This window comes from Primulina tabacum, chromosome 12 (genome assembly GCF_025594145.1).
Source record: "Primulina tabacum isolate GXHZ01 chromosome 12, ASM2559414v2, whole genome shotgun sequence".
In the NCBI taxonomy this organism is placed as follows: Eukaryota; Viridiplantae; Streptophyta; class Magnoliopsida; order Lamiales; family Gesneriaceae; genus Primulina; species Primulina tabacum.
In genome coordinates, this window is record NC_134561.1 from 37,238,137 (window position 1) to 37,378,824 (window position 140,688).

Consider the following 140,688-nt stretch of genomic DNA (forward strand, 5'->3'; position numbering starts at 1 on the left):
TTTTATTTCATTTTTTTAAAAAAATGTGCAATTTCCAATCTATGTTCTTTGTTTTTTTTTTTTCTCAAATCTATCATTTTGTATCGTCGAAATTAGATCTTTGTCGAATATCTTACAATTTTTGAGTATTTTATTTTTTCTAGTTTACAATGTCGATATGACGTATATGTAAACGTCAAATTGATGTTAGATCAACGTCACGTTATAGTTACATCTACGTCACACTAAAAAAACAAAAATAGCATACTATTTCTATATTTTTATAAGTACATGTTTTTAATGGATATCATATATGATATACTTTCATATATAAAAATTATAGGAAATTGGAAATTAATTGATTTTCATATCATTTGATGGGAGAATATGTCGTTTTATATATATATATATATATATATATATATATATATACACACACACACACACATATATATATAAATTGATTTTCATATGAAATTCTAAATAATTTCGATTTTTAAAGGCCCCATTGGATTTGATTTTTCCTAATTGGATTTATATCGTTTCATAATATAAATCTACGATTATCTTTAAACCAGTTCAACCTGAAACGCTAACTCAATGTCGAATTTAATATATAGAAATTTATAATGTGTGTGCAATTTAATATAAAATATATTATTTTACCTATAATAAATCTTAATGAAAATTATAATTGATTTTTCAATCAAATTTTATATTAATCATCAACTACCTTTTATTTAATATTTTTATGGGTATTAAAATATTTTTTTAGTATGAATAAAATCTATAATTTGACCCAACCTTAAATTTTAGGTGGCATTGAAGTAATTTTCACTCTTATGTTAATTTTTTTTAAATAAAATAAAATTAATTTGTGACAATGAATGGTCATATCTAATTAGACGCATTGGGATACCCAATTTTACTTTGTTTTTCCATTGAATGATTCCAAAGAGAGAATGGATTTCCTGTGTTAACTTTTTTCCACTTGTGAATTTGGTTGGTTCAAAAGAAGTCTTCTATGGATTAATGGTATTCCTTGACTACCAAAAAATAAAATAAATAAAACGTGGGTTTTATTTTTTAAAAAAATCATAAAAAGTATGATGTAACTATATTTATCTAAACATGAAACATAAGAAGGTGGCGGGATTCAATTTTGATGGCCATCGAGGATTCATTAATTGGACTTTAGAGAATTATAACTTTTTTGAAAGATTGTTGTTGTACAATGGAACACGCTAGATGATAGAACGTTTGCTGCTTGATATAATCAATTGTGGGACAAATATTGAGTTACAATAGCTCGTTCTTGAAATGTTCATAAATGAACCCTTCATCGATACGTGATATTGAGTTCGGTTCAAAACCGAACGGAAGAAAATCAAAATAATCCTTAAAAAATTTTATTAAACACTATGAAAAATATTTAAAAGATGTGCAAGTTGGAATAATAAAAATGGTTTTATTAAAGTATTTTATCAAACATTTTGTATGCAATATTTTGGTTTTTGAAACAACACAAAAATGTTTCAACATTGCACCTAAAACTAGTAGCAATAGTAAATAAATATGCACGAATTTGTTTATGGATGTTCGGATATTAACAATTCATACGACACTCTTGTTTCTACTTAGGAAAGATTCGCCAAAATATTTTGATTTATACAACCCCTTGTACAAATTCCTTTCAACTTAAGACATATACGTTGCCTAATTAAACTCCGAGTACACTCTATTGTAGGTCACAACCTCACAAACCGCATTATATTTAACATCTTTTATACCAAGAATACAAATATAATCTCTCACGTATTTGTGTAAAGATTATCACTCAAATATTTATTGAAACTCAACTCTCATATATGTGTGAGTGATTGTGTGTGTGAGGATTTAATCCAATACAGTGTATGCTTCTCAATGTACCCACACATAGGGAAAAGCTCTCACTAAGCTAATTTATATATATATATATATATATATATATATATATATATATATATAATTTTTCTTTATTGGGGTTGCACTCATTCTAACTTGTTTTCTTCACATAGGATGCCCTTGATTCTAATCTTCATCGAAAGCTTATTGTTTGATCTTCAAATTTTTGTATTTATTACCTACAAAAATTATTTAGACATTAGATACAAGAATATGATCGTTTGGAAATATTCTATATTGTTTTTGACATTGAAACAGTCATATTTGAATTGCTTCCCACTTTTTTAATATTGGTTGGCGGGTGGACTTCCGGATTTTAAGCGGATGGAGTTTGGTCCTGGGCGGGTGAAGTTTGAGCGGCTGGAGATTTAATGTCATGATATTGTCCATTTTGGGAATTTATTTTTGGATGTTACCCAAAAGATTTCATACCAATAAATATATTATTTCATCTTTTAACTCATAATCTTCCTCGTGTATTTCTAATATGATACTTTGGTTGAATTTCCAACAATTATCCCCTCAAACAAACGAGCGCCATTGTTCTCATGGTTTGGGTATTCCTTCAAGTCAACCCATTAGTCCATAATCTCCAATTAGAGGGTCATACATTCCAATCGATGTCACTTCTATTCATTGTATTGGGACGGCACGTTTTATGTTAAATACTTGGAGCACCAACTGGCTCGATCTCATCACGAATTTATTGAGAGCCGTCACATTCTTCGTTCAAGTATATGAGGATTCAGGAGAATTGAACTTCTGATAATTGGTCAAACGCTCATATATTTCACCAACTCAAACATCTTTGTACACCTTTTAATGGTATTTTTGCTTCCAAATTTTGTGTACAAGAAGTTAAACATCGTTCAATAACGAACGTGTAGGATGTCATGGTACTATATTATGTATATATTGGAGTACTATAATTGTTTTTATTAAATAAATTATCGGCATGTGACGTTTGTTTTGTTATACGAATTATTAAAAAAATTATAATTGTAACATTACATTTAATTATAGCTTTGTCAAAACTGCAAAGTGGTAAAAAAAAATCAAGTTATTAAATGGACATTGAATTTTTCCTCCAAATCATTCATTTTGGAGGGCCCCCACGCAAAAAATCAACAACGAGGCAGTTAAATCCTTAATTACGATGAATTTATGTTACATGTGAAAATAACTAGAGTATGTCTTTTGTGAGACGATCTTATTAATCTTTATCTGTGAAATGAGTCAATCCTACCGATATTCACTATAAAAAGATATACTCTTAGCATAAAAAATAATATTTTTTCATAGATGACCCACATAAGATATCTGTCTTACAAAATATGATTCGTAAGACTGTCTCATACAAATTTTTGTCAAATAATATTTATGATAGACCGCACAAAGTAAAATAAAAATATTTATTACAAACATTTATAATTTTTACTAATTTGAAATCTAACATCATATCACGAATCTTTGTCTGTAAAACGGATCAAACTTACCGATAATCACAATAAAAAATAATACTCTTAGAATAAAAAATAATATTTTTTCATAGATGACCTAAATAAGAGATCTGTCTCACAAAATATGACTCATAAAACCATATCATACAAATTTTTGTCAAATAATATTTATGATAGACCGCCCAAGTACAATAAAAATATTTATTACAAACATTTATAATTTTTCCTAATTTGAAATCTAACATCACTTAATAATGAATATATATGTCAGATGAATATTTACCTGTCTGGTATATCCACAATGGTCGATTCATTAAGAGGATTGTCCATTGGGAAAGTGACATAAAAATTTACTATTTTTAAATAATTCAAATACTCATTCTGTTTTATATTTATTTGCCTTTGCAAGTATATTAAAAAATTATTGAAAAAATAAGTTTTACGAAGAAAATTCTCATTTAACAATTATTTAATGAGTTATATAAAAATTTATTAGAAATAGCTAATTTATTTAATGGACAATTTTAGATTGGTAAAATAATAATAAATATACTAAATCCAGATACTCAGACTATATGTTTGGGAAAAAAATAGTATTAAAATAAAAATTATTTATAAAATTTGATTTTTTAAATCAATTAAAAACAATAATTTATTTACCATGACAATTTTAGATTTTTTTTATTTTTAAAAATAAGGTTTTGATTTGATGGGGCTTTATTATTATATTTTAAAAAAAAAAACTGAAGAGAATTAAATAGTGTTATTTTTAGACAAATTTCGAATTGTAATTTTCCAAATGGAATAATAAAAGTTGTCGAGCATTCACCCCACATGCTCTGTGGAGAGTTGTCAATGTCACATTTAATAATTTCCCCTTTTCATTTTATGTGCGTAGGAAAATAAGAAATTAAACTGAAAAACCAAGTTTTTATTACAAAAAAAAAAAGATTACGTGAGGTCGTAATTTTTACATCTGAAATATGTCAACTCTACCAATATTCACAATAAAAAATAATATTCTTAGCATAAAAAGTAATATTTTTTTATGGATGACTCAAATAAAATACTCATCTCATAAAATACAACTCATGAGATCGTCTCACACAAATTTTTGCATAGTATTTTACATGAAAATTTACATTTTGCTAATCACTTCACAATTATTTTTATATTCGACACGAAACATAGAACCATTTAAATATAGGTTTTAATACATTTATCAATATTTAGTATATATGCACAACCATTAATCTATTTCATAAAACGTATTTATTTCATGTGAGTACACTTATTATATTATATGTTTTGGTATGTGGTCTCACAGTTTTAATATATATCACAAAATGTTTCTATGTGTTCATTTAAATGATTAGCATCTTTCATGTGGTTTGAGGATGTGAGATTTCACGTAAGGACTTTCACCCCTTTTCGAGACTCGGTGTCTTTGCTTAGGTTTGTCTTGTCATCCCAAACTTACGTGGAATCGCTCTGATACCAAATGTAACGGTTTAATCTACTTGTAATATTGTCTGTTTTGGTCAGTAGCCTCACGGCTTTAAAACTAGTTGCAAAGGGTTTCTACACGTCTATTTAAATGTTTATCATCTCTCCCGTGGATTGACGATGTGAGATTTCGCCTAAAAGCCTTCACACAACCATATTCACCTTCATGCCTACCAATGAAGTGTGACTCATCTATTGAATGTGATTGAACATATCTAAATTATACATCTAATATATGAGAATCACCTCATTATAGACACGATGGGTGGAAAACATAACAAAACTATATAATTTTAGTAATTCATATATATATATATATATTTTAGTAATTCACTTTAAAACAAATAACTTCAGTGATTTTCTTCTCAGAAACTGAATTATTTTGTTTTTGTTGTGCTTAATGTAATGCATTTACAATTTCGAATTGACGTGATAAGCATCCAATATTCCTGAAATTTTACCATTATTGTTGACTGTTCGCATAATGTATTAATGCATTCATTAAGACTTTATAACAATATTTACTAGAATTGATGATCATTATAATCCGTATAAAAAGTGAAATTTAAAATGATTATTGACCATTTGAAAGTTTATAATTGTAATAATAAATTTATGTACTATAAAAAAATAAGGCAAAAACTTGTATGAGACGATCTCACGTGTCGTATTTTGTGAGACATGTCTCATATTTGAGTCATACATGAAAAATTATTACTTTTTATGCTAAGAGTATTGCTTTTTATTGTGAATATCGGTAAGGTTGACCCGTCTCACTGATAAATATTCGTGAGACCGTCTCACAAGAGACCTACTCAAAAAATAATAATCATAATCTGAATAAAAAGTGAAATTATTTGTCACCAAATCCTACTGTTTGGTTCCCTGAGCTATAATGATAAATCTATCAACTTAACTGCGTGTTATTATTTTTTAATGGTATTTCAAGGATCAAGTTTTAAATTCATTTATAATTTAATAAAAATTATAAAATATATAATATGGATCATATCAGCACAGTCAAAGAAATAAAAAATTTATTATAGAACACTATAAATCTTAAAAATAACAAATATTTTCTATTTTAATAATTATACTTGAATAATTATAAAATTTAGTATGATAAAATTTTTAAATTTCTCAATTTAATATATTCTCTTTATATAAGACAAAAAAAAATGTACGTGATGATTTTATATAAAAATATTTTGGCCATATAATATTTCTAATGGCGTATCTATTATTTTAAAATGAAAATGTTAAATGTCTTACATTGACTGGATTAAGTTATTGAGAATTTTTTTTTTTTTATATAATTTTTAGGGTTAAGTTATGTCAAATACTAAATGTTATGTGCAATAATTGTCTTTGCTGGATTGAGCAATCGAAACATAATGTTTCTTCTATTGTACAATTTAAAATTTATTTGAGTTGCACTATCATCACTAGTTTCAACTTTCAGTATAATAGAAAACACTTGATTCTATAATTGGTATCAAAGTCAATGTGATAAGTTCGATTCTCATTGATTACAAAAAGTACAATTATTTGAAGAGAGATTGTTGGGTACAATAATTTCATCTGCTTGGTAGAACCATTGGTGCTTGTGTTGCTGTAACTTTAAAGATTGAGTTGCACTACAATCACAAGCTATAACTTTTGGTAAAACGACAAATACACAGTTCTATAATTGGTATGAGAGTCAAGGTCACAAATTCGATTATCATTGATTGCAATAAGTGCGATTATTAGGAGGGAGATTGTTAGGTGCGATAATTGTCGGTAGAACAATCGAAATGTGATGCTTGTGAAGTTGTACAATTTTAAAGATTTGAGTTGGACAATTACTACCAGTTATAGCTTGTGGTAAGCGGCAAACGCTTGGTTCTATAATTAGTATCACATTCAAGGTCACAAGTTCGATTCACATTGATTATAAGAAGTGCAATTATACGAAGAGACATTGTTGACTGCAATAATTGTCCCCTGATGAATAGAACAATTGGAACGTGGTACTCATGTTGCTGTACAATTTAAAATATTCGAGTTATATCATTACTTCCAATCATAGCTTGTGGTAAAACGACAAACAATTGATCTTACACTAAATTTTAACAAAAATAGACTACATAAGATTATTGTTGGTAATTAACATGCAACACCAGTATTTTTAACTATATAATTATCTGAAAATCACGTATCGATCGTTCTACCAACACAGATACTAACAGAATAATTGTTGCAACCAACATAAAATAATAATATGGATTAAAAAGTGAGCATTATTTATTTGTCCCTTTTCACACCAAATCCTACTATTTGATTTCCTAAACAATGAGAAATCAATGAAATTTTTAACTGCAAGATATTATTGCTGAATATACTGGTACTTCGAGATTTTTTATTTTTAGATTTTGATGGAGGATAATGAGTCTTCAATGACTAAAATTAAAATTTATGTATAATTTAATGATGAATTTTAAATATCGTATAAAGCTAATTTATATACACATTTAATCGATTACAAGCTAAATATAATCTCTCATCACACATTCACACCTTTAACTATTATATGTGAAGGTAGGTCTTTTGTGAGACGGTCTCACGAATCTTTAACTGTGAGATGAGTCAATTCCACCGATATTCACAATAAAAATTAATACTCTTAGCATAAAAAATAATATTTTTTCATAGATGATCCAAATAAGATATATGTCTCACAAAATACGACATGTGAGACCGTCCCACGTAATTTTTTGTCATTATGTGATGTTTCAAGAAAATATTCTTAAAAATTAACTCATGGATTTTCCAAAGGTAAAAATTTGTGTGAGACAGTCTCAAGGGTCGTATTTTGTGAGACATATATTTTATTTTCATCAATGAAAAATATTACTTTTTATTGTGAATATCGGTAAAGTTGATTCATCTCACAAATAAAAATTCATGAGACCGTCTAACAAAAGATATGCTCTTTTCCAAAAAGTTGATATCATGTTTGCATAATAACATAATTTTTAGGGAAAATATCAAATTTAGTCATTTGATGTGATGTCATGTTTTACTTTTTTGTCATCTAATTTATCAAATCTATGTTTTTTAGACTTATTTTTTCGTAATGTTGACATGGTATCAGACAATTCATCAATTTTTGATGTCATGTCAAAAAATTTTGATGTCACATCAACGATTCGATGAAATAAGACTAAAAACTAGCAAAAAGTAAAGTTACAGGACTAAAACACAAATTTAATAAATTAGATAACCAATAAACAAGGGTTTTCAAGTTAATTTTGAGAATAAAATATAGAAATAAAAGTAGATGATTATATTTATAATCATCAAAAAATCAAATTTGAGATCTGATTTCAGTTTGGAAATTTAATTATGATAATAAAAAAATAAAAAAATTTATTTAATTTTTCCAAAAATAGAATTTTCTGGAAAAAAAAAAGGATGACGCGAATTTTCTCGTAAGTAATTCACTGCACGTGCCACGCTTACTATAACACAAGCCACGTCACTCCATGATGACGCTCTCTGTTCACTGCCTCTCTTTGTATATATCTATCTCTATAATAATCACACTTCTGTTTGAAGAACACACAATTCAAGGTGTCTCCGTGTGTTTCTTCTTCTTCTTTTTCACTTAATTTCTCTAATTCTCAAATTCATTTCTTCAACCGAGATTAAGCCAATGGGAGAGGTCTAATTTTCTTTCCTTTTATTTTTTTTCTTCTGATTATTATGTTTTTATTTTACGTAATTCCTGGTTTTTTTGTTTTTGTTTTTGTTTTTTGCAGGAAGAGGCAAAGAAGCAGCAGGAAGCTGCCAAGAAAGTGGAGGAGAAGAAAGAAGAATCCCCTAAAACTGAGAAACCAGCTGCTGACGAAAAGAAAGAGGATAAGAAACCCGAAGGGCCTAAGGTGGCGGAGAAGGCGCCGCCTCCGCCGCAGGAGATTGTGTTGAAGGTGTACATGCATTGTGAGGGATGTGCTAGGAAAGTCCACCGGTGTCTCAAAGGGTTTGACGGTAATAAAACCAGATCGGAGTCTTCTTTTCTGGGATTTTTGTCTTTATGTCATTAAATCATTTCTTATGAATTTTACAGTGATACCCATTTCTTGATTTGTGATTTTAGCTTCACTGTTTCTTTTTTTTTTTTCCTGAATTTTTGTTGGGTTTTCTCAGGTGTGGAGGAGGTGTTAACTGACTGCAGGAGCAGCAAAGTAATCGTGAAAGGTGAGAAAGCAGATCCATTGAAGGTTTTGGAGAGGGTTCAGAAGAAGAGCCATAGCCCTGTGGAGCTTATTTCTCCAATCCCAAAGCCTGAAGAAGCCAAGAAACCAGAAGAAAAAGAGGTGGTCAAAGTTGAAGAGAAAAAAGCGGAGGTTCGTTATTTATTTTTCGATTTTCAAGAAAATTATCACATTTAATACTTTTTTTAAAAATATAATTTGTGTTTCTTCTTGGTACAGCTGCCTGTGATTACAGTGGTGCTGGGAGTTTACATGCATTGCGAAGCTTGTGCTCAAGAAATCAGAAAGCGGATTCAGAAAATGGAAGGTATGACTTTTTTTGCCACCCTTTGCCTCTCTGTTTGCAAAGATGAGATTGTTTTTCTCTTTGTTCATTCTCTAGATTTAGAATATATTTACATGTGATTCCTTATTCTTAAATCGTGGGAATCTGCATATTCTTTATGTTTGTTTGAATCCATTCAAACTGAGGTCAATCTAGACCTTCTTTATTGACTATTGATTCCCATTTAATTCATTATATATTATACATGTGTATATATATATCACTCGGAATCTGGGCTTTACGTACAGGTGTATGTGTAATGTAACTTGGTAACTTAGTATTATTTAATCTCTTGGAATAAAAAAATATATATATCAGTGAATTGAGTTGAATTGCTTCTTGATTTATAGGAGTTGAGAGTGTAGAACCAGACCTCAAGGGATCACAAGTAGTCGTAAAAGGCGTGTTTGAACCCGAAAAGCTCCCCGAATACGTCCGCAAACGGACCGGAAAACGCGCCGTGATCATCAAAACCGAGCCGGAGAAGAAGGAAGAGGAGAAAAAAGAAGGGAAAGAGGAGAAGAAAACAGGGGAAGGAGAGAAGAAGGAAGCCAAGAAAACCGAAGAACCCGCCAAAGAAAAGATCCCCGCCGCCGCCGCCGCCGCCGCCGGAGTCGTGGAACCAATGGTGCCGGCTCCGGTGGTTCTTGTATCGGAGGCTGATGAGTCCAAGCTTGAGATGAGGAGGAATGAATTCTACAACTATCAGTACGCGCAGAATTACCAGGTTTACCCTCAGATGCCTGTTTTCGAAATGCAAGCATATCCGCCGCAGATGTTCAGCGATGAGAATCCGAATGCATGCCGTGTGATGTAAATATGGGGGAGGGCGAGGGGTAGAATGGGGAATCCAGTGGTCACATGATGGAGGAAATGGTCCATTGGCCCAACGTGACTGGTCTGGTGTCTTTGTTTCTGCTCTTCATGTGGCCCTGTCTCGGGCATGAATCTATGGCCGGAGAGTTTTGAGATCATTTTGTACTTTTTTTTTTTTTTGTTTTGTTATAAATTGTAATATATTTGTATTAATAATATGGTATAATATTTTAATATTTTTTTTGAAGAAATAATATTTTAATTTTTGATGTAAAAATTTGTTTGAGATGATGTTTTACAAAAGAGCACTCCTCCTCCTTGTGTTGATTCTTACCCCGATTTCCTTACCCGAGTCCCAAAATGATAGGACGATAAGACAACTTGATCGCTTCCCAGGTATCTTCAATCATATATTATACCTGGGCTAATGATAATAATTGCAAATAATTGACCTAGGTCGAGCTAGTGGGGTTGTAATATGAAAAAGGATCAAGTCGGGTAGTATATGGGTGTGCTTTTTCGACGATGGTATCTTTCGAGTGGTGTTGGTAGCCAGAATCTGGTCATATATTCAAATCGATTTTGATCCTGCTAATGTGGTTAGATCTGGTCTATCGATGCTAGCCAATTGGTTCACCGTCTATATGCTAACATCAAACTAGTCGATCTTGTCGCATACGGATAGATTTGGTTATCTGAAATATATATAAAAAGTAACATAGAATTGTATTAAATATTTGAATTATAAAGTAAATTATATATATATATATATATATGGTAAGATAATATAGTGTTTATTATATATTATATTTAAATATTTATTAGAAGAGTAGAAACATTTTAAAAAGTAAATTATATGATTAGTTTATGTTAAAATTTATAAAAATTACAACTTGAAATGTAAGATTTTCAGTTTGACTGTCACATCGAATTTGGTTGGAGTCCTATTTTAACTGTCAAAGTGAATAATAATTATTTCTTAAATAAATCTAACTAAGGACCATGTTATTTTCATTCATTTGTTTGAAGTTTGATATAAATTATGATAAAATTATAGACTCATCCATTCATCATGTTTATAATTAATATTACTGAGATAGATCGGTAATGTTCATATTTACAATATTAAGTAATATATTTTACATAAAAAAATTAATAATTTTTCATGGATGTCCGAAATTGGATATTCGTCTCGCAAAAATTTATTCGTGTGACTGTCTTATAAAAGCTTTTGTGTATAGTTATTATGCTATTGTAGACTCAATGATTTTGAACTTTTATATATGAATATATATATTCTTTTAAAATATGCTCAAGATATACTTATTATTTTGCTATCAACATGTATTCTTCAAATAAAAAAGAAACAAATGAGCTTTTTCAAGAAAATCGAATAAAATGGATGACCCTCTATATCGAAAAATTCCAAATATATCAACCCTTCGCAGTCTAAACATTTTAAACAACATGATTGATTATATTTAAACTTTTCCAGTATCATTATAATCGTTTTCTCGAGTAAAACGAATTCGAGCCTCGATATGTTTTTCTTTACGTCGATACCAAGGGTATTCTTGGAATTTGAATTTTCGAAATTTTTACTACATTTATAAACTTTAAAAAATTTTAATCGAAGACTGTATATAACAGAATATCTTTCATGGAAAGTGACAAATTGGCCACTTGTTTTTGACTTGATGAGAATGTGATTTGTTTTGTAAAGTAAACCAATCATTTAAAATTAGTGAATGCTTCACAGGATTTCACAAATGGATTTGGACCACAGTTTCTGTCAGCTTGGCTGTAATGTTTTTTCGTCCGCAAAATCTCGAATATTTTGTGTAGTTTGGACTTTGGACCTCTCTCTATTATTTCATAGCTTTTGGTGCACAACGTAATTACACATTTAATGGAATATTAAATAAAAACAATATTGTCATCCCATTTTCATTTTATTTTGTGCAAAGAGTATGTCTATTGTCAGACGATCTCACGAATCTTTATATGTGAGACGGGTCAACCCTACCGATATTCACAATAAAAAGTAATAATTTTTCATGTATGACCTAAATAAAAGATATGTCTCACAAAATACGATCTGTGAGACCATCTGATCACACAATTTTTTGTTTTGTGTAAAAACATAGTTTCATATTTTTTGATTGAAAAACAATATTTTTGGTCATGTATATCTATCTCCCGACAATTTTGGTCATCTATGTTATTAAATTTCAGTATCAGTCTATTATTCTTTTTTTTTTTTCAGATTAGTCAGTCCTTCATCAGACGTGGAGCTAGCGTGGTGGCAACATGATTTTGAAATATGTTGTGTTAATTCAACGCTCTCGATGAAAATATATTAAAATTATAATTGTAAAGAGTTAAATATATAAGATAAAAATGCAATAACGTTTTTTGTTGAAGTTTACTTTTGTTTTTGTTTTTAACTTGTCACTTTTCTGGAAAATATTGTAAGATTATATCATATATTGTAATATTATGGTGATATGATCATTTAATAAAAATTCAAAATTATATATATATAAAATATATAATGTATATATAATATAAGTAGCAAAAAAAAAATATTCTCCTTGATAATTATTTAAAAATAGATTTTTATATATTTGATGTTTGTAATTTTATTCATAAAATTTTATTATATATTATATTATTATTTAAATAAAAAAGAATTATATAAAGTTGATAAAAAAATAATACATTAATATTAACTGTTTACGGGGTAATTATGTCGAACATATATCAAAAGAGACCAAATTTTATCGAAAACCTCTCTTAAAATACCGAGAAAATTACAATTTCAGTCTTATATTTATTTTTGCGATTTGATCTTTTATATTTTCTAATTTTATTTTTAGTCCAATTTTTGATTTTTAATTATATATATGCGCGCGCGCTAGTAACTGATATGTTTGCACGAGATGTTCGGATTTATATTCTAATATCAATATAAAATATATATTTTTTATTAAATATTATTAAATTTGATCAATTTTATTTTTAAATTTATTTTATTATTTCTTCTTTGAGTAAGTCTCTTGTGAAACGGTCTCACGAATCTTTATCTGTGAGATGAGTCAATACCGATATTCATAATAAAAAGTAATACTCTTAGCATAAAAAGTAATATTTTTTCATGTATGACTCAAATAAGAAATATGTCTTACAAAATATGACCCATGAGACTGTCTCACACAAGTTTTTGCCTTCTTCTTTCATTGAAATTGCAAATTAATCTATATATATATAAAAACAGAGTTTTTGCTAAAAATAGTAATTTCCGCCAAAATGTCATTTCTAAAAAAGGAAAGATATATCATGAATATTGAATTATATGTACTACAATAAATGATAAATTCAATTATTGTTTGTATTGATTATATCAATTCATTTAGTTCAAATTTGAATTTAATTTATTTTTATATTAATTCAAATATAATTTATGTATTATAGGTTTTTTATTCAAATTTAAACTAAACTCTATTGAAAACATAAACTATATAAAATTTTTTGCATTGATTATATCAATCAATTTAATTTGTGATATGATTTGTGTTACTATGTTATATTTAATTTTTATTCAAACTGTATAAATAAATTTTAAATATAAATGATTGCAATGTTCACCATCACTCATATATATATATATAAAAGCAGAGTTTTTGCAAAAATAGTAATTTCTCAGCAAAATGTCATTTATAAAAAAAAGAAAGATATATCATGAATATTGACATATGTGTACGGCAATAAATGATCACTTCAATTATTGTTTGAATTGATTATATCAATTCATTTAATTCAATTTTGAATTTGATTAATTTTTATATTAATTCAAATGTAATTTATGTATTATATATTTTTAATTTTTTTTACTCAAATAGAAACTAAATTCTATTGAAAACGTAAACTATTTTAAATTTTTGCATTGATTATATAGATCAATTTAATTTAAAATTGTATAAATAAATTTAAAATACACATGATTGCAATGTTCAGTATCACTCATGAGGTAAATCATTCAAAAATATATTTTGCTATTTTAAGTAATTTTAGTGCCAAATTACTTACTAAAAAAGAAATATATTATTTAATTAGTTTATTTAATTATTTTAAAAATAAAATTGATTGGATGTTAAAAGTTATCACTACAATAAGGTTTTTCAATTAACATTAAATTATCATTTTATAATCGTAATATTTTTTATCCCAAACGCATATTATTTCGGAATTATCTTAGTTTGAAAGAATTAATGCATTGTAGTTTTATTTCAAAACCATATATATATTGTATATCTTGAATTTTTTTCTTAAAAATTTAAATAAAAGAGCACAAGAAAATTAAAAAAGATAGATTCAAAATAGTTTCAAATATAATGGACATTAAATTACTCTCAATAAACATGTATATTACCATAAATAATCAGAAATGTTTGACACCCAATGCATGAAATTCGAGATTTTCATAATTTGAAAGAGTTAATATATGCTATATTCTGTCAAAAGAATCCAATATATAATTTTTGTCCCTTGGGATGTTTTATTTGAATTTGACATTGTTTTGGAATACACATAGTAAATGTTAATAAAATAAATTTTCTGATTTATAAATAATTTATTTATGATCACATGTTTCATTTTTCTTTCGAAATAATAGGCTATTGTGTATATTATGAAGAGATTTTGTAGATAAAATCACAGAAACAATTATTATTATCATTCAAATGTGTCAAATACGTGTCATGTCACAAAATTGTTCGTAAATGTGGATTTAGATGAAATTACTGAATTTTTAAAAAAAAATATTTCTCATTAATTTTATTTAATGTGATATAAAAATATTTTTTATCATATGTTAAAAAATAATAATACATAGCTTCTCGAAAATTAAAGAATTAAACATGTCTTAAGGTTCGTGGTTGACATCAATACACAAAACACGATAAGCATCATGTCATTGCCTTAGGGTAACACAATCTAAAATTTTGATATATGATAGTGATTATTAGCCAAAAAAATTAATCGACATGCGTTAAATTTAAGAAAGTTTTTTAAAATTAGCGAAAAAATAGTTTTTATTTTTATTTTTTATAATTATATTATTTTTATCAATTTAAATATCTATCCATTTTTCACTAATTTTTAATAATATCATCTCGCATTTCGCACGGGTTAAATACTAGTATAGTAAAAAACAAAGACTTAAATAGATTAATCCAAATTGTTGAAGAGATTGAGTCGAAGAAACTTGGTAAGACATCACCACCGATGCCTCCAATCTATACGTGTCATGTATACTCCATGCACTGCTGCCACCGATACTCCCTCCATGCATCGATCTCTATATAATATTAGCAAATATAATATGCACAAAAACGTCATAAAATCGATCAAATTCTGCAAGATTTTGCTCTCGATCAAGCCCAGCTACGATGGAATTAGTTCACATGTTTCTTGATTTGGTAGCTCCCCCTTTCACCTTCTTCTCCCTCATGTTTTTCTTGCCACCTTTCCAGATTTTCAAGTTCTTCCTCTCCGTTTTGGGCACCCTTTTCAGCGAAGATGTCGCCGAGAAAGTCGTCGTCATCACCGGCGCCTCCTCCGGCATTGGCGAAGTAAGTTTCAAATATAAATATGATTATTAAACAAGAAAATTATAATTTTTGGTTCTGTATGTTTGTTTGTTTTTTACAATTTTGGATTATATTTCAGTCTTTATTCTGTACCTTTCAATTTATATCAGCATAAAGTTGCAAAATACAAAAAAATAAAAATAAAAAAATACAATTTTCCCATTTAAATTTCATTGCATGCATAATAATCGGGTGATTAATTAATTAATTGTACATATTTTGAGTGTGAAAAAAAAAACGCAATAAAATTGAATATACTTACTTTTCATGATTTTTTTCCCTCGTTGGTGGCAAGAGTGTTGCGTATGAATATGCTAAGAGGGGTGCATGCTTGGTTCTGGCGGCGAGGAGGGAAAAAAGCCTCCAAGAAGTGGCGGAGATGGCTCGCGAATTAGGGTCGCCGGACGTCGTCGTAATACGTGCCGACGTTTCGAAAGTGGAGGACTGCAGGAGGGTTGTTGATCAGACCATGAATCACTTTGGAAGATGTAACAAATTTCGTCTCATTGATTTTTTTTTTTTTTTTAATAAGAAACTTTGTTGTATGATCGACAACTATTCGAATATTTGAATGTATATGTATATATATGTGCAGTGGATCATCTTGTCAACAATGCTGGTATTATGTCGGTAGCAATGCTTGAAGAAATAGAAGATATTACTCAGTTTAAACAAATTATGGTATGCAATACAATATTATTATATTTTGTTTCATGTTCTTACCCTCTATATTTATACTATGTGTATGTACTTAAATTCTCTAAAAAATAAATGATTTTGGATGTCGATTTCATTAGTTTTACAAGCTATACTTGAGGTTGGAATGACTCCTTAATGTGCGATTTTCGAATCTAGGAATTTCCATGTTCTACCATTAATATATGTACATCTTGTGGCCTGATAGGATATAAACTTTTGGGGCTTCGTTTACATGACCCGGTTCGCTGCCCCGTATCTCCGAAACAGCAGGGGCCGAGTGATCGTACTTTCTTCGGCGACGTCGTGGTTGCCCGCGCCGAGAATGAGTTTGTACAACGTGAGTTTGAGTTAGTTGTTACCTAAATTTCTCGCAAATGTAGTTATAATATTATAGGGTATGTCCTGGTGACTTGGTGTATTACATTCTTGATTCATCAGGCTACTAAAGCAGCAAGCCTCCAATTTTTCGAGACGTTGAGGGTCGAGTTCGGTCCCGATATAGGTGTTACGGTCGTGTCACCAGGGTTCATCGAATCCGAGCTGACACAAGGAAAATTCTTGAACAAAGAAGGCAAGATGGTATTTGATGAAGATACAAGAGAGGTAAGGACTAGAAGCAAACAGGTGTATTGAATGATAAAGATTGATTTTTAGAAAAAATCAAAAAATCTTATATGTTCTCTTGAATGATTCTATGAAGGCACAAGTGAACATAATCCCGGTCCAAAGGGTCGAAAGCTGCGCGAAGGCGATAGTGAGGAGCGCGTGCAGGGGTGAACGATACGTGACTCAACCGTCGTGGGTTCGGACTACATTCTTCTGGAAGCTGTTCTGCCCTGAGGTGGTGGAGTGGGTGTACAGATTGATGTACATGACTAAGCCCGGAGAGCACCCGGAAGAGGCGTTCGGAAAGAAGCTCGTGGACTACACCGGAGCTAAGGGCTTGTTCTACCCAGATACGGTGCAAATGCAGGAGCTGAAGAAGGAGTGAGACGTGTTTATTACAAGTTATAAGGTTGAGTTTGTTGTATAGGTTGATGTGGTCTGTGATTTTGTGTTTGCTGTAAGAATAATGATTCTGTTTGTGGCTCAATAATAAGGTGAAACTCTCGTGTTCTTTTTTTAAGGAGTAAAAATTAATTTCAAATAAATTGTTACATGAATTTTTGTTAATGGTCTAAAATATTGACTTAAATACAAAATACATGGATATTTGATATTATTTTTTTTATTTGAAATTTTTTATGATGAATTCTTGATTTATTTTTTCTTTTTGCATTAAAATACGTAGCTTCATCTTGACAACAAGCGTGTTTTTTTTATATATAAAAAAAATCAAAATAAAATCCAGTAACTGTAATTTTTGTACGAGATTCTTATTACATAAAAAAAATTAAGTTTTAATATATATAAAATCTTATCCACGTCGTGGACTAACATTTGAAAATAAGATCATAAATATATATATATATATATATATATATATATATATATATTGATAAATATTCATAAATATTGATAAAATACTTATAAATATGATACGATGTTATTCCCTGATCTATGATAGATACTTAGAAATATGATGTTATTCAAATGATCAAATGATTTTAAAATTACTCATAAATATGATCATCATTTAAATTTCGTGATCGTATCATGATGTTATTCAAATGATCAAATGATTTTAAAATTACTCGTAAATATGATGTTATTCAAATGATTTTAAACATTATTTAAATTTCGTGAGCGTATTTTCAAATGTTAGTCCACAACGTGGATGAGATTTTTTCTGTTTGGGCTATACATCACAATCCGAATCTTTATTCAAAATTTTCTTTTAACCTGGATTTCAATCTTCTGATCCAGATTTTGATATCAGATTTTGTGTCACCACGGACCAAATCAGTAAGGATCAAATCTTTGTTGAACGAAAATTCTAATATTCAGAATCTATCCGTGGTGATTTTTTTTTATCTTATTAGCTATATATTAACTCTATCTTGCAAAAGTGAAGGTAATATTTGATATTGGATACGAGGAACAAGAATGGCTGCAGAGTTTTCTTTACGTCGTTCGGCATCTGCTCTCATGAACACGCAAAGATCCACCAAGCTTTCACTTCCGGAACAGAGGCAGAGTTTGCCAATCTACGAGTTGAAAAATGAATTGGTTCAGGCTGTCATGAACAATCAGGTTTTGGTCCTGATTGGCGAGACAGGATGTGGGAAGTCCACGCAGGTGCCGCAGTATCTGGCCGAGGCGGGGTATACTACCAAGGGGAGAATATGTTGTACTCAACCTCGTAGGGTGGCTGCAATCTCGGTAGCCAAGCGAGTCGCCGAGGAGTTTGGCTGCCGTTTAGGGGAAGAAGTAGGATACGCTATTCGTTTCGAAGATTGCACGGGTCCGGACACGTTGATCAAATATATGACTGATGGTATGCTTCTGAGGGAGATTCTGATCGATGCAGATTTGTCTCAATACTCGGTGGTGATGCTTGATGAAGCCCACGAGAGGACGGTTCACACCGATGTCCTTTTTGGATTATTGAAGCGACTTCTGAGACGGAGAACCGACCTTCGCCTGATCGTCACCTCGGCAACTTTGGATTCGGAGAAGTTCTCGGAATATTTCTTCGATTGTAACATCTTCACCGTCCCTGGAAGAACTTTTCCGGTGGAAATACTATACGCCAAGCAACCAGAAAGTGACTACCTGGACGCATCCTTGATAACAGTGATGCAGATTCACTTGACTGAGCCTGAAGGTGATATACTTCTGTTTTTGACTGGCCAAGAGGAGATTGATTATGCCTGTCAGTGTCTCTATGAAAGGATGAAGAGTTTAGGAAACGACGTTCCGGACCTGATTATTTTACCAGTATATGGTGTCCTACCTAGTGAACTGCAGTCGAGGATCTTTGAACCTACTCCTCCAGGGAAGAGAAAGGTGGTCGTTGCCACTAATATAGCTGAAGCATCTTTGACTGTTGATGGCATAGTTTATGTCGTTGATCCGGGCTTTGCAAAGCAAAACGTCTACAACCCTCAACAGGGGCTTGATTCGCTGGTGATAACTCCGATATCACAAGCATCTGCGAAGCAACGAGCAGGAAGAGCGGGACGGACTGGACCAGGAAAGTGTTATCGGCTCTACACACAGAGTGCATTCCACAGTGAGATGTCCCCCGTTTCGATTCCGGAGATCCAGAGGATTAACCTTGGGATGACTACTCTTACAATGAAGGCCATGGGAATTAATGACCTGCTGTCCTTCGATTTCATGGACCCGCCATCACCTCAGGCCCTCATTTTTGCCATGAAACAGTTATATAGATTGATTGGGTGCTTTGGATGAAGAGGGGCTGCTTACAAAGTTGGGAAGGAAAATGGCAGAATTTCCTTTGGAACCTCCTCTTTCCAAGATGCTTCTTGCCAGCGTCGATCTTGGTTGCAGCGATGAAGTTCTGACCATTATTTCGATGATTCAGACGGGGAACATCTTCTACCGTCCTATGGAAAAACAAGCCCAAGCAGACCAGAAAAGGGCCAAGTTCTTCCAGCCTGAAGGAGATCATCTGACGTTACTCGCGGTGTATGAGGCCTGGAAAGGAAAGAATTTTTCCGGTCCTTGGTGCTTCGAAAATTTTGTTCAGTCTCGATCACTGAGGAGAGCACAGGACGTGAAAAAACAGCTTCTGTCCATCATGGATAAGCACAAATTGGACGTGGTCAGTGCTGGAAAGAACTTCACAAAAATCCGAAAAGCCGTAGCCGCAGGTTTCTTCTTCCATGCTGCTAGGAAAGATCCACAGGGAGGTTACCGGACATTGGTTGAGAACCAGCCGGTTCACCTTCATCCGGGCAGCGCTCTGTTTCAAAGACAGCCCGACTGGGTCATATATCATGAGCAGGTGATGACAACAAAAGTGTACATCCACGATGTTACTGCAATAAGCCCCGAGTGGCTGGTGGAACTTGCACCGAAATTGTTCAAGGTGCCGAATCCCACAAAAATGAGCAAGCGCAAGAGAGAAGAGCGAATCGAACCACTCTACGACAGGCACCATGAACCTAACTCTTGGCGTTTAAGCAAAAGACGTGCTTAGTTGTTATTGACTTATTGTTGCTGCCCAGTTAACTGTGTTGCTCCATTTGTTTTATATTCAAGTTTGTACTGTTTTTTCTTCTATTCTTTTGTATTAATACTACGAGTCATGAATTCGAATTACATCAGCAAATATTCATTCATTTAAATTTCACAACCTTGTTTCAGTTGTCTTGTAATACCTTATTTCAGTCGTCTTGTAATATGGGAAATGAAATCACGAGAAAGTAATAATTTTTTTCTCCTCTCGACTTTTCATTTCTGCTTAATGAAATATATATGTCTGTAGAAAAATATGGAAAACTTGTCAGACAGGTAGTTTACAAAGCTTCATTTGAGCTATCAAGCATAAGCACAACACATTGTTCACACAAAACAAACAAATCAAAGTACGAGACTCCTAAATCAGTAACACTTCTGAAACTCAGTCCGCATATCATGGTATGTATCACGAGAAATTTCGACAAAACAACTATCAATTAGGATTAGGTAAAGGGTGTGTGATACGAAGGATCAAAGGATTCCAGTGCTAAGCAAGTTAGTCTAGTTTCATTTGATTGTAAAAGAGATCCTGCAAATAACGAAGTTGTTGGACGAAAATCAAGGTTGGAAACTACTTTGGGAAATGGTTTTTGGGCAAGAATCTTGTCCTCTCCAATTGGTAGAAATTGGAAAGAAGATTGCAAGAAACTGCAAGGGACTTCCTCTCACTATTGTGGTGGTTGCTGGACTACTTCTCCTACGGACAACATCACAAAACAAGCATGGTGGGAAAATGTTTCGGAAAATATAAGTTCATCAGAACCAACTATGGCACTACATTGCTAGAAGATACTATGTTTTGAGTTAAGACGAGTTACCTCTTAGACTAAAGCCATGTTTCCTATATATTTCAGCTTTTTCGGAAGATTCTGAAATCGATGCTTGTAAGCTAATCTTGTTGTGGGTTGCAGAGGGATTTCTTAAACCAAGTGATCAGCCTAAATTACTGGAAGACGTGGGAGAATGGTGCCTGGAGGATCATGTTAATAGAAGTCTCATCTTAGTGAACAAAGTCAATTTAAGGTACATCACATTACGCCCAGATGTTGCCTCAATATCCAAACTTTGCAATCTTCAAACTATAATTGCTCATAATGCCAACTTATGCCTATTGTAAGCACCACAAGAAATCTTGGAAATGCCAAAGCCATGGCATCTGATCATGAACAAACCAATATGACCACACACACATAAAGTTCATATATACAGATGTGAAGTGAAAGCAACACAAATTCAATTTACAAAGGAATATCATCCATCTTAGAGGCATATAGCTTGATTTTGGTTTAAATTTTGAGTTGGAAGTTTGAAATTTTAAATCACAAGTCAATTCAATATTTAAATACATAATTCATATAAATCAAATTTAATTTGTATTTTAATTTGGTAAAAAACAAAACAAAACTTCATACTTAAATATTATTGACTCTCATTCTTGTTATTCTATCATGATTAAAACATAAACATAAGGTATGGGTAGTTTTCATAAGGTAGGTCCTAAATTTATAAAATCATTACCCAAGAGTATATACTAAAATTTTATTTGGTGAATGCTTGGTTTTATTAATTAGTCTTAGTATTTTTGAATTAATTTTTTTAATAAAAAAATACAAGTTTAATGCTTTCAGCCTCCATCTTTGTATATATACATGTGTGTGTGCGAGCGCGCGCGTGTCAAGCTTAAGAGATACATTTCTATATGTGATTACACTGAATCTTCTCCCGCAACAAGAAATTAGCAGGAAAGAAAGCTAAGGCGACCATGAAGTGGGATTTGGTGCTAATATGTATTATATTTTGTGAAGTATTGACTGTGTGTCCAAGAAATGTGGAGGGTGCAATTGGGATTGATCTTAATCCATGCACACTGCCTCAATGCATTGCTGCATGTATAAAATTGTTGGCGGGCAAGAACGTTGATGCAACATGTGGTCTTGGATCCAAAGGAAAACACTGTACTTGCTTAGGATGAGTCTTCAACGATGCAGCATATTAGCTTACATGATATGTTACAGTATTCGTTTTCGACGTATTTTTATCAGCTGATGGGAGATTTGTAACATATTCCTAGACGATATCGGGGACAGAGCATCATGTTGATGTAGAAGATGATGCATTGTGCGTTGGTGTTTCTTTCTTCATCTGTCTTCTTTTCCTTGTCTAGTGGGGAAATCACCCTTATGGTTTGGAAGGTTTGGCTGATTTCTCTTGTATATCTTTGATATTTTTATATGTGAGTATCGTGCAGTTTACACATACTACTGATATATGACCAAATATTTTCTGAGATAAATGATAAAATAATCCGTAACAATTGTGAATATTGCAGAGAAAGCTGATTCTTATTCTAATTTCATCGAACAGCATCAGGTTGATGCTTCACAGAGGAAGGCTCCTTAGTTTTGTTTATGCCAGCACTACATATCTTTTGCAACACTTTTAGCCGTTCCGCGACGAGAGATTCTTCGAGTTCCTGGATTAGGGGACCTTCTTTTTCCATAATCGACTCCAGATCATCAAGATATTTCGTCTTGCGATGCACCTTCCTGAGCTGAATTCACATAAAAAGAATGTAAATGAATGCCTCTGGAATCCCGAAAAGCAAGAAATAAAGAATGTATGAATAGAATCATCAAGCCCTGATAAATTGTATGAACTTGAATTCCCAAGAACACTGACTATCAAACCAAATGAAATTTGATTTATACGATAGCATCAAGAGATTATGAAGAAAATAGGCCCCGTATCTTGTGAAACCAAGAAATCTCACCAAATCAATTAATCCTAAAAAGGTCATCTTTCTCAATTTCCAGTAACAGGAAAAGTAAAAACCTGGGCATCCAGTACAGTGGCCATCAAAAGTTCGATTTCTCTCTCCTCTTGGTCAGCCAACAACTTGGCGTTTGCAGCAGCAGCACCAAGTGCTGTTGCAGCTGCTGCCCTGGTTCTCAAATTCAACGGTATTATGCTCTTCGTAACAGATGCTTCCTCCAGAATTTCTGTGGATATACGAAAATCAAATATTTAGATACTCGGTGAACCGAAGGCAATACTATACCCCTAATAAATGTCCAACAAAAGAAAAGGGACAAATTAAATTGAACACCCTCAGTTGATATGTCCGAATTACAAACTTCGCTTCGAAAATAAAAATTACAACCACCCATGTACATGCAACGATTCAGTTCATCTTGGTTTATTAGGAAAGGTGGTAACTAAACATATATCATATTTATGACTTCGAGGTTTTTGAACTGAAGACACAAGTTTAGAGTAGATGCAATTTTTGCTGAAAAAATGAACTTGTACCTGATTGATTGTTCCTTCCACTATCAACTGAATGATCAACCTCAGATGCTCTGTGAGAGTGGTGATAATTATTTGATCAACTTTAGCAAATTCATACTTCTAACTTTTAGGGGGGTAATATTTCGTTAACAAATGCAGATACCTCTTTTCTTTGGTAGTTTGGGGAGACGTTTTTGGGTCAACAAAATCATCATAATCATCAAATATTCCTCTTGAACACTGGTTTTCATAACAAAGGGCTGTTACTGCAGCCTCAGCGGCAGAAGCCGTGATGTCTGGACCCACCACGGTCGAAATACGAGCTACCTGATAAGAGTGTGTCAAAATCGAGGAGTGCAAATAATATCAACCAATTCATAGCTGAAAATAAGCTTAAATGACATTCCAGAAAATTTGTACTAGGCTAAAGACTCCATTTGCACTGTCAACATCTTACGTTTTTCAATATAAATTAACAAGGGAAATATATTCTTTAATTCATTTTCAAGAATCAGATTTCCACAAGAACATCATTTTGCATGACATGGTCGGAACACTGACACTATATGGCACCGGAAATATTTTTCTTGGCGCAATAAATACCAACAAGAAAATGTGAAATAAAGATACAGACAGAATTTATTTACAACAGTTAAAATACTTCAAAAATATAAAATAATAAAATAGAGCAACGAATAGTCAACAAAAGTCCACAATAAAATTTCATGTCCTGCATTGTCTGTTTGGAAATTGCTAAGAAAAATTGCTGATACTATAAACAAAGCGAATATTTCAAAAAGATGAACGAAGCAGAAATATAAGAAACAAATACACTACAACAACCTGTTTCATCAAAGAACTGCCATAATCAGAAGTTAGTTCTGTGCGCAATCTTTTCGGTGCTGGAACTTCATTTTCAGTGTCTCCATTTTGACGAGCATCATCCTTCAGCTCATAGCTCAGATTCTCTGCTTTCACAGATTCTTGTGATTCCTCAGAAGCTAATCCTGCTTGTTTATAATGACTATCGTTGTTCACTATATCCAAAAACTTTTTATCAGCAGCTCCCACCATAAGATTGCCGAAGGGCAGTTGTATAAGCTTTGATATACAATCCAGTTTGCTTTTGGCCCCCCCAACATTCTTAGCAACAAGATCCCAATCATCTCCATGCTTAACCATGGATTCTAACAGAAGTAAAGTTTCTGCTTCAGTCCAGACAGATGCCTGATTTGCACTGTCATTTAGCTTGAAATCGTCCGCAGACATGTTCTTCTCATAATTACCACTTTTGAAACACTTTTCACAAAGAATTATGCCTCCGTCCTGATGTATGGAAACATTAATCACATAAACACCGGTTTTCTTGAAATAACTATAAATTATAAAACAAAAGAAGAAATAAAAACATATGATCAATACAAAGATGATAGATATTTTGCATCCTGCTGAGTTTATGTTGCACAATATTTACACTTCAAATTCGACTACTTAAAATATGAAAATTAAAAACCAGCATAATGTGGAAAACAACATAAACAATATAACACATAAGCATCAACAGGGAACTATTTCTGCTACCTTTGTGTACTCATAGCGGGAAGAATCACAAGTCTCTTCACAGCTCCCACAAACCAAGCTTTTCTTCTTCTCCTGCTGCATCAACTCCCCGTAAACATCCGAATACGACCCCAATGGTGGCCACTTAAACCCATTATCCCCCACGTCCCCAACAAAACCACCACCATCCACCACCACAAACGGGGGCAGGGGCGGCAGCGGCACCACCGGTTTTATAGAATTAGGAGCAGCCACAACTCTCACCCCATACGGGGCACCCTCCTCCACCTTCACCCTACCCTTCCAACTCTCCTCCTCCTCCTCGCCCCCAAACGGAGCCGTCTTACCACTCCCAACGAAATTATCTCTCTCTTTATCGTCATCAACGTTGAAATTAATGAGACCCCATTTCTCCAAAAAGGTGAAAACTTTGTGCAGGACGCTAACGTCACCGACCAGTGACTTCCTCACCTCGGTGAAAGTCAGTTTTCTTGAAGGGTCCTCTCTGAATTTTGAGATGATGAAATCCCTGTACTCTTTGTATATCCTGGGTGATCTGGTGATTGAGCTCGCATCGAAAAACTCCCTCAGAGAAAATCTCTCAACTTCGTGAATGTTTATCCAAGAAAACCAGCCTTCAAATCACCCAAAAAAAAAAAACAAAAAAATAAGAAAATAAAACAGGGTTAGGGCAAAAAGATTCAAGCACAAATATCAAAGTATTAACAATGATTAGGGGCTGACTGGAATAGCTTGGAATGGTGTAGAGCTCCAGCTCCTGTTGGCTTCTTTCCATGGTGGCCTTTGAGATTGAACCCAATGAATCACTGCCACTTTTGTTTTGTTGGGGGTTTATTTGAGTTGGGAAGATTTGAGATTCAAAATTTTCTTTTCCTTTTTTTTAAAGAAGAGATTGTTTTAAAAATGTTTTATAATATTAAAAATATATAGACTTGTCAAGTTTATATAGACTCTGTTTTTTGAACATTTATACAGTTTAAAAATAAATCTCACCTGTTTGAGCATTTACAAAATTTAAAACTTTGCAAAAATTCATGTGACACGGTCTCATGGGTCGTATTTTATGAGACGTTTTTTTTATTTGGCTCATCCATAAAAAAATATTACTTTTTATACTAAGAGTATTAATTTTTATTGTGAATATCGGTAGGGTTGACCAGTTTCACAGAAAAATATCGTGAGACCGTCTCACAAGAGATCTATTCATGAAATTTTTATTCGAAAGACGAGTCAATCTTGTATATATTTAATTTTTTGTAATTATTTGTATTAAAAATAAATATAAATTTTAAAGTAAAAATTCAATGACTGCTAGCTTATTTGTCAAAAAAGAAAAGAACGATGGTAACCCCAATATTTACTAATTCATTTATGAATTTTATAATAATATAAATACATGTTTATTGATTATCTTAATTGAATTGCAATTGAACTCGACTCCAAATACAAAATATATGTTGGTTAAATAATTGAAAATTGATAAAGATTTTTTAATTAAAAAAATAATCTTTTTATGAGGCGCAAACGAGAATTTATACTCTTTCAGACTTTCATCCAGAAGGAAACATAATTCGGTTTCTCATCGAATCGACCAATTGAATTTGATTTAGTCTAGAGTTCATGTTTAGGATGAAGTGAAAATCTTTTTAAATTAACACCCTTAGGTGCTTTGGTGAAGTTTATACTAAAAACATAAATCTTATAATATATTTTCATAAAATAAAATGTATATTATAAATTAATTAAATTTATTTGGGTATTTTTCATCCAAAATGTTCAAAAACATATATAGCTCCATTCATGCCCGCCTTATGGTCCAAATAATTTACCCTAAATCCTTGAATTACAACTCCTTCAACTGAAGAATCCAACTCCAAATTCTCCTAAAATCTTATCAGGTGATTAGGGTTTTAGGTGGTGGTTGAATCTTTGCTGAGTTATGGATTCGGAGAAGGAAACCATGGAAGAGAGCAGGAATCATGAAGAGGAGAAGGATGCGGCTGAAGTTGAAGAAAAGGCCGTTGTTAAGGAAGACGCTGGTGAAGTAGGTGCTGAAAAGTTGGGAGAGAAGGAGGAGAATGGAGATGAAGAAGAGGTGAATGAAAAGGGGGTGGAAATGGGAGAGGAAAAGGGGGAAGGTGAAGGAAATGTTGCGGGAGAAGAGGAAGTGAACGAGGAAGAGCAGGGAAAAGGGGTTGAAGAAGAAGGGAGTGGCGACGAAGGAGAAGATAAAGGAAAAGGGAAAGAAGAACTGAAGGCAAGTTCAAAGAAGGGCTCGAGAACAGGTAAGAGCAAAAATGAGAAAGCGGAATTATCATCACCGAGGACGCCAGGAATTGAGAGGCCAACAAGGGAAAGGAAAACAGTGGATAGATTTGTGGTGAACGCAACTGCTAGGGGATCTGCCACCAAGCTTGTGGCCATTGAGAAGGTACCTTTCAGCCTTGAAATCATAGTCGTTCATGAGAACTTGCAGTTTTCATGCGAATACATTGTTGTTGTTCTTATCATTTCTTGGAAATTTTGGAATTTGGATAGGAGAAAGAAAACTTGAGATGGGAAATACTTGTTAAGAATGCAATTTTAAGTGGGTGAATTGTGTTGATACTTTAGTATTGTGAGTGGAGAGATAACATACAATGTGGAAAGCAGATTGAAGAAAGATTATATATTGACTAGGTTCCCCTGCACATGATGCAGATGAGAAGAATTTATTGGACGTCATTATATGTCCATTAACATTTTTTTGTTATAGATGTGCTCTATTGTGATTTCGGAAATTACAAGGCTGTGTGTAATATTATGCTTTTAAGGGTAAATTGAGGTGGATGAGAAACAAGAGGGAAAATACTTGCTTTTAGTTAAGATCACTTCCATGGTAACAGTGTAGTACTCAGCTGTCTGAATTGAATTTAGTATGCAAAAAGCAATGTGCAAGAATTTTTTAGGGAAGTATTCAATCAAAAACCCCTTAGATTTACATTCATTGTTCTTAGATTTGCCAAAGATTTGGGAGAATGCCTAGAAAATTTGTATAAATAGACTTTAAAGAAGCACCTTAATATTTGATATTTGTTTGAGAGAGGAGGTTTATAAATTATTATTATCAGCACTTACTATATTAACTCTATGCCAACAGGGTCAAGGTACACAGCTTAAGGACATCCCAAATGGTATGATATCATTTTTCCACCTGAATTCAAAGTTACTTTGGCTTTTAGAGTGAAAATCTACATACTGCCCAGATTATTTGTTTTAGGCATCACGGTTGCTGCTTGTTATGATTTGACCGATGTGTCTCTTTGCTTTGGGATGGTTTTGTGATGGTCTACTGGGGGAATGCTTAGGAAGTTTGTAAAATTGGTCTCGTTTTTAAATATAGAACTCAATTTACTGTTTGGACGTATTTTTTTATTTGGTTTCATCTCACTATTTTTGATCCATTACAAGTGTTGTGATATTAGTTTGTGATTTGCACAAGGACCTGGCTGAAGTCTAGCTTGTTGGTGATTGGTCATTGCAAAACAAAGATTTGATCTTTTTGTCAATGTGTGGAAACCACTTTAATCTAAAAGCTGTCCCAGGATGTGTTTTAGAAAAATGTTTTGCATTGAATATTTTGTTAAATACGGGGCAAAAAACTAGAAAATTAATTCCACTAAATGCATAAATTCTAAGTTCTGTACAGTCGTCTATAGTTATATGATGAGTCTCCTCTTCTTTCCACTAACAGAAACTACCTGAACCAACCAAAACGTAACATTCAAGCAGATGGAAAACATTGTTTTAAACGAACTAATGAAACAGCACTACACACAGGTTGCCATCTCAATGCATTATACCTTGCTGGTTTCCGTTTTTATCTCGTTGCTAATATTGGATGAAGTGATGTTATTGGACCTCTATCTTTTTATCTATGTTATGAATTGTTTCAGTGGCTTTCAAGTTGTCTAAGAGAAAAGCTGACGAGAACCTGCAGCTTCTTCACACCATTCTTTTTGGGAAAAAAGCAAAGGTTTTCTTTTTCTAAGTCAAATATTTATGTTCTGCCATCCTGTTATTTTGTTTCATCTTTCTTATGTTCAGGTTTTTCTTAGTGAACTTCTTCCATTAATGTGAAGTTTGATCGCTGAATGCTTTGTTACAGGTGCAAACTTTGAAGAAAAATATAGGCCTCTTTTCTGGTTTTGTATGGATTGAAAATGAGGTATGTTCTTTCTTTTTAGGTTATTTGGTGTTACATCCTCGTTATTTAAGTGTGGGTACCAAGTCCTAGAGGAAGGGAACAGAGGTGTATGGTTAGGCCTATGTGGCAGTTTTCCAGAAAGACCTAGCTACGTTTAAAAACGACAGGCCATGCTTTGTAATCAAACAAGTAAAAAATCCATTGTTTTAAGTTTTTTGGATCTTGAAGTTGAAGATATGATTGTGTATTTTCACATTTTATAGCATAAGTGTCTGGCCCCCTGGGTGATGCTGCGTCATAAATAATGCGTGCATGATCAATTAGCTCAGTTTATAATGGGTGTGTTTGACAGGAAAAGCAGAGAGCTAAAGTTAAAGATAGGCTTGACAAATGTGTCAAAGAAAAATTATTGGATTTTTGTGCTGTCCTTAATATTCCTGTCTCCAAAGCTACTGTAAAGAAGGTAATCTCGTTATGTTTTGTTTCGGAATCATAAATGTTTACTTCTTTAATCATATGCAGTTGTGTTTTCCAGGAAGAACTCTCGGTGAAGTTATTAGAATTCTTAGAATCTCCTCATGCTACGACTGATATCTTACTCGCTGAAAAGGATAAGGTAAGTGTTACAGATTTCAATATGTTTAATCATATTGAAATCCGTAACAGCAAGTCTATCTTGTTTTGTGTTCGCTAATGCGTACAATTGAGCAGCTATATGATATTTCTTTTTTCTTTCGTACAAATCTCTGAAGAGTAAGAAGCGGAAGAGCAAGATCTCAGCAAGCAAAAGTTCTGCTGACATGGCTGCTGGAAAATCGAGAAAGGTTAGGCCTTAATTAATTATAGTTTGCAGGAAAAATATTCTAAATTATATTTTCGAATGCGGAGGACAGATTTAATAAGATCATATTAATATATTATGGACTTACGTTAAAACACTTGCAAGGCACTTTACTTCAATTCAATCTTATTATGTAATAGCGTTGTCTATCCTGGGTATTTGTTTTCAATGCTTCTGATTACATTCCAAAAATGTAATAGTATGTGCAGTTTAAGGTTGTCGGTTTCTACAACTCAGATATGGTTTTTATGACTCCATGGATACCTGTGTTAACTATCTCCTCGCTGCATTGGTGGTTTCTTTTTTCTTTTTCCATTAGTTCAACAATCATAACTCACAGCCCTAATAATCACTATGGATTATGATGTGAGGTCACTATCAGTTTCAAGAGTCTGATATAGCATTTAATGCTTGGTGGCATGGGACCGTTGACTGAAAAAAAAAATTGTTTGCTAAATCAACTCTTATAAACCACTAATTTTCATTTTCCCTGTTGTTTCGTCGTATTGTTTTATTTTGATGTATTGACTTTACATTAATTTTATTATGTCGTTCGGGAAGGGGAAGTAGGATGGGGTTGATGATACTGATAATGAATGGCTTATATCAAATTTCAGAATGGCAAATGCAATTTTTTTTTCAGTTTTCTGCTATGGTCCCATTATCTGGCTAGCAAAGCTGCTGGATTGGCAAGTTAAATAGCCAGTTACATGGACCTATTTTGCATTTGAACCTTCAAATCATGGCAACCAATGTGGGAAAAGTTTATATACCAATACAGTATGTGATTGTGAAATGAGTTTGTGAGCTTGCATGTGGTAGAGTTTTATGTCTTCCGTTAGGTCCTGTATTTGCTTTCACTTTCTAATGGAAGCTGCTCTTATCTGCATTTAGAAACCAAAATTGGACTCTGAATCTGAGAAAAAGAGAAAGCATTCAAGCGAGAAACAAGATGATAAAAGTGAGCATTCAGAAAGTGAAGATGACCAAGACGACGACGATGCTGTTTCTGGAGCAGAAAGTGACAAGGAGACAACTAATTCAGTGGAAGAAGATGATCAAGATGAACCCAAAAAGCAGATGGTTCCTGAGAAGAGATCTTCGAGAACAAGCACCGAAAAGGAATCTGGAAGTAGGATTGAAAAGAAGTCCAAAGCAGCGAGTAAACAAAGCTCTGCCAAAGCGCTAGACACCCCTGGCAATTCTACCAAAAAGTCTTCCAGTTCAAAGAAACATGTTTCCGAAGCTGAATCCAAGAGTGAAGTAAGGACACCCACGACTAAGAAACGAAAAGTTGATAAGCAGAGTGAGGAAACAAGTACACCTCCAAAGGATACATCTTCAAGCAAGAAAAAGGGAAGCAAGTCTTCTACCAAAGTGGTGGAAAAGGATCAAGGTAACCTTCAACTTTCGTTACAGACTCAAGTTGTTCGAAACTATTCCTTGCCCATGATGTTCTGCTTTATGTTTCTACAATGTCCGTTCCTATCCGTAGTTATTAAAAGACAACCAATAACCACTCATGTCGACGTTGCAAATAATGGTGCAATAATTCTTCAATTTAGCTTGAACATCCTGTAAGGTACTTTGGATTGAAATAGTTAAATGTTTCTCTATAATGGTTGATTTTGAGTTTTCAGAATTGCCTGATTCAGTTTTCCAAAGAATTTATTTCAAGGTCTCATTTTAATTTTTTTTAACCTTTCTTGTGATAGGTAAAAAGGGAAGTAGCAAAAATGCCAAGAAAGAACCCACTAAAGAAGAAATGCATGCGGTGGTAACAAATATACTGAAGGAAGTAGATTTTAACACCGTAAGTTGTACTTCTCCATTTTTCGTAGTGTGGGTTGTGGTGGATCTTTTATATCTCATTTACATGTTTCCTATATCCTTAAATGCAGGCAACATTATCTGACATTCTCAAACAACTCGGTATGACATCCTTTATCCTCACCTTTCTTTTCTACTACATTTTAAGGCCATTTTAATCTTCGGTTGATTTGATGTTGACCATTTGGAATGTGAATGACATCAGGAAATCACTTTGGGATAGACCTGATGCATAGGAAATCAGAGATTAAAGAAATAATCACGGAAGTCATAAATAACATGTCCGATGATGAAGATGCAGAGGCGGCGGAATCTGGAGACGATATAGGAAAAGAGAGCAAGGACGACAAGGAGTAAATTAGCAGGCAAAAAATCCTTTCCACTGATAGTTTTAGTCTCAATGACTATATCCTTTGGTAATCTTCCATTCAAATAAATTTCGTCTTCAATCGATCGTTTCACTTTTTGCAGGTTGCTCATCAAGCCATTAAACGCTGTAATCTTGAGCATGTTGCCCTCTTTTAGATGTTGCATTAGCGTTCCGGTTTTCTCTCTTGTCCCTTTTAAAAGTACTGCATAGTTCTTAATTTTATAAATTTTAGTTTATTTATATCCAGAGGCTAAACATCAGTACGAGTTGTAACTTAATTATGTTCTGTCTGAGAAATTGTGAAGGGCGTGTATATTTCAGCTAAACATGGTGCACTGTCCTTTTATTTTTATTCTAACAATTTTCTTATGTTATATATATATATTGTTTTTTTAAAACATTTATTAGATAATTAGGTAACCGGGTGTTTTTTTTCAACGTCGTAATGTATCGAAGTTGTATCTTTAATAAAACCTTTTACAATTTATAAACACAAATCTGGCGTACTATAAATGTACACAGGTGACTATAATTCAATTAGGAGTGAATCGAATAAAAAAGTTATTTTGAGTTTAACTTCAAGATTACTTATACGTTAGTTTATTTGTGTTATATGTATGTATATATACAAAGAAATGCTTTCAAAAATAGGAAAATAGCAATGAATCGAGCGGAAGGGATCTCCTTCTCTCAACCGATTTGAAATATAGTAAGTTTCTTGTGAGACGGTCTTATGGATGTATGTGACATGTTGATTTGATTCATATTAATCGTAAAAAAAGTAATATTTTTGACATAAAAAATAATTTTTTTTTCATAATTTGGGTCAAGTGAGAGATTTGTCTCACTAAAAATTGACATGTGAGGCAGTCTCACAATTGATTTTGTGCTTGAAACAAATACTTACATGGAACCAGGGGCGGAGCCACATGCTCTTTTGCTCGGGCTTAGTCTGGGTGGTTCAATTTTTTTTTTTAAAAAAATGTATATGTAAATTTTGTATAATTTTGAAATAATATGATATTAGCTCGAGTAGATCAATTTTAAATATTAAAGGATTCTAAAGTTTAAAATTCCAGTCCGGACAGAGCCATATTTCTGGAACCCTCTAAAAACAATTAAATTTTTGGCCATGAATCTTCTACCTGTCATATTGTGTATCATAGAGTGAGTTTGATTGTATAGATCCTAGGATGTCCATGTGCACAACATGGTACCATGAACGTCACATTCAAACTCTAAATCTTTTCATCTTAGATTACTTGGGTTGTCTCACCACGTCCCACGTCCCACGTCCGTCCCCTCATAAATTTCTTATCAACCAACGACAACGAAATGCCCCAAATTAAATATCATGACTTTTTTACGTTTCGAACACGATAACAGGTGGTGTTTTGTTGAAAAGAATTTCTCCCCAAGACAAGAAGTGGTTGATATGCTTCAAATTAACGTCTATTCTGAACGTGTATAAATCATTACAATGTGTTTGGTTCTTTCGAAATATGAATTTGGAATTGGATTTAAAATTGGATTTAGAAATTCAAGTATTTGAAATTCCATTTGGTGTTTGGTTTAAAATTTAAAAATAGTATTTACAAATCTATTTCTTGTTTGGATAAAAAACGATTCGAATTTGGAATTTTAAAATTTTATTAAGTTATCCTTAGAAATGATCTAAACATAAATAAAATTTGATGGGATTTGGATAAAAAAAAAAAGTAATTGTATGTTTTTAAAATCCAAATCCCATCAAATCTTATCAAATTTGATGGGATTTGGATATACTCATTGAAATCCCATCAAATTCTAAACAAATTCGAATTCTTTTTTTGAATCACGTTGCCAAACAGTAAAAATAGTATTTTGAAATCCAAATCCCATGAAATCCTCCCAAATCCTGATTATCAAACACACTGTTATTATTCGCTTTATAATTATGATATAACTAGGATTTACTCGACCAGAGCTTATCCTTTCTTAGGAATAGTTCGACCATATTTTTGAGGTACTACACAAATTAATCTAATAATTATAAAGAGAGTTGTTTCATTTTTTTTATGATATAATACATTACACACAAAAACTTCAAACGATAAAAATATTTTTTATTATTATAAATATAGATAAAATCGATCCCGTTTCACGCATTTGTGAGAGGGCTACATACTAAATATGCAAATTGGCATGTGCAACCTTTGCCATGATTGGACAATCCTTGGTAGTACCATCCTTGGGATAATACCGAAATAAATGGTCCAGTGAAATGGTACCGCAGTGAAAGCTGCAGGCTTTGCGCAGCAGAGATTTTGTGGCCATATTTGGTTTTCGGGCGACTTAACCAGCTGCAAGAACAAGTGCAAGTGTCAGTGTGCAACCATATCCCATTTTCACAATCTGACAAAAAGTAAATTTCCAAAATAAGAAATAGGGAATGGCATGAAACAACTGAATAGTCATGCATATGATTTATGAACAACTTATAAAAACCCAAGTCACTTTCAGTCAGTAGTACACGAACTTTGTTTGTTCCCTACACCTTGTTCTTCTTCCTAAATTTATATTTTAGACGAGTCCCTTTTCAATGCCATTCTAAGAATCCGAGTTTGCAAATCCAGGCTGCAAAAACAGGTACGGCTTCTTCTTTTTATCATGGGCTCAATGAAACGTATAAAGGGATCAAAAAATTTTCTAACGAAATCTTTCTTTCTTTCCTCGCTCATTTTTCAAGATCTTGGTGGAGTATGGATATGAAAGATGGCAGCAAAGTTTTGGAACTAAATGTGCGACGTGGGGAGCCAACCCTTGTTCCACCAGCAGACGAAACAGTAAAGGGACTCTACTACTTGTCGAATCTCGATCAGAATATAGCGGTCCTCGTACGTACAATCTACTGCTATAAACCAGGGAAGAAAGGCAATGAAAATGTTGGTGAAGTTATGAAGGACGCATTATCGAAAGTCCTCGTTCATTACTATCCACTCGCCGGACGTCTCGCGGTTAGTTCGGAGAAAAATCTTATAGTGGATTGCACTGGAGAAGGAGCTGTCTTTGTTGAAGCTGAGGCAGATTGTGAAATGGGAGAGTTGGAAGATATCACGAGGCTTGATCAAGAGACACTTGGGAACTTTGTTTATGATATTCCTGGTGCAAAAAATATGTTGGCGATCCCCCCTGTGGTGGCTCAGGTAAGATATATTGTCGCTTGTGCTTATCATCTCCAAGCTTTTATATAATCTTTTTGCCGCAATTTTCTTTCAAGATATGGTATGTCCTGTTAGAATCCAATGATCTAGTTTGTGCCCTCTTGTACACATCCTTCTAATGGACTCATTTGATCCGGTTAAATCCGATTCATCCGATCACAATCGAATGGAGGCCTTCCATTCAGATTAATTAATATGGCATGTCTTGTTAGAATCCAGTTTTACTTTATATGTCCTTTTGCACTCTTGTGATGCACCATTCGATCTGGTAAATCTGAATCATCTGATCACAATCTAAGAGACAAACTGGTAGAGTAGGTATCCAACAGCCAACTTGTGGCTTGAGTTTTATTGATTAAAATCAATCTTTATTTTAATAATATTTTATGATTTTATCCAATTATGACATTTATTTTATCTGTATATACATGCAATCTACATAGATAAAGTTCTTGAATATACAACAAGTATCATGAGGTCTGCCTCGCAATGTAAGATCATTAAACTCATTAGGAAGTGTACCGTATATTCTGAACAGGTTCATAGTCGATTATGCCGCCTAAAAAAAGATAAAGCTCGCTTGAGCTTGAGACTAACATCTGTGATGTAAACACAATGTTTCATTGGTAAGAGTATGAAGACGTTTATTCACAGAGATGAGTGATATTTTGATGATGCATTGAACAATCCTTTATCGGACTCTTCAAGTGATTATCACTTATCGGGTGGAATAGTATGCGGTTATGGTTGTACATCATTAGTCCTTTGACCCGGGATAACGCGGAGGCTCTGTGTAATAGCATGCACTTTGATCCGTTTACCGATTCCATTGAGGGTCATCAGGTAGCGAGGTTGGGTTTAGTTTCGAAATACGTAGAAGTCAATGTATTGTAGTCAGGGATTAAACGGTCACCTACGGTTGAAGATATCTTATGTAATCTGATAAGTTAATAATGCAAAAAGTCTCTGACCAAAGTAAGACATGTGTTTTAGGAAATGTGTTTTCCTAGTTGTATATACGATACGACTAATATTACTCAAAGATATATCACATCGTTATCGAATTCATTTGTAACTCTCGATATACCAATGGTTGCCGATTCGATTGAGATATACGAGTTGAAGATACCGTATTGTACGCTAACCATAACTTAAGGTTCTTGCAGACAATATCGACGATACCTAGGAGATCATGGGGCGAATCCCGATCTTGGGCTTCCTCGGGGGCCTTGTCCCATCTTGGGTTCTCACTGGGGCCTTTTCCCTCACGGGCTTTTACATGCATCATTACTCACAGGACTCTCCACACCAGGTTGGTGGAGTGGTACCTCTCCAAGTCTCGAACACATGACCTCCTGGCATAAGTACATAGTTCAAATAGACTTGGTACTAATTGAGCTACTTATTCCATAGTTGAATAACATACAAAACTTTTACATCAAAATCTCCCTTATCTTGTTTTCACGAAATTTTGGCCACCATCTTTCCACCGCGCCGTCATCGGGATTTTAAAATTTCGGTGATCCAAGCTCGATACAAATTTTGTTTTGATCTCTAGTGCGATCTATACGAAGAATCAAGTCTCTAGTCGTGGATCTGACTAGATGATCGAAGAAAGGTGGAGATCCATTCATAGATATTTACAAAAAAAAAAATGATATTACCGCTTAAAAACCGAAATAGTTGGAGCCGGCGTAACATACGTAAAGGTAAGTCAAATCTAAACAACTTATGAATAATATGGATGTTTGAACGTCAAAATAAAAAAATTAAACTTCTGCTACATCTTGAATACGAGAAAACGATACATCAACACGATCTATGTCCACTCTTCATTGGACATGTGTATGGCCTTCTGTGCAATGAAGGACCAGATATTTCAACCGGTGGATAATAGACTTTTCCAGCCGGAGTCGCCATCGTGTCAATCGTAAATGCTCACGTTTATATGACGCATCATATGGTCCAACAGCTCTGATTGGCTAGCTCTCTCGGCAGTTTCTTAGCCATGGATGAATTTATACGAGGCAACTACGCGGCTCCTTTGCATGCCTTCTACTTCATGTCGAAGGATTTTGTTTGGATTGGTTGTGAATATACAAAGTAATTATAATTTAATACATGTGACAATTAATTATTAATGAAAATCTGTTTTTCTCATTTTTAATTTTGATCGGTTAATTTTGAAAATCTGTTTTTGTATACTTGGTTTTTTATTTTTAATTATTTTGATTCAACCGATATTATGTCCGACAAATCAACATCTTTCGATGTAATGTTTAGCATTTCTCGATGCCAGATCAGCAGTTTGGCAAAATAGCTGGAAGTTAAAAGTTACTATATCAAAACCAGTGTTTTAAAAAGCTCGCTTAAGCTTGAAGCTCGACAAAAACGTCTCGCTCGGAGAAAAGCAGAAAAAACGGTTAAACTGTAGTTTGATCGAATTAAGCGTAACTAAGGTGTTTAATTAAGTATGCTTAAGCACAATTAATCGCATCTATTTGTTTTTACATTTTTAATTTTGAAGATATGTCTTTTTATTTTAAAATAATAAATTAGGTTTATAATTTCGATGTTTATTTTTAAATTTTAATTATGATTAAGTATGTTTGATAATGATTCGACAAATATTTAGCATTTTTTAATGTGGTCTAATTGCAAAAACAAATAAAGATTGCAATTTTGAAATTTTTATGCTTTTATAAATATGATAATTAATGCATTAGAATTAAATTTATCACATTTATGTATTATTTTATCTATTTATTGGTTTGAGATAATTACAATTACACTAAAAATAAAAAACGTTTTTTCACACTTAAGCATGTGTTAATCTCTCTTAAGCTTGAAAAGCTTGGAGCTCGATATCCGCGCTTCGGGGCGCTTCACGTTTTTTAGAACCTTGATCAAAACTAAACAACTTACTGAACCACAACTCAAAATTGAACAAGTTAATTAGTCGACCAAACACATATAGAGCTTCCTAGCTAATGCATTAGCTGTGAGATTTGCTGATATTTTTACAAAACCAAAAGCGAAATATGTTTAAGATTGTATATGTAATGCTAAGATTTTTACCAAGACTAGAAGAATGTGAAACAGAGCTATTCAAAGGATCGACAACCAAAAAGAGCCTGTGTATTCACTTATTTCTCAGATATTAAGTTTAAAATTTCTTGCAGGTAACGAAGTTCAAATGTGGAGGCTTTGTTCTTGGACTGTGCGTGAACCATTGCATGTTCGATGGGATTGCAGCAATGGAGTTTGTGAATTCTTGGAGTGAGACAGCGAGAGGAATCCCACTCAAATGCCCTCCATCAATCGACAGAAGCATCCTCAAATCAAGAGACCCTCCCCACTTCGAATTCCCCCACCACGAGTTTGCAGAGATTGAAGACATATCCAACACTTCTGAACTTTACAACAATCAAGAAATTCAATACAGATCCTTCTGCTTCGACCCCGAAAAACTCCAGAACATAAAAAACAAAGCCTTAGAAGGTCACCTAGCCCTACAAAAATGCAGCACATTTGAAGCCCTCTCGGCGTTCGTTTGGCGAGCCAGAATCAAGGCACTGAACTTGGTTCCAGACCAACAAACCAAACTCCTATTCGCAGTTGATGGACGATCAAGATTTGAGCCACATGTCCCGGAAAAATACTTTGGGAATGCAATAGTTTTAACAAACGCACTCTGTACAGCTGGAGAAATCCTCGAAAACCCGCTTTCCTATACCGTTAAACTGGTCCAAGAAGCTGTTAAAATGGTGACAGATGAGTATATGAGATCAGCTATAGATTATTTTGAAGTGACTCGAGCTAGGCCATCCTTGGCTGCAACTTTGCTTATTACTACCTGGTCCAGGCTATCGTTTCATACGACAGATTTCGGCTGGGGGGAGCCGGTTGCATCGGGACCAGTCGGATTGCCGGAAAAGGAAGTGATTCTGTTTCTTCCTCATGGTGAAGAAAGGAAGAGTATCAATGTGCTTCTTGGATTGCCAGCCTCTACTATGGAAATATTTGAACAACTGGTGTTGCAAATATAGTATCAAGACAATAGTCACTATAATTATTTTCTTGGTTTCTATTTTGGTTGTGTTTTTGTCATGCAAGTTTATATAAATAAAAGATATATACTTGAAATAACTCTACATTGATATTTGTTGGAATTCACCACAAAGATTTTAAAAATAACTTGTTTGAATTTAAAATTTATTGTCAAATGGATTTACTCAAACAATTAATAAATTTAAAATTCCTGGTTTCGAAATCTATCGATCCAAATGTAACATTAAGGGAATTGAGTGTGAAACAAAGTTTTTCTACCTACCATTGATGATAGAATGTGCCAAATTCCTTTGTACTTTTTTCCTTTTTGAAAGATTGTGTATTTCTGGACATATGATTTTAATATTATAAATTATTTCTCACGTTGTTTGTGAAAGAAGCATATTTTGTTGAAGAAGTGTACTTCAAGGTTACCACATTGATTTGGCAGCATGAGTTTTAAGTTTTAACCTCAAACAAATAATAGTTAATCTCCATATTTGGTTATTGGACAGGTTTAATACAACAATATCCCATTTTCTCAAAATCTTGCAAAAAGTAAATTTCCAAAAAAGGAAAAAAACAAGGGAATGACAGGAAACAACTCTTGAATTTCTCTAGAAATATCTCCATTGATTAATCTTTGATTATGAACATGTTAGATCCCAAGTCACTGTCAGTATCACACAATCTTTGATTAACCGAAACTCATACCATTTCCAATTCCCAACACCTATGTATATTTATATTTAGACCAATCTCTTCATTCTGATTCTAATAATCTGAGTTTTCAAATCCAGGCTGCATCATCAGGGAACAGCAGGCTGGAAAAAACATTAAAAAGGGTATTAAATTTTTCGAAATAATTGTTTTCGTTTACTTGCTCAGTAACTTTTTATGATCTTGGTCAAGTATGGATCTGAAAGATGAAAGCAGAGTTGTTGAACTAGCTGTGAAACGAGGGGAGCCAACCCTTGTTCCACCAGCAGATGAAACAATTAAGGGCCTCTACTTCTTGTCGAATCTTGATCAGAATATAGCGGTTATGGTACGTACGATCTACTGCTATAAATCAGGGGAGAAAGGCAACGAAAATGTTGGTGAAGTGATCAAGGATGCATTGTCAAAAATCCTTGTGCATTACTATCCACTCGCGGGGCGTCTTACTATTAGCTCTGAGATGAAACTCACAGTGGATTGTACTGGAGAAGGGGTTGTTTTTGTTGAAGCTGAGGCAGATTGTGAAATAGGAGAGTTGGGAGATATTAAGAGGCTTGATCAAGAGACACTTGGGAAGCTTGTTTATGATATTCCTGGTGCAAAGAGTGTATTGGAAATTCCTCCCTTGATGGCTCAAGTAAGATTTTCTATGATCACTTGTTGGGGATATTCTCTCATTGAAAAAATTACAAAATTAAATCCTCTAACTTGGCTTATTTTTTATTTTAATCTTATTAGTCAACCCAATAATTTGAGTTTATTTTTCCACTTGTAATATTTATTGTGGCTTGCTGACATTGCAACGGACATTATATTGATGATTCAGTTGGATTTTTCTGGTAAAAGGGTGCATGTAACATGTTTTTTTTTTAATACTATCCCTATATGGAGTCTGAATATTAATAGCATCTCACGTCAGTACTCCGACAAAAATGATTTAAAATGGAAACAATTACCAAGTTATTGTACTAAGACCAAACTTAAACAATTTACAACTCTAAGACAATGAAGTGATGATCCGGCTGCTCGTATGTATGAGAATACATACACTAGCTAACTTAAATTGCTATAATTTTATGATTACAAATTACTGGTTATTCACAAATTATTGCCTGAACAATAAAAATATCAGGGAATTAGTACATTGATAAGCTTATGAATTTTCTTGCAGGTAACAAAATTCAAATGCGGGGGATTTGTTATTGGACTATGCATGAACCATTGCATGTTCGATGGGATTGGAGCAATGGAATTTGTCAATTGTTGGAGTGAGATAGCAAGAGGAATCCCACTTAAAATCCCTCCATTCATCGACAGAAGCATCCTCAAATCAAGAAACCCTCCCCACTTCGAATTCCCCCACCATGAATTTGCAGAGATTGAAGACATATCCAACATTTCTGAACTTTATAACAATCAAGAAATGCACTACAAATCCTTCTGTTTCGACCCCGAAAAACTCCAGAACATAAAAAACAAAGCCTCGGAAGATCACCAAACCCTAAAAAAGTGCAGCACATTCGAAGCCCTTACCGCATTCGTTTGGCGAGCCCGAATCCAGGCACTGAACCTGAATCCACACCAACAAACGAAACTCCTATTCCCAGTCAATGCACGATCAAGACTAGAGCCACCCATACCGGAAAAGTACTTTGGGAATGCAATAGTTTTAACAAGCTCACTCTGCAGTGTAGGAGAGGTACTAGAAAACCCGCTTTCGTACACCGTAAAACTGGTTCAAGAAGCTGTTAAAATGGTGACAGATGAGTATATGAGATCAGCTATAGATTATGTCGAAGTGACTCGAGCTAAGCCATCTTTGGCTGCAACCTTGCTGATTACTACTTGGTCCAGGCTATCGTTTCATACAACAGATTTTGGTTGGGGGGAGCCGGCTGTATCGGTGCCGGTCGTGTTGCCGGGAAAAGAATTAGTTCTGTTTCTTCCTCATGGCAAAGAAAGGAAGAGTGTTAATGTGGTGCTTGGATTGCCAGCTTCTGCTATGCAGATATTTGGACAGCTTGTGCTGCAAATATAGTATAAGGGATCGCAATCGAATCTGTTTCTTGTGCTTGTAAAGTGTTCTTGAAACTGGTTTTTTCTCTCTTTTTTGTACAACTAATGGTTCCATCTTTATATTTAGCGAGCGGATATAGATTTACCATCGCAGATATTAGCGATTTAAACCAACATTTTATCGAACGAATCTTGAAATACGTCGTTAAATTAGCGAAGTGTTAATCTCTTGCTTAATCAGCCAAATTTTTGTGCTCATGTATGAAAATAATAAGCCAGATAATTCCTTAATCACGACGCCTTAATTTATTATATTTCTTGTTTTTGTATTTTCTAAAATAAAGACTCAGACTCCTTAACCTCGGCTCCGCTTTCGTATACCGTAAAATCGATCCAGAGATGAGTACATGAGATCAGCTATAGATTATTTCCAAGTGACTCGAGCCAGGCCATCCTTGGCTGCAACTTTTCTTATTACTTCTTGGTCCATGCTATCGTTTCATACGACATATTTTTGGTTGGGGGAAGCCGACAGCGTCGAGGCCAAACATGTTGCCTGAAAATGAAGTGATTATGTTTCTTCCTCATGGTGAAGAAAGGAAGAATATCAATGTGCTTCTTGGATTGCCAGCTTCTGCTATGGAGATGTGAGCATGCAAATATAGAATCTTTTGTATTATAAGTTGTGGTTTGGGCTTTTGGCTCTGGTTTCTGTTATGTTAAAAGTTGTGGGCTCCCAATAAGTAGCAAACACATTAAGTTGGGCTTTAACTAGATAATTGGCCCATTGCATCCTAAAATATTTCCAATTATTACTAAGGCTGAGTTTAATTGTAAAATTTATTAATAAAAGAGTATATGTAACAATAAATGGAGTGCAAGTAACAATTTTCTTATTCCATAGTAGGAGAGTTGTTACCTGTATATTTTTACATGTACAAGATGTTCATATGATCATCTGTAAGCGCGTCTCGTATATTTTTTTTGTTTTGAATTCAGATGATAACTTGAGCATTATCTTATACGAAAAACCACAAAGAGTTCTTGACTTTTGCACAAATTTTGATATAAAGACTACCGCAGAAAATTGAAGGTCATTTTCATGCATTTTTAGTCATACTTATATTAGGTCCTCGTCATGCCCTGACGAGTGACGATTTAACAAAGGAAAGTTAGAGTTCGAACTTGAGCTCGAGCTCTACTCTAGTAATTCTTGGCTTCCGCGAGCTGAGTTTGAGGATTGAATTTTATTTTTAATTAAAAAAGCGCCTTTTTAAAAAAAAATAACTAAAGGTATCGTATGAAATTCATGATAAAATTAAAGGTGGACTAATGAATTAATACTTCTACGAAAAAGAAAATACATAAATTAATTTTATAAAACTGATACTCGAATTTTACTCGTCGAATTTTAACTCAACTCGAGAATGTACTCAGCTCGATTCGAGTTCGATCGAATATGTGTCTCTAATAAGTTTTAACATTTCTCGCAAAATTAAAATTAAATTTTCCCCACAATCCTCAAATCAAGTGTACGTATACAAAACCAAACAACACTTGCTCAAATAATATGTGCATTATATTATTTATCATAGGGAATTTTTGTCTTTTTTAAAAAAATTAGGAGGCCAATTTTTAAAAAAAAAAAAATTGATCAGGGGCAATGGGGTATGATCACAAAAGAGACAAATTGTTTGGCTCTAAAAATCACCAAAAGTTGCAATCTAAGGTTAGCATACACCCGAATCATTAAAAATCATACAAATATTGATTATTGTGATCAATCTGAAATTAAAATTCAGAAATTAGAATTAGACGATTTAAAATTTACAGAGTCAATTTTGTTAGATGAGTCTCAAACCCGACCAAAACCATGAATAAATATGATTTTGTATGTCAAAATATTTATTTTCATATTAAATATGGATCAGGTCGACCCGTATCATGTATATATATGCTTATGAGATGATATCACAAGAAACTTTTAATAATTTAGAGAAAAGAAAATATCACCTAATAAATATCTATATATCTTACCATTGTGTGGTAGAAGAGATCATGAAAATCCTCTCCAAGAGATTTTCATTAAAAGTTTTGAGATAAAATATTTAATTTTTTTGTGCCATCATAATCAATAAACCGTTACGATCGTAGTGTCATTACATTAGTAAATTATTTGTTCTTAAAACTCGAGTATTATTCGTAGTAGGATCTGTTCATTTTGGTGCATCAGTAGTAGAAAAGTCTAACGTCCAAATCAGATGGGATAAAAAAAATGTATATATCCGTCAACGAGATTTGGATCATCTGCTGTGGTTGAAAATACAGTATCTGGTGCAGTGCATTTTTTACACGAGATGATCAATAGTAGAAAAGTCTAACGTCCAGATCAGTTGAGACAAAACAAAGTATATATCCATCAACGAGATTTGGATCATCTGCTGTGGTTGAAAATACAGTATCTAGTGTTGTGTTTTTTTTACATGAGACGATCAGTTGATCATCTGATGGACCTCAGACACTGTCAGATAAAATTGAAAAATTGTCAGAGAAAACAAAATGATCAACTGATCATATCGTGTAAAAAATATATACAACACCAACTGTTGTGTTTTCAGCCACAATAGATGATTGCATGCTATATTTTACTAATCAAATCCAACCAAATTTTAAAACCGGGTAAAATAAAACCCGAACCATTTTCCCAGGTAGTACTGAATTTGAATGTATATGGTTACAGGCCTATGAGGTGAGTTAAACCCCTCAACTAACCATGCAATAGACTCCACGTGCTGTATTTAACCATGGTTAAATTTTTCCTCTGCTAATTTCCCATTCATTCATGAAATAGAGAAATCAATGCTCCGCACGCTTTCATGGCTTCTCTTCAATTCCATCCCCTCCAATACCCTAATTAAATAGCGATTCAATACGCATACGCACATTCAATCGAGCGCACTTCTCGGAGCTGATCCCTCGATCGCAAGTCTAAGCAAAAGGTGAAGCAAAGGGATCTCTGTATGGATTATGCTATTTTGCTGCCGCTGCGAAAAACTCTGCCATTTTTGTCTGCTCTGAGTTTTCTGATCGCACACCTACATTTTAACTTCAATGCTCTGCAGTCTGTCTGTCCCCATGTTAATGTTCATGTTTGTGTGTATCATGCATAAATATACGGATGGGTTTTGTAGTGTTGCTGTGTTGGTGTTGTTTCGTCGGTTGTTGGATGGTTTTTCTTTTGTTTGCTTTCTGTATCTGATTTTTGTGATTGCATTTATTAGGAAAGGAGCTTTGTGTTCGGGGAAAAAATTCGGCTGTGGGCTCTTTTCCCGTGATTGTGTTAAAAGCGATGTCGGGGAACTTACCCTTTTGATGCTTAAATTCTGAGAAAAATTTCACGTAGACTTTCATCGAACACCCACTCTCGTCTTCCTCTATATATGTAACAGCTCTCTTTTCCCGAGTCAAATCTCTGGTATTCTTGCCTTTGTGAGTATTGAAATGTTTTTCGATTCAGATGTTGAAACTTGCTTCCCACACGATTGATTTTATTTTATTTTTCTACTTTTTTTATTTCCTTTGCTGTTTGTGTTGATTTGAATCGGTTTAATGGGTTCTGTTTCAGAGATTTGCAGTCGTGAAATCGAAATCAAAGCTGTCAAGTCACGTCGAAGCTTTTCATCGTTCTCTCTCCAGTTCAGTCAAAGGAAAATGTAAAGCTGATTTAGGCTTCATTCGTGCAGTTCCTACAGTTCACTCTCTGGCGGTGATTTTCTCGATTCCCGCTGGTTTAAGCCTATTCCTGCTAGCTTAGCTTCTGTGCGGCCCCGACTTGACTCGGATATATCCAACTCCCTAACGTTTCCTTTCGGCAAAAATACAGCTCCGAGTTGAAATATTCGGCGCCGGCAAAACAAATGAGGCCCGAATCATCATTACGGCGGCGAAGAATCGCTTCATTTACTGCGGTTTTGGCGGTCACATTCTCGCTCCTCGTCATTCAAACCTATTCAGGTACTTGTTTATTGTAACACACAAACCATATGTGGGTTTTCTGTGCATTAAGTTCTTAGTTTATGGCGGAAATCATATCACTAAATATTAATATTCGTTGCTGTATTTTTGTTTGATTTCTATTTCATTGGGTTTCCTTCTTGTTTCAGATCATTGTAAATTGCAGGTCAGTAAAGTTTTAACTGAGAAGAAGAATTTAATGGAAACCCAGAACACATCCTCTGTCAATACTCATCGCAAGCTGCTTGTTCTTGGTAATTTCCATTTCTTGCATATTCCGAATTACCATATATAATTATGAATAAATGGATTCGTAGGCATTCTTTGAACTAACTAACTTTTCGGGCAAGAAATATATTTTTACCATTAAATATGAATCATCTTTTGGATAAAGTGCACACATGTGTACGCTCAGTGTGTATGTAACAAATAGTACACACACTGTGAGTCTGCTCACTGTGCGCACTACGCCACAGTCGTCGGGTTGTGCAGTGCGCCACCGGCATATACGGCCTCAGCCCACTTTTTCTTCTCAGTTGTCGAGTACGGTTCTGCCTACTATAGGTGGCAGCAACTTCTACGTATCATTTTTCCTAACACGCGCCCCATACATCGTACACCTCCTGCTGTCTTCTACCTCCAATAACCCTGTAATAATATCACCCTAATTATCCAATAGAGTGGCTAATTATTTTGTTTCTCTGCATTTAATCACGTTGCTATCTAAAAGAATCACATGCACCGATGCACGTGTGCATTGATAAGACTGACGTCGTATGAAAGGAGCGCATTTTAGCAAAGTTAATGTGTAGGTTAGTGGGTCTTATAATTTATTATTATTATTGAACAAAAGTATAAAGGACCTTTTTGGTGGCTTCTTTGATAGCCCATATTATGTTGACAGGGTGTATTTTAGCATGGACAGTTGTTAGAAAGTGGAAACCATCCATTTGAATGAAGTCCTCCTCCTCTATTCTCCATGCAAAATCCCTCTTTTGTTCAGATGTCCCTTTCTAAAGGCCTTTGCTCTTTGTCCAAGAATTTTATTACAACCATTTTTGATATACAATTAATTCTGACATTTCAATATATTTTGCAATATCAAATACTAGAAATTAAGTACACGTTGTAAAAAAAGAACATAAATTAAGTAAACATTTTGTTGTTTGTGAGAAAGGGTTTTTCTTTGGTGTAGTTTTAATTTCTAACATAAATTCATAATATATGCAATTAATGACCCTTCAAAAGCCAAAATCTTGCATAATTAGTAGGTCTCATGATTCGTTTTGAGATCAGATATCGGTTATGTCAACTTATTCTTATCCATATTTCTGCAATTTTTGAATAGCTACAACTATAATTTTCGATATTGTCAACTTCGATTCATATGAAAGAATGGGACTTTTTTTTCTTTCTAAAAAAGTGTCATTTCAAGATCATGATTGGTTTTGCACTGAAGTTTTGTTTGTATTTTTTGGGTTCTTTGACAGCTCCGAGAAAAGAAGATGAAAAGGGTAATGAAAAGAAAGTGGAGCCCAACAGAATCTGGAGCGAAAGGTGTTCAAAATCAGACATAGTGATCAGCCAAGGCGCCACCGAGCCGCTGCCCAACGGCATCCCCACGTACACGGTGGAGATAATGAACGTCTGCGTCTCCGGCTGCGACATTTCCGCCATCCACCTCAGCTGCGGCTGGTTCAGCTCCGCCCGCCTCGTGAATCCCAGAGTTTTCAAGCGTCTCCGATTCGACGATTGTCTCGTTAACGACGGCAAGCCACTCGTCAACGGCCGCACGCTCTCCTTCCAATACGCCAACACCTTCCGCTACCCCCTCTCGGTCTCCTCCGTCACTTGCTGACTTCCGGGACAAGCTCCGATCCGACAAGAGAAATTAAAGAAAAAAATCAAGATTTTATACTATAATTTTTAAGAAATTCCACTGCTAACCAACAATTTTAAATATAGCGATACAGGGTTGTGTAAAGCAACTTAGAAGCAGATCGAAGGCGAAAAATAGTGAAGAAGTCATCTATTGAATTATTCTATCAGGAAATCTGATTTTTTTCTGCTTTATTTTGCTTTATGCTTGATCGGAAATTAGTCGTTTTTGTAGAATTGTAAACGCCTGGAGAAAATATAGGTTTGGTTGTGAGTGAAAGATGAGAGATCTATTAATTATTATCGTGTTAGTTTATGAAATATTATTTTTATTATTTTCTTTCTTGGTGTTGGTTTTAATTTGACTTGATTACTATCGCAATTATTCATATAGAAATGTAAGGCAAAAACTTACGTGAGACGATCTCACGAGTAATATTTTGTGAGACGAATCTCTTATTTGGGTTATCCATGAAATATATTATTTTTTATTGTTAATATCGATAGGGTTGACACGTCTCATATATAAAGATTCGTGAGACCGTCTCATAATAAACATACTCTAAATATAATATTTTGTTGCAAAACGAATTATTGCTTTCTTGTTTCACATTTTAATTTCGTGATACAGATCTCTGCACCGATGTAACTCTAAAATATTTTTTTTATGTTAAAAATATTATTTTTCTTTGATCCATGGTTGACCTATTTTATATCACAGATATAGATCCGTGAGACTATTTTACAAAAAACGCTTGCTCATGTCGTATGATTTACTAACTAGGAACAATACCCGAACCTACCATTAAACTCATATCTTTTGTACGAATCCAAATCGGACCATACGGATTGTGGGGTGTGTTAAAACCCATGACCGGATCCGGTTCTAGGACAGGTAATTGGTTTTTAATAAACCTGTCTCGGTATACAAAATTGAATTAATAATTTATTTAAAATTTTAATTATATTAAACAACGTCAAATAATTTATTATTTATTATTATTATTATTTAGAAGTTTTAGAATTGAGAACATGTTTATTTAGCGGACTTGCGGGTTTCACTCGAATTGGATCTGTCGGATTGGATCAATACATAACAAAAAATTGGTGAGATAGGACATGATTAGTCTCGAGTTTGGCTAAACACATCTCGTTTTCATCTCTAAACCTAACCGGACTAGTTTGATTAATTAAAACACGCATATTATTACGCATACAAGTATATATCTTTATATTATATAAAATATACATAATATATATACTCCATCGTTAATTTTTTTAAAATCGAAGTGGTATTTTACCCATATTTAGGAATTAAATGGTAGTTAATAGTAATAAGTATCATTCAATTTTATACAAAGTTAGTGTTACAGCTGTATTATATAATATTTTAAATTTTCACTTTTGTTATTTTTTTAAAACATAAATTTTGTTCATTTATTAAAGTTACCCATGTGATGTTCTTTATTAGTAACTTCTACCATGAAAATTGACATTCCTTTTTTTCTTATTGCTCTCAAAATCAGCATTATGTTAATTAAAAAGAAAATATAATAATAATAATAATAATAATAATAATAATAATAATAATAATAATAATTTTGAAATAAAAAGATGTCAAATTGAAATTAGGCAGAAAAAAGAAGAGAAAGGTGACACACATGACGGAAAAAACTTGTCTGAGATGATTTCACGGGTCGTATTTTGTGAGACAGATCTCTTATTTGGGTCATCCATGAAAAAATGTTACTTTTTATGCTAAAAGTATTACTTTTTATTGTGAATATCGGTAGGGTTGACCCGTATCACATATAAAGATTCGTGAGACCGTCTTACAAGATACCTACTACATATATGATACTGTGCTAGATAATTGAAGCTTAACTTACATGAAAATACTAATGAGATGTTAGAAACCAAATATATATAATAAATTTTTATATGATGTGTGAATTCGTAGTCAATACTATTTGGTGTGAACAGAGTAAATCACCGGGATTACGCAATACCCTGTCAACCACTCTAGCCAGTAAACCATACTAAACAAGAAATTTTATGACAAGCCCGTCCGAAGAAGTGTCGATAGGGGAAATCGAACTTCTAATAATTGATATAACACTCACTTACTTCACCAACTCGTACGTTTTCTCAGAGACTAATTAAAATCTTTATATTATAAGACACCATAACCATAAGACAAAAATTGGTATAACATGTCCAATAAAGAGCACCGGTTAAAAAAATTCACGAGAATGTAATTGAATCGATGAATTTGAAATCTAAAGTAAGAATTCATTTTAAATAATTAATTATCTACTTTTTCAACCATTGTAATATATTTCAATTTTATTTAGATATAGATTATTTCAATTATTATTTTTTAAAAATAATTCCCACAAATCTAAATCATATAACCCAATTGCAAGTTCTTGTCCTCAGTCGCAAATGGTTCACTCTCCACATACTAATCAGATTGTGCTTTTCATGGATTTTTTTTTTAATACAAATTCAGAAGCTCCTAAATTATTCTTAACAATTATGAAATAATCATTTTTACAGTTCATGTCTCATATTAATTTTGGATTTCATTGTGAAAAAGTACATGTTTTTTTTTAAAATTTTATATCTAGATTATTTGATATAAATATTTATTTTAAAATTTTATTACTAATAATGATAACATTAAAAATAATTTAATGTATATATTCGGAAACTCGAAAATATAATATAAGAATAATAAATTCAAAAATATGAAAAGACTAATAGCAGTTGTACCTGAGTTATGAGTTTAACAAAATTAGAATTCATGAGGACAAATTGTGTTAAGGTGTAATATTGGTCATAGAGATCGATCGAACGCTGTGATTGTGTTGTTGTACGACTTAAAAAATTTTAATGGTACTATTACAATTAATTATAACTTTTAATAAAACACCAAATATCATATCCTACAAATTGTTTTTATCACCTAATTAAAAATAAAAAATATAATCTTCTATGCAAAATTAAGATATTTTAAAATCAGTCAAAAACTTGTGTTAGACGATCTCACGAGTCGTATTTTGTGAGACTGATATCTTATTTTTGGGTCATCCGTTAAAAAATATTAATTTTTATACTAAGAGTATTACTTTTTATTCTGAATATCGGTAAGGTTGACCCGTCTCACAAATAAATATTCGTAAGAACGTCTCACAAGAGACATACTCTTAAAATCAAATGTATTTGTTGATTAACTTAATATGCTTAAAACTAACATAATAATATAATATATAGAGAAAAGTTTTTTTTAGAAGTTAAATAAATATTTTATTTTTAAAATTTTAATTTTATTCTTAAACTTAAATATCATGTTCATTTTTTTTAATCCAAAATTCGTTTTATGTTTTTTTTTAATAATAAATTTGAATAATATAAAATAATAATTTCATTTACCAAAATTACCCTGAAGAGCCGCAGTTCTAACCTCGGATTCTCAAGCTGACTGCTTCTTCACTGGCACGAAGAAGAGAGAGCATGAAGAGGAAGAATATTAACAGAGAAGAAGAAGAAAGTATGGATATTGTGTGGCAAACTCCGGCCAATCCTCCTCAGCGCCAAGATTACATTTTTCGCGACGGTAGATTCTTCAAAAAATTTTATATACAAGGCCCAATTCAATACAGAAAATCCCTAATTTTTTATTTTATGGATTGGTGAAACGTTTTTCCGATACCGTCTTTGAATCCTCGGCAGGCATTAGATACGTTAGGCCCTACTATTTCGAGTTCATCTCACATGTAAGTGTTTAAATATGTGTAAAGACTAGTGTAAAATAGGAAATGCGGCTGGCCCTTTTCTCCTTTCGAGAAATACTATCTGTGCTATTCTGTGAATCCGAAGGGCCAGCAAAAAATGTATTTTTTTTTTATATGGGTTTGTTGCGCAGGCTAAGAATAGATGGGAGGGAAAGAGAATTGTTGACTTGTTCACGGAAGAGTTCAAGGGGAGGCCTCGAGATTATTATGTATGTGATTGTTTTCTACGTATGTTTTCTTTTATTTGTTTTTATGTTTTGCTGTTTTCTTCAGATTCCATGTTCAGTTTGCAGGAATCTATTACTAAGCCGCCATTCATTGATATATTTTCTTCTGCCTGTGCACCCAAGTTTGTGAGGCTTTAATTGTATGATAGGTATCTGCAGTGAAAGCTGGACGGATACAAGTTGATGGACAAGTTGTACCTGTGTCATACATTGTCCAGTCTTCACAAAAAATAAGCCATTTCTTGCACAGGTTTGTATCAGAGGCTCTAGAAATATCATATATTTTTTTAATAATATGCAATGAGAGATGTTAATGCAATCTTATTCTCAAATATGTTGTATTTGGAACTTGATAGTTCACCCTTTTATCTAATCATTCATGGTGAAGTCATAAATCACTCATAATTCTAGTAGTTAAAGCATTGAAGATTGTAGGCACGAACCACCAGTGATGGCTTTGGAAGTTGAGATTCTTCTTACTGAACCAGATGTCTTAACTGTGCGCAAGCCGGCATCAGTTCCTGTAAGTTTTTTCAGCTGCTTAAGTTGGTTTTAGCCAGTTTATCATCTTCCAATACTGTGTACCAACCAAAAACTTATTTGCAATTGGATTATTGCAATGCTTCTGCTTTTGTGAAGTGAATACTTGTATAGCTCTGCCGCGATTCCTTTTCTGCTATACCAATTATATCGTATCTATTTTGGAAATGGAGTGTAAAAGTTTGATTCAAATTCTCCAAAGGCTTTTTCTGAAACGGACGTTTTCCGACATTTTTGGCACAAATTATACTTTCAGGAAAATCATCTGGGTTGCTAAGCCTTTCATTCGACATTTTATGTGATTTTTTGTCCATTAATAAAATGTATCTTGTCCATCTATATTTTCTTCTTTTTTGTGAGTATTCTGTTTTCACATTTAAGTGATAACAATTCCTTCATCAGTTTTGTATGGTTTTTGTGATGATTTGTTGTTGGAATAATTAGATCTATAGGATGGTAATGACAATTAAGTTCCTGTTACCTTTCTTTATTGGACACTCAGTCTATATGCTATGTTCTGCATCTCTTTTGATAATATTTGTTGTTTTCTTGAAAGAAAATATGATTGGGAAAGAAGGGGGCTCTTATCGAAATCTCAAAGGCTTGGCTTGATATCTTTTCTGATCGACGTCATCTTTTACCTTAAATATTTTTCTTAATTGTCATCCAAATTCGGTTCCTTTTTCACATGGATCAAACTAAAGTTAAGAGTTATTGAGGATTCGGGAGTTGTCTAAAAGGTGTTGTTTGTCTTATAAAACGTTTAAACTGCGTGATTGTTGCAAATGAGGTTGAAATTGATAATAATTGTGGTTATAGTAAAGATGATGATTTGGCAGTCTTTTCTAGTGTTGTCAACGTTTTGCTATGAGAAAAAGCACAGGTTTCCAGTGTGGCACTTTTTCTATTTTCTCTTGAAAATGTTATAGATTTTATCCTATGTTATACTACTGTTGGTATGAATCTCTAATAAAGATTTGAAAACAAGACAAGGCCTTGGTTGAAACCACTAAATAGTCTCTTCTGGATCCTTGTCTTAGCTCTCACATATTACCAAAACTTACGTATATAGCCGTGAAGATTTCAAACGTTTTATTCAAAACTTGGGTAAGGGTTTGTTACTGAATGGTTTGAGCATAAATAATCATTTTTTTTGTTTTTTGTGGTCTACTTATTAATTCAGTATGCCTCTTAGATCATGTAGCTATTAATTCTGCATTGGTAGTCGTGCTGATTTTCCGTCATGTTAAAGCTTTTCTCTGAAAATTCGATATTTCCGTTCAAGAAATTGTTACTGTTAGTAAATTCCAGAAAATCATGCGAGTTTCTTACTCTGACTCTGAATGACCTATAATAGATGCAAATCATATATGTAGGTGCATCCATGCGGGCAATATCGCAAGAACACTGTTGTTGGTATTCTTCAGGCAGAACTTGACTTGGCACCATTATTCCGTATCCTTTTTGTCTTTTCTTGGAAAATTAGCTTACAATTTTTTTAATCACCGACACCAGCTCTACACATCTATGTTGCACATATATGGATACAAAGATACGATTACAAGATGCAACAATTTTTAAAAAATTAGGATACGATACGGGAGGATATGACTGTTTTATCTATACGCATCTTCACAAACATATAGAAATTCTATCAATTTATCAAGCATGGTATGAATTAATTTATAATATGTATTGTATAATCAATTAAACTCAATATTTAAATATATCGGTTAAAAACTTTCATGTGTTACTTGATTTATATTTGTTTTTTTAAAACGAGTATAAGCCACAAGCTATATAATTTTTTTTAAAAAAACATCTCTGTTGGTATTTGGTACGACCGAGACACAACCATTGATAATATTATGTTGGATATTGTATTCAAATTTAATATGTTGATGAGTACCTCTATTATAGCATGCAGAAGTATCCAACATATATTCGTCAAGTATCCGTGTCTGATAAGTATCCGACACGATACAATACTGGCACGTGGTCATTTTAGAATCATCATTATTGCAGTATAGCTAACCATTCAGGAAATTTCAAGTAATGTGTATTGTATATTTCTCTGCAGCATAACTACCATAAAACCTAGCATATATACAACCTTGACACCAATTTCAGCAATTCATAGATTAGATCGTTTGGTCTCTGGACTTCTTATCTTTGCCAGAAATGCTTCCAAGGCTGACATTTTCCGGAAACAGGTAACTAACATGTGGACTTATTTGAATCTCCCGATGATAAAATCTAACCATTAAAATCCAATTTCTACAATTGGCGGATCACCGAATTATTTAAAGAAGTCGTGTTTACGTTGTTTTCCGTTTTCCCATGTTGAAACTTATATACCATTCAGTCTATCTGGAGTGAATTAACAAACCTCACATAAAAGGTTACACATCAGAATATCATTTCGAAAATTTTACCAATTTTAGGTTTTTCATTTCTAGTGTGCAGCATGTCAAAATTCCCTTCAATGAAACCGCCTGAACACTAACAGTGTAATAAAATATATCCAGGAACATAAACTGTTCGACGCGTTATTGAATGACTTGTTTGTTTCAGATTGAAGCCGGAGAGGTGAAGAAACGGTATATTGCAAGAGTAATAGGAGTGTTTCCTGAGAATGAGGTACTAATTGTAGTTTTACATTTTTCCGTTCGCATGTTGGGTTTGGATCATTAGTTCTTTAACAGCATTGCATTTTTATCCCATCGAGTTCTCCTGATGATTCTTGGACTTCATTGTACAATCTTTCCTTGGCAGCAAGTTGTTAACATGAATATAAATTATAATGCTCGAGAAGGAAAGAGCACAGTGGAGGTACAGATTAAAATTCTTGGACATCATTGTACAATCTTTCTTCTTATTTCTTTTCTGTATGCTAGAGTACAATCTTGCCATTTGTCCAGGGAGTTACAGGTGTATCATTATTGATGTCTTCCTTATTTATTAAGTCACAGTGCTAGTTTTTAGTTTTTTTTTTGTTCAATGGTAAAAAACTATGCAGGCTGAAAATGGTCAAAACTGTAAAAGTCCTTCAAAAGGGAAGGCTGCTTGTACCAAATTCACCAGAATTAGCACTAATGGAACTCACAGCATTGTTTCCTGTGAACCGGTCACTGGCAGGACCCATCAGGTAATAGTTTTTTATGTTGAGGAATTATGTTGGTTTTGTAACTTAAAAGATCTCTATATTCATATGATTCCATGACATACACTTGCTATTTACCTGGCTTAGTTTTGAAACAAGCTCATGATTTTTCTTTAATTGGTCAACATTTTTTTATGAACTGAACTCTTTCCTACAGATCCGTGTCCATTTGAAATTTATGGGACATCCCATAGCTAATGACATGCTATACCTATCAGAGTCTGTTAATCATCGTTCTGTTGAAGGATTGAGTGCAGACAGAGCTGCAGCTATGTCAGAGTTCGCCCTAAAGCCTAATCGTTGTGAGATTTGTGTACCTAACTCGACAGATGATCCCATCGAAGATTTCTGCATTGATCCTATGTGTACAAATTGTCCTAATTTGGCACCTAAAGGGTGAGAAATTTTTCTTGACAGAACAAAGAATGTAATTTGATACAGTTTTCCGCGAAATTATTTTTGAATCTTGAAGAAGAATTTCTGTACAGTTTTCCGCTATATGAAACTCATACTTTATGGCTCTTTATTTAAGTATCCATCAGTTTAATTAGCATCCTATTGGTTTCGACCAGGTGCTGATGTTTTTGAATTTCCTCTGTGGTTCCAGAAATTTCTCCCTCAAATGTGTGCGGATAACACAAAACAATCCTCTATTCTTTTGAATGCAGATATGATGGGCATGAAGAGGGTTTATGGCTGCACTGTGTTCGATATTCTGGGCCAGGCTGGACTTACGAGTGCCCATATCCTGATTGGGCTTCTCTGGACTAATTCATAATTTTGTTAGTTATTTGTACATTTTATTAAATTTTTTTCAAGTTCTGTTTTAATTTTGAGTGTTATAGACTTTATTTAAGTAAATTGTCAAGTATAAACCGCACGCACTGTCAAATGCATTCACCGAATTTTTAATATTAAACTGCTGTACTAGTTTCCTTTACATAATCAATGTTAATCTTGTTCGTTCTGTATATCCAAAGTTGACATTAAAGGAGATACATTGTTCTGTTTTTTCAGCCATCTTAGCTCACCAGCATTTCTTGTAATCTTCGGTAGATTCTAGCTTTGCCTTACCAGGTGAAACAAAAAGGTGAGTGGTTTACTCTTCCTTCACTCCACTCGATTCTTTATAATCCACCAACTGTTCAAACAATTTCGTGATTACAGTACATCAACATATTCTGCTCGAGTATCTTTTTCTGTTGCAACGTAAAAACCAGGAAAAACTTAAAGCCAAAATATATTTTACACTTGGACTTGCAGGGAATCAGATCTAATTTACATGTACAGTCATGTTAATCTATCCCATTACTGGAATTTTCTCACTTCACATCATTTATGCTATGATTTGTATAGATATCTCATTTCTTTCTTAACGAGCTACCAAAGAGGTTCCTCGACGAACGTCATCAGCACTTACTGTGGTTTTCGTTCACAAGCAGATATTTCTTGTCGCGAACTGTTAACTATACAAGGTAACAGCTTTAGAAGAGGGGGAGGCTAATAAAGTTTGAATTAGTATGATTTAAGCTGAAATTATATAAATGGTCACCAAATGTGCTGAAATCAGCGCAGTTGACATCTTGTTCTCCTTTTACTTTCCTGCATTGTGTGGTACTGGGATAAATATCTAGTACCCTGTGAATATGATGCAAGTTGAGATTGATAAATGGTGGGCCAACTCTAAGTTGAATTATTTCTACTTTCTAGTCATTCAACACTACACATAGAATCTTAATCAATAGCAATAATTCTGGTGCTGCTGTTAATGTTATCCTTGCAAGATTTTACGCCAAGGACTAAAATAAACAAGAGCACTAAAGTGCCGTAGTTAGCTGCTTGCTCATTCAAGATAAAAGGAAGCTGGCACAAGTGGATATATTATTGTTATAGAAAAAGAAAACTAGTGGGGCTCTTTTGTTATTTCCTTTGTTGCTTACGCATAAATTTCTTCTCCCTGTGACAAGTTGGGGATAAGCATATTTGATGATCCAATAGTTTTGAAATGATGTGGATGAGGAATATGTGTCACTTTTTTCGAATTCGAGCTGTGAAATAAAAGGAATCCACGGTAATACTCGTAGAACATATGAATCTTCGGATTAATATGTAGATATCTATTGAATCGTGATATTTGAGTTGTATTATTTCATTAGTTCATCGTGCTCGAGCAGTAAAATTGTATCTCAGTTCGAAAGATTTAAATTGGACCCTCATGAAAAGAAATCTAATTTTGTATTCTTGGAATATGAAACTTATGGACCATGGGTGATGACGTGTACTTTCCTAATAATTATGTTTAAAACATTTGGAATTACATATGTAATGATTTGTATCAAATGATATTTTTATTGGGCAAAAACTTGTGTGAGACGGTATCATCGGTCGTATTTTGTGAGACAGATATCTTATTTGGGTCATCCATGAAAAAATATTACTTTTTATGCTAAGAGTATTACTTTTTATTATGAATATATGTATGGTTGATCCATCTCACAAATAAAGATTCATGAGACCGTGTCACAAAAGATTTACTCTATTTATTGAGTATAGGTATAATCCATGGAATATATATAATCCATAAAAAAACTACATTTAATATAGAGACATAAAAGTTAAAATAAGGTGAAATCAAATAGGGTAATCGTGCTGCATGTCTTTAAGCTGCTGCACTTTATTTCCTTTTTAATATTTTATGGTAAGTTCCAATATTGTTGGAAAATGAACTAAATTTCCAGCTATCAATTATTTTTTGTTTATTTTCCGGCCCCAATTCGTCGATTAAAAAGGATTTTTTTATAGGGGAAAAAACAAACTATATCTTTTAAAAATTTATCCATCATTAAAAAAAACTATGGTAAACATTTTTCTAATACAATGATATATATACAAAAGTTCTTTTTTTAAAAAAAGTTGAAATTAAATTTGAAGAAACTAAAAATTTTCAATTAGTTTTCAAAATTTTTTTAATAAAAAAATAAAGATTTTGAATGAAGCAGTGGTCACATGGTCGAGACTATTTTATTGGATAATTATTTGAGTATTTTACGGTAATGTTATAAGAAAAAGGGACATTTTGGATATAAAAATATTCATTCCAATGATAAATCAGCAGCAATCTTAGTAAATAACACATCTTATTAATTTGAATTCATGGATGAAACAAAATACATAAACCGAATAATTAAGCTTCATAACATCTTGCATAAAGGAACATTCTTGATGTCAATAAACATTTGGCTCATGCCAAATTAACTAAAACCAATCCATAAATTCATTCCAAGGTTAATTTGCATCCTCAATATCATCATCTGTCTATTTCTTGGCCCGAATTTTCTCTCCGTCTAGATTAAGCGCAATGTCGTTGGCGAGACAGGGCGGCACCACCACAGGAGTTATGCCAGGGCAAACCATCACACTCAGCTTCGCGACGTCGATTACCTGTTCCTTTAACTCAACTGGAACTTCGACATTTTCTTTCACCACTTTCTTGGAGGCGTTTTTGTATGTTATATAAAGTAACATTTGGAGCACTCCAAAGCTGAATCCCAGAACATTAGGAATCTGTATTTCGATTCACAGAAAATGCTATACTCATTAGAGCGAATCGACGGGCGATAGGACAACATATTAGTGTAAATACTTACAGCAATGTTATAATCTTTGCGCAGTAAGCCATAGAAGAACCACATAACAGCACTCAGTGTGAGGAAAAATGATAGAAGGAATGGCATGTATTCCACACTTTTGGTACGTATAACTTGTCTCTGCAGATGCCAAACAATTTACAAAAGTTCAGGGAAATTTATAAATTCATCAGAATTAGTATCTGATACTAATAATAATAATATCATTAGTAAATTTAAATCAGTGAACTTACCACGACACATAAAGGAGCGACGAATACGCATAACGAGAACACGAGACAAATCCATCCAACAACATTGTCACGATTCGACTCATCAGCTAGAAACAGTGTTAGTATCACGATCAGACCGAAACCAACTATGTTTACTAGCAGAAGAAGCTTCACTGCTTGCATCTGTATGATAAATTTGATCAAAATTTCAAATAAATGATATTGTATGTAGAAGTTTAAAATCTGGTACAAATGATAGGCAATTTTCAAGTATACCTTCGCCTGTTTCGGAGCATAGAATATGTAGAGGCAAATATAAACGGTTTGGATGACGCATCCGACGGAGTTGATAGTGATAAGAAGAGTTGTGTCTGGCTTAAGAAATGCATAATATATCCATAGCATGGCACTGAATAATCCCACCACATAAGGCACACATTGAAACCCTTCAGTTGATTTTTTCTTGTAAATTTTCTGAAAGGTTGGCCTGCATGCAGTCAAGAAAATGTATAATATTCTCAGTAAATTGAAAAATAAAAATATTTCTGTTAATAATCTTACAGACAAACAGCAAACTCACACAGGTGCGAGGAAAACCAGGAAGGAAACAATGTTGCCTGAAAAATATAAAGCAAATTTAAGACACATTAGTTATGTTAGTTTATTTTATGCCGAAAATTTTGGGGTAAAAAATGACTAAAAATATTAAAATTGTTACAGAAAGATCATCTGCATGCTTTGCATGGATCTTTTACGTATAATCACCAATTATCTAAGTGCTAAGTTGAATAAAAATAACATGTAATTAAGAGATGATATATACTTAAAGCTGCAAAAATATAATATAGGATATGATGAAGAAGCTATGTTTTACCAAGAAGTCCAAAAGCAAAAGCCAAGTTATCCATATTGAATTTCGACCGAGAAAGGTGTGATATATCTTTGCAGATATATATTACGCCTCTTTGTACGTATATATCGCGTGTTGTATCTATGTATACTCGATCTCATACAACACGAGAAACAATGCTCGTGTTGCAGTCCTTTATATAGAAGAGTCGGGGCATTGAAGTAAGCCGATTTATCGAGAGAGGAAAAAAAAGAATAGTTGAAATATAATTAGATGCTGCATTGGTGGGAGGGTGAAATCCAATTTGTTACCCTTTACAGTTGTTAAAGACTGAAGAATGCAGATTTTATCAGTATCCATTATGCTTTTTTCAATCCCTAATGCTCCATTTAACCTAATTTGGATAGTTTCTACCATTTCTATAGCTTGTTTTTGGTTGCATTGGAAGAGAAACGGGACCCATTGAGCAGTGTATCTGATGTGTCACCCACCCATCCAATTGGGATTAAGGGTTACAACTAAGACTTGAAGGAACTTTTTTGGTAGTAATATTTGATGCTTCATTGGCTAAACCCTAGATGTGATTCTATGTAGAAAATTCCATTATACTTCAAGCTTAGCCAATGATTGCCGGTGGTGGTAGCGACGGAGCTAGAAATATGTCGGAGAAGGCAGAACTCAAATTCATAGAAGTTTACTTGATGAAACCATACATCTTCATGCATATATAGACCTCCTCAAATTCGTAAAGTTTAATACGAGAAATTTGCAAAATAACCCCGATCAACTATTTTTTAAGAAAATGATCTCCTTATGTATTCATCGATCAGAGTAAATACTTTTGATATGACATGTCATTCCGGTGCGAATAAATTGCTGAGAAATAAAATCCTAAGGAGTAGACCGAATGGATTGTCTTCGTGTCTTGGGGCATATGTATGGATGGGGTGTTAAATTGAAAAGGAACTGAAATCAGAAACCACAACCAATGAAAGGCCTCATATTTAGCGTCTGCGTTAGTCCAGGGTTTCCTCGTACCCATACAACGTTAGCACATATGGATTCCATCGTCATAAAAAAAACAACGAAACGTAAGACATCAAAACTCATTTTTAATCAAATCACAATCTACACACTCTGAGACTCGAATCCAAATTATATTAATTAATTACAGAACCTTTAATATGATAACATATAGTATGATCATGTGATTTATTGGATATATGCACTATAAATAAAAGTTCTTTAACAAAAACTAATTCTAATTGTTAGAAAAAATATTGATCCAAAGAAAAAATACCACAAAAAGAATGAGCCATTTAAGGCCAATGACCGTGGGAATAAAGTGTGATTATTTATTATCAAATTATTTAACGTGTGATGTAGATGACAAAAGAACTGTTGATACGAAGTTTATTGGGATTTGGTTCGTGTGGCTTAAAATACAGCACCGGTGATGTGCTCTTTTTATACGAGGTGATCAACTGATTATCTCGTTTCGTCTGACAATTTTTTAAATTTATCTGACACTGTGTGAAGTCCATTAGATGATCAACTGATCATCTTGTATAAAAAGTGCACACCGTTAGGTGCTGTGTTTTCAGCCACAGCTGAGGACCTAAATCCAGTTTATTGCACCTATTATTTAATAATATTCTTTGATACTTTTATAAATAGACTCAAAATCTCAGGATATAAAAGAAAATTAAAAATATGGATGTAACATAATGTTTATAATAAAGTGGAAATGACATTCTAATTAACATTTTTTTATTGTTTGTTATGTTATCAGTCAATTCACAATCTTGACATCTTTTTTTTAATTTTAGCATTTTTTCATCTGACGGTTGATATGGTATCAGACATTCCAGCAATAGCACCACTATGATGAAAAATAACTAAAAATAAAAATCAGTAGACTAATACCGTAAATTAACCGAACAAAAAAATTAAGAAATTTATACATCATCTTATTCTAATAAAGAAAAAAAGGTTAATAACAACTTGGTCAAGTTGACCACCCACCAAATTTACCTAAATATGATGCCAATTTTAGTACTTCAAATCCGTACACCATATGTTTTATAGCTTGAGCAATTAGATTTATTTCATCCTATCCATGTGGGCATTGTCCCCATGATTGGATGGTTGGCCAAGATTTGCCAATGCATATATATGACCCACTTTTTTTTTTTGAAATTGTATGTGTGGCAAGATCTTACCCGTTGAAATGAAGTGAGGGTAGTGCCCACATAAATAGGATCTCATTAACCGAGGAATTGATTAGTCTCCTTTCCTAAATGTTTCCAGTAGTGCGATGTAAACATGCTTTATTACAAAATAATTATGTATTAACTAAAATTTTAATTGGAAGCCAACTAATGAGGCACTTAATTAATCGAGAAACGATCAAAATCAATTGGGATTAATTTACTTAATTTACGATTTAAGAGTATGTCTCTTGTGAGACGGTCTAACGAATCTTTATCTGTGAGATTGGTCAACCCTACCAATATTCACAATAAAAAGTAATACTTTTAGCATAAAAAGTAATATTTTTTCATGGATGACCCAAATAAGAGATTCGTCTCGCAAAATACGACCCGTGAGACCGTCTCACACAAGTTTTTGCCACGATTTAAAAGATTTTTTTCCAATTTTTTTTATTTATAATGTGTTATAGTGCAATAATTGTCACTGTTTGATAAAGGAATCGAAACATGTCGCTTGATTTGTTGTACGGTTTAAAAGATTTGTGTTGGACTGTTACCGTCGGTTAAAGTTTTTGATAAAGCGACAAACATTCGACCTTACATTATTGTTGGAGTAATCCTTTTTTGAATTAAATTTATTTTGTTAAACAATTATTGAGCTTGTTGAGAATATATTGTTGGCCGATTCGGTAAATGATTAGGTAGATGTCAAAATTAATATTAAGGGAATTTGGTATCATTGAGCACCGTAAATAGACAACCATTTAAATTAAAAGTCTCCTATGTTTCCCTTTTCAAGCTGAAAAGCTTATCTTATTTTTGTCATGAAATGAAAACATGTTTGGTGCTATCCGATTTTAATTGAAAAAACAGGGAAACTTCCTTTCATTTTTACGTCTATTCACGCTATTTACCCTTTCTTTTTATAACGAAAAACTCGTAGACGGTATCATTCGAGTGCGCATTAGATTAATCCTTATACTTAAACACAATAATATATAAAATACGTCAGCTGGATAAACAACACTGGACAAGCCCTGATGTATTAGATTTTATAATTTCAAAACTCATATATCATAACTCAAAATTCGAAACAAAATCAACGAATATCGAATTTTGTATATAATTTTTTTTAAAAAAGTAATGGGATCAATGCGTAAATAGGCATGCTTTTGTTTTAGACTATCTAAAGCTATAAATGGGAGACTCGGGGTGGTGCCAATCATGTCAAATTTTAAGACATACAAGTTATAAGATTAAAAATACAAATTCACTTTAACATGATCAGAATTGAAAAATAACTGCAAGTTACATGACTAAAAATATAATTCTTTCGATTTTAATTCATCATTTTGATCATTTGATATTAGATTTTAGTTTATGAGACGGTCTCACAAATCTTTATCTGTGAGACGGGTCAACCCTACCGATATTCATAATAAAAAATAATACTTTTTCATGGATGACCCAAATAAAAGATCCGTCTCACAAAATACGACTTGTGAGACCGTCTCACATAATTTTTTGCCTTAATTTATATAGCAAAGTGAAAAATAAATATTTGAGCAATTATAGTTTGCAGATTGGGAAGTTTGGATATTGAAGCAGGAAATCCATGAGGGTATGATGTATCATTTAGGCTAGAAGCAATGTACCTCAAAATTGACGAATGTTGATATGACATCTGACAAATTCGGCCAAGTTACTTCAGGTGCATCTAAGATATTGAGGAGATCCTACAACTTACTGATAATCTTGATCCCATATATTTCCTGGAGAAAAGAAGCATTGAACGTATGCTTGAACCTGGTATTCGCCATCCATGAAGGGAATAATCTCGATTCGGGTTTTGTCCTGCGTTTTTTTAGACACTACTCTTGGATGAGACATGATGAAAAAATCCTCCTTCTTGTGCTTTAGTTATACAAATTTCCCAAAACCGATGATGAATTCCTATTGCTTCGAGTTTCCCTACGACACTTGCTTTCTCACTGAGATCAAACTTCTATTCACAAGATCTTTCAAGTACCATTTCCCCACATCTTACAAGCATTTACACTGATCACTTGGTTTAAGAAATCCTTCTGCAGCCCGCAATGTTGGGAAATTACACCGAAGCGATGTCGACCACGATGATAATATAGTACCCAAAAATTGCGGAATAAAATAACCAACAAAAACACAAAGATTTATGTGGTTCACCCAATATAAGCTACGTCTACGGAGCACTGCAACTTTTATAACTGGAAGAAATAGTACAACAAATGTATACACTCAATATTTCTCACTCCCAACCCGAGTATATAGAGAAAATAATTTCTCTAACTCACACAAGAGAATTCTCGCACTCAAGAAAAAATACACTCTTTTTTCTATGCACTCTTTTTTTTATTAAAGCTGAAAAGCTTTTGATTTTGGGATACAATAACCGAAGGAATTGAGCTCTATTTATAATTAATTCTCTCGTTCAATTTTATAAATTTTCGGATGTGAGACGTGGTTTTATATTATTTTATTTAATATGTGAGCCCCACCCTTCAACTTTGATTAGCTCAAACACATCAATTTCATAATCTTTTGGAAAAGCTGTCATGTAGAGGAAACATGGCTTTAGTCGAAGAGGTAACCGATTGTAACTCAAACATTGTATCTTTGAGCAGTGCAACACAATTGTGGGTTCTGTTGAACTTATGTTTTCCGAAATATTTCCCCACAATTCTTCTTTCGACATATTGTTGGAACTTGGAAGAAAGGAGAGTAGTCCTGCAACCACCACAATCGTGAGCGGAAGTAGCCCGCAATTTCTTGCAATCTTCTTCCCGATTTCCACCAGCTTGAATGGACAAGATTCTTGTCCAAAGAGTCTTCCCTGAAGTAGTTTCCAACTTTGATCTTCACTCATTCGGTGAGGAGTACTAAATGATCTGACGTAAAAGCGACATCCGATAGGATGAGACTGGTCCGACTTTGTGAAATCAATTAGTTTTTATGAAAATATTTTATCTATTTAGACAAGTAATATTTTTCATATAATTTTATCATAACTACAATATATAATCCAATTTTAAAATTCAAAAATTCATGAATTATTTCTACACATTACATATTTAATATAATTTCATTATTTTTATCCAAATAATAATTAAAATATATAATAAAACATTATGAATCAACTCGATCCATCAATGATCATGATTCATATACTTAATAAAATCTTAATAAAATCATAATTCATATACTTAATAATCTGTATTATTTTACACATGCATCATAATGTGTGTCATTGGCTAATATCTGTTAAAAAAATATGGCTTCTTACTAGGCATGTTAAAGAAGCGAATTAAGTCGAATGCTCAAATTCGATTCGAATTAGTTCTGTTCGAATTCAAACTCGATTTTAAGTTGGAAAATTTTAAAAATTTGACTCGAATTCGGTTCGAATTAAAGCTCAAGTTCGATTTTGACTCGAAAGATTCGAACTTTTTCATTAATTATTATTCGAAAAATAAGTATTCAAAAGACTTGAAATTTATTTATTTAATATACTATTATATTATTTTAATAAATTATTAAAGATCCCAAGCAACTTAAGAACTTTCAACAATTTAATTTAGATTCAAATTGGAATCGAAAAAATCTAGAGTAGATCTCTGCGATCTCACGAATCTTTATTTGTGAGACGAGTCAATCCTATCGATATTTACAATAAAAAATAATACTCTTAGCATAAAAAATAATATTTTTTCATAGATGACCCAAATAACATATCAATTTCACGAAAAGGATCCGTAAGACTGTGTCAGACAATTTTTTGTAAAAAAAAATAGAGAAAAACGGTAGTTTGACACAATTCTCAATTCAGAAAGTCTTGAAGATGAAAATGTGAGCGACCCAGTGTCTCTCAATCCCCTAGAACAACGAGAAATGGAACTGTCGTGGCAATTCAGCCGTATCAACTTCCCCACGGTTTCATCGTCTCCACTGCACCCGTGTGAGTTATCTGTTCCCAACAATCTAATCAATATTTGCCGTTCAATGAATTCAATTTTGTGGATTTTTTTTTTCTGATTTTGTAGCCAAAAGGGGACATGGGTTCTTCGCTCCTAGTCGATCAGTAAGTTCCCAACTTCTGTCTTGTATTGGTTTATTTATGTGTGATTAGTGTGAGTTCTTTTGAACTTTTCTTTAGATTAGATATTTTGGTTACAGAAGAAATTTGTTGTTAATTAACTGTTGGAATGATGAATTCCATCCTTTTAGTGTTTAATCCGTAGTGTATCAGGCTTTGTAATTTTTGCATGTCCACTAGTAGATTTATGTACACTTGTGCCCGTAGAAAATTGTAATTTTCCTGATGATTTTTGTGATTCTTTTTTTCATATTAGAATGAAATAATTAAGTTACTAGTCACAGTAAAGAATTGGACATGCCGCGAATAAATGTTGCAAATAACTCGCATACGGTTTTGAGTGTTAAGGAGCGCGTGTAAGGATTGATCATGTATTGCCGGACATCCTAGGGGCATATCTATTAACTAGTTTTATTTTCTTGTACCTTCCAACGTTATGCAATTTTGCTGTTCCTGGATATTGATGGAAGCAGTTGGGCTCTCATCATGGATCTTGCTTCGGAAGCGGTCGTCGTTGTAAACAACCAAATCAGAGATTTTCAAGTAATTGTGAGTTGATGTTCAATTTATGTGTTTCTTGTTAGCTTCTTGAAAGACGTTTTTTAGCCTTGAGGCATATCGTCGTTCAGGCTTCTTAAAGAGGGTTCAGTTTATGAACGAAGTATAATCTGATCACTCAACACATTATACCCCTGAAAAGGCATATATTCTGCCGGAGAACTCCAGAAAATAGTCTGTTTTTCGTTGTTCTGTTTCTCTTCCAATATTTCACGTTCTGTTATTGTGCTTGTCTTCTTGAATATGGAATTACTTTATTTCAAAAAATGAATAGGTTTCAGCGATAAATTAGATTGATGGTTGGCTATATATGTATCGTGTGTCAATTTTTTGACAATCAGTTGATAAACAGAAAGTATTTATGTTATGCCAGTTTTAAGAATTTTTATGGTAAATAACTTTGCACAGAACAAAGTTTTCAATTTGTGGCTGCTGCTCTAGAGACTATTCTATGGTACTTACAGAAAGAACTTTTGGTTGATGTTCATCTGTATCTTTGAACCATACGTTTCTGGCATTATTAGTACAAATTGGCTTGACTAAGACAATTTGCAAATCTACATCATGCCACGTGCCACACCATGTAGCTCTATTTGCATTATCAATACATAAGGTTATGAGGGCAACGCCTAATTCACTTTTATTTGGCTGTACTGTTAAAAATTATGAGTCTGTTCTCTGTTGGTTCTGATAAAATGTGAACTGGTTTTGAGTTCGCTGTTGGTTCTGACTTCTGATAAAATGCGGATATGTTTTTAATTTGTTTTATGCCCATGTTCTCACATGTAAGTTGTCTTCCACATGAAGCAAGAGGTGATTTGAGAAGAACCTGTCGTCCACCTCAGAGCTCTTTGTATGATGAACCAGGCTCCAGTATATCGTGTAATGGTTGTGGTTGTCAGATAAGGGGCAAATTGTCGAGAGATGTAGTTGTTAGATCTGAATTTGCAGGGACCGGATCCACTCAAGAAATGCTTGAATTTTCAGGTGTTCTACTAGTCCTTTTAAGTTTCCATTTTTATTTGAATTTATCAATTAGCCTCTCTTATTCTTACCACTTTTCTTTATAACCTTGGATTTAGAATTTTGGTTGAATTCAAAGGTCAGAGGAATTTGCTTTTACGCTGTTACAGCGTTTGCTGCAATCATTTTGTTCGTGCCTATGCTTCTCGAGCATCCTCTCGTGCTCATGTTCGACCGATACCGTAGAAAAGCGCATTATCTGGTCGCCAAAACATGGGCATTTCTTACTGTTGCTCCCTTTGTCAAGATTGAGTATGAAGGATTGGAGAATCTGCCTCCAACAGATACCTCTGCTGTATATGTTTCCAATCACCAAAGCTTTTTAGACATATATGCTCTTCTTACTCTTGGTAGATGTTTCAAATTCATCAGCAAAACTTCAGTTTTTCTCTATCCAATTATCGGATGGGCCATGTTTCTGCTCGGTGTCATTCCTTTAAAGCGCATGGATAGCAAGAGTCAGTTTGTAAGTCTCTTCTCAAAATCTCATTTCATGTTACAACAAGTATGTTAATTGTTGAATGACTCGATAATACTAATGACAAACAAAAATCATCTACAGTTTTATGAAATTGGAGATATCATCGGGCTAATCATGCCATTCCAATAAACAATCTTTTGCTTTATGTATATTTTTGGCATCTTTCGTTACATATATTGACTCTCCTTTACGCTTAAGCGACTTGGATACACTTAAGCAACTTGGATTTTGTTCATTTGTTGAGCATAGGACTGCCTTAAGCAATGCATTGCTCTTATCAAGAAGGGAGCATCGGTTTTCTTCTTCCCTGAGGGCACTCGAAGTAAAGATGGGAAATTAGGTCCATTCAAGGTAAATTTATTACCCCGTCTGAGTTATTTGCTAAGATTGTTACTTAAACTTAGGCATTGAGGCTCTATATTGTTGTGAAAAATGCCAATCGTTATGTTTGTTGAAATTGTTTTTCACAGGGCTAAGATACATTTATATGAACGATACATTCTCTCCTAGAGGTGGAAAAACAGTTGAGTTCAAATAGTACCAGTTTCACACAATCAAATTCTTCCCCAATGTACAGCCTTAAAAACAATTAATGTTTCTGAAGCATGTTCATTTCTTGAACTTAAAATAAAATTCACAGTATATTCTTGACCAAGGGGAAGATACACCAAAGCAATATGCATATATATGGAATTATAACTTTTGATCAATTTTTTGTGTGTCAACCTGCCATGCTATGATTGTTAACATCAACAAGCATTGTGTATTCTCTAAAATTGGTTATGTTTGTTTCTCTTACATGTGTGTGGTATTGTATCAATGATTTGTTTATGTAGAAAGGTGCATTCAGTGTTGCGGCAAAGACTGGAGTACCCATTGTCCCAATTAGCCTGATTGGAACAGGTGAAATCATGCCCCCAGGATTTGAGGGCAGATTGAATCCAGGGTCATTGAAAATTATCGTTCACCCGAATATAGTAGGAAACAATCCAGATGCACTTTGTAGTGAAGCTAGAAATTTAATTGCCAGTGGGCTTAATTGACATGATTGATCAAAATTTACTTGTTTTTACCTTACCTTCACGAAAACAAGGAACGTGATCGTGCGAACCGCTGATATGATAAATATATACAGATAAAAGTTTAAGAGAGTAAGTTCAGGATCGGTGAAAGCATCATTCAATTTCAACAGCTTAGTGTTGGTTAAGTACATCTCACTTGGATTTGAAACACCTTGCAACCTAGCCTGTGACATTTTAAGAACTCCGAGCTGCAAGAAAATTACCACTCCTTTGTCAAGAATGTGTAGATGTGTCTAGATGACTTGGCAGCATTACACACCCAAGCACACAAGATAATTTCTTGATACATTTAAGTTTGCACAGGCAACATTAAACTTCTATTGGATTTTCTTATTCTTTGCACGTTTAGCTCAAGGTAAATTCTTATCCGTATATCTTACATATACATGCGACCAAACAGTGAAAAATATGGCCTGGCTGCATAAACCCATACTGATGCAAGAATTGACCTTCATTCCTGCAGCAAAAATTCAAGAGAATCTGAACGAACAAAGCAAATTTTTGATAAAAAAAAAATAATAATAAGGATGATATGAGACAATACTGTCAACATGTGAAGGAGAGTCAAAGAAAACCCCCAGTCCCCAAAAGGAGACCTGATAAACCATGAGGTCATGTCTTTATTTGTAAGAGGAACTTTCCGTTCCTAAACCCACAAAAAATCTCACTCTCCAATCGTCGGCAAAGATTTTTACGGAAGAAAATTTGTTGATCAGATAAGTAATGAGGTCATGTTTATTTGTTAAGAAATTTGGCAAATTTATGATAAATAATTCATTCAAGCTTAATTCTTATCGTAAAAAAGTTGAAGCTGATGATAATTAAGTTTGTTTTAACTTTGCAAGTAAGGGTTATTTTATTGCAAATTGTAACATGACCAATAATGATGATAAGAAGTAAAAGAGAAGAGACGGTCCAAAGATGATAAAATATCATTCAAGAAAAAAAAAAGGATCGGAAAGTGCTTGTTGAAGATGAGAGCAAGAGCGGCTGATTCAGATTCACAACTTTCTAACTTAGAGACCTCAGCCAGAGAGGGTGAGGAAGAATAAGTTCAATGCATAATGGCAAATGTTGAGTCGGAAGCCATTGAAGTTGAGCTAGAGTCTCCAGATGATATATTATTTGATTTCAACTCTAATGAATTTACACATGAAGATCTTATCACATCAATGCATGACATGGTCTATGAGTTTAGGATGTTATTGCAATAATTTGAGTGTGTGAAATCATAAAAGTCTAATAAATATTTTTGAGGGACTCTAGTTGCTCGCAGCAAAAGAAGCTTGACATTTTTAAAGGTAAGGTTGAATCTACTAGCAACATAAAATGATTATATTTGTAGAATGTTCCAAGTTACTATTAGTGAAAATAAACGACAGATGCAGTTGTTCAGTTCTTGAAACAAATATTCTGTTTCTATTGAAAAAATGCATGAGATGCAGAATCGACCAGAGGCAAAACTGGCTTAGGATTTGGCAACAATGAATGCAATTTTTTTTCTTAATCAGGAACTCAATCGTGTCTAGATAAGGACAAGTCTAAGATAATAAATTTTGTCCGCTTCATTTCTGCTTCAGCATGATATATGAGCATAATCAGTCAGAAGTCCAACATAACCTGAATGCATCTTATGAGAACAAGGCTAAGTACGGAGGTCTTGGCTATGTTGAATCGAACAGTTCTAAGTCCAACCGAACATAGCTAAAATGTAGACAAGGTAAATCTGGTCATACATGCTCGAATTGGTCTCGCAAGAACTCAAATCTAGCTGGATATTACTATGTGAAGTAAAATATAATCGTTATCACAATTAAAAACCAATTCAAAAAATATATAAATTGGAGTTTTAATTCGATAGATTTTTCTGACTTGACGTTGACATAATTTTTATCCGTGCAACGCCATGATGTGATTTATTTGTGTCACGTTTCATAAGTGAAAATGATAAAAATTAAAACGTAAATTTTGACTATCTAAATTGCCATGGAAATAATCGAATGTAGCCGGAAATCCGTTCCGTGATGCTGACATTGATAGGTCAAAGTCAACTTCGCACTCTTGAGTACAATCACCACGCGCTCGAAACAGCCGTCTTTCCGCGAAATGTTCAACTCTACATAACGATTGCTTCTTTGTCTTTTTCTCGTTGACTTCTCCCATTTGATCCTTTCTTCATGCTTCTATTTCATTCATCTCATGTTTAGACACAGAAAGGGTATTAATTGCTGATAAAAGAAACGAAGAAAATCGTAAGGATTAGATATGAATGTTGTGGCGCCGGCAGAGCCCCACCCAGGAGCTGCCGAGGGGGCGGCCGAGTTGATCAGGAGTTACCGTGCTTGGGAAGGCAATAATGTGATTTTCTACTGCTTGTTCTTTTTTCAGTTTTTTATGGGCAAACAATTAATGGGTTTTCCCGTGATTTACAGGAAATAGTTGATCTGTAAAGAAAAGGAAAAACTTTGTGATCATCGTGAATTTATTTAAATTTTTAAGCTCGAGTTTTTGATCCTTTGTTCTGGAATTGTTGTTACATGGGATTGTTGCATTCACTTTTGAATAGTTTGAGGTGTTTATTAAGTTGAGCTATCTTTTGTACTTTTAATATGCATCTATTTGGTTTTTAGGAGCTTCAGTTTGTATTAGAGGAGGGGGAAATTATATTCCCAATTTTGCAAGATACGTAAGGAAATTTTGCTTCTTGTCTGTATGGAAAATTGTGGAGAAAAAGTTGTGTTGCGTAGCTGGGAATAATCATATCACTTTGTTTCTCGATTCAAGTACAGTTGAAACATGTTTAATCGACTCAATCTTGCTGAAATTGCATGTTGATCATTTTCTTGTGCAGAAATTTTGCTTCGGAGGAAGGTTCATATTCGGGCCAGATGGGAAATCAGTTTTTCTGTCAATATTGTTAATAGTTGCTCCTGCTGCTGTTTTCTGTGTCTTCGTTGCCAGAAAACTAATGGACGACTTTTCTGGCGATTGGGGAATCTCGGTTATGGTAGTATGTGTAGTTTTCACAGTATATGTAAGTCTGGTCTCCTTCGAAGGTTTATGTTTGTTTCTGTTCGTCTGGAAGGCATTATGCCATGGCTTCATTTTGTTGAGATTTCTTAGTTCTTTACTTAAGAACAAATTGAAAGTCTTGTGATGTTTAACTTGTAGCTGGATTGTGACTTGAAATTTATCTTCTGATTCTATTTTTTTTGCTTCTTTCGCGAACCAGTATGTCGGGCAGGCATCGTGTGTTCACACATTCTTATGGTTGTTTGAGCTATATGTGGAAATTTAGATAATAGATATTTTAACAAATTTCTGCTTTCTCCTTTCCAAAAAGTAGGAATAATTTTCCCTTGCTTGAGATGTTATTTCCAAGGGATAAAATTTAGTTGGATTGATGTTGTTTCTGGCATAAGAGATGAGCTCAAGTTTAACATTTGGCTGTTGTATACATACAGGTATTATTCCTTCTCCTATTGACTTCTGGAAGAGATCCAGGTATTGTACCTCGCAATTCTCAGCCTCCAGAACCAGAAAGTTATGAAGCTAGTGCAGAACTCAGGATAGATCAAATGTCACGTTTTCCTCGTTCAAAAGATGTAGTCGTTAATGGAGTAACTGTGAAAGTCAAATACTGTGACACTTGTATGCTATATCGGCCTCCTCGTTGTTCACATTGCTCGATTTGCGACAACTGTGTGGAACGATTTGATCATCACTGTCCCTGGGTTGGACAATGCATCGGACTAGTAAGTATCATTTTGAGTTACAATACCAGTTCAAGTCTCATATAACTTTTGTTTGATAGTATCAACTGTGCTTTCTATCCCATCGGACTGCTAAGCTGACATGACTGTCAAAACATAGAATTTGGACTGCCATACGCTTTAAAAAAAAAATTTGGAGTTGCATCACTATCATGTTTCATTCAGTTTAATTCTTTTTTTGAACTCTTGCTGAGAATTTTTCAGCAGCAGCTTCTTGTTGTTCATGTGAATGTTCTTGAATGGTTCTTTGTTGTGGATGCAGAGAAACTATCGGTTCTTTTTCATGTTCATCTTCTCAGCAACACTTCTTTGCTTGTATGTACACGGGTTTTGCTGGGTTTATGTTAAAAGTATAATCAATAGCGAGAAGACCTCATTCTTTAAAACAGCGGCCAAAACTCCAGCCTCCATCGCGCTTATTATCTATACATTTCTAGCGCTTTGGTTCGTTGGCGGCCTATCTATATTCCATCTCTACCTCATCAGTTCAAACCAGGTAGCATGCTGGTATTCATTTGTTTCAAATTTCTCTGTAATTTAAGGTTCCTCTGAACTTTTAGAAGCATCTTGAAAAAACTCAATTATCTTGACAAAACGAATAAAAATTTTAATCTGAAAATATTTTATGCTTTTACTGCAGTCAACTTATGAGAATTTTAGATATCGGTACAATGGACGCACGAATCCTTACAACAGAGGGATGGTTCTCAACTTCTTGGAGGTATTCTGCAGTGGTATTCCTCTATCAAAGAACAACTTTCGAGCAAAAGTGCAGAAAAAGCCCGCGATGCAACCATTTCATGCAGTCGGCTCGAGTTTTGTTAGCACAAACTCGACAAATTCAAGAAGAGAGCGAAGGAAGGCTGCTTGGGACGAGGGTGTAGACCGAGATAATTCCATGGGGCCTGAAATCAATACCATCGACAGCATGGAAAATCGATGGTAGAAGATGGCGAAACCGAGTATCAAAGTTATTGATGTGGTAAATTGTGTATATGTAATTCTTTAAGACGAGTGTGGTTATACTTCATATCTCACCCGTAGATATTAACTTGTCTGTCTGAAGTTGTTCTCAATCTTTTTTCATTAAAATTTGAGTTTCAAGTGGAAATCATCGGCCCTAAAGGGATCTATTCGCTTCGAATAATCGTCGAACAAAAATCTTTCTTCGAAGCATCGTTTCCATTTTCATGTTGATACAATTGAATTTTCTTGGCTGAGTTCATCAATGATCAAGTCATCATCAAAACCCACAACCATTTTTTTGTCGGAAGCTTGGACAGTGGATGAATGATCAACAGTAGAAGAATAAGAAAAGGATCAGAGATCTTGTACTGTGCCACTGTTCTTCATCTTCATCGTCTTTTTTCCAAACAAAACCAATCCTTTCAAACGCCATGGTCAAGTCTCCATCCAATTTCACCTCGTCTGCATTAGCCGCTGAAGAACTCCGATCATCATCAGTAGTTAATACCGAACAACAATACGAATCCATGAAATCTTGAGCTTCATATGCAGATTTTCTGATTCCATTTACCACCGAATCGACAGTTCCACGATGCTTATCTGAATAATCTTCAAGGAAAGTGAATAAAATCAACTATTCCATGGAGATAAAGGATTTTTTCCTCAGTGAAAAAGATCGACATAATGTTCAAGATCCAAAATATCTTGCAATGATCGAGCAAGAGCAAGAAGCGCAGCCATGGGAGCTGGGGACAAAAATGCAGGGGGAAGAAATGAGAGAGACATTTTCTTGAAAGTACAAGTTCATGACATAGTTAACTGCTTGACTAATCCTTTGACTAACTAATTAATATCGTTAATTAATCCATTATTAGAAAATAAAATATCATTTTAATTGTACGATGCAACTATACAAATTTTAATTAAGGAAATAAAATTTTAAATTATTCTAAATTCTATTGTAAATTTATAAATAGGTGTTAATAAATAATTTCATTACAAAGCGTATAGTGATAGTGAGCTTGGTAAATGCGACACAATTGTTTTTTTAAGCAAGAAGTTTAAGAAAATACAATTTTAATTTGTGTGTTAAAGTGTAGTTATAAATATACCTACATATACGTATATATTCCTTAGAAAAATTATTAGTGAAACAATGCATGCCAATGTGAAGGAAAAATCAATGTATTACGTTCAAAATTGATTGGTAATATTGATTTAATTGATATAATACAAAATGTTGTCTCATTTGACTTATAAAAAAAAAAATTAACCATTAAAATTGACCCAAAGACACCATAATTATATTGATGAACAAAATTGCAAATTTAACAAGTTGTTTCTTGAAGTTATGAACTTCCCTCGACATCTATTACATTATGCCACATTTTTGGAATCAGGTGTTTTCAGTTAACGTAAGGTGCCATAGATTAAAAAATGATCCCATGACTGTGGTTTGACAAAGATAAAATTCAAGAATTTAGAATTCTCTAGAAATTCAAGAATAATTAGACACTTAACTTAGAAAATGTAAATTGCACACATGAAGGTCCCTGGATCAAGAAATAGCCGACGGAACAAAAAATCAAGTTACATTCTGATGATAACATGCTATAGATGTAAAAAAAAAAAAAAACCTTTGCCTAGATGCATAAAATTACTTGCTTAACTTCACTGTTTTGAGAAGTGCGCTTACGAGATCCGAGACTCAACAAACTTCTTCCAACCTTCTGAATAATTTCACTGCTGGAGACGTTTCATGATGATGAGACTCATATCCATGTAGCGTTGGGCACAATTTGCGAGACAAGTAGATTCACTAGAACTGAACTTGCTTCCAGGAGTTCCGGTGATGCATTTATCCCAGCAAACGGATGTAAGCTTTCCAATCATTTCACTAACCATGGCTTTTTCTTTTTCTTGCTGTAGAGATTCATCCATGGAACTTATCAGCAAGAGAATTAACTACATATGATCAACAAATATCATGTACACGACTCAAAGAAGAAAGTAGTGCCTATGGGTTTCGGTGATATTGACAAACAATTTTATAATCTACCTAAAAAATCGATTAAAGAGTGGAAAGCTCTATATCAGTGAAAAACAAAATGCAGCAAAACAATCACGAACTAAAATTATAGTTTAATCCCGTTTAAGAGTCTTGAATGGACCACACTTACAGTTCCACAGCCCCTCTGTACAAAGATGTGCTAATCTACACCCGCGCATGCCCATAAATCATACTTGAGCAAGCTTCTTCACATACCATGACAAGTTGACAAATGACATTAAAGAAGTGATCTAATACACTAAGTGATAGTTATCTTGAGCAACAAACTATAGCCTATTAAATCTCCAGGGTTTAAAAGGAAATTACAAAATGTAACTCAGAAAGTAAATAAAGATGTAGTGGACACTAACATCAGAATTTGGACCAAACAAATATTTCATATCATACAAAATTGCTATGGGTGAGAAAGACGGAACAAAATGAGGCAAAAACAAAGACAAAGCGTGCCTGCGAGCCAATGTGCAAATAGTTGGAACAAATCACCAAATCTTTCCTAGGGAGACAAGGTTTTAACTTAAAAGGTAATTTCTTAGACCCAAAAATGGATGAAATTTAAGGACCTCAAATCCACCCACAATCATTAAAATATATATATATAATAATAAGGCCATATATTTGCGCATGATATTTTCTTTTAACTCTTCATATTCAAAAATAACATCAGTAGAAGAAACATCATATTTCCTCAATAAGAAAGCACGGTCAAAAAATTTCGGACAGTGTGATTCCATGGGAGAAAAGAAATAAATGGTTAGGAATTGATTGAAACTGCAATCTGAAGCATCTCACAATAGAAATCTAAACGGAAATCGAAACAATAACAAAAAAAAATTAGACTTTGGAACCAACTTAATACAATAGTCATGTTTTCACACACCTGCAGATTACTACACAGAATTCAACATGTCATTATAACTCATTCCGTGACATCGAATTAAAATGAACAACACCTCATAAGTCTCTCCAAATATAAATATACACGCAGAAGATCCCATCAAAAAAGCTAAAACATTTGAATCCAAACTCTGATTAATTCCTCACAGTTAAACTAATCGACTGCCTCCTAAAATTTGTATTAAATAAATTCAAATCTAGATTTAATGCACAACACCCAAATGAAACAAACGCACGCACGCACGATTCAAATGAATAGTAGTTCGAATCACTTACGTTCAGAAACCTCTGCAATTCAGGGGAACTAAGAGCAGAAGAATCCATTGAAATTTTTTGAGTTAATTCAATAAGTGACCAGAAACCCTAGCAATACAACACTTGAAATCTTGAATGACACGACACGGGTCCATCTCATAACTGGACATATAATTGTGGGCTTGGGCCGGGTACCTCATTTTGTACTCGAATTTGAATTTTTTTTTTAAAATAAATATCTATTTTTTATTTAAAAACTATTTATTAGGATATAATTTTTTAATATATAAAATTGACAGAAATTTAAAATATCTGAAAAAATAAGCAAAAACTTGTGTGAGACGGTCTCACGGGTCGTATTTTGTGAGAAAGATATCTTATTTGGGTCATCCATGAAAAAATATTACTTTTTATGCTAAGAGTGTTACTTTTTATTGTGAATATCGGTATGGTTGACCCGTCTCACAGATAAAGATTCGTGAGACCGTCTCACAAGAGACCTACTCGGAAAAATAAATTTGAAACTAAATACTTTATTATTCAATTCAATAATATTTGAGCCATAAATAAAAAAATTAATTAACTTTTATTTAATATTAGATGCCATAAATTTATTTTTCCCCCTACAGTGAATAATTGTTATTTTGAGATGCCATTTTCTACATCAAATATATATAGTTTTGATATGATGCACACACACCGTCTATATTTTTGTGAGCATCGATGAGATTACACTCACCTATTTGATATGAAAAATATATCAAAATCGTACATCCAATAAGTGAGTGACACATAATCGGTGCTCACATAAATATACACGGTGGGTGTGCATCATATTAAAACTCTATATATACTTAATTATGTTAATTTTTACATATTTTAAATTTTGATTGAATATGTAAATAATTAGCTGAATTTTTATTGGGACTTTATATGTTTATATTTAAGATGTCAATGTAAAATCGAACTGACCAATGAACACAAAAGTTCACAAAATACAACTTTAATTCAATTTATTCGAAAACTTTTAAAAAAAAATTGCATCGTATTCAATGATGATTCCCAAATGAATTTGATGTTAGATTCTTGAATTTATCGTTTTGAGAGATCCCTTTGCATCGAATACAAATTTTGGCCAAAAAAATTAGGTGGCAGTCAATTTTCGATGCTTGTCATATCTCCCTACATTCCAATATATGTGTTTTACTTGTGTTTTCATCCAAAATTATTGAAAAAGTAAATTAAATAAATATATATTTAAATTTATCGTTTTTAATAGGGGCAAAAACTTGTGTGAGCCGGTCTCACGGGTCGTATTTGTGAGATGATCTTTTATTTGGGTCATCAATGAAAAGGTATTACTTTTTATGCTAAGAATATTATTTTTTATTGTGAATATCGGTAGGGTTACCCGTCTCACAGATAAAGATTTGTGAGACTATCTCACAAAAGACATGCTCATTATTTTTTTACATATACTTCATGAAAGTTTAGTGTGCATTGACATGATCGACAGATATTACGCGACACAGTAATGCGAATCGACGAGCGTCACTTACTAGTATATATGATGTATTAACTTCCTTCTGGTTTATGGTAAAAAAAAAAAAAAAAACGAACACAAAAGCAACATCTTCTTCAGGAAGTAAAGAACCTATCCAATTCCAATTTTTAAGTCCATGTCTCTTTGGAGGGATTTGCTTTACACATAAAGCTCTAGCCTTTTTCATTCTTTTTCGCTTTCAACCCTATCAATTTTAAATAAAAAAATCAAGAAAATAATATTTAACTTCATGCTTTATATTTATATTTTAATCCAACCTTATTAAAATATACATATACGTGTAGCAATAAACTTTGCAATAAACTTTGTATGTCATACATCCATAATTTCGCATTTAAAAACCAAATTATCAATCCATTTAGTAATTATGACGATAGCCTTTGGTAATGAAGCCGTCTAAGTTTTCGTCACATTCACAGCATAGAGTATGTACGATCTCACGAATCTTTATCTGTGAGACGGGTCAATCCTACCGATATTCACAATAAAAAAGTAATATTCTTAGCATAAAAAATAATATTTTTTCATGGATGACCCAAATAAGAGATCTTTCTCACAACATATGATCTGTGTGACCGTCTCACATAAGTTTTTGCCCATAATATATGTATTATGCCAATAATTAGCGGTTATGTCGTATATGTCGTTTCGTGATTTTGATATTATGTAAAGTTAAAATTGAATAAATAATATATATTATTGGGAAAAACATGTAAACTTGGGTATTGATGTATTAACTTTTTAATTCTGACAATTTGGATTCAGTTGGTAATATGAATTGGGACATTTCAGCATTTTTCGGAATCAAATGTCATGACAATGTTATGATAAAAAAATATACTAAAACAAGAAAAAGAAGAAAAAAAACATCAAAGCTAATGCCTATTTTGATTATACATACACACAGTGCACACACATATATGTGTGTGTGTATATTATATATATATATATATATATATATATATATATATATAAGTTTTTTTTACGAAATTTCCAGCCAAAAAATTGTTATAAAAGAAAATATTTATTATTATTAATGTATTCATCTGAATATTTGAAACAAATAGGGAAAAAATTGTAATTAAATATGAAATATTTCAAATTTTTTTAGAAAAATTCAAATTTTCCTACGTCGGTTATATCATTTCATTTAATTTTTATTATAATTTTGAGTTTTTTGTTAGTTTTATATATTTATTTATCGATACTCTCGAACATATTAAATATAATATAATTTTTTATATATACTATTGTGATTTTTAACTTTTAAAAGAGCGTCACATCGAATTTTGGTATATTGAGTATCCGTCAATTGTTGTTATTATTATTATTGTTATTATTATTATGTATCTTAATTAGAATTCCAATATAAATATTTTTTAATATATTCTAAAAGAATAATTAAAATTTTTAATCAAAATCTATTTATTTAATAATTGATTTTTGAAATATATTTATTTATTATTTAAATTTTTGATAAACAAAATAATATATGATTTTAGATTTTTTTTTATTAATAACAGTTACACCCAACCAAAATAAAGAAATCAATTTAATTGTTATCATCATTTAATTGTTATATTAGATTATATAAACATTTTCATATAATTATATTTAAATATATTAATTGTATTATATCAACAATTCTAATGAATTTTCAAACATTAATATTTACTAAATTTAATAAATAATTACATAAAATAACATTATGTGCATCGCACCCTCGTAAATTCGAGTTGGGTGGGATGACAATTATAATTTTATATCTTTTTACAGACAAAAAATATGTTTAGGGATTAAAAAAATTATATGCAATATGTGGCAATGGACATCATTTTTCTAAAGAAAAGTAGAATTCCATTAATACACTCCTTTATATACAACCCCCCAAGTGTAGAATTCTCCATGCACGTCCACCCTTACTCTCTAAGTTTCAGCTTCCTTTAAATCCCTTGCTGCGTTTGCCATATTCACCATCGGATTCTTAATATTTTCTGTGATAATTTTTTCGCGAAAATTAGTCGACATTAATGGACAAGTTTAGCTTCATCGAAGATGGAGTTATCAGCAAATTGCCTCCTGGATTCCGGTTCCAGCCCACGGATAAAGAGATTGTGTTTCAGTACTTGGCCCGGAAAATATTTTCATATCCATTGCCTGCTTCGATCATTCCGGAAATCGCCATTTCCGGATCAGGTCCCCGGAGTTTTCCAACATGTAATTTATCACAGTTTTTTTGCATTCTTGATTAAGGTATAAAAATAGAGTTTTTCTGTGATTGATTGTTCTTTGTTTGCGTAGGCGGTTCGGATCAAGAAAGGTACTTTTTCATCAACAAAGCCAAGTATGGGAACTGGAACCGAACTGTAATACCAACTCGTGCTGGTTTCTGGAAGGCCATTGGTCCGGAGAAACGAATAATTTGTTCGAAAACGATGCCACTAGTCGGAATCAAGAGGACACTGGTGTTCCACGAGGGGAAGAACTCTCGCGTTTCGAAAACTGATTGGATCATGCATGAATACTGCATTACTGCCCTTGCAACATCAGCTTGTTCAATCCAGCAGAAGAATAAAATTTCTCCGGTATGATTTTTTCTAAATTGTCTTTTATTTTTTCAAGTTATTGTATAGTTTTCTTGGTACTGATTGTTAGAGATTTTCTCAAAAATCATGTTTCTGTACGTATATAAACATGATAAACAAAAATACGGAAGCTAAATCGAGCGTTACCTCCAGCCATTGAATCATCTTTAAGTCTTCTGATTTTCCTCCGATTGAAGCCTTCTAAACACTCCAATCTCTCTGTAGATGGTGTATTATTCTGTATGAGATTGTGTCTCTAGGGACCTCAATGCCTTCGGTATTTATAGGCAAACTCATACCATCAATGAGTTTGAGGGAGCTTTGAGAGTTCAAAAGAAGAGACGTGCACTACTCAAATTTTCCAAAGTTGAGGCGGCTTACGCAAATGTTTTGTCAAAAGATGTGTGCGATAGCCGTCGCCATTGTTGACACACGTTTTTAATTTTTCTTTTGAATTTTCATAATAATATGTGTCATGATTTCTTACATTCTCCCACTTGACACATATATATATCTCTTTTACCATAGGAGAAAACAAAATACATGAATCATGGCGATAGGTCATCTTAAAACGAATATTATCTTCCATGTATTACAATGCATTATGTCTCTCAAATCTGTATAACTTAATGAATAAACCCAATGTTTATTCGAGGTCCAACTTTATTGATATTTTTCGCAAGATAACTGAATATGTACATAACTGAATATGAGAAATATCATAACTGAATGCGTTTCATTATCAAAACCAAATGTATATAACATAAATTTATTATGGAATCAAATCCATCAGTAATTACCATATGATCCTTTAACATCTGAAATTTGCATGCCTTTAGGTTAAAAGATCATTAATTCAGTGCTAACATGTTCAATGATCACTTTATTAAAACGTTCTCCAACGGTTTAAAATACATTATGTCGATATACTTAATTCGACCACCGCTTTAGTCACAAAGACCATAACTGAATTGCAGTAATATAATCTTAATGGCTTAGACATAGAATTCATAATTCTAAGCCCATAATGAAACTCCTTGAAATACACCACACAATATTGCTTCAATGACGAATTTTGACTTAATAGTGGAAGTAGCAAATCACTTTCCAAATTGTCAATTCGTCACACATAAGCATGTAAAACTTTAATACCATAAAGGTATCCCAAAACATTTTGCACCTTTTTTAGTGGTCAAATATTTATATTACTCTGATAATAATTAAGCTCCCACTAACCTTCTGGTATTCATAATGGCCCACAATATTCTCAACAAAACTTAATGAAGAGATAATATTGTAAAACCTGAAATACCACTAATGTGAGACTTGTTTCAATCCATATCGTTTTCTTAATCTTGAAATATTAAATATTTATCATCACTAGAGAAGAATTCTTTATGTTGTTTTATGTTGCCTAATGAGACTTTATCTGTTTTGAAGACTCATCTAAAAAATTAATGGCAATTGAACCAAATTTTTATGGAATTTATATGATTTGTTTCACAACATTCTTTTTAAATAGAGGATGTTGTGAATAGCAATCAATACATATAACTTGTGTGGATGAATGAGCATCATAATGATCAATATTCTGAATTTAATCGCTCCCACTAATCAAATCATTTTTCAAGAAATTAATATCAGAGTAATAGCAATATGCTGCAAAATTAATGAATACATGCTAATGTTATTAAATGAAGCAATAAAGCATATGTCATGTTTCACCCATGTAAATCATGATCTACATATGAATCACTGACATAAAAATTGTCTGTGGACAGAATTTTTAATTCAATTAGATTCATACGACTTAATGATATAACTATTGAATTATATTCAATTCTTAATCCATGTGGATAAATTAAGAAAATAACTCAATATTGTATCCTAATTAATTATATTTAACATAACGAAATTTCTTGTGGGATAAATTTCAATGTTCAAATATAATTAATTACAATTTATATCCCTTATAACCAAATGTGATCATCATAATTTATGTATAATTTTAATTCAATCAAAGATGTTGTGGCTACTCTTCAATTAATTAAAATCATACGAATCACTAGGATATTAAATTCTTTATGCATAAAATATTTATTCTTCATAATTATTCATCTCAAAGTATTATCAAAATGATGAATAATTTTATGTAATTTATGTCTGTTATAACTAAATATGATTAAAAATTTATGTATAATTTTAATTCAATTAAAGATGCTATCGATATTCTTTAATAAATTAAAATTATACGAATCACTAAGACATTAAATCACAATTATTTAAATATTTATGCTCTTAATAAATGTCTTTCATGTGATCCTCAGCCCACTTAATGTGTAATTTTACATAATTAAGGGTGTTGTGGCCAAACCTTAATTATTTAAAATTAGACGGTTCACTAGACGTAAATTTTGATTTTATAAATGTCTTTTATGTGATCCTTAACCGACTTAATGTATAATTTCTCATAATTAAGGGTGCTGTGACTAAACCTTAATTATATAAAATTATACGGATCACTAGATAAATGTCCTTTATGTGATCCTTAACCGACTTAATGCATAATTTCTCATATTTAAGGGTGCTGTGGCTAAACCTTAATTATTTAAAATTATATAGATCACTGGACAATTTTATTTATTTATTTTATTGTATTTTTATACTTAATAAATGCCCTTAATGTGATCCACATCTGAATTAATGTATAATTTCTCATAATTAAGGGTGATGTGGCTAAACCTTAATTATTTAAAATTATACTGATCACTAGACAAAATTTTTGGCTTTACTTAAATCTTTATATAATAATATTTAGTAACACAATCAACACTTTCCAAGAGTGCTCTCAGGAAAAATAGGTAGTGCTAAGGCCCTTTAAATACCTAACTCCTAGTCAGAGCAACATTCATCAGGGAGATCAGTGGCTAGTCAAGGCAGTTTAAACCGATCTATGAAGAACTCCCCCAGATCATGTTTTCTCATGTCACCTTATAATTATTATTCACTTTAATTATTCACATTTATGTGAATCTTTATAAGCCAAAATTTTTCATTAAAATAACTTTATATTCACAATTTTACATAATATGAACAAATACGTTCCTCATCAGTTTTTCTCTTCAATCAGAGTAGTGATAAAGTGAGGATCAAAATGTGAGCTCCTCATAAGTTTTTCTCTTTTATCAGAGTAGTGATAAAGTGAGGATTATTTGTTCATTTGTGAACATCTGAAATATTTTATTTTATTATATTCACATCTTACTTGATATGTTCATTTCAAATTATAAACAACTTAATATAATTTAATATGAACATAATGTGAATATTGATGTATAAATTATTTTTCAATATTATTTGCATTTTAAATTTCTAGAATAAATGCAAACATAATATTAAATTTGCATGTACAAATCAAACACTTATCCATAATATTTGACATTATCTAACATGCAAAATAATTTTTAGACATGTATTAGAAATTACGTTGAACTTAGAATTATTTTAATGTGTATAAATCATTTAACTAAATGCTATATGTATACCGAATTATACATATAACTTAATAACACATTAATCATTATTTATTTATTTATTATTATATTTTATTTTAAAAATAACAATAATAAAAAAATTTCCGACAACCTCTTTCATTTTTCACATTGATGGGTCTCACAACATTAATTGTGGGTCTCACATTAATTATTATTATTATTTTTTAAATAATAATAATAAATTTTAATCACCAATCTGCAAGCTTTTAATTGTGTGGATCCCTTTACAATTGAATGATTTGTCTTCTGAATAATTGAATTCAGCGTATATGTGAAATGCATGAATTCAATTGCCACAATTTGTAAACTTTCGAAGTCTTCTTCATCTCCTCGTTTCAAAATAAAAAATTTCAGAAACTTTTGTAATGAAATTTCTGCTCTCAAAATTTTTATTTTTCAAGATTCAAGGAAGAACTTCAAACTCCGATTGAGAACACAATTTTAAGGTAAATTTCTTAATATTGTTTTATCTCCGAACTTTAATTTTTACGTAAACTTCCCAACTTCAAGCTTTTACGCAAAACTTTTTCGATATCCAGTTTTCAGAAAATGGAAACAATATTTTCAAGGCAGAGATATCACGGCTCTGATACCAAATGTTAGAGATTTTCTCAAAAATCATGTTTCTGCACGTATATAAACATGATAAACAAAAATGCGGAAGCTAAATCGAGCGTTACCTCCAGCCATTGAATCATCTTTAAGTCTTCTGATTTTCCTCCGATTGAAGCCTTCTAAACACTCCAATCTCTCTATAGATGATGTATTATTCTGTATGAGATTGTGTCTCTAGGGACCTCAATGCCTTCGGTATTTATAGGCAAACTCATACCATCAATGAGTTTGAGGGAGCTTTGAGAGTTCAAAAGAAGAGACGTGCACTCCTCAAATTTTCCAAAGTTGAGGCGGCTTACGCAAAGGTTTTGTCAAAAGATGTGTGCGATAGCCGTCGCCATTGTTGACACACGTTTTTTATTTTTCTTTTGAATTTTCATAATAATGTGTCATAATTTCTTACACTAATTGGATATTGATTTTATATGTATAGTTGCAGGGATCTTTGGTTCCATTAGGAAACTGGGTTTTGTGCCATTTATCTATGAAGAAAACAAGAACTGATTACAGCGTCGGACTTGGGAGCTATGATTCTTCGTCGTCGTCGTCGTCGATGGATTCTGATTCTTCTAGTATTCTAACTGAGGTCTCTTCAGATATTGTTTCCAATGATGAAACTGATCAGTAGCAAGAACATTGCATCTAGAGACAGAACCGCTTCCCTCGATTTTTTCCAAAGAATTTTGTATATATGAATTAATGTATGATTAATTAAATTAAGAGTAATAAAATATCAAAATAAAATCTTTGAAACAATTTCTCCCCTTTCAATTTTTTTAATATTTTTTAAAAGTTATAAATCCCATAATTTTTATTTTAAAAAAATCACACAATATTAATTATATTTGAAAAAAGATAAAATAAAAATTTATTTCGACGGTCAGAAATATCCGATTTTTGAATTTGATATTAAGCAAAATCAACAAATTTTGAATGTATCAGACCATTAGAATTGTTAAGATTATTCTAAAAAATTAAGTCTCTTGTGAAACGGTCTCACGAATTTTTATCTGTGAGACCGATCAACCCTACATATATTCAAAATAAAAAGCAATACTTTTAGCATAAAAAGTAATACTTTTCATGGATGACCCAAATAAGAGATCCGTCTCTCAAAATACGATTCGTGAGACCGTCTCACACAAGTTTTCGTCCATTAATATATTAATTAAATTTATTTAACTATTTCGATGTTCATTGTAACAATAAAGTGTGGATTTTTAGATTTTTAGTTCTTAAAATTTCAAATATGAGATTACGAAAAAATAGAAGATGGATGTTTTGATAGTTATTCATTAATGTGCCTCGATACATATTTTTTCAAAACTTTCAACATCAATTTAATTACTGGTTAGTTTGTAATTATATATAAAAAAATTAAGTATAATATAAAATATCTAAATTATGTAATAAACATGTAAAAAAATCTAAATTATATAATAAAGATGTAAATAATTTTTTTTTGTATATATCTGTTCTAATTTTAAATTTCTATTTAATATTTGCTTTGTAATGATTAAAGTTTTAATTTTAATATTCTAAATATTGAAAACTTTGACATAATGAAATAACAAGTTTAAATTTTAATTATATGAAATTAAGCTTTTTTTTGTGTAATTAGAATCAACTTTTCTTTATGACATGAGTCAAAAATTATTTATTTTTATTGTGAAGTATTATATTTTTATATTTAATTATTTCAAAATATTAAATTTTTCGTCCAACGTAAAAAGTATCGTTTCACATTTAACTCAAGTTTTACAATAATTTCATCATTAATCATTTCATCTTACGAGTAAACAATCAATTTAAACTCTGAACGAGGTACGATAACCCATTAAATGAGATCAAAATTTGTAAATTCATGCACTAGCAAAATAAAATAAATAAAGGATAAGATTTCACCACTTTGATTTTGCTCTTCCTTGGCACTTATCTGCATCTTCAAACTCAACTAGATCCTGTTTCCCATCTCCTCTTCACTAACAATGTCGGCCTCCGGGATGATCATCGTCGAGGCCGGGAGAATATATGGAATAAGCTGCAATTCTAAGTCGAGGGTGGGGGCAGGTTTGCCAACCCTATTCACGTTCTCAAATTTCATCCTTGTCCCGATCTTTGTTTTTTTTCCCAAACTTGAAATCGCGGGATCAAATCATCTTCTCCGCTCCATCCCCGTTTCAAAAATATCAATGAGACGAGAGCATCCCCAAACCGAAACTTGAAAACTCATGTTTTCAAGTGTATACATATACATAATATGACATATATAAGTATATGATATAACGAAATAAAATAATTATCTGAATTAGGTAAATTCAGGAGAATGTGAGAACGTTGGATTCGGATGTGTCAATGTCGAAACTTAAGATGAAGACAAGGAATCGTTGTCCACGTTACGAACAGAACGTTAGAGTTCGACGAAAATCTTCCAACACTCAAATCAGAGCTACCTAAAACCAAAGAAAGTAAGGAAACTGTTGAGAGCTAAATGAGAGCTTACTCCCAAATGTAACGAAATGATATAGAAATCTTGAAGAGTAAGCGGGTCATTTATTGGGCTTGATCTCTATATGGGCCTGACTTTAATCTCGGTGGACTTTAGCAGTGGGTCTTAATTAACTTTTTATGTATTTATATTCGTTTTAAAATGACATTTTATTTTAGAAAAGACAATAACCAAGTGGAATTATAATTTTCTGAAAAAAAAAAAGGAAAGAAAAGTGCATTAAAATGAAATAACTCCCCAAATTCACTATATATATATATATATATATATCACCATATAAAAGCAGTGTAAAGACTATATCTCTTGTGAGACGATCTCACGAATCTTTATCTGTAAGATGAGTCAATCCTACCGATATTCATAATAAAAAGTAATACTATTAGCATAAAAAGTAATACTTTTTCATGGATAACCCAAATAAGAAATCTGTTTCACAAAATTCGACACGTGAGATCGTCTTAGACAAGTTTTTGCCGTAAAAAAGAAACCTTCTTTCATTCGACGACGACGAGGAGGATTGATTTTTATTTATGAGTTGAAAGAATAAAATTATGTTTTCAAAAAAATCTCTCTTTTTCATTATTAAAAAATGTTTTAATAATTAATTTCATTAAAAATTAAATAGATTTAAATCTTAAAAATAAAGTGTTTAAAAAATTAAAAGTTTATTTTCTCACTCTTTCGGAGAAAATCCTCTTTTTTTTTAATTTTTTAATATTTTTGTAAAGTCAAACACATTAATTAAACCTTTTAAAATAGTCAAAAAGATTCACTTATAATTTATATAGTTCATATTTTACCATGATCTTATGTTTGGAATGATGTCTCCAGTTTTAAAAAAAAAAATCTCTAAATTTGATCTTTTTATATAATCTTAAACAAAAAAACTTTTGTAAAACAATTGCACGGATCAATTTTGTGAGACAAATATTTTATTTGAGTCATTCATGAAAAAAATATTTCAAATTATTATTTTTATCATAAATACAAATAAAATTGACTCGTATCATGAATAAAACGATAAAATCGTAAAACAAACAACGATCTTAAATTATTTAAAAAGTAAATAAAAATATGATATTGCAGTGACAAGATCATATATATATATATATATATATATATATATATATATATATTAGTATAGTGCATGATATTCCATTTGCAGTGACGCGATTGCTATTATATAATTATTAGGTGGCTCTATCGAAAAATAGGCTGAAAACAGAAAAATTTATCCCAACTTGAGGCCAGGTGATCTTTCGCTCTCTCTTGTTTTTCAATTTTTGTTTAATCTTTCAATCGTTTTCTGGTTGTTTCGGTGGGTGTTAATTGGCGGACTTGAGGTATTTTCAAACGTCATGCTGTTAATTTTGACGTATCGCGGTCAGATTTTGATCAAGAAAAGGAAATCTGACTTGCTCGTGTGCATACGAATTTGTTGACCTTCTGTTTGATTTTTGTTGTGTAATTTGATGTGACTTAGGGATTATTTTGAAGAGGCGGGAGTATGTTGGGGATTATAAGGCAAAGAGTCGCCTGCAAAGGCAATCCTACTCCTTTGGTAAAAATGGTAGCTTCTTTGTTCTTTGATTTGATTCTGTTATTGATTAGTCTGTATATTTGATTTTTTTCTGTTTTTGGTCGGGAAGTGTTTGGAGCAAGGGATTCGAGTGATTTCATCCAAGGCTTTTTCTTCCTCCGCAAAGGAGGTAACCAGTGTTATATTTCTGTAATAGTTTACCAAGTTCTTGAATTCAATTTTGGTTAGTTCTTCCTGTTATGAGATTTACCTTTCTGGGTACTTGCGATATGTGTTGGATATGGTGAAGGATCCTTTATCTTTCTCTCCTGCAGATGACAGTGCGTGAAGCTTTAAATTCGGCTCTTGATGAAGAAATGTCTGCTGATCCCAAAGTATTTTTAATGGGCGAAGAGGTATCATAGAAGTTTGATAGGGTTTTTGAGACTGAACAGATCATTTTATACCGATTTGATTTGTTTTTGGGTTCCTTAATGCTTTGTTGACTTGTTTAATGGTTTTATGCAGGTTGGTGAGTATCAGGGTGCATATAAGGTGAGTCCTTGTTCATCGGAGGACTTGATAGTCGATACTCTCTCATAACTCTGTATTTTGAATTAGTTTTATTTTACAATGTTTTGTATTAGATATCTAAAGGTCTTTTGGACAAATACGGTCCTGAGAGGGTTATTGACACTCCCATTACCGAGGTTGGTTTTTATCTGTACTTTTAAGAATTTTTAGAATTGAATTAAGTGGCAAAATCTGTCATTCTCAACTGGGCTCATTGTTGCAGGCGGGATTTGCTGGTATTGGAGTTGGTGCCGCATATTATGGTCTAAGGCCTGTGATTGAGTTTATGACTTTCAACTTCTCAATGCAGGTTATTGTTCTTCCCCTGATGCTATATTTTGCTAGGCCAAGTTTAAACCTTAAATTATTCTATTCAATCCTGAGTCATATTCAATTCTGAATCATTTTTCTAAATTCCATCTCTGAGGTTACAACTGGTTGCTGTCAGTGGTAACTTGTGGGTTTTCTTGGCTATTGTTCCTGTGTGTATGTAGGATCGCATACTGATTCTCTATATGTGTTTCTCATATCCATCATCTAGCTAATGGAGCTCTAAATTGTGACTTGTCTATTCTCTTCAACTGGTAAATAACAAGCAAAGACAGAAAAATATTTAATCCGTGAAGATAAATTTTATATTGCTGACTTTTGGTTATGTTACCACTTAGTGATAAATTGTGTTAACACAAACATTGACATGGATTTTGGGGAAATTTTTACTTAAGATTTCATCCAGGATGTAGAGGTAAAGAACATTTTTTGTTACTTTTTTTTAATTGATGAATGCTAGTCATAAATCAATTTACGTGCTTCAAAAGTAGAAGGGGAATTCCAAATCCTTTAAAGGTCCAATTCAACAATAGAACTGGAGAGTGTTACTGCAAGACGATATGTTTTGTTTTGCCACGACCTTTTAATGTTCAGGGAGGTGGTATTAGGGAAAAGGTTTCTGGATCTTTTAAACAGAGCAATCTCCGTGAAGCGAAATAGTTTTATCTGAATTCTTTATTTAAGATACTGACTATGGACGCATATGGAGACTATGAACTTTATTTTTTTTCAGGCTATTGACCACATCATTAATTCAGCCGCAAAATCAAATTACATGTCTGCTGGTCAGATGTCTGTGCCTATTGTTTTCAGAGGCCCAAACGGTGCTGCTGCTGGTGTTGGTGCTCAACATTCTCAGGTATAAGTTAGAATACTTTCTAACAAAGCCTTGCTATGCAGTGCATATGATATTCATGACATTTTGTATTTATAGCCTATGTAAATATGTTTTAGCAAGAGAGTAGCTTTAGGCCACTGTATGTAACATCACCTCCTAGACCAAGGAGTTCTTTGGATCAAGTTTGTCTTCTGATGCTGAAGTGAGAGGGAAAATACTACGAACTCCCACTTCACGTCTCCCTGCTGGCAGACTCTATAAGTTGGATCGATTAACATTATCAAAGGAAGAATAATAAAAAGGCCAACCAGAATAGTTCGCCCAAGGTGATTAGTAAATAGTGTTGCCTCAGACATATAAAGTCTGACCCCTTATTATTTCGTTTTTATTTTTGTAATCTTAGAGGGAGTGGAAGAGGATCATTTACTGCTGTGATTATAGAATAGCTTTTCCCAATTTCCCAACTTCTGTAGCATTCTGTTAGGGATCAGCATTAACTGAATAAACTATGATGGTATCTCCTGCTCATGAGTAAGAACGTGGTGAGGAAGATCTTTAATGAAGCCCCCTTGAAAATATCCTTGTTCGATAGAAGACAAAATGACTTCTTTAAGGATTGCAAACTTAAGTTGGTAACTTGTAGTGTGAATCAGCACCTTACCAGGTTAAATTCTCGGTTTCTGAAAGCAACGTTACCCTTTAATGAAGGGTGGGAAGAATCTCCATCTTTACTTCTGAGCATTAACCCATGTTGCCTCAACTTGAGCTTGCAAACTAGTTGTTCTGTGATAAACATAGTATTGTTTATTATGTTTGAATGTCGCAGTGCTTCCTGAGCTGTGTTACCAGTAGTTTCTTTCCTACCGCAAACAGGAATTTATGAAGGATTTTTTTTTGGCACATTTGCATTGACCTCGTTAATGAAATTTATGTGATAAATTAATTGTTCGTCGTCACTTTCGACATTATCTGATTTGGGAAGAAATCTTGCTACATTGTACCCAGTTACTGTTCGATCTCTGAACTAAATGCATCCTTTCAGTGCTATGCAGCATGGTATGGTTCATGTCCAGGATTAAAGGTACTGGCACCATACTCTGCAGAAGATGCTCGAGGTCTACTTAAAGCTGCCATCAGGGATCCAGACCCTGTTGTATTCCTAGAAAATGAATTGCTGTAAGTAGTATTACATTGATGCTCATGATTTTGATATCTGTTACAATCTCAGTCTATGTCTAAGTTATGTCATGGGATTATCTCTTTTCCAGATATGGTTCATCATTTCCTGTCTCGGCCGAAGTTCTTGATTCCAGTTTCTGCCTTCCTATTGGAAAAGCTAAGGTAAACCTCAAAGCGCCTTTACTGGCATCTCACACATGTATATTCCTGACTCGTCAAATTTTTGGCAGATCGAACGTGAAGGAAAGGATGTAACTATAACTTGTTTCTCAAGGATGGTTGACTATTCGCTTCAGGTCTGTCATTCTATTTGTGAATGAGCAAGTTGCAATTTATGTATGATTTGCATTTGAATTGGACTTTGTGCTTTGGTTTACTCAAAACCTGTGCAGATTTTGGGCCTTAAAGTTTCAACACTAGTTAACGCTGCCTAGTTTTTTGTTTCTTGTATCAACAATCTCTCTGTCACTAAACTCTTAAGTTTGTGCATTCTTAAGTTCAGTCATAGATGCAGCCTTAAATGACTTGCACACTTTTATAACCAATAACTAAGAAGTTTGTAGATTATAATCAGGACATATTGTTATATGTCAACGAAAATTGAACTATTTGTTTGATTGAATGCATCATGTTGGATGTGTTTTGTAATTTCCTAAATTCTTTTAATTTAATTTGTTCATACTTAGCCGGTTCAGATAATATTATTTATTTATTTGCAAATTTGCAATAGGTGGTCTGTTTGACTTTTGTATCTGGAATTGATGTTGATTGAATATATATATAGGCTGCTGAGATTCTTGCAAAGGAAGGAATCAAGGCCGAGGTAAGTGAAAGAAATCCACTCATGTCTTTATCATGTGCTGTTCTCTGAATTTTACTTTTGTTGTGTTCCTTTTGTTTTTGCAGGTGATAAATCTTCGGTCAATCCGCCCTCTTGATAGATCTACAATCAATGCTTCTGTTAGGAAAACCAATAGGCTTGTGACTGTCGAAGAAGGATACCCTCAACATGGCGTTGGCGCAGAGATCTGGTCAGCTTCTTTTGTATATCAAAAAATTTTCCATCTCTTTTTCATCATGCATACTAATTTTATTTTTAATTCATATTCCAGCGCATCGGTTCTTGAAGATAGCTTCGAGTATCTTGATGCACCTGTCGAGAGGATTTGTGGTGCTGATGTTCCCATGCCCTATGCTGCAAATCTTGAAAGAATGGCCGTCCCACAGGTTTGCTCCTCTACTTTCTTCTTGTTAATAAGGCGTACATACAGATGGTTGTAGCATATTCTATTTTAAAGAAAAAGGATTGAGCAATGTCTCTAACAAGTAGGTTATGCTTTTGAAAAATGATAGAAAGATATGCTTTTATCTCCTAAATATCCGAGACATGAATTTAAAAAATGTATAACAAACCTTAATATTAACAAAAAACCATGCTTTTTTCGGGTTTTTAGATTGTTGAGTTAAACTTGAACATGGCACTATCAAATAATGCATGGCTTGAGAGTAAGGTGTGTGCCTAGAGTTGATATGTAGCATAATCTTCTGACATTTGTAATCATTCGTATGCACTTGCAAGATCATGGCTGTGGAGTTTTTTTTATTTATTAGTCTGTCCATGAGAAATTAAAGTTTGGAAAGTAAAAATCAACCAAATGGAAGTGCAGATGATAGAAGGCGATACTATATATGATTTATAAATGTTAGATGTCAGTTTATAGGCGATATACTCTGCTTATGCTTGACGTTCCATACCTCCCCCATCTGATTCAGGATCTCTATGTCAGGTTGACGACATCGTTCATGCTGCAAAGAGGGCATGCTACAGATCAAGTTCATTGGCAGCAACTGCTTGAGAATTACTAGGAACAAAAACCTTATATTGTTTCTACGTTTCTTTTGTCCAAATTTCTTTCTTTTACTCCTCCATTGGCACTTTCTTTTTTTCCCATCCACCCATCCATCCTTTTGGACCATGACACAGCCGGTTAGCTTTGTAAACCAAAAAGAAAAATTGTCCAGAAATAAGGTTCTGTAAAGGAAGAGAATGTGTCAATATATTGGCGCTATTTTTGTGATTTGTTTTATTTAAGAAAAGATGACGCTGTTTTGAAGGCGTAATTCCACCATATTGCCAAGTTTTCAATTACCAAGGAATGGAATTGTTTTTCCCACAAATTTTGCGTACAATTTTCTTTACTAGTACTTATATATTGAATACATGATATTTAAATAAAATTCATGTGAATAAAGTATATTGTTTTTATTATTATTACAGCATTGAGGTGAGATCGGGTTGGTGGAATTTTTTGCTCGTCTTTTGTGAGACGATCTCACGGATCTTATCTCTGAGACGGATCAATCCTACTGATATTCACAATAAAAAATAATATTTTTTTATGGATGACACAAATAAGAGATTCATCTCATAAAATACGATCCGTAAGATCGTTTTATACAAATTTTTGTCTTTGCTCTTTTATTATTACGAGAGGTTTATGTTATTTCATCTAAATCACAGATCATATTATATTATAATATTTAAAAGTCAACAAAAACTATATATTTATATATATAATTTATAGTAGAGTTTGTTTGTTATATTCTAGTATCAAATCTCAGATATTGTCTCACATATTTAATACATTACGTTGATGTCAATATGTTGATAGATAAATTATAAATGGACTAATAAAATTAATTCTCAAATGTTGATAATTCAATTTTTGACTTGATAAAATTAATTCTCAAGCGTTGATAATTCAATCTTTCATTTATCATTATAATAACAAAATCTTTATTTATACTTCAATTTAGATTAGAATAATTTTGATGTAAGTTGAACATTGCCGACCCTAACTCGAAAATTCATACACCTACAGTCGCATGACTTTGAAGTCATTTTCGGCAGCAATATTAATTTGTCAGTCTTGTTAAATATTCAATCTGATCACCCCAAAAAAAGAGAGTAGGTCTCTTGTGAGACGGTCTCACGAATCTTTATCCGTGAGACGGAACTCTACCGAAATTCACAATAAAAAATAATAATTTTTCATGGATGACTCAAATAAGATATATGTCTCATTAATTACGACCCGCGAGACCGTCTCACACAAGTTTTTGCCAACAAAAGAATGACATGAAAATGGCTTAAACTTAGATGCATAGTGGCAGCCATAGTTACAATAATTATCCTCAGCCATGGGAATCAGGACTGTACAACAAATGTGGGATTGAGAATTGTTTTGCTCTTTTCTTTGTTCTTTTTCTTTGTACTTTTTTGGGTTTTGGCTGTCTTGATCGTGCACAAAACACAAATACAAGATTACACATGACTTCCAAAATTTTTCAGAGAGCTTTACCTCTACCTTTGATCGATTTATGCTGCTCGCCTGCTCCTGAACACGAAATCCATCGACCAACTAATGGAGGACGGATACAATGCATTGATAAATCTTCGTGGAGGAGCTCTATGAGGCTCTTCCTTCTTTTTCCTCCTTGATGAAGCTGCACTTTTTGATGCAACGTCCGGGAAAGATCTTGATGGCTTTGTCTCGAAAATGGAGGAACTGAATGAGGGATCTGCTCCTGCGAATGATTCAGGACCTATTTGTGATGAGTCGAGAGGGTGGCCAACTGCTCCATCTTGGTGTGGTGGTGGGAATTTTTCACTTTTGCTCTTGGCTTTAATATCAGACATGACTCTCAGCCTCTGCACAAGATAAATTGTTCGACTGGGATGAGATCACGAGAAAGCCGTTCAACATAGATAATCACATGAATGAGTTCTTGACAGATATTCAACAATATAACAGCACAATAAGCAGAAAATGGAAAATATCAAGATACATAATGTTGGAATATTTCGGGTTTTATATGCCGGGCAAAACAATAAAGCAGGTCCCATATATCTCCTTTCTTTTCTTCCTCAACTTCCGTAGTGCAGTAACAAGAAAATGGAGTGTAACTATGAATCATAGGTATAAAAGAGAATAATTCGACGTACGTTTAAATTGATTTGTAGCTCCGCATTTGCTTGTGGAGCTGGCATCGCACGACTGACTTTGTCACGTACTCTTGTTCTTCTATTACCATCTACAACATGAGGTTCCCCACCTAAACCTCGTAGCCTGCACAAGAACATGTTGTAAAACATGACTAGTAGTGGCAAAAGTATAGTTCAGAGATGGAATAGTCAAGAAAAAGTACCTCCTGGCTTCTTCGTCCTTCAATTTGATATCCATTTCTTTGCTTGGAGGAAACTTGGGTAAGCTCGACGGTTCACAAGCATAAGGTTCAGTGGCAAAAAACTGGTCAAACAAAACATGTCATTTCCCCTCGAAAAATTTATGACAATCATGCCGGAGATTCCAAGAAAAAATATTGTCATGCATATATAAAAAGAGAGCTCTATCACGGAAATGCTTCACGAAGCTACTTAGCAGACTTTTTCCCCATTTAGGCTAAAAATAACTTACTTCACTATTTAAGGCTGCAGTGGCAGTGTCTCGAGCATCGGGATCGATTGCAAGAAGATTTTCTATAAGAGCCAGAGATGATGATGGAAAATCCTTAAAAGTCTCGGTTATGCATCGCTTATAAATTTGTTGAGGTTTATATAGAGTTGCATTCACAAATCTTGATCTCTTCCAGTATTCATCGGATGGAGAACCACATAGTTTAAATACTTTGTGCAGTTGCTCCACCTACAAAAGAAAAATAAATATATAATGAAAATATGATGTTGGAGATATGCCTTTAACGAGTTCACACAATTAAAAATTTATGTATAAAAGCGCAGATGAAAAACAAATTCACGAGAATGATATGGTTCTTATTTACTCTTTTTTTAGTTAAATGATAATGGTTTTAATATTATTAAATTTGTTAACAGAAGTACCTCTGTCCGTCCCCGTAATATTGGTTTCCCAGCAAGCAGCTCCGCCAGGACGCAGCCAGCACTCCACAAATCGACACCAACTCCATAATAAGTGGCCCCTAGTAAAAGCTCTGGAGGACGATACCATAGTGTGACTACTCGGCTCGTCATTGGTTTCTTAAGTTGAGGATCAAAGAAAGAAGCCAACCCAAAATCGGCAATTTTTAAGATCCCATCATTGTCTATAAGTAAATTCGAGCATTTAATGTCCCGGTGTAAGACACCATTGTCGTGGCAATGCTCAAGACCAGAAAGTAATTGTTTCATATAGCATTTGATCTGTACCAGGAAACATAAAGAAATCAAACGCCAGCTAAATGAAGCCTAAGTCCTTGTTTTTGAGAATATGACAAGAAAATTGTCCTGAATTTACATGCTTTGGAAAATGAAAAACACTGTTCGATCTTGTTTCACTTATCCAGCTTTTGACATGAACTCTATTTGATGCCAAATACCAGAGAAGGAAAATATATAAGCAACGTTATAGAATTTTGCTTGAACTAAAAAAGGGTCCATATCCAAGATATTTGGCATCACTGAGGGAAATAGGAAGTTTTTAGTCGCTCAAAGTGGTCACCGAATCCGCGAGATGCTCCAATGACCACTAGGGAGAGAAGCAGTTTACTTCTACAGAAGGACAAAAGTAAGTTGTTAAATTTATAAGTATGTTCAATGACAGTGTAAGCAATGTTGTATCACCTTTGACACTCTATTCACACCACAGATACAATTGCAGTGGCCACCTTAACTTCTAGGATTTGGGGCCAATGATCAAGAAAGATAAATCAGTGGCATCCAAAAAGAACATGATGCAAACCCAATATGAATCTCATCAAAAAATCCAAACGCCTCAGTCACCTCAATACCAGAAGTCACGATCGCTCATCAGTAATTAGAACTAAAGATATGGAAGTCAAAAAATTCAAAATAGATGGCGCACATAATATTCACTTTTGACATTAAATAAACACGAGCTAAATCATGCCTAGATACCAACCAGTTACGTTCAAATTTGTAAACCATTTAACTCTTTGCTGCCAGATTAAACCCATCTAATATACAGAACATACAAATATAAAAAACAAAGCAACCTTTTTTTCTTCCTTCAGGAGTTATTTACCTGAGGTTCGGTGAACTTGACAGTCTGGACAGCAGCAAGGCCAGCAAGATCATGCTCCATGTACTCAAAAACAAGGTAAAGACTGCAAGAAATTCGGGATATAACCAAGCCTTCGAGCTTAATCACATTGGGATGATTTAGCCTTCTCAGCACGAGTATTTCTCTCGACATAAACCTTACTGTCTCGGGATCTAAGTTATCAAACCTTACTTTCTTAAGAGCCACTACCTTCCCAGTGATCAAGTCCCTGGCCTTGTACACATTGCTGTATGTTCCCTGGCCAATCTAAACAACAAATCCAAAACATTCCGAAAACTTCAAATATAATACAAGCACGAAGAAATTAAGCATTTTAGTCTTCTACATTTTTTAACTTCAAATTTTATATGATCAATACAATCCACGGCCAAGCCTATTCAGTTTTACCAAAGGTAAGAAACCTCGCTACATACATAAATCAAAAAATGCAAAAACAAAAACAAAAACAAAAACATTTCAATTCAAGATCTATAACACTCCACAACTACATTGACAAGAAAAAAATATAAATTTTTCCCAAGAAATTGGATTACATCATTGCATCATACAGTAACTTTAAAGTTTAATGTTCCCAAGAAAGCTTAAGAAATGAATGTTTCCTCGGATTGTACATTTCTAACAAGAGGAAGTACTTCTCCACTGACGAAAAAATAATATTTTTTTTGCTAAAAAAAAGATTCTACAGCGATTACCTTGTCAAGTTTCTCGAAGGTGTTAGCACGTCGTGGTTTCCAATCCTGGATGGCGTGGCCGGCGACGTCCAACAGCCACGGTGGCCACTCATCGGCCGCGGTGCCTGTTTTAAGCTTGAACTCCGGCACCGTTGCCGAAAGATTCCACCTTGTGTCCGCTGCAGCCGGAACCTCCTCGATCGTCTTCTTCTTCTTTCCTCTTCTCCCCACATCATTCTCCGCCGTCACGGCGTCGTTCTCAGAGCTCCGCCGTGCGTCAGTCTTCTGCTTCCGGCGAGCTTTCCTTTGTCCGGAGGTTGTCTTACCAAGAACACAACCCATAACAGATATTTTCAGCTCAATCCACCAAATCTTCAGCTACCCATTTCATTTCAAATCACTAAGACGCTGAAAAATAAGCCTTCTCTCAGTCTGAGAAACCACGGGCAGTAAATTGAGGAACCCCGCATTTTCTGCAACTGATTCGTGTTCTTATATATGTTCAACGATGTAAATGATCCATGGGATCACCCGAAAAACCCAACATACAAAGAAAGATTCAAAGGAAAACAAAAACAAAGCAACAAAACAAGACGCAGAAGGGTATTCTGTCCAGCAAGAGAACCCACTACCTCAGCAATGTATACAGATATTTACAGAGAAAGAACCAATTGTATAATAGCAATCTGTGACTGTCCGAGTGCATTAATTGCTCTGGGATCAGGCAGGAGGTTGTGAATGTTTGAAATTTCCAATCTTGTCAAGAATTTATTCAATCAGGTAAAACAATATGGCTCTGTATTTACATATTTTATATATATATATATATTATATTCTGTATGAGTATTTTGCGTGTATATTTGCGCCTGCTGCAGAGAAAAAGTAGATGGAGGCTTTTGTTGCTCGATTCTGGAGTAGTGAAAAGGAAGCTCACTGGGTTGAAAAAATTAAAAGATTTGGCCTTTTTCTCTTTGGAATTTTATGCAAACTCTTTGCAGAAAATGGAAGAAAAAGTAAACCTTATTTTTACGTAATCTAGATTATGCATAATGAAATGAGTAGACGGTCTCACGAATCTTTATTATTAAGACGTGTCAACCCTACCGATATTCACAGTAAAAAGTAATATTTTTTCATGGATGACCCAAATAAGAGATCTGTCTCACAAAATACGACCTATGAAACCGTTTCACACAAGTTTTTGCCTAATGACATGTATTAAAATACTACAACTATTAATTAATACAAATATTTCAAAGATAAATTATATACCCAAATATAACATATTTATCAATACTAAATTTATTATTAATTAACAAAATTACAACTCAATAAATAAATCACAGGTACAATTGAAATATAATAAAATAAATATATGTTTTTGGAGTCCGGAGATATTGTTATTAGTCGATCAAAATGAGTAAGTTTTTTGTGAGATAGTCTCACAAATTTTTATGTGTAAGACGGATCAATCCCACCGATATTCACAATAAAAAGTAATATTCTTAGCATAAAAAGTAATATTTTTCATTGATGACCCAAATAAGATATATGTCTCACAAAATACGATCTGTGAAACCGTCTCACACAAGTTTTTACCGATCAAAATAATCCTAATAACCATTTAGTTTTTTGAAATTTGGTATTGATTCTTTAAAGATTGAGAAAAGTGTTTGATGCGATCCTGGTGAAATGAGTGAGCAGGGTCGGGTGCTCCACCGGATCTGCTATCAAAATGATGAAGGAAATAAGGGCAATGTAGATATCTGAACCAGAAGCTTCTTCCCCGGGCGGAGAGGATTTCCTGCACTCAAGAAGTTAACCACGTGAATGGACGTCGGAGGGGTGTCCGGCGTGGCCACTCCGATGCTTAAGTCAGTGAATGATTCAAGCCAAGAACCAATGTAACCAAGTGATGGTTGTGATATTGGTGTGAATGAATGAATGTAAATGTAAAGATAGAACCTGGTATTTATAGTAGGAGAAGTAATGATGACCTCGTTCTCCGTGCTACCTACTAGTTATAGTAGGACGGCTGAGCACACCCTATTTTATGTCATGTCAAATCATATACTAGTCACATCCTGTCTGTCTGATTCCGTCAACCACTTGGATCGATGTCAGAGATGAGACAGTCGCCCACATCCTATTCTGCTAGTATACTCGAGTGCGGTGTTCATATCGAGGTGGACCGAGTAGAAAGTTCCCGGGAGCTTGAACGAGAGCCCGGGCGTCCGGTGGCCCGGGGAGGAGACGTCCCGGGCATTCACCCGCCCGGCTCCTGATGAACCCTTCCTGCCGACTTGTCCTGATTCTGGCCATCCATCCAGTATCCTGGGTCGTCCATGCCCCGGGCACAAGAATCGTCCATGACTCGGGCACAACCCGGGCTATCCTGAGGGTATCATCACTCTCTCCTTAAATAGTCGGGCTAGAGTCATACTCGCTGTCCCGATTAGTCTTGTGTGCCCGATCATGGAAAATATTTAGTTTGTCTGTAAAAGAATCGGGGGCTTTATGTATCCCAGAGATGGGATGAGGTGCCGGAGTCTCGTGTCTTATGGACTTGAGATAAGATGTCGGGGCCTCGTGCCTCCCGGTCTTTGCATAAGATGCCGGGGCCTCCTGTCTCCCGGGCTTTGCATAAGATGTCGGGGCCTCATATCTCCTGGACTTAAGTATAAGATGACGAGACCTCATGTCTCCCGGGCTTTACATAAGATGCTAGGGCCTCGTATCTCTCGGACTTAGGAATGGTCGAGGTGCGGAGCCCCGAGCCAGGTTTGAGAACCCTGGGCTTATAAATAATCAAGGTGCGGAGCCTTGGGCCTGGGAGCATGTCACAGGACTTGGGAGTGGTCGAGGTGCGGAGCCCCGAGCTAGGGTACGAATCCCTGGACTTAATAGATGACCGAGGTACGGGTCCCCGGGCTAGGGTACGGATCCCTGGACTTAAAAGATAACCGAGGTACGGGTCCCTGGACTTAAAAGATGACCGAGGTACGGAGCCCTGGCCTTCATGAATGGTCGAGGTACGGAGCCCCGAGCCAGGTTTGAGAACCCTGGGTTTATAAATAACCAAGGTGCGTAGCCTTGGGCCGGGGAGCATGTCCCGGGACTTGGGAATGGTCGAGGTGCGGAGCCCCGAGCCAGGTTTGAGAATCCTGGGCTTATAAATAACCAAGGTGCGGAGCCTTGGGCCGGGGAACATGTCCCGGGACTTGGGAACTGTCGAGGTACGGAGCCCCGAGCCAGGGTACGGATCCCTGGACTTAATAGATGACCGAGGTACGGGTCCCCGGGCCAGGGTACGAGTCCCTGGACTTAAAAGATAACCAGGGTGCGGAGCCCGGACATTCATGAATGGTCGAGGTACGGAGCCCCGAGCCAGGGTACGGATCCCTGGACTTAATAGATAACCAGGGTGCGGAGCCCTGGCCTTCATAGATGGTCGAGGTACGGAGCCCCGAGCCAGGGTACGGATCCCTGGACTTGATAGATGACCGAGGTACGGGTCCTCGGGCCAGGGTACGGATCCCTGGACTTTAAATATGGTGTCGGGGCCTCGTACCTCCCGGACTTTAGATAATGTGCCCGGGCCTCAAACCTCCCGGACTTAAGATAATGTGCCGGGGCCTCATACCTCCCGGACTTACAAGGATGTGCCGGGGCCTCGTACCTCCCGGACTTAAGATAATGTGCCGGGGCCTCGTACCTCCCGGACTAGAGAGAATGTGCCGGGGCCTCATACCTCTCGGGCTTGAGATAATGTGCCGGGGCCTCATATCTCCCGGACTTAAGAGAATGTGTCGGGGCCTCATACCTCCCGGACTTAAGATAATGTGCCGGGGCCTCGTACCTCCCGGGCTTAAGAGATTTTTCTTTACCTGCTGTATTAGTTTTATTAAAAATCAAATCACTAACCTGGAAATATTGAATCCGAATTCATTTTCGGTAGAGTGAAACTTCTCTGGTTGAGCTAAATTAGGTGACTAATATAGCTGTATGCTACTTAGTGCATAGCAAATACTCATCATGCCAATCCGGGATAGCTGCTGAGCTTTGAGCCCATATGAAATCCACATATAAGATCTGAGCGCCGAGCTGGTCGGACTTAAATGTTTGCCAAGCAGAGTTGGGCTTATTTTTGAATGGAAATCATATCTACGTCTTGAGCTCAATTTCCCACAGAGTGATGATACCCTCGGGATAGCCCGGGTTGTGCCCGAGTCATGGACGATTCTTGTGCCCGGGGCATGGACGACCCAGGATACTGGATGGATGGCCAGAATCAGGACAAGTCGGCAGGAAGGGTTCATCAGGAGCCGGGCAGGTGAATGCCCGGGACGTCTCCTCCCCGGGCCACCGGAAGCCCGGGCTCTCGTTCAAGCTCCCGGGAACTTTCTACCCGGTCCACCTCGATATGAGCACCGCACTGGAGTATACTAGCAGAATAGGATGTGGGCGACTGTCTCATCTCTGACATCGATCCAAGTGGTTGACGGAATCAGACAGGCAGGATGTGACCAGTATGAGATTTGACATGTCAGAATGTAGGGTGTACTCAGCCGTCCTACTATAAGTAGTAGGTAGCACGGAGAACGAGGTCATCATTACTTCTCCTACTATAAATATCAGGTTCTCTCTTTACATTTACATTCATTCATTTATACCAATATCACAACCATCACTTGGTTACATTGGTTCTTGGCTTGAATCATTCACTGACTTAAGCATCGGAGTGGCCACGCCGGACACCCCTCCGGCGCCCATTCACGTGGTTACCTTCTTGAGTGCAGGAAATCCTCTCCGCCCGGGGAAGAAGCTTCTGATTCAGATATCTACATTGCTCTTATTTCCTTCATCATTTTGATAGCAGATCCGGTGGAGGTGATGATACCCTTGTAAGAGCCCGGGTCTATCAAATGGATTCCCAAATCCGAGTGAATCTGCAGATAAATTCTTCTGGAACCGGGCAGGTGCAAACCCATACTCTCCTCCCCGTGCCACCAGACGCCCGGGCTCTCGTACATGCTCCCTGGAACTTTCTACCCGTGCCACCTCGATATGAGCACCGCACTCGAGTATACTATCAGCATAGGATGTGGGCGACTGTCTCATCTCTGACATCGATCCAAGTGGTTGACGGAATCAGACAGGCAGGATGTGACTAGTATATGATTTGACATGACATAATATAGGGTGTGCTCAGCCGTCCTACTATAACTAGTAGGTAGCACGGAGAACGAGGTCATCATTACTTCTCCTACTATAAATACCAGGTTCTATCTTTACATTTACATTCATTCACACCAATATCACAACCATCACTTGGTTACATTGGTTCTTGGCTTGAATCATTCACTGACTTAAGCATCGGAGTGGCCACGCCGGACACCCCTCCGGCGCCCATTCACGTGGTTAACTTTTTGAGTGCAGGAAATCCTCTCCGCCCGGGGAAGAAGCTTCTGGTTCAGATATCTACATTGCCCTTATTTCCTTCATCATTTTGATAGCAGATCCGGTGGAGCACCCGACCCTGCTCACTCATTTCACCAGGATCGCATCAGTGTTCAATATGAAAATTGAAAAAAAAAAAAAACCAACAAACAAATCTCATGAAAAAGAACGATTTGAATATGTGACGAAAGAATTCGGAGCATCGATATAGCCTGTTATCCCGATCTGTGTGATTTTGACGATCAAAATTCCTGCACTCAGTTGAAATTTTTTGTTAAGTTTCTTTTTTAATTTTTTTTTTTTGGACTTGTACTTTGATTTAAACATAAAAATATATTCATTTTATTATATTTTTATCAGTATATTAAAATATTAATGATTGATTTATTGAGTTTCAATTTTATTGATGTATAATCATAATACTATAATATAAAGAGAGGAAATAACATTTTTTTAAAATTAATAAATATATATATACATGTCATTTTAATATATATTTTTAAAAGATATTATAATTAAATATATAATTTATTATTTATAATTCTAAAATTTGTATAAAAATCAAAAGTATGATACGTATTTTATTAACAATAATTTTAATTTATTTTCACAATTTTAATCAATGATTATTTTGTAAAATAAAATATGTATTTAGTTGAATTTAATAACAATAACAGACTTAAAGAAAATTAGATAAAGGATAAATTTGATTTTTATTAAGTGATGTAACAATTAAGTCATTACAATAATTCATGTATCAATTTATAAATTTAATAATAATTTATGTATCAAAATACTATTTACTCTTTGGCAAAAATTTGTGTGAGACGGTCTAATGGGTCGTATTTTGTGAGACATATATCTTATTTGGGTCATTCATGAAAAAAATATTACTTTTTATTGTGAATATCGGTAGGGTTGATCCGTCTCACAGATAAAAGTTCGTGAGAACGTCTCACAAAAGACCTACTCACTTACTCTTTTATTAATCACACTATTTTTTTTATCAAATATAATCTAATCCGTCTACGTAAACAGATCCTAATCTTTCTATAGTGATTATTTTATAACTGTTATATATGTGTATTAATTAAAGTAATAAAGTGTTTTATTATATGATAAATTTTTAATTATTTGTGAAGTCCTCACGAGGTACATCGTCTCTTGATTAAGTCACGGTCAAGGTAACTTGCAAGAAATGCAATTGAAAAATTTGTGCTTGAAGGGCTATTTTTGTTTAGTACTTGTTTTTTTTTATATAATCCTATTTACTTATTATAACATATGAAAAACTAAACTTCTATTGAGAGTTAATTTATATTGGCAATGCGCGAAAAGGGTCGGGTTCCAAGGACCAAAGTATGACCAGTCCAGAGTTGGTAGTGAGAAGCCAAGAGAAGATCGAATAGAAGTCAGAGCAGGAAAATAAATAGTAATATGTTTAAAAAATCACGGTCATGCAGCAATTTGGGAAGCATATTAGACCATTATGGACTTATACAAGTCCGTGCTCGAATTCTTGGCCAGACGGAAAATGTGTATGGCCAAGCAGGGAAGTCATTGGTATCCCAGGCATTTGCAGCACTTTGGAGTCTTTTTTGATCAGGCAAGATAGGGTAACCGAGAAGATTTAGTTAAGTGATCGTAGATCATGTCCACTAGTAATCGAGAGGTTTGTTTCCCTTCATGTTTCAGGCCATCTTACCCGGGCCGCACCAACAAGAACCGTCCAGGTTGATTCCTTGCTATTCAGGCTGACCATGAGGAGATGAGAGCGGGCTCATAAGTATGGGCCACCATACCTCGTAATCATTAACATGACAAATCAATGTCCATGACAAACAGACATTTTTTTATTGAGTGTGTGCATACTATCTGACATGAACTCATCCTACCCGATCAAGAGTACTCACAGTATAAGTCATGTCACCCGAGCTCATCTCATTAAGTAAAAAATATTCACGGAAAAAGTACACATCTACGTCCAGTAGATTGCCTACACAGCTCACTCAATCGACCCGGGTATCATAATTTAACTGAGAAATTTATATGCTCAGTTATCGTTAAAAATGATATTGTACTGATGCTTGAATTAAATGGAATCGAACAAATAATCCGAGTTTCTTATTTTTTGTTACCGGTTAGAGAATGAGTACTTGTGGTTTTTACAAAAATTATGTCTATTTGAATGTTTGATTGTGCATCTTTTTTACTTTATAGAGTCCATTCTCATCACCATTTTTGTCAAATTGGAGAAAACAAACGACTACCAAAGTCCTTGTGTTTCAATTGTTGTGGATCACTAACTTGTTTAGGTACATTTCACGATAGAAAAGTGAAGAATTCATTGTACCATTGCATCATAACTTTATACTTTAAATCTTTTCACTTTTATCCTATTTATATAGGAAAGATATATGTTAATCGAAAAAAATTATGATCTTTCTCGAGAAAAATATAATTGTTATCCCGATATTTATATTGATAAATGGATTATTTATGTTATCTAAAGTGATGACGTGACATTATTAATTATAATCGGAAACAAACATATGTTGATTCAACTAGTTTTTTTTTTTTTATTTTATTTTATTTTATGAAGAGTACCACGGGAAAAGTGATGGAACTAATACCACGTTGGGGGCTCCTTATGTTGAAGGGCTAAGCGACACAGATTCTCCATTTCTTGGGTTTCTTTCGTTTGTGCCCCATCAATGTCTACTACCTTATACCGGACAAATTACTCAAAATTTTTTTAAAAAAATTATATATAAATCACAGGTTGTTTATTGATATTAATATAACTTTATTTTCAGTATTGAGATTCCGAGACCATATATATTGATAGATAGAACTGCCATTTATTAACTAAATGATAGATTAGTTAGAAAAACATTATTATACTTGACAATAAAACACTTGTAGAAGCCCTAATACGATGAAAATATTTTGTTGTCGGTAAAAGAACAAGTATAATTCCTATTAATATAAGGATTATGTCTCTTGTGAGACGGTCCTACAAATCTTTATCTGTGAGACGGGTCAACCCTACCGATATTCACAATAAAAAATAATACTCTTAGCATAAAAAGTAATATTTTTCATGGATGACTCAAATAAGATATCGGTCTCACAAAATACGACCCGTGAAACCGTCTCACACAAATTTTTACCTAACATAAGAACTGGAACCGGAAGGAAATGCATGATCCATGCATATTGATAAGTTTGTTTCATAAAAAATTTAAATTAAATTCATGTGTTCGTTTAATTAATATTTATTGTATTGTTTTTTATTCAGAGATATTTATATGTATATATATAATAAATTTTTGTAAAATAAACCATAATTATATATCATTATCATCAAATATATATAATTGGGATGGTTGGGAAGTGTCTTCGATGAGAGATTGATCAAGACATAGAAATCGGACTTTTATATTGTTTGTTGAATTTGAATTATACCATTGTCACGTGTCATAACTTTTTGTAATAAAATATTATTTTTTATTAGAATAAATCAGTGTCTGGTGTTTGAACTTTTTGAATTTGTAATATTATCACAAACTATAAATTTTAGTAAAACGACGGCCACTGATACTAAAATATATCTGAAAATAAATATTTTGGAATCCAACTATGCTATATGTAAGTGGTCCTATATTAGCTAGTGCTTATAAGCAAACCTAGCTATTTATTTCCTAAGTTGATTCAAACCTAGGCGCATTTTTTATACATTCAATGATTAACCCTATTTTCTCATTTTATATTGTTATATTTACATATATATAGCTATCATAAATGATGCTAAGAATGTCTTTCTTTAAATACAAAAACTTTGATTTTATTTCATGATTATGAAACTTATAAAAAATAGCTTTATAAAACGAAAATAACGAATTAAATTTTTAGACAAAAACTTGTGTGAGACGGTCTCATAGGTCGTATTTTGTGAGACAGATATTTTATTTTGGGTCATCCATGAAAAATATTACTTTTTATACTAATAGTATTACTTTTTATTGTGAATATCAGTAGGGTTGAAACGTCTCACAAATAAAGATTCGTGATACCGTCTTACAAGAAATCTACTCAAATTTTTATTTCAGTCTATAGAAAGTGAATATTTTTTAGTTTCTTGTAAACTTTGTATTGTGCTCAAAATGGGGGTTAACAAGAACTTTAAAGGGAAAATAAAACCCTTTGATCCAAACATGTTAGATTATCGAATGAGAAAATTAGAATTAATCAAAATGTTGATTAATTTTTTTTAATCTTTTTGGATCATATTCTGTTCAAAATGGGGATTGACAAGAACTTTAAAGAGAAAATAAAATTCATCGATCCAAACATGTTAGACCTTTTAGTGAAAAAAATAGAATTAATAAAAAACTTGAATTTTTTTTCCTTTTCGCATCTTGTGAATTTCAAGAGTTATAAAAAATATATTATTAAAAATAGGCCAAAAATTGTTAGAAAGTTGGATTCATTAATTTTACAAGATTCCAACTTAGGAACATTTATTTGGTTCGTGCTGGTAATGATAACATGGGATAAATTAAGGATGAAGCTTTAAATGTACGCAATTATTAGTGTGAGATAATGATCAAATGCATGAATTGCGATTCAAAAAATAATAATAATAATTTCCAATCAGTAGACACAATCTTTGGAAGTATTAATATTTGGATAAGAAAATCTGAAGCATTTGTATAATTTTTTTAAAAAAATTATTAGATTGTCTAACGGCTCTATTTTGTGAGACATATTTTTTATCCGACACGACCTATGAAAAATATTATTTTTTATGTCAAAAAAAGTTTTTTTCATTGCATGTATAGATCAGATCAACTCAATTCAGGAATATAGATATGTGAGACAGTAACGAGACCTATTCTTGTATAATATATGTTCGTGGTGCAATAATTGTTCATATTAGGAGAACACTTGATATGTAGCAATTGGAATATTGTATGATTTAAAAAAACTTTGTGTCGTAATTACGGGGTATAACTTATGGTAAAACGATAAAAATATGACTATATTATTAGTATCATTTTATGGATTACAAGGAATGCAAAGATTGAGATGACGATTGTTATATGTTAACCATAGTTAAATTTTTCTTATGAATTTAGCAAAATCTTGCATGTAGTTTCCAACATTTGTAATTTATCAAAGAAAACAAAAATAAAAATATTTTCAAGGTAAACTTAATTATTTTCGGTTTGACGACCGTTAGACTCGTATGGAAACTCCTGTGGCCATTCTGAAATGGTGTCCTCTTTTTCTTGATATCTAAAAATACACACTCATTAAAATATGATACTAAAAATGCAGGGTTCATTAATTATGATGGATGAGACTTCAGACTAGCCAAATTCAGATTCCGGACATGGTCTAGCCTTGAAATCATGAATAAACCTTTAGAAATGTGCCAAGAAGGTATCCCGATATAGCTCATATGACGATCAAGTCAGAGATGTTAATATATGAAGAGATGAGCTAAGGCGTCCCTGAAAATGAAAGTCATGAATGAGTAATGAAATTCGCAAACTCGATATTTATAAGGAGAAATGTGGGGACTCGGACCATGCATATTCAATAAGAGACCACATGCGTGTAACTAGCACACCTCCTCGACTGGGGGCTCACCCTCCTAAGGCTAGCCAAGTAGAGGAGCTCGCTCATGGGACGACACAACAACTAAGAATTCGCCTGCTAGGGCGAGCCTCCTTCCTTGTTAATTTCATTGTCCATGTACTTCATACTTCTAACTCATCAACACATCGATAACTCCTCATGGCTCATCCCTAGCTTCTTAGCACTTCCTCAGCTCCTTAGCACATCCTCTGCTCCTCGCTTCCTCATCCACCTCACTTCACAAATCGTTTTATTATTGCCACACATCCTATCTCACTTTCACTCATGCTACAGCTCATAGCTCATCTTCATCGTTGTCAACTTCCTTAGCAATTGGCACAACTCCAACTCCAACTACTTCATCAACATCCACAGCCTAACTCATTGGCACACATCTTAGCACATTAGCCTCTAGCATCTCTCCCATGGCTCGCGCTTACTAAACCAACTGTTAGAGTAGATGTCCTGCAAGCCAACTAATGGCTAGTGATTTTATTGACTCAGTTGTAAAGAACAATCTTTATTTTAATATAATTCATTATTTCATGGTTTGTTATTTCTTTATCTGTATACTCATGTTATCAAACATAGATAAAAACCTTGATTATACTTTAATACAAATGAATCGTAATTCGATGTTGAAACTCGTTTGTAAACACTGTATAATCTAAATTCGTTCCTAGTCGATTCAGCCGCCTAAAACATGGATAAAGGTCGCTTGAGCTTAAGACTAGCATCTGTGATGTTGTGTGCTGCGTTTCTTGGTAAGGGCATAGAGATGTCCAAACATGCAGATGGGTAGTCATATGATGATTATACCGAACAACCCTCCCTCGGACTTTCCAAGTGGTTATCATTCATCGAGATGATAAGTCCATGATTATGATTGTACACCATTAGTCCTTACGACCCGGGACAACACTGAGGCTCTATATGCTAGGTCTGGACTTTGACTCGTTTACCGGCTCCAGGAGAGTCATCAGGTGACGAGATTGGGTATAGTTGCGACACATGTAGGAGCCAGTGCATTGTAGTCGGGGATTCACCGCTCACCTACGGGTGTGGATATCCTATGTGATCTGATGAAATAATAGTGCATGGAATCTCTGGCCAGGGTATGAAATGTACGTTAGAGAAGGAGTTCTCCAACAGTACATGCGGTGCCACTATTTATAGTTATCACATAGTTATCGAATTAATATGCAACCTTCGATGAACCAATGGTTGCAGATTCGATCGGGATACATGATATGAAGGGACCGTACTGTACGTTAATCATAATCGACTGGTTCTTGCAGGCACTATCAGTGATACCTAGGGAATCATGGGGCGATGCTACTAGACGCTCTTACCATGATTCGATGGGTTTAATCGGAAAATAGTTTCTGACATTCTCATGATCAAATGTTGGTGCATGGAATGGGGCAAATTAGGGTAAGCTCGAATAAAGGAATTGTCCTGAATCACAAAGAGTTGTGAACCCACGGCTAGCTGTATCCCTGAACCATTGAGGGTCACACAAGCACCGGTTTACTTGTTCCCGTTGAGATAATAAATTCAATGAGTTGAATTTATAAGAAATAAGTTTGATATGATCAATCGATAAGCTTATAAATAAAGTTTATAAAAGCTTATAGAAATTTTGAGAGCATGACTGTTAAGACAGTCAAAAGAGTGCACATGTCTTATTTAGACATTGGTGATTTCGAAATTTAAGTGTGCATCATAATAACAAATAAGTTGAAATTGTCACATCGATGATATTGGATCGTCGATCGGGATTATGATGAGATTAATGTAATGGGAGCATGGATCATGGGCTTGTAAGAGTATAAGCTCATCATGCTAATTTATTAAAGTTCAAATGGGGCTTTAATAATTAAATTATATTTTAATTGAGTTAAAATATAGCTCATTAAGTTTTTTATAAAATATGGTATTGATTTATGTAATATGAAAATATTCATGATACCATAATTTAAAACTTGCACACAAAAAGCAAAATAATATTGATGCATAATATTCTCAAAATATATGCATAGATTCGAGAACCAAAATTGGGCATGCAATAAGAATCTTTCTTTACCTTAATTAATTGGTTAATTAAGTAAATGAAGTATTAGTATTTTAATAAGGATTTCTTATCCTTATTAACAGATATGCATTCGGTGGAAACAAAAACAAGAGATTTGAAAAGAGTTCATTGACTTTCGGCTTCTTCCCAATTTTCAAAGGCTGCTCTCGAAATTCTTATTCTTTTGCAAAAGGTTTCGGCCACCTTAATTTATAGGTATTGGGTCGATTTCTTTTGTGTGTTCTATCTTTACGAAAAGATCTTCTACACTTTCTAGTGCAAGTTAGAAGAGGAACAGTTATTCCAGTCGTGGACCTGATTCGGAGATCGAAGAAAGTTCGAAGGGATATACAACAAGAGCTACATCCGCTAATACCGGAGTAGTTGGTGCAAAGTGAATATTCATTAAAGGTATATTTTAAACATCCTATGTATGTTTAATTCACGTAAAGCATACGAGTGTCCAGAAGAATTATTTTGTTTTTCAAAATAAAATAAAAAAATTTAAACTTCCGCTGCGTTTGGGCACGTAGAAAACCAAGATACAACACCAACTTGCCTTGGCTCAACCACCTACACTCATGGGCCGACCTTTCCGAATCGCTCGCAGGATTGATTCTAGGCTATGGACTTGAATTGAGCTTAATCATGTTATGGACCCATTTGTGGGGTATGATTGGTCTCTCCCTTCCGATTAGAGCTAAATCACAGTTTCAAAGCTCGAATGTTTTTATTCCATAGTTGAGAACTTGATTGTTACTTGAAACTCTGAGTTATAACCGAGAAACGCAAATTTCCACACTTCGTCACAAATCCTAACTCCTCATCTAGACCCTTCACCCCACTTTTTCCCATCAGATACTTCTCTTACCACACTGCCTCGCCCTCTCTCGCTCCAGCACACTGTCTCGTCCCATCTTCATGCATCCACCACCTCAGCTCCATGTCTATCATCTGTTATATTATAGCCTGAGCCACAATTCACGCCCCCTCCCCCTCGCTTGATTGCCCACTCATTTGTCTACCACTTATTTGTCCAAACACCCTAGTCACATTCACCCTGGCTTCGCCCTCGCCAACCCCTTCGCTTAGCCTCTCCCTTGTCCTCGCCCTTGCCCTCGCCCAAGCATAACCCTCCCCAAGTCTCGGCCTCGACCGAAAATTTTAACCCTCGGCCATCATTACGATGTTTATCTCTCCCATTACCAATCCTCACCCTCTCGCTCAGGCACAACCCTCTCCATGTCTTTCTTCTCACCTAGCCTCGCCCTCGCCCATCAGCCCTTGCCCATCACCACCATGCTCGCCTCACACCTTGCCCATCACCACCATACGCATACTTCGATTTTCACCCTCGCGCCCCAGCTCCTCGCTCTGCCCTCGCCAAGCTTCACCCTTCAATCATTCATCCTCTACCTGCTCGACTAAATGCTCAAGTCATTCACTACTTGGCCATCACCTATCTCACCTTCGAACCACCACTTGCTTCCCCCAACCTCGCAGTCGTGTCCTATCTTTCCTTGCATCGCCCAACTCCCCAGCCAAGATCCTCTGCTTGGCCTTAGCCATAATAGGAAAAATATGAACTTCACCCTCCTCACCTTAAGCTCTTCTACTAACCCTTAGCCATAACTTCACTCTCGCTAGATCAAGCTCTTCTACTAGGCCTTAGCCATAGTAGGAGAAACACGAACTTCACTCTCCTGCCTCAAGCCCCTCTACTAGGCTTTAGAAATAGTAGGAAAAACATGAATTTCGTCTTCTTTATCTCAAGATCCTCTACTAGGCTTTATCTATAATAGGAAAAATGTGCATTTTAAACTTTCACCCCTCTAACTCTTCTACCTAGGCCTAGCCGTGGTAGGAAATTGTAACTTCTCACTCTCCTCACCTTTAACTCCTCTACTTGACGTACCATAATAGGAAAATATAATTTTCGCCTTCCACCACTTAACTCTTCTACTTAGGTTGAGCCATGGTAGGAAAAATGTAATGCATCACCCTCCTCACCCTTATCTCCTCTGCTTGGCCTTAGCCATAGTAAGAGAAATGTAAGTTTTAAACTTCCACCCCTTCAACTCCTCTACCTAGGCCGAGCCGTGGTAGGAAAAATGTCTCACCCCTGACTCCTAGTTGACCTTAGCCCTAGTAGCAAAAATGTAAATTTTCATCTTCCACCCCTATAACTTCTCTACCTAGGGCAAGTCATGGTAGAAAAAATGTAAATTCTCGTCTTCCACCCATCTAACTCTTCTACCTAGGCCGAATGGTAGGAAAAATGTAAGTTCTCATCTTTCTAGTCCTTAATTTCTCTTCCTAGACAAAGCCATGGTAGGAAAACTGTAATGCCTCACCCTCCTCTCTCCTAGCTCCTCTACTTGGCCTTAGTCATAGTAAGAAGAAATGTAAATTTTCAACTTCCACCTCTCTAACTCTTCTACATAGGTCGAGCTATGATAGGAAAAATGTCTGGCTCCTAATTTATCTACTTGGATTTTGCCTTTGTAGAAAAATGTAAATGTTCACCTTCCACCCTTATAATGTTTCTACCTAGGACGAGATATGGTAGGAAAAATGTAACTTCTCTTCCTTCTTGTCCCTAACTCCTCTACCTAGGTCGAGCTGTGGTAGGAAAAATGTAATTTTTCTCACCCTTCTAAGGTTAGCTAGATAGATAAGTGCTCGCTCATGAGGTGAGACAACATCTAGGATTGGCATAACTCCATGTTCTTCACACTTTTAACTCCTTAGCATATCCATAACTCCTTAGCGGCTCCTCAACTTCCCACCTCCTCGACTAATCGTTAACTTCTTAGCAACTCCGCAGCTCCTTAACATATCCTCGATTCCCCACCTCCTCGTCCACCACCTCATAGCTCGCTTTATTATTTGTCACACCTCTCATCTCACTTTAACCCATTCCACACTTCATAACTCATTTTCACCTTTGTCACCTTCCTTGGTTATATAATTGGCACAACTCCAACTCCAACTCCAACTACTTCACCCACCATCCACAACCTAGCTCCTTGGCACACCTCTTAGTACCTTAGCCTCTAGCTCATCTCCCATGGCATGCACTTACCAAACCAACCCCACTCGCCTCAACCCATCCACTCATGGGCCGACCTTACCGAAGTGGACCCGATCATTGATTCTTGGCTATTGACTAAGTCGAGCCTAATCATGTGATGGACCCATTTGTGAGATATCAACATAAATAATAATGTCAGTGCTAAATTGTAAGAAAGAAAAAGTCTACAACTTGTGCCAAATATTTCAACCAATTTCTTCCTAGCTTGAAGTAAAAGCTTCATTCATAATCATAAAAACTAAAAAAAAATACCAAATGATATAAGGATCATTGTATACCTACACAATTGTTCGTTTTAGAAAATAAGACGTGACGCTTGAGCTGTTATATAATTTAAAAGAATTGAGAAATAATATTGTCATTCACTATAATTTTGGGTAAGACATGAAACACGTAAAGAATACTAATTATAATATTCGAGTCAAAATCAGTGTTCAAATTTTCTGCAACAAGACTTGTAATTTGATTGACAATATTAACGTTATAAGTGGAGTTTCCAACACGTAAACCGAGTAATAATCTAATTATTCGAAGAAGACTGATTGTTCTTAGTGCTTCGAATCTAATTAATTATGATTAAGATTTCATAATTTGAACTAATTTTTTTTATTAATATAACACAAAAAAATATTATGAGACAGTCTCAAGAGTCAACTTTGTGAAACTGATCTCCTATCCGACCGAACTATGAAAAAATTTATTTTATGCCAAAAAAATTATTTTTAATCTAAGTTTGGACTTGATCGATCTGTTTCACAGATATATATATATGTTAGATCATCTCACAAAAGACATACTCTTAATATAATTATTATTATTCTTTTATAATGGAAGATGAAAAGGCAATGACAAGAACTTAAAGATTAATAATTAATTCATGTATTGGTGTGTGATTAATTAGTTCCGCAGTCATAGCAACAACCAATGTAATAACAAATTATTAATTAGTGAGGTTGGTTGGTGTGGAAAAAACTAACCTATATTATGCATAGCCCATTTTTTAAGTTATTATTATTATTATAAAGAAAATGTTTATATATTCTTTATAATAATAATAATAATAACTTATAAAATGGGCTATGCATAATATAGTGTGTGTGTGTGTGTGTGTGTATATATATATATATATAAATTCAATGCAAAACGTATTATAAATTTAATTAAACATTCCCTCATTTACTAAATTTTCTATTCAAATTAAGCTATCATATCTATTTTTTATTTATCGATCAAATAAAAATAAAAACCACCTTTTATATAAATATTGTAATATAATATGTATTTATGTATTGGTACATCATGTATGTATATAACTAAAATTTTAACGAATACAGTAATTTTTGCATAAACTATAATTATATCGGATTTATTTTCTTATGATAGATTTTATATTAGGTTTTTTATTTTATTTTTCTTGTTTTTTTCTATAATAATAAAAATAAGAGTAGTTTAGAAGAAAAAAATTATATAAGATGGATGTAAGAAATTATTACTATGTACATCTTTTATTTAATAATACAATATAGATAGAAAGTTTGCATATCTATTCGAACGCATTCAACATGTCATTTTTCAAAGTTGCACAAAATGGAATTTGTTATATATATATATATATATATATATATATATATATATATATATATATATATATATATATATATAGCTACTGTGCACACGCGGTGCGTGTGTGTACATTTTTTTATAATTATCGAGGGACTAAAGTAAAATTTGCCAAATTATCGAGGTACTAAAGTGCTATTTGAATTGTTGTAGTAATAAAAATAAAAACTAAAGTATTCGTTGAAATTAAAAAAAATAAAAATAAAAATATAATATTGGTATCACATAAGTGCAAAATTGGAAAAGCAAAAAACACACCAAGACATCATTTTTGTCTCTATTATAGAGTTACTTAATAATAGTAATATATATATATTTATATATAATTTTGATATGTTATCCGCTAACTGTACACACTTCTATGCCCATCATTGAGGTGACATTCAACTAATAGATATATAGTTACCGTACACACTTCTACGCCCACCATTGATGTGACATTCACTTAATAGATATACACTTTTATGCCTATCATTGATATGACACTTAATAGATATACAATTTTGACGTGCTTAAACGTCTAATAATTGAACGACACATCAGCGATGGTCACGATTTATATCATATATATATATACATGTGTGTGTGAATATGATGGTTGTGGTAGGACAATAAATTTAATTAGCCTCGAGACATTTGGATGTTTATTAGTTTGCTGGACTGAATAGAGTTGACCGCTATTTTAATTATTAATGAAGGCTCGTTGATACAGCTTTCATTTGGGACCAAATTAATAAATTTGATCAAATTCTATGTAAAGAAAATAATAGTTGAAAATGGACTGAAATGTTGAATTTTCTTTCCTTTTTTAATGTCGTCCATAGTTGAAAATTGACATCGATATGACTCATAATATATGTAGACGTAACATTTGCCGTTTTTTCAAAAATGATAAATCACGATAATAGTGTCACTCAAAATTTTTAAACTTTACGACAGCTAAAATACAACGTTTGATTATTCTCCATGGATAATTATTAAATCATACATATACATAGGGTGAATTTTTTTTGAGTAGATCTCTTATGAGACGAGTCAACTCTACCGACAATAAAAAGTAATACCTTTTCATGGATAAACCAAATAAGATATTTGTCTCACAAAATACGACCCGTGAAACCGTCTCACACAAGTTTTTGCATTTTTTCTTGCTAAATGTCATGTTCTTTCTATTGCTATATTTATTTTGTTCATAAAAAACAAGGATATTAGGTTAAGAAATATTTTGAAAAGTAAAATTTGTATGTTTTTAGCAATAAAAAATATTGCTTATATGGCTTCTTCCTTGATAATAACTAGAGGCCTGAATGTACTTGTACATTTTTATTTTTATTTTTTGGGTTAAACCATATTTAAGATATTTTTTTAGTTAAATCAAATAAATAATATTTTTTTGAGTTCATGCATTAACTTAAAATTTTAAGATATGATATTTAATTATTTACAATTAGTTAATTGTTGTAGTATTAATATATTGGGTATTTAAAAGTTTGACTCACCGTAATTCGTAATAGCAAATTAATTATTGATAATAATCAACATAATAATTTTTTAATGGTTTTAAAAAATAATACAAAGTTTTTTACTTTGTTATCAATTTTTTATTATTATTATTTATTATTATTATTATTATTTTGAGTTACATCGAACATAATATCTTATTCTAAATTTAAAATTGTATCCAAAATATACTAGTTAGCCCGTATCCGGCCCATTTCACTCAAACACTACGGGCCTTTATTGGGCTTTAACAATTTATCGGATAATCAAACTTATTTTTTTTTTTAAAAAAATAAAAGTTTATAATTTGTTAATTTGTCAAAAATACAATTTATTAACGAAGAGTTCATTAATTAATACATTTGAAAATCGTCCGAATTAGGCATCACATAAGTAGGGACAGATTCATTAATGTCATGTGTATAGAGAAAGAAAAGCAAGAGGTTTGGTTTGGCCATTTACATTGCACACATATACGAGTAGGTCTCTTGTGAGACGATCTCACAAATCTTTATCTGTGAGACGGGTCAATCATACCGATATTTACAATAAAAAGTAATAATCTTAGCATAAAAAATAATATTTTTCATGAATGACCCAAATAAGAGATCTGTCTTACAAAATACGACCCGTGAGACACACGAGTTTTTGCCCACATATATATGCATATGTGTATATGTCTATAAGACGTAAATTTACGAAAATAGTTTTTTACAATATTTTTACAAGTAATTTTTTATTTATCAAAAATTATAACATACACCATTAGTCACTCTAAGCATAACAACTTTAATTCAGATTTATTATTTTGAATAATGGTATTTTATTAATTATATAATAAAATGTGTCATAATAAATTGGTACAAATCAGTGTAATATTTCGAATTAAATCAGTGTTTATTCAAAAAGTTTTCGAATGAAAAATGTTTTATCTACAAAAAGTGTGTCTATTCAGACAGACAAATTCTTTGGCGAAAGATTTTTCAATGTCATAAATATAAATTGTATGAATTTTCTAATTTGTTTTGAGAAACTTTGTATATAAATTTTATTCATTGTTTTGAAGTTCTTGGAAGAAAATTAACACTATTTTAACAACGATATTATTTTTAAGAAAAAACAACGTCGTAATGAAAACATCATCACATTCTCCAAAATTATTTTCTAACGGAATCGAAGCTGAGCTCAACTAGATTCATCCTGAAAATACCGTGTAGTAGCTTGAGCTCGAATTCGAGTTCGAGACCTATCACCCCATATATTAGGAATCTAAAAAAAATTTATTTGTTTCAATTTAATTATCATTTTTCTTTGTGGACACAGACCGCACCACTTTTTGCTGCAATTTAATTATCATTTTTTTAACAAAAAATCAAATTTTATTATTATAATATTATGATTTAAATATTTTCCAATATAACACAATTACCTATTTTTTTTCATTAATTGTCATTGTTATTATATGGTATTGTCATTAATATCGACGAGTTGAATTCTTGCCATGCCACATTTATTTAATTTGAAAAATTAAATATTCATATTTAAATCCAAATCAGTTACATATATTCAAGTACAAGTATAAATTAATTGAATCTAACAAATTTTCGGGTTTACTTTGGGAACAGAGTAAAACTTATTCTTTCTTGATTTCATATATATATATAAATATATATATATATATATATATATATATATAATATCATAGTGTCATTCATAATATATGCTATGCAAAAACTTGTATGATACGATCTCACGGGTCGTATTTTCTGAGACGGATATCTATTTGGGTCATCCATGATAAAATATTACTTTTTATGCTAAGAGTATTACTTTTTATTGTGAATATCGGTAAGGTTGACTCGTCTCACATATAAAAATTCGTGAGACAGTCTCACAAGAGACATACTCTAGATGCTATACACTTATTATGTATATTTATGTAACTATTGATTATATGTCACTCACTTATTAGATGCACAAATTTTTTTTATGTTTCATCACATCCAATAAATGAGTGACATCTTATTGGTGCTCACATAAATTTGTACGATATGTGTATAACACATAAAAACTACATGATAGAATATATATGTTAACTTAAGAAGATTCATTATTTTAATTTAAGTATCTATAATTAATAAAAATATATATATTTAAATTGTGTTTGGATCAAAGAGAAATTCAATAAAATCTAAATTAATACAATTCAGGTGTATTAGATTTTTTAGCTCGAAAGCTAGTTTTTAAGAACTTTTATAATTTTGAAATAGATATTGATTTTATAATAACTTTTCTAAAAGAAAATCATAAAATCAATATATATTTTTAAAATAACAAATTATTCAAAAAAAATCACAAAAAGCTACCCAACTCACACTAATTCAAATAAACGGCTAAATATATATATATATATATATATATTATTGATATTTACATATTAGATATAAGTTTTATATATTCGTCTCGTCGACGAGCTTCGATCAACCTAGTTAGGAGTGAGAAAAAATACCGAAATACCTAAATACCGAAAAACCGTACCGAAAAAATACCGAATTTACCGAAAATTTCGGTACGATATCAGTATCGGTATCGGTACGGAATATTTTTTTTCGGTATTTTGGTATAATACCGAAATACCGAAAATATTTTATTATTATTATTATTTTTTAAATTTAAGTTCGGTATACCGAAAAAATTGTCGTTATACCGAAAATATTTCGGTATGTTTTCGGTATACCGACAATTTTTTCGATGTCGTTACGGTACCGGTATGAACTTTTTTCATACCGAAAATTCGGTATACCGAATACCGAATTTTCGGTATCGGTATCGGATATTTTCGATACGGTATAACGTACCGTACCACCCCTAAACATGGTTAATGAACAACGTAATAAAATTGAAGCGTGTATATATATATATATATATATATATATATATATGTAGTTATAATGAATTAACCAAAGAATTACTAAAACCCAATAACAAATTTAGACAATGGAAAGAAAAGGTGAGAAACGGATGGAAATGCGAGGAGCCGCTAGAAGAATTTGGTTTGGTAATATTGACTTCATTTTCCTTTTTTATTTTTTCTTTTCCATGTTAATCAGCATTTTCGATATATATATATATATATATATAACTGACATAGGAAAATAAGCAATTGATAATCTCCAGATAATGATCACAAAATGCATCAGTGGTGCGTTCTGGGAATATTTTTTTTCCAGACTTTTATGCTAAAAGATTGAATCTTTATATGTTTTTATGGTGTTGATTCACCAGTTCTTGTTGCGTTTCACGGAATATTTGTTGTTTCCATTGATGGGTTTTGTTCTTTTGCATTGTACAATCGAGTAAATACTTGGTTCAGATTTATGATTGATGAGATTGATGATGAATAGCAGAATTTTCTTGGAGTTCTTACCATTTGAGCCTAAAGGATATCTGGAGTCCTTTTGATTTGCATGTATTTCGTATTCTGATTCCTTTATGGAAATGATTGTGAGGAGAAAGACTTCGTTTCTAATTTGATTTCTTAATGTTTATGATTTCGATTTGATTGCACTGAAAATGGAAATGATTGTTGCCTTTTCTGAGAAATTTCCGTGGGAGCATCAGTTTAGTTACGGATCGAATGAAATCAACATTGTTATTATTGAAGTTTAATCTGCGTATGTGTTCTTTGTGTATCTGATTCACAAATTCATTTTCACTCTTCTTCCAGTGAAAAAATTCAAGTTGAAGCAATTTTGTTATGCTATTATAGCATAAAATATTGGACTAATGAGAATATCAGTGTGATGTTGTTTTCCTAGTGTGATGTTGTTTTCCACCGTTATACTGCCATCGGAATATAATGTGATCGACTAACCATTTATGGATTTTTTTCAGGATAGATCGTGTTGCGGATTGAATAATGACGCCAGCACATACTGTGAGATCTTCATATTTTGTTCTGTGTTTGAGTTGCTGGGTTGTTCAAATGGATTGGTACGTGGATTGGCATCGGTAGATTGAGGATTTTTTGCCGCTTGCCTGATTTAGTTAGAGGTGCATTGTTGTGTATATTTCTTGACAACTGAAATGTGATACTGATGTTCTATTAGCTTTGACTACACCCCTTGTCAATGGTCAGCAACTTAACAGGGCTAGAGGATGTTCTCTTGCGCGACTAGTTTATAAAAAAAGCAGAGACATTGTTAGTGAAAAGATTGAGGTTGGTTTACCAGTTTAATCATGGGATTTCCTCAAATGTCCTTGGGCAAGATTGGTGAAGAAGTATCGACATCACCAAACACCATCGTGCAAATGCCTTCTCGGCTTATCAGTGTAACTAGCTTTGACACAAGTAAAATAGAAATAAGTAGCTCAAGTAATAGAATATATGGGGACATCCTGTGTACTTCAAGGGAACTTGTAAAAAATCCGGACACTTACGGTGTTCACAAGGACGGAAAGCCGAAAATGCACAAGTTAAAGATTGATTTGAGAGGGAAGAACCATTTCATATCTCATGAGGGTGGAAACAATATTCAAACTCCAGCTTCTAGGGTAGTGGGTTTTGAACCTTTTGCATCAATTTGCAACTCCAATCCACGTGAAGATGAATTGTCAGGTATAGTTCCATGTAGTGCGACTAAAAATTCAGGTTCTGTTATTAGGAAACGGCTATTATCGCCTTTGAATGGCATGATTTTTTCTGATGAATTTAGTGGTGAGCATTTAGAAATTGGGAACACGGGTAATCAGAGTAGTTTTCATGTTACGGGTGGCAATCATAACTTCACCTTGAAAGAGAATAAAAAAGCTCACATTGGCAACATGGACTATGCCGGTCCATCAATTTTGTCCACACCTATATTTCTAAGTAATAATGGTTTACGAGAAGAAGATTGTAAAACAAGCTCGAAGGTTGTCATAGATGGGCCTATGCTTGAAAACTCTGAACCGCTTGAGAATCTTCCATCTTCATACCATGATTTTAACTGTTACAAAGCAAAAACCGAAACACCATTTACTAATGGGGTAATGGACTTGTCTCGGGAAATTGTTGTGTCTCCACCATTATCTCTTTCTCCTCTTGGACCAAGGTTTTTTAGAAATATTAGAAATTCAAGATTATCCTGGGATTCCAAGATAGAGTTTGATGAGAGGTATATTAGTTTTAAGGATGTGGAACAGTCTCTGGAAGGAACTTTCTCTAGCTTTTTATCTTCTCAAAAAGATAGTGATTCCATGATGGCGAGCAAAGTGTTCAACGAAGATGGAAATTTACCGATTAACTTCGAGATTTTGACCCCTGAAGTTTCCATACTCACACAAGGAAACAATCCAACACTTACATCTCAAAGTGCCAAGTTGGGTAGAACTTTAAGTGGACTATCTGTTAGAAGATCCTTGATCGGTTCATTCGAGGAGTCATTGTTATCTGGTCGATTAGCTTCTGGGGTGGTTAGTCAGGTATGTGCATTTCTTCTTCATCTTTTTCCTCAAAATTTAAGTGCAGCTGTAAGAAAGAATATAATTCTGTACCCAAAACTTTAATGGATATCAACAGCGTGATCTTTCAAAATGCACAGCCACCCAAGCATCACTTTTCAATTGGTGTACAACATATGCTATCGCTCAACAATCCCCTCACATTAACTTTTACTTGAAGAGAGAGACATTCATGCAATATATAATTATCCAGAGACTAAAAAGCTTTTCAACCTCATATCTTAATTTTCCTTCCTTTTTTTCTCGGGCAGAAAATTGATGGCTTCCTCGCCGTTCTGAATATTACTGGAGGAAAATTTTCTCCTCCTCCACAGAAACTTCCATTTTCCGTAACTAGTGTAGATGGTGATAAATACTTGTTGTACTACTCCTCTATAGATCTCTCTGGCTGTTTATCTGCACCCAAATATGAAGGTCCAAAATTGAAGAGAAGCCTCAGTGCTAATGGCTCGTATGATGAAAAATCACGTCTAAGCGTACCTATGAAAGGATGCGTACAATTGGTACTTTCTCTCTCTTTTGCTCCTCACACCCTGAAATTAAAATGGTTTATCGGGTGCTCGACATATGTTAAACTTCTGGACACACAAAGAACACTTCGAGGCGATGAATTGTATGATCATTAAGAATTTGTCCTGCCGACATGATTTTGATAAGGCGCTTAACATAAACAGATTTTCAAGCCCACAAACCAATTTTTATGACAGCAAAACTACTCATGAGCTGTGGTGATTAGTGTGACTTTCAGCTATGATAATCGGATTTCTTGTGCAGGTCCTAAGCAATCCAGAAAGAACGCCAATACATACATTCTTTTGTAACTACGATCTGAGTGACATGCCAGCTGGCACGAAGGTTCGTTTATTTTAATTATTTCTGGAATCAGTCCACATATAACTGCCTTAATCACTATGTTTGCAGCTATAAGGACTATAATGAGTGTACATGGCATACTCATTCCGTCGTGGTGTCTTGAACTCTGCTGCTGCTTGTCATTATCTGATAATGCTTTGATTATCATCTGATCTTTAGTCAAATTCTCAGAATACCAAACATTAATTTACTTTTCTGGCTGTAGTTTTCTTGCTTAATAGCTGGCAGCTAAATAAAATTTTATACATGGATTCATCAGGTTTGTAGTCTAGTCAAAATATATTACCTACACTTATTCGAAAATCAAAATCTCACTGTGGTCATTTATTTCATTTAATAGACATTCCTACGTCAAAAAGCCACTATAGGTGTGGATCGAAGTGGAGATAAAGACTCTAGCGTAAAGAACGAGGCTCCGCTCCCCTCAAATCCAAAATCAGGTATTTATTTAGAGAAATAGGGCCGTGTTTGCTGCCACACATGGGGTCTGGTGTACATAAATAAATCAGATAGTAACATTGTAGCCCGTATTAATCTTTAACACGAGAATGCAGGTTCTGGTGTTCTGCGGTACGCTCTACATTTGCGTTTCATCTGCCCCCACCGAAAGAAGTGCTTGAAAAGAGGTCAGAAATGCAGATCCAGTCCATCTTCTTTTCCTGTAAGCAGGGGCATGGACGCTGAAATGGAACGTCGCTTCTACTTGTATAATGATATGAGAGTGGTGTTCCCTCAGCGGCACTCAGATTCGGACGAGGGCAAGGTATGTGCATATGTACTCGATTGCTGCATATAATTCTTATCATATACATACGTTTTTGTACATTCTCAGGATATTAAACATGTTGAAGATGTCTTCATGACATGATTGAAACATTTTTTTGATTTCTGCTGCATCTGATTAATTCTTGCTTCTTGATTGATTATCATTTTCTTAAACTCGTTGGTTCGATTATGCAGTTGCAGGTCGAGTACGATTGTCCCTCGAATCCAAAATATTTCAACACAAGTTCAGGATGATGTTGGCCTGAAAATTCAGTTCATATGTACATAATGACATGTACACTTTTTTTCCTTGACACTTGCAGGTTGTTTTCAAGTAAGCTGCTATGGGAAAAAAATTGAAGTCAAATTGGACACAGATTTCTCAAACTGGACTAATATTTGAAAAAATTATATAAATACAACTCGTCTAGAAAATATTTATGAAATCTGTATAATCCAGTTCTTGGATCATTCTTTCTCAGTCGACGACAACATATTTATTTTTAATAACACATCAATTAAATAAAAAGTTTTGTAACAATATAGTCCTTTTGAAAAAATACATATAACATAATGTCTGGCAAGATATATGGAGATTTTAAGTCAAATGTATAGTAAAATTTTACGTTATCATTTCATTATGTAATGTCTAACAAGATATAACTTTTTTTCGCTCTTTTTCAAGCTCATATTTAAGAATTTATTTATTTAGTACTACGTCATATATATGTAATGCGTTTGTCTCATGTATTCGTGATACATGTAACATGTGTGACTCGATTATTAATATTAATAAAAATTTCGCGGAAGTTCGGCTAAATATCACGTGAGCGCTGCCCCACACAAGCTAGGGACGTCTTAGATTGAATAATAAACGAAATTATACGAAAATGTTTTTGTAAAAAAAGTTTAAAAATAAATAATTTCCAATAATTCTTCTTTCCCAAAATAAACCAAACAGTTCTCTAAAAAAAAGCAGAAAAAAAACAAACAGAAACCCAAATTAGAGTTGTGAATTTTTCCGGCCCAAATAAGAGTCCATATGCGTAATTTGGGCTGATCTCGGAGCCCAAATAAGCTTTCCTGTATGTATATATTTATAAGATCTAGCGCCTGTTTCGTCTTCTCTGCGTGATAAACAAGATTAAACTCAAGAATGGCGCGAATTAAAAGGACGAAAATGCGTGCAGAGAAGACGCCTTGGTTCGGGTACCAATCGAATCATCCATACAAGGGCCAGCTTAGGTTGCAGCAGCAATCGAGGGATCCTCAGAATGCGAGTGGTAGTGGTTATGATGATCAAGAAAAAGAAGAGATGAAGGAGGGCTCGAATTCTGGTGATCATGAACTAGTTGATCCTTCGAGTTCCGACAAACAGGTTGTTAATGAATTTGAAGAAAGTTTTGGTGATCAAGAAACTGGGGCTGAGGGAGATGAAGAAGGATTTGGAGATGTTAAGGCACCCGAATATCAAGATCCTTCTAGCAATCAGTCACTTGAGAACGATAACGGCTATGACAATTCGAGCGATGATCGTGATAAAAATAACGGATGCCGGACTCAGCCAGAGACGAGTCCGGAATGCAGCGAATCGGAGCGGGAGATAGAGACGATGAAACAAGAAAACTGTTATGAGTACCACTTCGGTTTGGCTCGTCTGAAGGTGTGGATGTACCGAACGGGATTAAACGAGTATGTGCCCTTGTTCAAACTTCATAAAGTCGATGACGAGGTTTTACAGTTCTTGACAGTTGAAGATCTCAAGGATATGGGAGTTCCACAAGTTGGATCGCGCTGGAAGATCTACAGGTACATCAAGAAGTTCTGTATACAGTTTTCTTGAATTTCTTTTGCAGGATTGTTGATCACAAGACTTCTTTTGAGTGGGACTCCGTCAGCATTTTCTGAAATATAAGAACTGAATTCAAGATTTTTAGGGTAATTTTCTTGGCTTCAAGCTTGAAACATCAGCTTATACGTACTGTTTTGAACTTGTTCGAATTAGAAACGCAATTAATCAGTAATATTCTTTCACAAGTTTGAGCATTGAATTTTTTTTTCACGTCAAGATTTGATTATAATTCAATGTTTTAAACAATATCGCAGTCTATTGTGCCATTTTGACATTCCTTCTGCCATGCATGCATGAGGTTTTGACAAATCTAGAGAAGATTAGAAGGATATATTCAAATTTCATTTTCTTGATTAATGGTGTTGATAATAGCAAATTTATTTACTAATTTTCTAGCTTAAGGTAGAAAAAATAAATAGCTTTAAAATACGTATTTCTTGTGAGACGGTCTCACGAATCTTTATCTGTGAGACGGGTCAACCCTACCGATATTCACAATAAAAAGTAATAATCTTAGCATAAAAAATAATATTTTTTCATGGATGACCCAATTAATAAGATATATGTCTCACAAAATACGACCCTGAGACCGTCTCACACAAATTTTTCACGTATTTCTGAAGTATAATTTCATATATCTGTCTGCTAAAAACACGTAGTACAAAATTATAACTATTTTTTCCGGATTAAGATTATATCGTAAAATTTTTTTTGACCAAGATCATTTAGCCAATTCTAGGAACCATTAAACTCATATAACTCCTCTTGGTTCCCGTCGAGAACGGTTTGAATTCATGACAATATTTTCAAATGTATATAATAATTTTTTTTACACATTAGTATGTGTGCACGACAACTGGTTATTGAATATCATGAAAGAGATGGTTAGAATTTAAATTTTGGTGTCATTGGATATTTTTACTTATATGAATAGAGTTATATATCCATGTTTGTACGTAATTCTATAAGATATTTGATGTTGAAATATAAGGAAAAATTGTTTTTGGTTTTGTATGTTTGCTTATTTTCGATATTGGTCATCTAGCTATCAAATTCAGTTTTAGTTTAGCATTTTTCGATTTTTGACAATTTTCTTTCATCGAGAGTGCTGACGTGACAATACACATATCAGTGTCACATTAGCACTATATTGGTGTCACATCAACGCAACGTCAAAAAAATGATTAAAATTGCCAAAAAAGGGATAACTGCCGAAAACTGAAATTTGACAAGTGAGATGATCAAAATCGCAAAAAGACGAACATATATAAGATCAAGAAACAATTTTCTCAAAAAATACGTATATAATTTTGATTCAAATTTAAATCTAATTATTAAATTATGATTCAAATTTGACTATAATTAGTAAGTTTGTTCTTTAATCAATTATATAAAACTATTCTAAATCATCAAATCTATAATTCTTCTACTTTAGAAATTCATATTCCTACACCATTTCGTCTTCCATCAATTTGTCAACCTTTTTTCATAAAGAAGTTTGGAATATATTTCAGATCGATTTTCGTTTACATTTATTCTTTTTTTATATATAGATAATTTGATCATAATACGTAGTTTTATGGTTCCTAGAATTGTATCAACGATCTTGGTCAAAATTTTATTTTACGAAATTAACAATCTATGTTTGAAAAAAAAAATAGATATAATTCAAATTATCAGTACATTAAGATAGAAAAATATAGTAAATAAATTTCCTAATTATCAACCCCACTAATCAAGAAAATGAAAATTGAATATATTCCTCTCTAGATTTGTCAAAACCTCACGCATGCATGGTAGATAGAATGTCAAAATGGCACAATTTACACATCGAATCTCAAAGGGTATAATTCAATAGTTGACAATTTTTCTTGATCAATGTTTATATTTTTAATTTTTTTAAACAAAAAAATCATTCACGTCATACTGCTATACAGTTTAAAATATTTGAATTATAATCAAATAACGGATAATAAACATTTGATCCTAAATATTATAAGCATGCAAAGTCGATGTTGACTGGTACGGTGGTTTTGGTCCCTCACACTAAAGGACCTAATTCCCTTTAAAAAAGAGAATGAATATCACACAAAAAATTCTCCAAGATATGGAAATGCCCCTTTGAAATGCCAAGATATATCTTCTTCTAAATCTTGTTCCCTCTATATAAAGCTCGCATTCATGAAGCAACATTTACCATCATATATCGAGTCGCAAATATATATACATATATATATATATATATATATATATATATATATATATATAAGAAGAGAGGTCTTGTATGAAGATTAAGAGTCATTTTTTGGTAGCCAAGGATGACTTGCCTAGATGCCTTCCAAGAGATTAACGAAGCTTAAGGCGGCTTCTAGGCGTCGTCCGTTGGCTATCCGGACGGGCTCTTATGCATCATGCATGAGCATCACTTCCATTAATGGATGTTGTGCAACAACTTTGATCGTTAGGAGCAATCAAGTAAGTATACAGTACTGGTCCTTGGAATGTTATTTACTCATTTACTTGTAATCCCTAATGCCGAAAAACTTTTGATCAATGCTCGAACTTGTGAAAGAATCTAACTAAACTGCGTTTCTAATTTGAACTAATCAAAACAGTATAAGATGATGTTTCATGTTTGAAGCCAAGGAAATTACCCTAAAAATCTTGATTTCAGTTCTTATAGAAATCTTTGGTATGATCTTTCAGAAAATGCTGACTGAGTCTCCCACTCAAAACAAGTCTTGTGATGAACAATCATGCAAAAGAAATTCAAGAAAACCATATACAGAACTTCTTGATGTAGCAGTGGATCTTCCAGCGCGATCCAACTTAAGGAACTCCCATTTCCTTGAGATCTTCAACAGTCAAGAACTGTAAAACCTCGTCATCATCGACTTTATGAAGCTTGAACAAGGGCACATACTCGCCTAATCCCATTCGACCCATCCACACCTTCAGACGATACAAACCGGAGTCGTACTCATTATCGTTTTCTTGTTTCATCGTCTCCATCTCCCGCTCCGATTCGCTGCATTCCGGACTCGTCCCTGGCTGACTCCGGCATCGCTTATTTTCATCACGATCATCGCTCGAATTGTCATAGCCGTTATCGTTCTCAAGTGAATGATTGCTAGAAGGATCTTGATATTCGGGTGCCTTAACATCTCCAAATCCTTCTTCATCTCCCTCTGCCCCAGTTTCTTGATCACCAAAACTTTTTTCAAATTCATTAACAACCTGTTTCTCGGAACTCGAAGGATCAACTAGTTCATGATCACCAGAATTCGAGCCCCCCTTCATCTCTTCTTTTTCTTGATCATCATAACCACTACCACTCGCATTCTGAGGATCCCTCGATTGCTGCTGCAACCTAAGCTGGCCCTTGTATGGATGATTCGATTGGTACCCGAACCAAGGCGTCTTCTCTGCACGCATTTTCGTCCTTTTAATTCGCGCCATTCTTGAGTTTAATCTTGTTTATCACGCAGAGAAGACGAAACAGGCGCTAGATCTTATAAATATATACATACAGGAAAGCTCATTTGGGCCCCGAGATCAGCCCAAATTACGCATTATGGACTTTTATTTGGGCCGGAAAAATTCACAACGCTAATTTGGGCTTCTGTTTGGTTTTTTTCTGCTTTTTTTTTAGAGAACTGTTTGGTTTTATTTTGGGAAATAAGAAATATTAGAAATTATATATTTTAAAACTTTTTTACAAAAACATTTTCATATAATTTCGTTTATTATTCAATCTTAGACGTCCCTAGCTTGTGGGGGCAGCGGTCACGTGATATTCCGCGAAATTATTATTAACTTCTCGTCATTGAGACACACACGTTACGTATGTCACGAATACATGAGACCAACACATTAAATGTATGTAACATAATACATACATAAATTGTTCAAGAGCTAAAATTATGACGAGCTTGAAAAGGAGATAAATAAACAAAAAGTTGTATCTTGCCTAGAGATTAAAAAAAAACGGATCGATTACGTGAGACTGATTGATAATAAATTTAATCTGATTAATATCAATTGTCTTTGTTTTCACACATAGCATTACTAGCATACTATTTTGATAGGGAACCGATAAGCATTCATCTTTGGGTGGGAATCCAAGATAATGTGTTTGTTTTCAAAAGGAAGCAGATAAAGTGAAGCTTTTACGTGAAGATAATCGTGAGTATCAGATAAGAGATAGGGAAATTGGTTAATTAAATAACCTCGGTCAATTCTTTTTTTTAAAAAAATAAGATCATCAAGTGTTTTTCAAATACACTTGAAGATGTCATTTAAAAAACAATAAATTAGTTGACCGAGGTTAAAAAACGTTTTAGACAAATTTAAAATTACGTCGTGATTCTATGTAGTTAGTATATATCGCTGTACACGGTACTCGTTTATTTGAAATCCCAAAAACCTAAAAAAGCTCAATGCTCAAACTTCTGAAAGAATCTAACTAAATTGCTATGAAAATTACCCTAAAAATCTTGATTTTTTCAATTCTTATCTTGCAGAAAAAGTCCAACTCAAAAGAAGTCTTTGCACGTACGTGATCAACAATCTGGCAACATAAATTCAAGAAAACTATTTATTACACAGCTTCTGGATGTAGCAATAGATCTTCCTGCACGATCCAACTTCTCTAACTCCAATCTCCTTGAGATCTTCAACAGTCAAGAACTCTAAAACCTCGTCATCGATTTGATGAAGCTTGAACAAGGGCAGATACTCGCCTAATCCCATTTGAACCATCCACGCTTTCAGAAGTTCCAAACCGCTCCCCATCACCAGCTCCGACTCACCGGATTCCCGACTCATCCCTGTTAGAAATTGGCCATACATATATGTACAAAGCATAATATGTAAAGATCGATATGTGAAAATATAAAAAACGAGAATGGATTCTAACCTTTTTAAGAGAGGAATTGACAATTAATTAACTACGGAAAAACAAAGCATTGATTTAGGTTCATCTATGTCACTATTTATAGATGTTTGGTAAATCTTGATGATATCTGTAGAGATATGATAAGTCTAATATAAAGATATTTATATAATATTCTTGATTTATTCTTTTGATAATATCTATATATGGGATATTGTAATTCAAATATCAAGATATCTATCATAATAATTCAGATACATTTTTGGTTTAATTTTTCTTGAATATGATATATCTCTCAAAGTTATCTTAATGACCACAACTAAATTATTTTATAAACTTAATAAAACAATATAACAGTCACGACTGACCGGACCATTCGATCGGTATGAGAACCAAGGTGACCCTCAATTGTTTTAAGATCTTTAATATGAACTAATTTTTCGTTAATCGGCAACTTTAAATTTTGTAAATCTGATATTTCCATTACTATAGTTGAATTTAAATGTTAAAAAAATATTTCTCGGTCATTTTTATAGACTTGATTGCTATGGAACATGTTATGCACGAAGCATTGAAAATTTTGGCACTACATCTTGTTGTTCTTATTTTGTAGATAATTTATTTTGAAATAATAATTTTAGTATATTTATTGTACTAAATTAAGGTTTTTTTTCCTTTTGTAATCTTCTTTCTTGTTAGACCATGTCCAAACATATATACTAATTGATGATGATGATGATGATGATGATGCATTTGGTTCATGTCAATTATAAATAGTAACCATTATTTTTTTTTAAAATATTAGTTTAGGTGAAATGGAGTAAGTTGATTAAGAGTTTGTAATGTGTGTTTTTTTTAAATGTAGTTTTAATATTTTCATTGTTATTTTTATATATTTTTATCTTATTTAAATAACAAATATTTTTAATAAAACAATTGGTTAGAGGGAGTATTTTTTTTTATAAAACTATTTAAGCATATTTTGTAACTTTTATTTTAAGTATTGTGTATTATATAAAAAATATTATCTTATTAGCTTGAAAATAAAAATTAATAATTTGAGCACAATTGTTGCACAAAAAAGAAAAAGAAAGAAACCCAATTGTTAAATGTATGTTAAGTTCATTTTAGATTGATTTTTTTTTTTCAGTCGTTCTTGACTAACCTAAAAAATGTTTTTGCACATCCTTGACCCACATGTGTTTTTCGGATGAAATTCGGTTCAAAATATATGATATTTAAGAACTACATGTTTTAGGTCTGACATTAACATATAGTTTTTTAGTATCCAAACATGTATAACAAATTTTAATATTAATGACATGTTTTTTCAGATGAAAATGCGGTATAAAACATTGAAAATCTGTTACTAATATATGATATTTGAGTACTAAATGTTCAGATATTTCACTAATATATGATTTTACAGTACCGAAACATGTACAACAAATTTTGATATTAATGAAACATGTTTTTTAAGATAAAAATCGGTACAAACCAATAAATATATTGTACTAGTATATTCAAGGACGTAGCCAGAAAATATTTTGATCCTGGGCTGAATGAATCGATAAACAACATTAAATAATATAAATCAAATATTTAAAAATTAACTATTAATATTACAGAGTGATACAAACCAGATATAAACTACTGAAGATGTGCTCTGCGGTTTTTCATTGAGTAGAACTCGTCAATTATTGAATAAATGTCTATCCTTGCAGTAAACTCTCTTTCAATGTAGACAATAATAATCTGCCAATAACTCTTCTTTCATCTTATTCCGGAGATATGTTTTAAGAAGTTCCATGGCTAAGAATGATCGTTCTGTTGGCGCAGTAGAAATATGGAGCATTAAAACAAGACGAATCAATCTGTCAATTAAGTGATAATGACGTGCCTTTTCAGTCTCTAGTAAACGTCGACATAATTCTGAAATAGTAAAAATTTTCTGAAACCTTTCATGATGAATTATATCAAACTTATAATGATCCAACTGACTTTTCAGATAATATAGTTCATGTTTATTTAAATCACTAGGATATAATTTCGCTGCAAGATTGTAAATATAATCAGCATTAAAAAATTTAAAGTTGTCTTAAGGTTCCAAAGCAGAACTAAGTCTAAGAAGTTCTACAGCCCCATCATTGAATCTGCTATTGAGTCCTTCCACTTGAAAATCTATTGCAGCATTAAATACATCAAAACGGTAATGATGTTCAAATGTAATAGAATGGAGGAACAACAGGGTTCGCGGGAAATTTTCGACCAATAGCAGCTCTCATCCTCTTGTTTCCATTTGGGTGGGTGGGTCGCCTCAAATTTGGTTCGCTGACTAAACAGACACCCACCTATCCATTTTTTGGAGATGAAAATGATGAAATTTGAAGTTTTTTGTGCTGAGAAAAGTGAAAGAAGACCGATGACAAAGGCGGCTATGAAAACTCCTCAAGAAATGGGCTCAAAAAATTTGGTAAATTAAGTGGGGTGTATTCAATGTAGAGATTCAATGACTTTCAATGACTTTTTTTAAATAATAGACTTCCATGGATTCGGTAGATTTTTATTGACTCTTATGGAATCTTACAGATTTTGTAAACATAATTTCATGGACTTTTGTAGACTTTTTGCAAGATTTTGATATATATTTGCAAATTTTTTGATTGATGATGCAAATTTTATACTTTTATAAATATATATATTATATATATATATATATATATATATATATATAATTTCTTTGAACTAATAATTATTTAACATAAATAACATCTTCACTTTGAAATAAATTTACTTATTTAAAAAGTAAATATGTTTAATATATGAAAAAAAATCACAATTAATTTAACAAAAACAAAATTTCAATCCCCGTGTCTATTCAACATGCATACATGATTAATAAATAAAATTTAAATTTATAAGCATATATAAAAATTTAATCAATATAGATAAATAACTAATCAAAACATTATGAAATTTGATAAATTTTAAGCAGTTTTTTATGAAAAAAATCTAAGATTCGTTATTGTCAATATGATCAACGTCACTCCACATTCGATTTGTTATAGCATCCCTCCATGCATTTGAATTTGCTCGTTGTTGTTGTTCTTCAGTGTCAAATATTTGATCAAAGTTGTTATCCTCGTAAATTTGTTCTGATGAAGGTTGTGGAACTTCAATCTCTGGTTCAACTGGAAATTCATTAGATCGACACTCCTTTCGAAGAAAATTGTGCAATCCAGCACAAGCCAATACAAGCTCCGCCTATGTTGTATATGGAAATGGAGGAACAGTTTTGAATATTTTGAACCGCGATTTAAATATACCAAATATCCTCTCGATGACATTTCTCAAATAGGCATGACGAAGATTGAATAACTCTTTTACATCTTCAAAGTAACGACCTTGGCCAGTGAATTCTTGGAGATGATAACGAACATATCTAAAAGAAGCCAAGAATTGACGTCGATTTGCATATCCACAATCCACTAAAAAAATTTACCTATCAAACAGTATTTGTATAATCAAGTAATTAATAGATAATATATATAATCCTGAAAAAAATTACAAAATTTTAAAATATCTTGATTTTTTCAGTTCTTATCTTCCAGAAAAAGTCCAAACTCAAAAGAAGTCTCGAACAGATCGACAATCCTACAACATAAATTCAAGAAAACTATTTATACAACTTCTGGATGTAGCAGTAGATCTTCCAGCGCGAACCAACTTCTCTAACTCCAATCTCCTTGAGATCTTCAACAGTCAAGAACTCTAAAACCTCGTCATCGATTTGATGAAGCTTGAACAAGGGCGTATACTCGCCTAATCCCATTTGAACCATCCACGCTTTCAGAAGTTCCAAACCGCTCCCCATCACCAGCTCCGACTCACCGGATTCCCGACTCATCCCTGTTAGAAATTGGCCATACATATATGTACAAAGCATAATATGTAAAGATCGATATGTGAAAATATAAAAAACGAGAATAGATTCTAACCTTTTTTAAGAGAGGAATTGACAATTAACCACGAAAAAACAAAGCATTGATTTAGGTTCATCTATGCCACTATTTATAGATGTTTTATAAATCTTGATGATATCTATCATCATAATCCAGATAATATTCTTGATTTATTCTCTTGATAATATCTATATACGAGATATTGTAATTCAAATATCAAGATATTTATCATAATAATCCAAATACATTTTTGATTTAATATTTCTTTGATATGATTAATCTATCATATTTATCTTAATGACCACAACTAAATTATTTTATAAACTTAATAAAATAATATAACAGTCCCAGCTGACTGGACCATTCAATCGGTATGAGAACCAAGGCGACCCTCACTTGTTTTAAGATCTTTCATATGAACTAATTTTTCATTAATCGGCAACTTTAAATTTTGTAAATCTTATATTTCCATTACTATAAATGAATTTAAATGATTTAAAAAATATTTTGGTAATTTTTATAGACTTGATTGGTATGGAACATGTTATGCACGAAGCATTGAAAATTTTGGCACTACATCTTTGTTGTTCTTATTTTGTAGATAATTTATTTTGAAATAATAATTTTAGTATATTTTTTTTACTAAATTAAGGTTTTTTTTCCTTTATAATCTTCTTTCTTGTTAGACCATGTCCAAACATATATACTAATGTATTCAAGCCAGAGTTTTGATGATTTTTAATAACTTTTTCAAATGATAGAGTTTTATGGATTTGATAGATTTTTATTGATTTTTACATAATCTCACAGATTTATAAACATATTTATGTGGATTCATGTAAACTTTTTAGCAAGATTTTTATAGACTTTTGTGAATTTTTTTTATAGATTTTATAAATTTTGTACTTAATTATAACATATTATTTTTTATTAATTTCTTTGAACCAATAATTAATTGACATATATATATATATATATATTATATATATATATATATAACATATTCAGTTTGAAATAATTTTTCAATATTTATATTAATAAATAAATTTATTTTTTTTAAAGTTAAATCATTTTATCCTAACATATTTATATACGTGGGTTTGTATGCATGTTTGTAAATTTTTAAAAATACATCAATTGATTAATCTATAACCTTGTTTTTGAATTAAAAATATACACGTGAAAAGAATATTATTTAGCATTATGTGGATATAATTTTGTATAAAAATATATATCATAGCTTACATATTAATTGAAAATGCTAAAAAAATTTAAAAAATCATGGTTGTTGCGAGACTATTCAATTATTAAGAATTAAGCGACATTTTTTTGAATCATCTTTTATTATTATTGAAGATTACATTAATTTGTATAAATCATAAATTAAAAATCACAAAATCAATTCTAGAATTCAAATTTTCCTATGATATTAAAATAAAAATTATTAAATGAACAATCAGCCAAAAAATAAAATTTTGAAAAGAAAAGATGAAAATATATATAGAGATACACTTCGTAAATTTGAGAGAGTGATAGAGATAGATGAGATGAGAGAAGATAAGAAGAGAGATGATGTGAAGCGACGGAAAGATAAATAAATAGCTTGTGTATGAGTTAAAATTTTAAAAATCCATCCAAATCTTTGGGTTGAACAAAATACAATTTTTGACAATTTATTGCTGTATCTTAGGCTTTCATGTTTGTATGCTAATGAATTCAATGAAATTATTAAAAGTCTATTGAAATTTGAATATCTATAGACTTTTATAGAGTTTTTAAAAGTCAAAGTTGAATACCACTTGATTTTTTAAAACTCTATGAAAGTCTATTTTGAATATCACTATACTTCTATAGAGTATTTAAAGTCTTAATTGAATACACCTGGACTTTTAAAATCTACAAAAGTCAATAAATCTCCTACATTGAATACACCCTCCTAAATTAAGGTTTTTTTCCCTTTATAATCTAATTTTTTAAAAAATTATATTTTTTAAAAATTTTAAAAAAGATTTTTCTTAAAAAAAATTAAATCGAATTTTCGAATTATTTCAGTTCGATCGGTTTAATAGTCACCGCCATAAATCATAGGCATATCGAGAATGGTCTATAAATTATTACAATAGTCACCACGATTGATCATAGGCATATCGAGAATGGTCTATAAATTATTTACAAATCTATAAACCAAAATTAATAAAATTGTCGACTAAATTAGGCCTACCAAATTAAATGTGAAGGGTCAAATTTTTTGTGTGCTTAGAGATTTCGCTATCTTTGATTTGTCGTATGGTTAGAAGCAATTGATTGCATGCATAACTCCTAATTTGTCTTTTATTATAATTTTTTTTTATGTTGTATCTTAAAAATTAACTAACATCTGTCATGGAATTATATGTACTCCAACCTCCTATGAAAAATAATTGATATTTAAATCAACTTTATATATATATTTATACACCAGGAACAGTTACGTTGTGAGTGAATAAATCATGACCGCGTACAAATTCATCTAGGTTCTGAAACAGAGAGGAATGTCGTCTTCTCTCAATATATATATATATATATATATATATATATATATATATTTCTCAGTAGAATCATCATTTTACATTTTTCATTGATCCCAAAAATATTTAATGCTAGAAATTGGGGACTACTCGGAAGGAGATTCACTGATAAGGGTTGAACACAAAATGAGTTAAATGTATGAACAATTGGCATATCAAGTATGAAACTTAACCCGAGTAAATGAAAAGGAAATGACA

At 33.3% G+C, this 140,688-nt stretch overlaps 17 protein-coding genes and 1 pseudogene across 30 annotated transcripts; 13 read left to right on the top strand and 5 right to left on the bottom strand.

Moving 5' to 3' along the window:
• The first annotated feature begins 8,437 nt into the window (after positions 1-8,437).
• LOC142521358 (heavy metal-associated isoprenylated plant protein 7-like) lies at positions 8,438-10,555 on the top strand. Its single transcript, XM_075624566.1, has 5 exons — positions 8,438-8,595; positions 8,693-8,921; positions 9,081-9,280; positions 9,368-9,455; positions 9,824-10,555. Exons 1-5 carry the CDS (start codon positions 8,587-8,589, stop codon positions 10,288-10,290), a joined length of 993 nt encoding a protein of 330 aa, XP_075480681.1. The 5' UTR covers positions 8,438-8,586; the 3' UTR covers positions 10,291-10,555.
• A 5,129-nt stretch (positions 10,556-15,684) lies between these two features.
• Positions 15,685-17,777, top strand: LOC142521357 (11-beta-hydroxysteroid dehydrogenase A-like). The gene is made up of 6 exons (XM_075624565.1): positions 15,685-15,922; positions 16,236-16,428; positions 16,536-16,621; positions 16,845-16,976; positions 17,078-17,242; positions 17,340-17,777. The coding sequence occupies exons 1-6, from the start codon at positions 15,740-15,742 to the stop codon at positions 17,628-17,630; spliced, it is 1,050 nt and encodes a 349-aa protein (XP_075480680.1). The 5' UTR covers positions 15,685-15,739; the 3' UTR covers positions 17,631-17,777.
• A 673-nt stretch (positions 17,778-18,450) lies between these two features.
• On the top strand, positions 18,451-20,877 carry LOC142521354 (putative pre-mRNA-splicing factor ATP-dependent RNA helicase DEAH5; annotated as a pseudogene).
• A 2,180-nt stretch (positions 20,878-23,057) lies between these two features.
• On the bottom strand, positions 23,058-26,532 carry LOC142521356 (SWI/SNF complex subunit SWI3A). The gene is made up of 7 exons (XM_075624564.1): positions 26,381-26,532; positions 25,658-26,271; positions 24,920-25,402; positions 24,240-24,403; positions 24,098-24,147; positions 23,621-23,787; positions 23,058-23,339 (listed from the first exon to the last, which is right to left on the bottom strand). The coding sequence occupies exons 1-7, from the start codon at positions 26,430-26,432 to the stop codon at positions 23,142-23,144; spliced, it is 1,728 nt and encodes a 575-aa protein (XP_075480679.1). The 5' UTR covers positions 26,433-26,532; the 3' UTR covers positions 23,058-23,141.
• Positions 26,533-27,414: 882 nt separating this feature from the next.
• Positions 27,415-33,282, top strand: LOC142520608 (DEK domain-containing chromatin-associated protein 1-like). Its single transcript, XM_075623660.1, has 12 exons — positions 27,415-28,088; positions 28,797-28,830; positions 29,593-29,672; positions 29,805-29,864; positions 30,196-30,306; positions 30,379-30,459; positions 30,596-30,667; positions 31,579-32,080; positions 32,400-32,497; positions 32,586-32,616; positions 32,720-32,879; positions 32,986-33,282. The coding sequence occupies exons 1-11, from the start codon at positions 27,597-27,599 to the stop codon at positions 32,869-32,871; spliced, it is 1,713 nt and encodes a 570-aa protein (XP_075479775.1). The 5' UTR covers positions 27,415-27,596; the 3' UTR covers positions 32,872-32,879; positions 32,986-33,282.
• A 2,338-nt stretch (positions 33,283-35,620) lies between these two features.
• Positions 35,621-40,136, top strand: LOC142520925 (omega-hydroxypalmitate O-feruloyl transferase-like). Its single transcript, XM_075624081.1, has 2 exons — positions 35,621-36,069; positions 39,270-40,136. The coding sequence occupies exons 1-2, from the start codon at positions 35,626-35,628 to the stop codon at positions 40,134-40,136; spliced, it is 1,311 nt and encodes a 436-aa protein (XP_075480196.1). The 5' UTR covers positions 35,621-35,625.
• A 679-nt stretch (positions 40,137-40,815) lies between these two features.
• On the top strand, positions 40,816-43,001 carry LOC142520809 (omega-hydroxypalmitate O-feruloyl transferase-like). The gene is made up of 2 exons (XM_075623955.1): positions 40,816-41,494; positions 42,029-43,001. Exons 1-2 carry the CDS (start codon positions 41,051-41,053, stop codon positions 42,893-42,895), a joined length of 1,311 nt encoding a protein of 436 aa, XP_075480070.1. The 5' UTR covers positions 40,816-41,050; the 3' UTR covers positions 42,896-43,001.
• A 2,732-nt stretch (positions 43,002-45,733) lies between these two features.
• LOC142520971 (protein TAPETUM DETERMINANT 1) lies at positions 45,734-49,025 on the top strand. 2 transcript variants are annotated; one of them, XM_075624137.1, is made up of 5 exons: positions 45,734-45,872; positions 46,155-46,362; positions 46,499-46,887; positions 47,037-47,141; positions 48,378-49,025. In XM_075624137.1, the coding sequence occupies exons 3-5, from the start codon at positions 46,791-46,793 to the stop codon at positions 48,743-48,745; spliced, it is 570 nt and encodes a 189-aa protein (XP_075480252.1). In that variant the 5' UTR covers positions 45,734-45,872; positions 46,155-46,362; positions 46,499-46,790; the 3' UTR covers positions 48,746-49,025. The 2 variants fall into 2 exon arrangements, with proteins under 2 accessions (XP_075480252.1, XP_075480251.1); XM_075624136.1 differs by lacking the exon at positions 46,155-46,362.
• Positions 49,026-52,213: 3,188 nt separating this feature from the next.
• On the top strand, positions 52,214-58,690 carry LOC142520694 (RNA pseudouridine synthase 7). 5 transcript variants are annotated; one of them, XR_012813971.1, is made up of 14 exons: positions 52,214-52,384; positions 52,501-52,544; positions 52,694-52,771; positions 52,939-53,039; positions 53,225-53,312; positions 54,706-54,784; positions 55,460-55,542; positions 55,904-55,969; positions 56,105-56,161; positions 56,349-56,477; positions 56,650-56,888; positions 57,161-57,274; positions 57,510-57,582; positions 57,849-58,683. XR_012813971.1 is itself a non-coding variant. In XM_075623790.1 (13 exons), the coding sequence occupies exons 1-12, from the start codon at positions 52,282-52,284 to the stop codon at positions 57,261-57,263; spliced, it is 1,170 nt and encodes a 389-aa protein (XP_075479905.1). In that variant the 5' UTR covers positions 52,214-52,281; the 3' UTR covers positions 57,264-57,274; positions 57,510-58,689. The 5 variants fall into 5 exon arrangements, 2 of the variants coding, with proteins under 2 accessions (XP_075479905.1, XP_075479904.1); XR_012813970.1 differs by having other exon boundaries at positions 57,161-57,582; positions 57,849-57,967; positions 58,277-58,679; XR_012813969.1 differs by having other exon boundaries at positions 57,161-57,582; positions 57,849-58,684.
• Positions 58,691-59,606: 916 nt separating this feature from the next.
• LOC142520885 (bidirectional sugar transporter SWEET14-like) lies at positions 59,607-61,368 on the bottom strand. Its single transcript, XM_075624045.1, has 6 exons — positions 61,226-61,368; positions 60,932-60,968; positions 60,628-60,838; positions 60,373-60,534; positions 60,140-60,259; positions 59,607-60,056 (listed from the first exon to the last, which is right to left on the bottom strand). The coding sequence occupies exons 1-6, from the start codon at positions 61,257-61,259 to the stop codon at positions 59,808-59,810; spliced, it is 813 nt and encodes a 270-aa protein (XP_075480160.1). The 5' UTR covers positions 61,260-61,368; the 3' UTR covers positions 59,607-59,807.
• Positions 61,369-67,234: 5,866 nt separating this feature from the next.
• Positions 67,235-70,989, top strand: LOC142520926 (1-acyl-sn-glycerol-3-phosphate acyltransferase BAT2, chloroplastic-like). Of its 4 annotated transcripts, none has more exons than XM_075624083.1 (7): positions 67,235-67,405; positions 67,491-67,528; positions 68,014-68,092; positions 68,891-69,088; positions 69,184-69,590; positions 69,855-69,956; positions 70,442-70,989. In XM_075624083.1, exons 1-7 carry the CDS (start codon positions 67,339-67,341, stop codon positions 70,646-70,648), a joined length of 1,098 nt encoding a protein of 365 aa, XP_075480198.1. In that variant the 5' UTR covers positions 67,235-67,338; the 3' UTR covers positions 70,649-70,989. The 4 variants fall into 4 exon arrangements, with proteins under 4 accessions (XP_075480198.1, XP_075480200.1, XP_075480199.1 ...); XM_075624085.1 differs by having other exon boundaries at positions 68,909-69,088; XM_075624084.1 differs by having other exon boundaries at positions 68,017-68,092.
• Positions 70,990-72,763: 1,774 nt separating this feature from the next.
• LOC142521057 (putative protein S-acyltransferase 7) lies at positions 72,764-75,752 on the top strand. Its single transcript, XM_075624242.1, has 5 exons — positions 72,764-73,045; positions 73,539-73,721; positions 74,152-74,442; positions 74,723-74,956; positions 75,101-75,752. The coding sequence occupies exons 1-5, from the start codon at positions 72,953-72,955 to the stop codon at positions 75,404-75,406; spliced, it is 1,107 nt and encodes a 368-aa protein (XP_075480357.1). The 5' UTR covers positions 72,764-72,952; the 3' UTR covers positions 75,407-75,752.
• A 1,145-nt stretch (positions 75,753-76,897) lies between these two features.
• LOC142520676 (mitochondrial import inner membrane translocase subunit TIM8) lies at positions 76,898-78,770 on the bottom strand. Its single transcript, XM_075623765.1, has 2 exons — positions 78,668-78,770; positions 76,898-77,349 (listed from the first exon to the last, which is right to left on the bottom strand). Exons 1-2 carry the CDS (start codon positions 78,713-78,715, stop codon positions 77,167-77,169), a joined length of 231 nt encoding a protein of 76 aa, XP_075479880.1. The 5' UTR covers positions 78,716-78,770; the 3' UTR covers positions 76,898-77,166.
• Positions 78,771-82,113: 3,343 nt separating this feature from the next.
• Positions 82,114-87,714, top strand: LOC142521443 (NAC domain-containing protein 83-like). 2 transcript variants are annotated; one of them, XM_075624646.1, is made up of 3 exons: positions 82,114-82,427; positions 82,512-82,795; positions 87,398-87,714. In XM_075624646.1, the coding sequence occupies exons 1-3, from the start codon at positions 82,241-82,243 to the stop codon at positions 87,590-87,592; spliced, it is 666 nt and encodes a 221-aa protein (XP_075480761.1). In that variant the 5' UTR covers positions 82,114-82,240; the 3' UTR covers positions 87,593-87,714. The 2 variants fall into 2 exon arrangements, with proteins under 2 accessions (XP_075480761.1, XP_075480762.1); XM_075624647.1 differs by having other exon boundaries at positions 87,404-87,714.
• Positions 87,715-90,611: 2,897 nt separating this feature from the next.
• LOC142520914 (pyruvate dehydrogenase E1 component subunit beta-1, mitochondrial) lies at positions 90,612-96,184 on the top strand. 2 transcript variants are annotated; one of them, XM_075624069.1, is made up of 15 exons: positions 90,612-90,724; positions 90,957-91,034; positions 91,123-91,182; positions 91,328-91,408; positions 91,521-91,547; positions 91,640-91,702; positions 91,789-91,875; positions 92,629-92,754; positions 93,776-93,909; positions 94,002-94,074; positions 94,143-94,208; positions 94,697-94,735; positions 94,819-94,943; positions 95,025-95,139; positions 95,700-96,184. In XM_075624069.1, the coding sequence occupies exons 2-15, from the start codon at positions 90,981-90,983 to the stop codon at positions 95,766-95,768; spliced, it is 1,119 nt and encodes a 372-aa protein (XP_075480184.1). In that variant the 5' UTR covers positions 90,612-90,724; positions 90,957-90,980; the 3' UTR covers positions 95,769-96,184. The 2 variants fall into 2 exon arrangements, with proteins under 2 accessions (XP_075480184.1, XP_075480185.1); XM_075624070.1 differs by lacking the exon at positions 90,612-90,724 and adding an exon at positions 90,741-90,816.
• Positions 96,185-97,047: 863 nt separating this feature from the next.
• On the bottom strand, positions 97,048-101,597 carry LOC142520536 (putative serine/threonine-protein kinase At1g54610). The gene is made up of 7 exons (XM_075623551.1): positions 100,703-101,597; positions 99,972-100,256; positions 98,813-99,130; positions 98,391-98,618; positions 98,122-98,222; positions 97,919-98,042; positions 97,048-97,624 (listed from the first exon to the last, which is right to left on the bottom strand). Exons 1-7 carry the CDS (start codon positions 101,021-101,023, stop codon positions 97,292-97,294), a joined length of 1,710 nt encoding a protein of 569 aa, XP_075479666.1. The 5' UTR covers positions 101,024-101,597; the 3' UTR covers positions 97,048-97,291.
• Positions 101,598-123,041: 21,444 nt separating this feature from the next.
• Positions 123,042-127,639, top strand: LOC142520950 (uncharacterized). 4 transcript variants are annotated; one of them, XM_075624113.1, is made up of 7 exons: positions 123,042-123,133; positions 123,970-125,538; positions 125,829-126,080; positions 126,352-126,432; positions 126,791-126,890; positions 127,005-127,213; positions 127,411-127,639. In XM_075624113.1, exons 2-7 carry the CDS (start codon positions 124,315-124,317, stop codon positions 127,468-127,470), a joined length of 1,926 nt encoding a protein of 641 aa, XP_075480228.1. In that variant the 5' UTR covers positions 123,042-123,133; positions 123,970-124,314; the 3' UTR covers positions 127,471-127,639. The 4 variants fall into 4 exon arrangements, with proteins under 4 accessions (XP_075480228.1, XP_075480227.1, XP_075480229.1 ...); XM_075624112.1 differs by lacking the exon at positions 123,042-123,133 and adding an exon at positions 123,139-123,277; XM_075624114.1 differs by lacking the exon at positions 123,042-123,133 and adding an exon at positions 123,284-123,431.
• A 3,932-nt stretch (positions 127,640-131,571) lies between these two features.
• Positions 131,572-134,089, bottom strand: LOC142521506 (uncharacterized). The gene is made up of 2 exons (XM_075624711.1): positions 133,986-134,089; positions 131,572-133,896 (listed from the first exon to the last, which is right to left on the bottom strand). Exon 2 carries the CDS (start codon positions 132,524-132,526, stop codon positions 131,897-131,899), a length of 630 nt encoding a protein of 209 aa, XP_075480826.1. The 5' UTR covers positions 132,527-133,896; positions 133,986-134,089; the 3' UTR covers positions 131,572-131,896.
• Between the last annotated feature and the right edge of the window lie 6,599 nt (positions 134,090-140,688).

Excerpts from the sequence above, each read along its gene's own strand:
- LOC142520971 (XM_075624137.1), top strand. The coding sequence starts at position 46,791 with ATGAGGCCCGAATCATCATTACGGCGGCGAAGAATCGCTTCATTTACT. Across the intron at positions 46,888-47,036 it reads CGTCATTCAAACCTATTCAG|ATCATTGTAAATTGCAGGTC; the intron begins GTACTTGTTTAT and ends TTCTTGTTTCAG. Across the intron at positions 47,142-48,377 it reads TCGCAAGCTGCTTGTTCTTG|CTCCGAGAAAAGAAGATGAA; the intron begins GTAATTTCCATT and ends GTTCTTTGACAG.
- LOC142520885 (XM_075624045.1), bottom strand. The coding sequence starts at position 61,259 with ATGGATAACTTGGCTTTTGCTTTTGGACTTCTTG. Across the intron at positions 60,969-61,225 it reads TTTTGCTTTTGGACTTCTTG|GCAACATTGTTTCCTTCCTG; the intron begins GTAAAACATAGC and ends TATATTTTTCAG. Across the intron at positions 60,260-60,372 it reads TCGCTCCTTTATGTGTCGTG|AGACAAGTTATACGTACCAA; the intron begins GTAAGTTCACTG and ends TGGCATCTGCAG.
- LOC142520536 (XM_075623551.1), bottom strand. The coding sequence starts at position 101,023 with ATGGGTTGTGTTCTTGGTAAGACAACCTCCGGACAAAGGAAAGCTCGC. Across the intron at positions 98,043-98,121 it reads AAGGACGAAGAAGCCAGGAG|GCTACGAGGTTTAGGTGGGG; the intron begins GTACTTTTTCTT and ends GTTCTTGTGCAG. Across the intron at positions 97,625-97,918 it reads AGCTACAAATCAATTTAAAC|AGGCTGAGAGTCATGTCTGA; the intron begins GTACGTCGAATT and ends TATCTTGTGCAG.
- LOC142521358 (XM_075624566.1), top strand. Across the intron at positions 8,922-9,080 it reads GTGTCTCAAAGGGTTTGACG|GTGTGGAGGAGGTGTTAACT; the intron begins GTAATAAAACCA and ends GGGTTTTCTCAG. Across the intron at positions 9,281-9,367 it reads TTGAAGAGAAAAAAGCGGAG|CTGCCTGTGATTACAGTGGT; the intron begins GTTCGTTATTTA and ends TTCTTGGTACAG.
- LOC142520925 (XM_075624081.1), top strand. The coding sequence starts at position 35,626 with ATGGATATGAAAGATGGCAGCAAAGTTTTGGAACTAAATGTGCGACGT. Across the intron at positions 36,070-39,269 it reads TCCCCCCTGTGGTGGCTCAG|GTAACGAAGTTCAAATGTGG; the intron begins GTAAGATATATT and ends AATTTCTTGCAG.
- LOC142520809 (XM_075623955.1), top strand. The coding sequence starts at position 41,051 with ATGGATCTGAAAGATGAAAGCAGAGTTGTTGAACTAGCTGTGAAACGA. Across the intron at positions 41,495-42,028 it reads TTCCTCCCTTGATGGCTCAA|GTAACAAAATTCAAATGCGG; the intron begins GTAAGATTTTCT and ends ATTTTCTTGCAG.
- LOC142520950 (XM_075624113.1), top strand. The coding sequence starts at position 124,315 with ATGGGATTTCCTCAAATGTCCTTGGGCAAGATTGGTGAAGAAGTATCG. Across the intron at positions 126,081-126,351 it reads TGAAAGGATGCGTACAATTG|GTCCTAAGCAATCCAGAAAG; the intron begins GTACTTTCTCTC and ends TTTCTTGTGCAG. Across the intron at positions 126,433-126,790 it reads ACATGCCAGCTGGCACGAAG|ACATTCCTACGTCAAAAAGC; the intron begins GTTCGTTTATTT and ends TTCATTTAATAG.
- LOC142521057 (XM_075624242.1), top strand. The coding sequence starts at position 72,953 with ATGAATGTTGTGGCGCCGGCAGAGCCCCACCCAGGAGCTGCCGAGGGG. Across the intron at positions 73,046-73,538 it reads GTGCTTGGGAAGGCAATAAT|AAATTTTGCTTCGGAGGAAG; the intron begins GTGATTTTCTAC and ends TTTCTTGTGCAG. Across the intron at positions 74,443-74,722 it reads TTGGACAATGCATCGGACTA|AGAAACTATCGGTTCTTTTT; the intron begins GTAAGTATCATT and ends TTGTGGATGCAG.
- LOC142520926 (XM_075624083.1), top strand. The coding sequence starts at position 67,339 with ATGGAACTGTCGTGGCAATTCAGCCGTATCAACTTCCCCACGGTTTCA. Across the intron at positions 68,093-68,890 it reads TCAGAGATTTTCAAGTAATT|GTTGTCTTCCACATGAAGCA; the intron begins GTGAGTTGATGT and ends TCTCACATGTAA. Across the intron at positions 69,957-70,441 it reads GGAAATTAGGTCCATTCAAG|AAAGGTGCATTCAGTGTTGC; the intron begins GTAAATTTATTA and ends TTGTTTATGTAG.
- LOC142520914 (XM_075624069.1), top strand. The coding sequence starts at position 90,981 with ATGTTGGGGATTATAAGGCAAAGAGTCGCCTGCAAAGGCAATCCTACT. Across the intron at positions 91,035-91,122 it reads AAGGCAATCCTACTCCTTTG|TGTTTGGAGCAAGGGATTCG; the intron begins GTAAAAATGGTA and ends TTGGTCGGGAAG. Across the intron at positions 91,703-91,788 it reads TTGACACTCCCATTACCGAG|GCGGGATTTGCTGGTATTGG; the intron begins GTTGGTTTTTAT and ends TCATTGTTGCAG.
- LOC142521443 (XM_075624646.1), top strand. The coding sequence starts at position 82,241 with ATGGACAAGTTTAGCTTCATCGAAGATGGAGTTATCAGCAAATTGCCT. Across the intron at positions 82,428-82,511 it reads TCCCCGGAGTTTTCCAACAT|GCGGTTCGGATCAAGAAAGG; the intron begins GTAATTTATCAC and ends TTGTTTGCGTAG. Across the intron at positions 82,796-87,397 it reads AGAAGAATAAAATTTCTCCG|TTGCAGGGATCTTTGGTTCC; the intron begins GTATGATTTTTT and ends TTATATGTATAG.
- LOC142520608 (XM_075623660.1), top strand. The coding sequence starts at position 27,597 with ATGGATTCGGAGAAGGAAACCATGGAAGAGAGCAGGAATCATGAAGAG. Across the intron at positions 32,081-32,399 it reads AGTGGTGGAAAAGGATCAAG|GTAAAAAGGGAAGTAGCAAA; the intron begins GTAACCTTCAAC and ends TTCTTGTGATAG. Across the intron at positions 32,498-32,585 it reads AGGAAGTAGATTTTAACACC|GCAACATTATCTGACATTCT; the intron begins GTAAGTTGTACT and ends CCTTAAATGCAG.
- LOC142521356 (XM_075624564.1), bottom strand. The coding sequence starts at position 26,432 with ATGGAAAGAAGCCAACAGGAGCTGGAGCTCTACACCATTCCAAGCTAT. Across the intron at positions 24,404-24,919 it reads GCAGTTCTTTGATGAAACAG|GTAGCTCGTATTTCGACCGT; the intron begins GTTGTTGTAGTG and ends CACTCTTATCAG. Across the intron at positions 23,788-24,097 it reads TGGAAGGAACAATCAATCAG|AAATTCTGGAGGAAGCATCT; the intron begins GTACAAGTTCAT and ends GTATATCCACAG.
- LOC142521357 (XM_075624565.1), top strand. The coding sequence starts at position 15,740 with ATGGAATTAGTTCACATGTTTCTTGATTTGGTAGCTCCCCCTTTCACC. Across the intron at positions 16,977-17,077 it reads CGAGAATGAGTTTGTACAAC|GCTACTAAAGCAGCAAGCCT; the intron begins GTGAGTTTGAGT and ends TTGATTCATCAG. Across the intron at positions 17,243-17,339 it reads TTGATGAAGATACAAGAGAG|GCACAAGTGAACATAATCCC; the intron begins GTAAGGACTAGA and ends GATTCTATGAAG.
- LOC142520676 (XM_075623765.1), bottom strand. The coding sequence starts at position 78,715 with ATGGATTCTTCTGCTCTTAGTTCCCCTGAATTGCAGAGGTTTCTGAAC. Across the intron at positions 77,350-78,667 it reads AATTGCAGAGGTTTCTGAAC|CAAGAAAAAGAAAAAGCCAT; the intron begins GTAAGTGATTCG and ends GAATCTCTACAG.
- LOC142520694 (XM_075623789.1), top strand. The coding sequence starts at position 52,282 with ATGAAGAGGAAGAATATTAACAGAGAAGAAGAAGAAAGTATGGATATT. Across the intron at positions 55,970-56,104 it reads GAGTGTTTCCTGAGAATGAG|CAAGTTGTTAACATGAATAT; the intron begins GTACTAATTGTA and ends TTTCCTTGGCAG. Across the intron at positions 56,162-56,348 it reads AAGGAAAGAGCACAGTGGAG|GCTGAAAATGGTCAAAACTG; the intron begins GTACAGATTAAA and ends AAAACTATGCAG.
- LOC142521506 (XM_075624711.1), bottom strand. The coding sequence starts at position 132,526 with ATGGCGCGAATTAAAAGGACGAAAATGCGTGCAGAGAAGACGCCTTGG.